Genomic DNA, 144,179 nt, shown 5'->3' with positions numbered 1-144,179 from the left:
TGCGTACATAATACACACTGTATAAACATAATATATAAATATAAATATATATACATTGTATACATTAGATTTGTATTAAACGGGATAAATATTTAAGTGTTATTAAAAAAACTATATACATATAATTGCTATTTGAATTGATATTAACAATAAACGAATTGTAAATAAAAAAATATATACCAGAAGTTTTAAATCTGATTTATAAGATAACACAACAGCTACTGCTGGAGTTCTGACGTTGATAAGATGGTGTATTGTAGTTGTAAGATGGCTGTTGAGTCGTTGGTTGGTTGTATGTTATGGCTGGTTGTTGGTTATAGGTGATTGCTGGTCGTTGATTTTGTGTTAGTTGTTGGTTATATGCGATGGCTGGTCGTTGGTTTTGAGTTGGTTGTTGATGGTAATATGTCACAGCTTGATGATAATGAGCTGCAGTTTGTGGCCTGTTTTGCACATATGACGGCTCTTCATCTTCTTCGTCTTCTAAGAAAAACTTCATTGGTTCAATATAATTCCGATTTAACCAAGCAATATTGTAAAACATAATCTTCTTAACTGCCACTCTTTTCTCGCCTACTATGACCGACTCTGATGCCGCAAATGTCATGGTTTCTGCATTAATATTGTAGAACTCATTGTCACGACCTGCATTTGATCGTACGTCCTCGTCGTGAAATAAACACTGTCCTGTCAGTGCCACAGGGTTTAATTTCGCGCACAGAAGTAATAGTAAAACCTTTTCCTCGTCACCAAGATCAAAAAAAATATTATAGTTAATTAGTCTCATAATATTTGGTTCTTGTAAACTAAGAACAGTACACATGCAATTCAAATAATACATCAATCTTGCAAGAGGGTTTTCCGGGACTCCAACCGTTGTTGAAGTATTTTCAACACCAACTCTATTCCGATTCAGTACCAGTGCCATATTAGATGGTTGTGTTTTAACGTTCAGTTTCACAATGTCTAACTCTTCACATTTCAAAATTGAAACAGGAAGTTTACTTATTGGGGTATACAACTTCTAAATAATCTTTAATATCTTGTTTTGGAAATGTGCCAGCTTAATATTTCAAAAATGTCATTTTATCTTTTATGGTTTATCAAATTGAATTTAAAATACTCCAGAACTTATTATAAAATATATGTCAAATTCATTTAAATCAAATTAAATAAGGGTTATTTTAGGATAATGTGTCCAATTATAACTGTTTTTTATTTTTTCCTTTTAAAATTTCAAACTCGAGTAAAACAGGATGTTTAAAACCAAAAAACCTTACTGTAATGGTAATTAGTTGATATATCTATTTAGTATGTTTTTATACCCCGCAAAAAAGTTGTCGGGCTATATTGTTCTACCCTTGTCCGTCATTTCGTCATTCCGTCATTTTGTCATTCCGCAATTCTGTCATTTCGCAATAAGCCACTGTATACGCACTTTTTTTTTTGTAAACGCCTTAATTTGTTTGATGTTTGAGCTTTTGATTTTGCCATTTGATTAGGGACTATTCTTTTTGAATTTTCGTCGACGTTCTTTTTTTTATGGTGATTTAACTTTTTTCATATATTGGGCTGATTTTTGTTTGTGAGTTATTCATGATGAGTTACAGATCAAGTTAAAGTTTCGTTCCGCTTTGCTAATTTATGCCAAAATAACGTACTCTGGATTTTGATTAATTGTTGAAAATCACATGACTTTTTTTCTAAACGCCTTCAGATATGACAGATTGTTTTTGTTTGTGTGAGTTAACCATGATGAGTAACAGGTCAAGTTTAAGTTTTCATCGGTTCTGTCGACATTAAGGGCTTTGGAAATTGCTGAAAATCACAGCTATAAGGGTTTTTTTCCTAACCGCATTCAAATATTGGGCCGATTTCTGGTATGTGAGTTAGTTATAATGAGTCACAGATCAAGTTAAAGTTAAATACAACCAAGGCAAAACAAAATAAGTATTCAAAGTTTGAAAGATTAAATCGTAATAAAATGAACCTTAATCCTAGACAAATCCGAACAAGGAATTGGAGCTTTGCAAGAGTGAGATATATTCCTTAATTTACAATAACAGTTCATCAGCAGAGGCATCGACTCAGTTGGGGTAATAACATAATGGTACTATTTGTATTGCACCAAATGCTCATTTCGACAATTAATGTCTCTACAGTAATTCCAATGCATTTGAAAACAAATACAAATACCGACTTTGAAGATAAAATCAAATCAAAATGAACATTTAAGGTTGAAATTGTGCTATACTCAAAATCGTGTGTGCTAAATGGTATATTTCACCCCTCTTTTATTGAGAAAGAATATGTTACAGTTGTTGAGAATAATATTCAATTTCTTTTAAATGCTCCATATCTTTTTTATCAAATGAGGGAGGTTTTTCTTGATATTATATAAACAGTGAATGTCCATCTTTTTCTATCTCGTTCTGCCTTAACAGTTTTAAGGAAGATATAAAAAAAAAATCCTTTACGATGAACGAAATCATTGTAGAAAACCTTCAAATGTAATTATATATTAAAAACTAGGATACATATTCATTTTATGAATGTATCCTTACAGAATCATCTATTAAAACTACTTCAATCGTTTGTGTAAAATTAAAATAAGATTTTGTATACGAATTAATGCATTCGTTAACCTAATTTCTGTCAAAAAATGATAGATAATAGGTATTTTGAAAACTGCTTGCACAAACCAAATGAGTTTTAGCACAAAATGATCCAATTTGGGCGCAAACAGATATTTCCAGATGTCATCACCTATTTATATGTTTTACATTTTTCGTTTTATGGATAATTCTTCTTCTTCAACACGAGTGTGAAAATTTCGAAGTTTAGAAACGAGCCATATGGCCATGTTCAATTACAGGGACCTAGAAATTAAAATGACCAACAATTCAAACGGCGAAATACATTGTTATTAAGACACTCTTCAATATGTTGTAAATTATAATGTATACACGAGAAACAATTAGAATCTTCTTTCAACTAGTGTATGAATATTGCATAATTTTAAATATAAAGTTTTAAAAAGGGTCAACAATACGTCCAATGTCAATATACATGTAAACTTCAAGAACTCAATAAGAATATTTGCGTTCGTAAAAGCCGACAAACGAAGCATTCGCCAAAGTGGAAATGAAATGGCGTAAATACCACCAAAAAAAGTTCCTAAGAATGAAATAACACATCCAATGCCTTACGCTCCACAGATTCAAATTCAAGATCATTAGCACAAGGTCATCCTCTGATCGATCAAAAGTCACTTCCATGTACTTGCTCCCCTAAGTAATCTATCATACCCTTAATCCTTCGTTCTATTTCGGCTTTTATTGTAAAGGCTCTACAAAAAAATATAGAATAATGACATTTTTGGTCCTGTTACTGACTTTATCAGCAAGAACATCTGATATTCGAGCTGATAAATTCGGAATCAAAAACAAAAATACAAAGTCAATATCGATTTGACCATGCCATACATACTGCGAAATATTATCTTTTTTGCTGCCATATTTTTCTTCTCTTCTATGACCGACTCTGATGCTACAAATGTCAATGTTTCTATTTATGTTGAAGAACTCATGTGTCACGTCCTTCGACCGTCCTCATTATGAAAATGACGCTGTCCTTTCTGTGTCACATTTTGTTTAATTTTGCACAAAGAAGTAAAAGCAAAACCTTTTCCTCGTCCCCGAGCTCGAAAACAGTTTATAAGGTCTCATAATATTTGAAGGTCGCGATGGGGGGTTACCGTCATAACGAAAAACTGTAAAACAATTTGCCAAATAAGGTTAACGGTAATGTTTGGCCCATGACGATTAAATATAAATTTTCTTTATGACGATAAAAGAAATCGACTGAATTCGATCAATCACGTTTAATTTTTTCCAAAAATAACAGTAACGGATATTTTGTTTTTGACATCTGAGAAATTGCGATAAAATTTAATGTGACGCTTACGGTAACCAAATATGACCGTTTGACTCTTGACGGCAAAAGGCCATTCTTACAATCCATTTGGTTGGTTTAAACTGAGAACTTTTCAGTCACATACAGTTCAAATAGTTGATGGAATTCAGCCGTTGTTGGTTTTTTTTCTGTACCGACTCTTTTCCGATTCGACACCAGTTTGTGTTTTCAAAAGTTTAATTTCACTATATGAACAAATTTTAATATCAAAACAGGAAGTTGGTTTTACTTATTAAAGTGTACAACTTCCAAGTAATCTTCGATAACTTCTTTTGGGACTTTGCCAAGTACCGTCAAAATATATCTTTTATAATTTATTATATTGCTTTTAAAATACTTCAGCTTTTATCTGTCAAATTATTCTTAATCTAATTGAGATACAAGTAATTTAAATCTCAACTGTTATACATTTTTTTTCTTTTCATATTTTGAACTCAGTAACACAGGAAGTATAAAACATATATTAATTTATTTTTGTTTGCTCAACAATTTCGTCAATAACTAAGTAACTGATACACGATACTGAATAATTGACTGTGTTTGTTCTATCATTTCAGTGCACACCTTTTTCTGGTATTAAGTTCATTGGATCGAGACGACAACACACGTTTGAAGGGTCAAAATTAAAAGGTTATTCCATCTTGTTTTAAATTGGATTTCCTAGCATAAAAGAACACATAATATAAAATTATAAACTTTTCATCCAATCGAAAATCTACAGAAACAACCATGACAACTACATGAATATTTTCAAGAGTCGAACTATCTAGGATATAGCATGACTAAATACACCATATCCTCTCTGTCAATATCATGAGACAAGCTTAGGGAACATATCTACAACTTAAACAATTGATACCTTGCACAATTACACTTGATAAAAGACAGAGAAATTATAGTTTCTTTGTTGAAAACATGGATGTCGCGAATATTCGCATGTCTCATTATGAAAATAATTTAGAAGTTATAAGACGAGAGAATTTGTAAAACATCCATTTCAAAGATTAAAGAAAAACTTTACGTACTCGCAAAACGTGTTATGTCCATAACCGGCGGACACAATAGCTAACAATTTGGTAGTGGTATGATGTAAATACTACACGGGGAGTAGAAAATTATGAATTCTTTTACATTCAAAGCTGTGTAGATCCACAAAGAATCAAATGGTAAATAAGTATGTCATTACTAAATCTTAGCTTAAAATATTCTTAAATTCAATGTCATTACTATATGCATGCTAAACTACACACAAGAAAAAAACAATAAAAATTTAATATTGTTTATCTCAACTTCTAGCAAGGCTTTTTTCATTACTAACATGTCTTTGATTTTAACAAGTTCTCTTACAAAAAAATAAAGATTTTGTATTAACTTTTTGTAATAAACCATATGTAATTATTAATGAAATAGAATATTTTGAAGTGTGATAATATGCGTTGAGTGTTTAAGGTCAATTATGTTGTTTTCGATGGTACTTTGAATTCGGTCGACAGTTCGATACCCTACATTTCAGAGGCCCCTCATGGGGGGGGGGGGGTCCTAGTAATCACATAATCACCATTTTTTTGCCAATATAATCACATAATCATTAAATATTTGCTTATCTTTAGTAATCAAATAATCATAAACTAAAAATACAGTCCTAGGTAATCAAATAATCATGAAATATTTGGCTTAATAATCAAATAATCATTAAAAAAACGGCCAAGTAATCACATAATCAAAAACCCCATGAGGGTCCTCATTTCACATCAACACAATCTTATCAAACAAACGTTTGCTTATCTAATTTAATAATCCTTTTGAAAAATCTGGTTGCAGATTTTATTCCTGCAATTTGGTTTATTTATTACAGTGAATTTGTACTGGTGATTTGGTAAAAATCCATGAAATTTCAAAAGCCATAAGTCATTGATAAGTGGTTTTATAAAATCTTTCATTTTAACTAAGAATATTCAAAATTCATTGGAATAGTTCAGATTCTCTGATTTAATTCAAAGAATTTGGAAAGAAATCTGTCTAAATTCACAATTTATCATACACTCTTTTTTCCCCCGATTTTTAAATTTGCTTGCGTTCCAACTAAGGGAAAATGAGGCAAACTTGCAAAAGAAGTTTTTAAAAGCTAACTAAATCACTTAGACTTGCTTTTTTTATTAGAATCATGCATAAAAACGTCATGTGTATCCCCTAAATAAAATCAAATTAATAACAAACTTTCATCAAAGAAAACTAAGTTAATGGCCCAACATGCTAGATATTTTATTCAGGTCATCACTAGGTCACGGAAAAAGTGACCAATTTGACTGCTTATTTTTCAATTTTCAATAAGATCACCAGGTAGTGTTATCCCCAGCCTAGGGCAGTTTGTCGTTAAGAAAATGGCATGCTATATTTAATGCATGTGAAAATATCAGTCTGAAATGATTTTCTCATAGCTTTTGTTAAAACTGTGATGCTTCAATACCTTCTAAAGAGATGTCATTTCACTTTACCCAATTTACCTAGATGTACAACTTATATTTTAACCTGTATCAAAAGAATGGCACACTTGTTTATGTCAGTCAATCCGTCCGTCTCGTAAATCTTTGGGCATATTTCCCATGAATAAATAGTCAGAGAGTTCTGGAATTTGATAGCAAGTTTTGTTTGAGCATCCAAACTTGTGTTAGCATCCTATATAATATTGTTATCAAAAATACATATTTTTAAGCTTTTCGGACTTAAAAAGATATGCCCATGTGAGTTCTCATGTATTGGCATTTATTCTAGCTAAGGTATTGTATACGTTGTATAAACTTATTTTTAATCTCAAACTTAATACATTTTAGAATACAACGAATAGTAATTGTGGTGTTACTGTTTTCTCACTGTTCAATCTATATTGGTATTTTGATGTGTCCAACATTTTTTATCGTTCCTTTTTCATTATAAATTTTAACTGCTTTATAGAATACTGCAGGAGCAACACGAATTATGAGATCGAGAAGCGTCATTCACTTTCTTCCATGACAGGGATCCCTTATGTTTGTGACCTCGGCTATTTTCTTTGGTGCTTTCTATAAAATCTTTTCTATCGCTATGCTGAACCGGGGAAGACGTCGTCCTTACGATTGATGCGTCAATAGTAGTTGCAGGTTTTCGATGTTCATTAAGATGAGAATATAATGCATGAAAGTATTCCATAGGTTTATGATAAAATTTCTTTATCCAACTTTCTTTATAAAACATTATTTGTATTACCTTGATCTGAAGTTCACCTATTTCTATGTATTTTATTGGCTCAACGATTGTCTTAACAGCAAGCAACGAAAAGAATTTCACATGTTCATCATCACACAAAGCCTCGTTCTCGATAATACATTTATCTCGCATAACGTCCACTGAAAATAATCCACATAACATGAAGAGCGTTCTTTTTTCACCGTCTGTCAAATTGTAATAATTTCTGTAGGATCTAAGTTTCTGAATGTTGTATTCTATAAAGTCCAAATCTAATACTGAGCAAACACAGTCAAAATAATGCATTAACTGCGCAGTACAATTTTCCGGAATGGCACTGGAATCAGGTTCTGATCCAACTTTATTCGGACGAAATATAATAGGCATTTTTTAAATAATAATTTGAAATTTTCCCTTAGAATTGAAATCCCGTCGGTACAATTATCCTTCGAATTCCAAGAAACCAACATTTCCAATGTATTTTTGACATTTATCTGAACATTTTGTTAAGTTATCATTCTAAAACATTAAAACTCGCATAAATATTCAACTTTAAAGCGTGAAATGTTAACAATTCTTCATATGAATGATTCCACAAGTTCAACTTCTTCAAGTTCGATTATTGATAAATGATTATAATGTATTCTTGATATTTACATTATTCAACTGAAATGCACGGGTTTTTTTTTTTTAAGTAATGAAATTAATACTATTGTGATAAGCTTTTTTTTGTGTAACAAGATAGATACAATGAATGATCATTATTAAATTTAATAATAACACTTTAACATGCAGTCGTGTGGATCAATGAGTGTCACCGTCAACATGTGAAATTTATTATATGCTTTACATATCGTTAAATAGTTGTTGTGTATTGTTTTTGGTATATGTAGTACGCTTCATATAATATTCGTTGTAAATCAAACAATACAAAGATTGAAAAACACAAAATAGCAATAACTTTCAAAATATCATTTAAGGTAGGGGCGTAGCTAGAAAGAAATGATGTGCAAGCAACTACTGCCGAGCGGAGCGAGGCGAAAAAATTTTGGGACCCTTTTATGCAGATTTTTTTTTTCTTTCGGTTTTCGGTCATAGGACGGTTAAAAGAGGAGCTACATGTAGAAAGGACTTATAAACAATTTATGAATGAAAACTATTAATTAATCTTCTGAATAGAGTAAATAATGGTAAATTGAATACATAAACAACACATTTTTGTGATACCGAAATTACTCAAAATTGTCCAAAATCTGCTCTTCGGGTCTAGGCAGAAACGAACTTCTTTATTACTTTGTCAATATTAACACTGAATTCCCGATGAATATGCAGTAATGCCTAAGCGATGATAACCTGTCGTTGTTCATTGTTGATCGTACATTTGCAAGTTTCCAACAGACGTAGTACCTTGATATATCTCCACGGTAGCACTCGCGAGGTGTTATAAATCAGCGTACGTGTTCGCCATCGAGCGACCTCCCAATTGAATTCGTCAAAATAACATGCCAGGTCAGTTTCGTATGTCTCAGAGATTTCTTCGTTTGTTATATTTCCAACAACACAAGGAAGCAGATACGGCGCAAAGAAGCGATTTTCTAATAATACCAGACGCGACTCCACTCTCCAGTTTCATTATCATATGGTCTATGAACGCAAAATATAATGAGACTTTCCAATACTGTTTTGGCGTGTTTGCAGGGTGATTGGGTCTTGTTGTCTGTCGAACACATCGCCTCGGGATCTGATAAATTTAATGCAGATTGGAACATCTCATTCCAAACAGATAAACCGTACTCCGTAAAATGTTCTCCGAAACTACATGTCTTAGACTGAGTATAACAAATTCAAATCTTGTAAAAGATACAAGTTACTGTCCGATTTTGTCGATCTCCAATAAAACTTTTATTTTGAAACCAAATGCCGTTATTTAATAACATTTCATTAATCAAAAAAAAAGTGACAACATATATGTGTTTCCTTTAATCATTTAATTTATATTTTTATTTTGCCATATTTTTTTTTTATGCCGAATCTATGTGCACGCAACTGCGTGTTAGCGTATATGCAGCTACGCGCCTGTAAGGACTGGCTGTAATATTTTTTCTGTCTATGAACAAATAACATAACAAATGTGGTGCACACTGAATAACGCTCGTAGCGGGTTATTTAACAGTGAGCACCTCATTTTTTAAATGTTATTTCGAATAGACTGACAAAATATTACAGTTATTTCTCATAATTTAATTCTAAATTCTATTCTAAACCGGCTTAAATCATCAAAAAAAACGTTGATGACGTCATGGTCAAATTACAAAATTGTGTCTATGATAAACAAAACGACGTCAGCCAATCAGAAGACGTGTTACATCCAAAATTAAATTATTGTGGAATAATGTGATGTAAGCAATAAAGTCACATTCACTTACGTACCAGTATTGCCTATACAAAAGGAAGACCAAAAAGGGGCATCGTTTTAATATGTATTCAATATTTTACATATCTACGGATGAGTGTCATTGAGATTTACAAATACAATCAATGGATGTACTGTGTTATGAATGTTATTTGTACTGAATTTCTGACATGTTACTTATGTTGTCATTTTAGCGATATATTTAACATTGCCATAAAAGCGCAAGGTTTGGCTAGCCATGAAACCAGGTTCAACCCACATTGTTTTCTTAAACTGTTCTAAACCATTACTGTAGCCTTTATTTCTAAAAGGGGATATTTTTCAAAGTATTCATTTTTTCAGCTTTTTATGAAATGCTGTCATCTTGATAAATTATCTATGAATACCCTGTTGATGTCCTAAATAGGGCCATCCTTTCCAAGATATTCAATATTTCAGCTCTTAATGGATGAGTGGCATCGTGATTTACTATCTGTCAAAAGTCGCATGCTTTCCAAGGTAGTCAATAGTTTAGTTGTTTTGATTGGTGTCATTGTTAAAAGTAAAATAACAATTGTACCGAACTTCAAGGAAAATCCAAAACAGAAAGTCCGTAATCATATGACAAAATTAAAAGCTAAAACACATCAAACGAATGGATAAAAAATTGGAAACAACACGTTATATAAGCATTAAGCGCTTTTCTGGATTAACCTTCATCAGGAACTCTAAAAGCTGTATATATTCGAAATCCGAGGGTGTGTACCGAAACCGTAAAACTGTCATATTTCTTATGTATATAACGGTGGATTACACCTGGTTTTATTTCATTTTATTGAAAACAATGTGGAAACAAAACAAAAGAGGTTCAGCAGTCACCATTGTGTAATAATCTTCATCAGTATAAAACCAACAATTTTGTCAACAAAGAAAAATCAAAATGACAAAGCATATAAGCAAAAACAAAAGACAATAGTCAATGTTGCAGCTCTTTATGGATGCATGAGTATAACTAAACACCAACTGCTGGTAGCATAACCTCTCCGATGTCTAAGTTTGGATTGATGTGATTGCGATTTACATGTATCTCTAAATCAATGGATCAGATCCTGACGCATTGTTAATGCAAATGGGCATAATTATCGTATTAGTTGATACTTCTGATGTTAATTGATGGTTGTAATTGTGATTTACTATCAGAGGAGACTTTGCTGTCTGATGAACTACGCAATGAGTATCCTCTTCCTACAAGTTAATAAAACAACTGTTTTACTATTGTGTTTCTTTGTTAATTGTTTGTTGTGGTTGTGATTAAGCTTGTGATACAGTGTTTACTGCTGTACCCCTATTTTGACATTTTTACCAATTATGTTTGCTTTTTTATTTACGCATCGTTGTCAATATAATGGAATTTGATGCGACTGTCATACAAGTGAGAGGTTTGGCGCTATAAACCAGTTTCAATTCATCATTTTCTACATAAGAAGATACTTTTATCAAGTCAGGAATATGGCAGTTGTTGACTTGTCCATTCGTTTGATGTAGTTGTGCTTTTAATTTTGCTATTAGATTATAGTGACTTTCCGTTTTGGAATTCTCCTCTGGAGATCAGTATTTTTGTAGTTTTGCCTTTGGTTAAAACAGCTCAAATTTAAATATGGAATCCTGTCACGGTATAATTTTACAAAATGCATAATCCACCCAAGATTGGGAAAGGTCCGATATATGACGCAAATATATTATCATGAAATTCAAACATATTTTTTTTCTTATTTTCCGTGTAAAGTTATATGTACCAAGGGCTTGACCAATTATTGAGTAGTGTCTTATTCTTTTGAAATGGCAATCTCCAGCTTAGTTTGGTAAATGTTTGGTCCAAAAGAAAACATATAGACACCAAACTGTTGCCAAATTGACAAAACTATTGAGTCCCTAATCTTTGGCCCAAAAATCCTATTGAGGTAGTAAATTTGGACATACGATTTACAATTAATATACAGAAACCCTAATTTTGTCCCTGTCTATGTAATAAAAGCTTAGTTGACCTTTATTGATCTACTATCCCATTAACTGATGGGGTTTATTCTAACCCTACGAGACATTATCCAACAAAGTTTTGTAATAATTGGACATAGAGTTCAAAGATCACACCTAGAAACCACAAATCAAAATTTCAACAAACTAGATTAATGCACTGACTCTGACCTTTCATATATTGACCATGATAGCTAAATTTTTTTTTCCAAACTCATAGGCATTATCGAATCAAGATCTGTAAACTCACAGATGTAATACCCATATTACAACTATGGTAAACTTTCATTTGTAACACATAGGATTCAAAAGATGATTTCTTGAAGAAAAAAAAATAATCTCTAAAATTTCAGTCTATCAATAGCTGGTCTAACTTATACCCCTGAGTCACTACAATTCTTTCTCTAACCATTGAGCATTAGCAGTCCAAATTTGGTAAAGGTAATCCCTATTGCTAAAATAATTATGTACAAAAACCAAAATGTTGATGTTCCTATGTAAGGATTCTGGAAAGAAGGTTGTAATTTTTTGCTTTGAACTACTGGTAGTTTTCAATAACTGTGAGTACTTTTAGATAGGTAAATCATGTATTTTGCATATCAAGCCAATCTGATAACTTTAGCCCTTTTCAACTGATTTTTAGTTTCTTCACTGTCCTAGGTCAGAGATTGAGTATAACCCAGCCCTACCACATTGTCTATGTGACTGTATGATATACAGCAACAACATACAACCATTGAATTCCAGCCTGTTTTTCAGTGGTCTTTGTTTTTCATATTTTCGTATTTGTTTTTTAATTGTTAACTGTCCAGTATTTGTTTTCATCATTGTTGAAGCCATACACTGTGAACGATAGTTGTTTTCTACTAATTTTTATAAAGTAAGCTCATGATTTAAAATGAAAGTAAAAAGAATTGTCTTTGAAACTTTCTAATAGTACATTGAAAATCATATTTATAGACCAAAGTTTTATATATTTTAATATATAAATCAATAAATCAATAAATAAATAAAACATTAAAAGATAAAAGAAAACTAAAATAAATTGGTATGACTTATCAATAAGATATATATAAAAAAAAAAAAGACAACAACTTGAATAAAGGACTACACCCTAATGTAGCATTAAACATATTACCCATCTAATGTCGATTCACTATTTTTTTCGGTACCAATTTTCATGGATTTAGGAAAAATTACATTTTCTTAGATATTTGATTCATGCATACATTCCTAAAGAAAATTGAAGTTCCTTGAACATTCAAATTCATGATACATCTGTACCAACTAAATCCAAGAAAATTGGTATCCAACGAATAATTATGAATCCACAACACTATTCACAAACTGTACTCTTGGTCCCAAAAATCTATCTGCAACAGTATTTTCCCACACTTCAGTTAAAAACACCATCTTTAAATTTTTCTGGTGTGTAGTTGAAATAAAAAATAATTCAATGTAAGCAGACTAGGAAAATTCACTAATAAGCAATTGATAACAAACAATAGGCCATAACATTAATATCAATAAATAACATGTAAAAAATTGATAAATACAAATAATTTTAAAATATGTCAAAGCCATGAATCAAAATTTATAAGACAAAAAAGCAAACCATTACCCTAAATAGCAAAGCTATTTTGGTTACATAATAAGTAGGTTTGTCCATACATATTGTTAATATATTGTACTTGATAAACTTTCACCTAAAGGAGTAACAATGTTACTTAAACGGTTATGAGTTTTTAGAAATATGACTAGGCAATAAATAACAGGAGCTGACACACTAAAATGTCCCTCTTGCTCTAATACTTGAATTAGTTAAAAGGTCAATAAGTTCTGAAACTGAGGTTAAGGTCAAATAAACTAAACAATTTCAGATATCTTGAAATAGAAGTATATGTTCATCTGCCATATGACTTTTACCTTATTTCCATGATACAGTACTAGTGGTCAAATAAACTTACGATTAAGTTTTAAGGATTCGGTTTAATTGTTTCTCAATAACCCTTGTTGCACGACAGGTCAACCATATTTTGGTATGTTGATTTTTGTAAGGATTCATAAGCTAACCAAAATGACTATCTGGAGGTCAAGACCATATTCTGTGATGACATGAATTATTATTGATATGGTCATATTTATAAATTAACTATTTACAAAACTTTAGAATTTTTCAAATAATAAGGCTTTTCTACCTCAGGAATAGATTACCTTAGCTGTATTTGGCATACAATGTAGCTTTTAGGAATTTTGGTCCTTAACTCTGTGCTTTATTTGTGCCTTTTTAACTATTTTGGATTGGAGCATCATATTATGTAGACAAAACATGCGTCTGGTGTAAATACAAAATGTTATCCTGGTATCTATGATGAGTTTGTGATACAAGTCTTGTCAGACAGACAAAAACAATATTTACACCTTAATTATACAGCAAATATCCTTCAAAGTGGCTGTTCTCAATTCCAGAGGATCAGACCTGATTCTTAAAAACAATTTACCTTAAGTAATTATGACAAATGTGATAATGAAATTCCTCATCATGAACCTTAAACAAATTTTGATCTTTCAAAGTGAAAGTAGGAACAATAATTTGATTGAACATTTGCTTTTGTTTTACACTGTTTATAACCTGTTTAACAACCGGGTTAATCCTTCAGCATAAGATAGTCTTTTAAAGTCCTAGGTAACTCCAATTTTGATATAGAGCTCAACATTTCACATCCCAATGTGCATCTGCTAATAAAGTGATACCTTATGGAAGCTCTACATAATCTTATTAATGATGGCGGCTCTTTACATATATCTCTCATCCACTGGTGAAACTGGTCTTGTTCAGGGGTTTTCCCTGGTAAATACATCCATGTTTCAGGGTAAAGATTCCATCCACTGTTAATCAGATATGTGCCAGCTTCAAAATATCCTGTCCATACCAACATACAAAGAGGAGAATGTCTAGATGCTACACCAGAGCTAACAAAAACAAGTGTAAAGATCAGATTAGACCAATAACAGTTCCTCACACAATGATCGTATGTGCATGTATAAATCAATTCAATTAAAGTATTCAACACTTTTGTTTATATGAGAAAAGCAGATATGGGGTAAACAGTAATGAAACAGCAACCCAACGATAAAATTAACCAAAATAAAAGATATCTAGAGGGCAACATAAATTTTTGTATTTTATCATTTTTTATTTATACTCCCAAACCTTCTTAACTATGTGTGAACAGTTACATTTTTGTTTTCTAAAGTAAACTTGGCCTGGGCATTTTAAAGCATTTCTAAGAGCCTGAATGAATTTCGAAGGGTGTGAAAGTCTGTTAGAAGTGTTTTAAGATACGCAATAGCATCATTGCCTAGGAGTCAAACATGATTGTAAAGGTTGACTTGCATGTCATTTAAATTTTATATAAGGAAATGACATTTGCAAATTAAAGGACGGACCCTTATGTGCGGCCTAACACCTGACAATACAGGGCAATTGATTGAAGTGTGACCTGTATCATCTACCACTTGATAAGATCTGTACGATAACTGTTTCTATTTATATTACATGTATTGATATGGAAAATATTTTAAATATAGGTATTCCCATATCTATAAATAATACTGAAACAATTAAAACAGAGAGTTTGCAACTTAAATTACCTTTCTCTAATAGATAAGTGTGCCCCAGCTTCAACCAGTATTTTAAGTGTAGAAAGAGCAAAGTTATTCAGTGCTGTTTGGAATGCACATGTATGTAAAGGTGTGAATCCTTGGGCATCAACCACATTAAGATCAGCACCAGATTGTACTAGTAAATCCATCAGTTGGTCTCTTTTTTCTTCTTAAAATAAATATAAACATTAAAATTAAAAGTCATCTCTACAGCAGATTATAATCAATATTTTAACAAAAAAAGAGATTATAGCTGGAGTGGCAGTGGCGGATCCAGAACTTTTCCTAAGGGGGGGCCCGCTGACTGACCTAAGAGGGGGCCCGCTCCAGTCATGCTTCAATGATTCCCTATATAATCAACCAAATTTTTCCCACGAAAGGGGGGGCCCGGGCCCCCCAGGGCCCCCCCCTGGATCCGCCTATGAGTGGGCACGGGTGGGCTGTCCAAGGTTGGCCGGTGAAAAAAGCAAAATCATTTAATCATGACAACAATACATCTTACCAAAAAAAAAAGCTCCTTCAAATATAAATTATGAACATAATCTGTGGATTCACAATGTAACAAATATATACACACATTTCTCCTTTTTTATAAAGATTAGACCGTTGGTTTTCCTGTTAGAATGGTTTTACACTTAGTAATTTTTGGGGTCCGTCATAGCTATACTGTTCAGTGTGAGTCAAGGCTCTGTGTTGAAGACCGTACTTTGACCTATAAATGTTTTTTTTTCTTTTACAAATTGTAACTTGGATGGAGAGTTGTCTCATTGGCACTCATACCACATCTTCTTTTATCATGTATATATCTATGCATGTAAATTCTATACTTATATATGAACCTAAATTATAATTAAGGCAGCAACCATTTGATTTTCTGGGGGGGGCGGGCTATGGATTTTTTTTTCTGGACAAACTTTTTTTTCACCTGCGGCAAAAAACAATGTATTTTTTTCGCGACAAGTCAAAAACAATTTTTTTCTTTCAACTTTAGCATTACATATAGTGGCAGCTGAGGGGGGAACAAACAATTTTTTTTTTCTCAGAATCAAAAACAAATTATTTTTTTTCTCTCAAAACTGGAAACAAACTTTTTTTTCCAAAAAAATCCTACATAAGACGAACCCCTGTACAGGGTTTATACATGTATTCAATTTAAAATACTTACTTTGCACTTTCTGACATTTATGTAGAACTGTTTCCCTTGTACGATTGACAGCTTTAAGGTTTGCACCAGCAGAAATAAGCTTTCTAGCCACATCAATATTCCCTGATGAAGCTGCCAATAGCAATGGTGTCTCATGGCCTGGTTCCCTGACATTTACATTAGCCCCATGTTTTATAAGAATTTCAACAATATCAGCCGATCCTACAGTAACTGCTGACACTAACGGTGTGTGGTTTGATAAATCAGCACTGTTCACATCAGCTCCTTTGTCAATTAACAACTGAACACATTCTGGTGACTTTGAAAAAACAGCATATTGCAAGATACTTCTCCTACTGGAATCTTTAATTTTTATAGATGCTCCATGGTTTAATAAAATTTTGAGTATTTCTAAATTACCTCTGTCAGCAGCATAATGTAAAGGTGATCGCCCATCTAAATTAGCCAAATCTAAACATGCCCCCTTTTCACAAAGAATGTTGACAATATCTACATAACCATTCTTAGTAGCTAAATGTAAAGATGTCAAACAGTCACACTGACGCTTGGTCTGAATGTTCAAAGAACCTACCCGATCAGCAAGCACCTCTAAAACTTGTGGCTGATTGCACAAAGCTGCAATATGAAGAGGTGTGTATCCTTCTTTTAATGTTTTAGCACTAGACACATTAGCACCATGGCTGATCAAAAAATTTAACATTTCAGTGTCTCCATTCTGAGTTGCTATATGGATGGCTTGGTACCCTTTGTTGTCTGAATAATTTAAAGGAGCCCCATGTTTCATTAGGATCCTAACCATATCAAGATTACCAACTTCCACTGCATAATGAAGGGCTCTTCTTCCTTCCTCATCTGAATACCTTAAATTTAGTAAGTCTACTTCTTCAACAAAATATTCAAATATTTTTTGCTGCTTTGATTTAATAGTTTCAAAGAAGGCTTCACAAATACCTGAGCTACTCAAAGATGTTTTCTGCGTAATATATCTTTTTGTCTCAGCAAAATTTCCATCCTTAATAACCTTCTTGAGTAATCTTAATTCAAGGCTTTCATTCGTTTCCATGTCATCAGCCATTTAGTTCATCTGAAAGGACAAATGTAAGTATATAAATAATGGTGTGTATTACTTTTTTAATATATACACAATGGTATGTCACAAATGTGTCTATGTTGGTTTATGTTGAAGTTACATTCATTGCTAAGTTGTGGTTGTCGTTGAAGAAGTGAAAAACAAGGTTTAATAGTTTAGCCCTTAATGTGATGTGCTATAAAGGTCAGGTCATCAAAACCAATTGCTATCACTAGCATGACTAGTACAGCTATTCATAATTGAATCATCTACACAACAGCCCGGGTGGATTTTGCTTTTTTCACCGGCCCACCCTGGGCAGCCCAACCGTGCCTACCCCAGCTGTAATCTCTTTTTTTGTAAAAATAGTGATAACAAAATGCTTATCTGTTTTTTTCAATTGACCGCCTTTGCCAGTCTTTTAATTAAACAAAAGAAATGTCATGCCCACTCCTATGGGTGGGCAAAATGGACATGCTAGAAATTTTGCCCACCCTGTGCCCACTCCCACTGTGGACAGGTGGACAAAGCAAAATCCACCCAAGCTGTAGTGTATGTTTCTTAGGCTAACTTAGTAGACCAATAAAACAAGACTTTTACCAGAGTGCATATATATGGGACTGTAATAGTCACCATAGACTTAATTTTGAATTTATGACTATCAGGACTAGGAACAGACTTCTAAAAGCCTTCCATAAAGGGCAATAAGGGCTATCATTATCAGAGATTTGTTTATGTTGTCTAATTCTGTCACTCAATTATAGGTTTCAAGATAATATATATACATTGTACATGTTCTGACAGTTTAGTATAGCTCTATATAGAATTCTTTTAAGGTAAATCATAAGTAAATCTTTTTTGAGACAGAATTTTCTTATACTTAGCCAGAATGAAGATTTTAATATGCTCTTTTCAAAAATATAATAAAAAGTAGGGGTCACCGTGCTATTTTTCAAGCTATGAGTCGTTGAAAATTGCCTAAATTTGGTTAGATTGTTAATGGAAAAACACAATTGTGTGCATAAAAAATAATCTATGAGATAGAATTTTGAAATAAATTGTGAAAAGAAAGGTTTTGTAATATGTTTAAAGAAAATAAAAAGAAAAAATGGTGTCACCGAACTTGTTTTCTTGCTACAAGTAAAAAGAAAAAAATTCCCTATCTGTCCAGTATAAATTTTTTACTAAAAGAGTTATCTTCCCTTAAATGGCTCATTTGAAAAAAATGATTCAAAAAGCAAAATAAAATGATATTTTTTAATTATTTTAAATTATACAATAAATTGTCAAGTTTTCTTTATATTACTAAACAGTCTAACCATCAAATTACAAATCTGTCTCCAAATTTGCAGATTTAGGCAAATAACTAGACCGATTTTTTACTGTGATTGAACTGATTGTTCAATCCAAGATGGCGGTATACCATGAATCTACCTTAAGTGTTTTCGCCTTAATGTGCATGTACATGCACATTAAGGCAAAAACACTTAAAAGAATTTTTAAAATTAACATTAAAAATTCTATTACAAAGAAGAATGATATCAAATATTTAGACAAGATAAATTTAATTTGTTTTATATAAGAGGGGGGGTTGAGGTTGGAGGGGTCCTGATCCCAAAATCCCGGGGTTAAAAACGCGAAATTCTGAGGTCTAAAATTTAAATAAATTTAAATCTCGACATCCTGAGATTCGAAAAAAGAATTTCTGGATCCCGAAAGGGTCAATCCAGAAATCCCGAGATTAAAAACACCCAATCCCAGAGTCCAGATAAAGGTCCTATCCCCCCTCATATAAAACAAGGTCATAATTTAACAGGAGCAAGATGTAACATACTGATAGTCACAGGATAGGATAATATGTCCATCTTTCTCTGAGCAAACAATTTAACCAAGGGGTGGGGGCTACATTGTACATCTATGCATGGCAAATGTTTTTTAACATTAATTATAAATGTATCTGTACTATTTACTATTTTCCACCTCTTTTTATTTCCTTAACATAGTGCATAAATAGGAAAGTTTTGCTTGTCTTTTACCATAATCGCATATATATATATATGTCCTGTTATAATGATTGTCTCTGTGTGCTAGCCTTTCACTGTTAGTGTTAGGGTTAGGAAACATTCAGGGTAAGAAGGTTAGGGATGGTTTGGGGGGGGGGGGGGGGGGTATAGTCTTATAGATTTTGTGTAAAGGATAGTTTAGTATAGCTCTATATAGGTTGGGAAACCAAAGTAATAGAAATCAATACTCTAACAAGGCAGATATGGTTAAAGACGCATAAAAATATTAATACAGTTCATCAACTTTTGGAAAAATAATTTGGCCATGTTCACACCTCAAAAGTTGACAAAACATACATGTATGTCTATTGTGCATGAGTAATTTGCCACTTGAATGAAGGCAAATAAGAAATAAAATTCATACGTTTATATTCACAATATCTTGGTCATTGTCACTGCTTGTGTCTTTGTGTTGTCTCAGTTTCCCGGAGGGTATTTCGTGTCTGTCATCTGTCATCAGCTGGTCCATTGTTTACATTCATAACCGGAAATAGTTCTTACGGGTCTCACTAATTAGCGACAACAAGCGTCAAGAAGCGACAACAAGCGTCAACAAGCGACAAGAAGCGACAACAAGAATTATTTTAGCGACAACAAGCGACAAGAAGACTATTTAGCGACAAGAAAACATTTTTTTTTATTAGATATAAAGAAATTTGTATTTAATGTTTTTTTTTAAATATACGAGCAGATATGTCTAATTAAAATGTTTTATTATATAGTTATATAACCTCCTTGGTTAGATAGACGAAGAAAGGAAACATTTGTGAGGAAGAAAGAGATTGAGCTTCTTTTTTTTTAATTTTTAAATATGAAGAGTATGTATAAGATAATGTATGTATCTGTTTTCATCAAAGTCAAAGTATGAATAAACGAATGGAGATATATATGGAGCGGGCATAATGGAATATAATATTTTGATTCATTTGCTAAAATACTATGCTCTAAGTGTACTCTTAATTTTGTTATGTCAATTCGATGCTTTATTTGTAGAACTCTCAGCCACGCTTTGCCATCTTTATTATTTAAGCGTGTTTCCAGACCCACGACGAGGACGTGGTTCTACCTTGGGGTCCATATAATTTTTTTTTATTTTTTTTGTTGGTTTTTTTAGTCATTATATAGTAATATGTACATTCTTATCTTATTCTTATCTTAATATGTACATTCCTATCTAAGGGGGGGGGCAAGGGGGGTCCCAATAACAGCAAAACAGCAAATTGATTTGGCTCATAACAGATAACAAGGAATTAAAATGGACAAAAACAGATAACAGTAAGTTCGAGTCGTAACCTTTTTTTCCCTTGCCCAAAAGGAAATTGATACCCTGTACCAAAGGGTTCGTCTGATACCACGCAGTATCAAAGGCGTACAAAGTAACTTATTTATTAATCAAAGGTAAACCGAGTTGCGTTTTAGATTCTAGCAATTGCACAGAGCACGTACTTTTGCGAGAATAATACTGAAATGCTGACAATTTACTTTATACTAAACAGTATAATTCATTGTTCTTGATAGGAACAACATAAGATGTAGCTTCACCCTAAGGTAATAACAGTACACACAATGTGGAACATCAAATGAGATTAACGAGGCGTGTGTCTCCTGTTTTATTGCTACAATAACATCCAATTAACACCTTCAACTTTGTACACGCGTCAGACTATACAATTACACGCGCCAGAATATACAATCATTGTAAATAGTGAACACCTGTTGAAAACTCAAGATTGTCATTAATTTCCTTTCATCTTCAATCAATATGCATAAACATGATAAATATCGTTTAACGAGGCAATAAGCAAATAAAAAGATGAAAACATTCACATTTCAATTTTCTTTTCCTCTTGTTTGATTCACTTGTATTTCACAATTTGTGTCAATATTTTCAGGACAATGATGCACAAATAATTCATTTTGCGAGCTTAATATATATTGCACGAAAAGAGTTTTAAAAAACAAATTATAAGATAAATGTTATGTTCTAAAACACAAGGAAAAGTAATCTCATAACAGAATAATTAAACGTAATACTGGCTGTTATATATAATAGATGATACAATATTATGTAAATAATGTTTCATTTTTTTCTATCAATTTTAACTTTCTTGTCGCTAAAATTATTTTCTTTTGCATATTCTTTTAATATTTATTGCAATAATTAATTTTAATTAAAAAAATATGTTTTCTTGTCGCTAAATAGTTTCTTGTCGCTTGTTGTCGCTAAAATAATTCTTGTTGTCGCTTCTTGTCGCTTGTTGACGCTTGTTGTCGCTAAAATTCTTGTTGTCGCTAATTAGTGAGACCGATCCATACAACCTTACCTGTTTATTTTCCTCCGTTTTATTCAGAACAACCACCAAAATCAGGGCCATGTCGACTGATTACCATTTGCAAGGACGTATATTAGAAGGATAGGAAACTCCCGATACCGCCGATTAGTTATACGTCCTTGCCATTTCTATGAGATAAGATAAGATAAGATAACTTTATTAGCACTAACACATTGACAATAAATGGTTATGGCAACAAATTAAAGACTAACTACAATAACATATATATACAATGAAGGAGTGACAGTGGATAATTATGAGAGAAATATATAAAAAATAAATGAGAAGCATATACATTATTACAAAAATCAAGTACCTTTTAATAATGAGTTTCTCACCAACAAGCATTCATTCAAATAGTTGACAACAATTTTTAATATTGTTTGGGAATTACTATTTAGAATTGATATAAGTAAGTTATATGATAAGGAAGAAAATTTGTTGTTCAATAGAACATTATTTAATTTTTTAATAAGGTTATCTCTCACATATTTATAGGAGGAACATTTTAAAAGAAAGTGAAGTTCATCTTCAATGTCTCCATTGTTACAGCAAAGACATACCCTATTCTGCTTTGGTATTTTTAGATATCGCCCTCTTTCAATAGATAAAGTATGAGCACTTAACCTCAATTTACATAATGTTGATCTATCACTTTTGGATTTGCATTGATCAACATACGAGGGTCTTTTATTTGGTTTATAAAGTATATTAAAAAAGTTCATTTTTTTATTTTGATTGATGTCAGTCTCTTGCTTTTGGAAGGCTATATCATTGATTCTCTCTTGAATGTGTTTTAAATACATCTTAATATCAATAGGATTTAGATTAATAAAATGAAAACCAAGTCTTGAAATGAGATTTTTCATATTTATTATCCAAGAGTTATTTTTTTCAGTTGCTTTATATATTTTTAGGGCAAGTGAATTATTTGATTCAAGTATATGAAGCCAATATTTTATTGCTGAAAATTCTATTCTGGTATATAAAGGCAATCTATTTAGCTCGGCTAAACATGCAGCATTTGATGCTTTACAATGTATTCCTAGAATTTCTTTAATAAATTTATACTGCAAGTGTTCAAAGGGATCTGAATCCCTGTGTTGTTTGCCTATTCCCCATACTTCACTACCGTATAGAGCAATAGGCACAACTAGGGAGTCAAATAATTTTTCTAATAGCTTGCATTGGTTATTTAGTCCAATTGTTTTTTTTATTTTAAAAAGTGCTTTTCTACCCTTTTCAACAAGCAATGAGCTGCACAGATTTAGATTTCCTGTGTGCTGCAGTGTCATGCCAAGGTAGCAGTATGATTTGACAGTTTCCAGGAATTCGTTATTATATTTAAAAAAATTATTATGGGTTTTTCCATTTGAGTTAAATATAATGACTTTTGATTTGTTTATGTTGACTTCTAGTTTCCAGCATTTACAAAAATCACTAAGAACATTTAAAGCTGTTTGTAGTCCCTTTTCAGAATTTGATAATAAAACTATATCATCTGCAAATAAAAGGGAATTTATTGTTGTATCTCCAATTACAATGGGATCTGTATTAGCATCTTGGAGACTTTTTACTAAATTATTTATGTAAAGATTAAATAATAAAGGACTGAGAAGATCTCCCTGTTTAACGCCACGGTTGGAGATAAATTCTTCACTGAGACCATTTTGGAATTTAATTCTACATGTAGTATCGTCATACATAGAATGAATTATATTAAAAAGTTTAAAGGGTAATTTAAGTTCTAAAAGGATATAAAATAATCCATTTCTCCAAACTGTGTCAAAGGCCTTTCTGAGATCAACAAAGGTAGCAAACACCTTCTGTTTCTTATTTTTCTTTTGTTCTATAATAGATTTCAAGGTGAATATGTGATCTGAGGTACGGGATTTTTCTTTAAATCCAATTTGGTTTTCACTAATAATGTTGTGTTCATTCATGAATTTTGTAATTCTCATATATATAATTTTATTGAATAATTTTCCAAGATTGGAGGTTATAGAAATACCTCTGTAATTTGAAGGGTCTAGCTTATTGCCCTTTTTGTGTATTAATGAAATGAAACTTTCATTCCATACCTTAGGAAATGTTCCTTTTTTGAAAATTAGGTTAAATAATTTAGTTAAAGGGTCAACTAGTACAGGTATACCATATTTAATCATTTCATTTGAAATCAAGTCCTTTGCACTGGATTTGCCATTTTTTAAGGTTTTAGAGGCTTTGATTATTTCATCTGATGTTATTGGTTGGTTATATGACATATTTATATTATTGTTTTTTAGTGCATTTATTAGCTCATCTAATTTTTTAAGGATAGTTTTGTGAAATTTATTGTCCTTTGGTTGAGCCTCACAAGAATTTAAATTTTTGAAGAAGTTATAGAATGTTTGCTCGTCCAGTTTTTCAGTAGTATTATTTTCTGATGCTCGTTTCAATTTATTAAGTAAGTCCCAGAAGGATTTTGGGTCACTTTTGATATTATTGGACAGATCAGAACATATTTTATTCTTGTATAATTTTTCTTCTTGTTTACATTTTCGCCTCAATTTTGAGCGATAAGAGTAGTATTCTTTTCTGTAAGCTCCATTAAATGGAAATTTATTTATAGGAAAGGCATAGTGCTTAACAGTTTTATATAAGTCATCACATGAACCTGAAAACCAGGGTTTTCTTTTTGGTTTATTTGTTTGCTTTTTAAGGCGCCCTTTGATAAATTTGGCCGAAGCCAAAGCTGTATGTCAGAATGGGATAAAATCGCTGTTCACTGTTGATCACTGCATGTTGATACCCTCTCACTTTTTTTGATGAAATTCAAATTTGAAGACACATTTTGTTTGTGCCATAATTTAAAACAGAATGAAAAATGAAAAATATAAACATCATCAGTGTTATAATTTAATATATGCTACTCAAAATTAAAAAAAAATATTTTTTTTGTGATAATTTTTTCTCCATGTGTCAATCTTTTAAAATGCGGTCAAAAACCGCTTTCTGTTAAAAAATCACAAAGTTGTGAAACATGCATCTATTTATGTCGGGATTTCATAGTGAATAAATCTTAATATAGATATATAATAGCTGGGACCAGTATATCTAAAATCCTTAATTATATAACATAATATCAATAACTAAAAATGTCAATAGTGTTACTTAATAGTGTCTTGGTGTTACCAGAGACATATAATACATATTGTTTTATATGTCTCTGGTGTTACAAGCATGCACCATCTTGTGAAAACTTTGGATAGGTAATACATTATTTTGACAGTATATTGAGGGTTGGGATCCCGCTAACATGTCAGTTACTTTGACCCCGCCACATTATTTATGTATGTGCCTGTCCAAAGTCAGGAGCCTGTAATTCAGAGGTTGTCGTTTGTTTATGTGTTACATTTTTTTTCTTTTTTTTTTCATATAAATAAGGCCGTTAGTTTTCTCGTTTGAATACCCAATTGTTTTACATTGTCATATCGGGGCCTTTTATAGCTGACTATGCGGTATGGACTCAGTTCGCTCACTGTTGAAAACCGTACGGTGACCTATAGTTGTTAATGTCTGTGTCATTTTTGGTCTCTTGTGGACAGTTGTCTCATTGGCAATCACATCACATCTTCTTTTTTATAGTAACACCAATGATGTACAGGTAATTTTTTTTATATTTAGTAGCAAAATAAGTGCTCCACTACCTTATTCTATATGTTGTCCCTGGTGCATGTTTCTACAAGCAATATCTTTTCTTCAATCAAAGTTTAGGAAAGCTTACGGAAAATGATTGTTATAACGGTACACCATTGTTACTATTTTCATAAACGATATAGCTTTTACTTACTTAAATGCGCACCGAAAAACATAGTATTGGAATAAAAAAAGTTCATCCGATAGTTTCACATTGCATTGTCATTTTTATATTTTTTTCAATATGTTGCAGAATGCCTAGAAGAGGTGTAAACAAGAAAATTAAAGCATAGTTTACTGGTGTTGATTACCTTACACTAGTACTCTTTTTAAGATTACTGCAATATCTCTCTATATACAAACGGTATCTACATAACTCATTATATACGCTTTAAATTTGTAATGTCAGATCAGCTTTTTTGATTTTTCCTTTATATTATCAGCTTATGTTATGTGTGTCCACAATCTTTAATATACCTGATAAATATGTCACCAAGAGAACGTTACTACTCATTGTAATATGAGGGGGAGGACAGGGGGGTACCCTTCTCCCTTCTCCCACCCCTCTTCTCCTTTCTCCTACCCCCATTCTCCTTTCTCCCATTAGAATAAAACATCTCCTTTTGAGATATTTTTTCTTGAAATATTAGAAATTTTTTTAAAAGGAGGGATATTTTATTTTTTCTCCTTTCTCAAACTTTTTCTCCCAGCCTTCCTCTCCTTTCTCCTACCCCCTTTCTCCTTTCTCCCACCCCTTTCTCCTTTCTCCTACCCCCTTTCTCCCTGTCTCCCTTACCCCTGTCCTCCCCCTCTAATATGTGACCCGCATTCTTATAAACCAACTTTTATTATGAGTAACTTTGAACAGTTTACTTTATGAAATGAATGAAATGTCAAAATCATCTAACATGTTCAATATACAATCATTTTCTTGCCTTACGTTTGTGGTAACATCTTTTCAATAGTAAAAACATGTTTCATTTACAACGAACAATATGTTGCAATTGTCTATCATAAGATAACACACGTCATGCACGTATGTTAAATAAAATAGAAAGGGGAATATAATGGATAATTTCTGCATATGTATTTTTGGATTGATATTTGATTTGGGTGTTGCTGTAAGTTCAGATTTAGGTACGTTTGCATTTTTCTGAAGCCAAAAAATCTTCCTCTGTTTTTTTTCCAAGTTTTACCCGTTTTCAATTTGTGTCCAGTATAATGTTTTCACGTCATAGACCTCCAGAAGTACGAACTTCAACTCCGCAAAGTGATGATGACCCTGAGTGATGACCCTGAGTGATGACAAGTCCGACACCGTGTTCAATGATGACTTTGTTACGGGTATATAAATATTCAGATAGAACAGGATTTGAAACAGTTCACACTAAATACAAGTTTGATTTCTAATAGTAATTATAACTTTTGTGTTAGTATTTAAAACGAAATAATAGGGAATTCCAAATTGTTCCCTGGGATCAAAATTGTTATCAAACATATGGGGTACATATGAATTAACGATTTTTTTTTTTTAAATTACCTTTTTTATTTTATGTGCGGTATAATGATAAGCGCAAAGATCTCCAGAAGTCCCATCTTCAATACCGTAAGAAATGATGATAAGTATAGCAACGTATCCAATGATGACTTTGTTGATATATTCATATTCAAATAGATTAGAATTTTAAACTATTCATACGAAATAAGTTTAATTGCTACTAATAGTAAAATACATTATAAAAATTCGAATGTTTCGACAAATGTGGAAAAATTGGTTTTGTTTTGCAAATTGTTTTTATTTTAAAACTCAGCATGCTTGAAAGATATATTTTGGGCAAATATATAACCAGGAAGATTTGGACAATTAGGACTTAGATATAAATCAAGTTCAGACAATATATTTTAAGTGCTATAGTGACAATTTATTAATCCTTTTATCAAACCTTTTACATTTCTTTGTGTCTAATTAATTCTATTGTTAAATATATGTTTGTCGTGATGGAAATCACTCTGACCATGACAAGTTAATCCGTTGTACACTAATCCTTTTCTATAGCAACTGTTTTTTATATATGCTTTTGTATGTTATTTTGTAGTCAGTTTAGGTCTTAGGTCTGGTACTGTCCGGACCTTTCTAATAAAGTTTAAAGTATTGGTATTCCGTCTTGAATTACTATAACACGGAAAACTCCCGGTTATAAATATTTCATGAGATATCTTGTATAACTATACCTCACAGTATAATTGAGTAAATCTATTTGTCAAAAAAGATCATATTGTGTGAATTCATTCGGTTATTTTCGTCAAAATCGACATGTGAATAACCTTGACAAATGACCGTCCGGTGAAAAACCTATTATTCGTTCATCGCCGGTAATTAACCTTATTATTCATTGCCCAAAATTTATTGGATATGGTAAATGATGGCACTGATTTGCGGTCGTATGTCGGGGGGTTATCCAAATTGATAAGTGTAATTCCCCATCGGGCTAAAGCCCTTGTCAATGTTGACTAAGTTGGATACCCCCTCTTCAGATAGCTATATTGTATGTAGTTTATAAGGTGTAGTTTAAATTATATAAGACGTCTTATTTACTTTATTACATATTTTCTTAATTTTATAAGATGTCTTAAAAATGAAATAAATATAAAAAAAAACAGACTGCCATAGGATACAGAAGGTTCATAAGTATAGCTTACTTGTGTTCAATCCATTTTACTTTGAGTAAATAAAATATGTTTGAACTAAACAGAAGGTTTCCGATGATGTGATAAAAAAACGCAAAAAGAAAACAGCGATTTCATGTAGGAAATATTGTTTATTCTGTTCACGAAACATAATACATTTATCATCTAGTAGTATTCACAGATTCGATATGATATAGTTTTTGTCTTTATTGTTGTGTTCTGAATTGGGAATATTATACTATAGTATAATAATCCCAGGTTCTGAAGTTCTGAATGAATGAATGAATGAATGAATGTTTTTTTTCAAAAATCTTGAATCTGCAAAACCAAAATCAAAGTACATTAACTACATGCATGAGAAGACAACAGAGAAAATAGTATATGATATTATTGCAAATATAAATAAGTTATACAACCTCAGAGATCTTATATTCCATGCAGCATATTTAAATAATTTCATAATTTTGATTGTAAGAAACTTACTAGACGCTTGCAGTAGGTACACAAGTTTATGCTGAATAGGCCAAGAATAATACTACTTTTGTAATCAGTTTCCGCACATATCTATTTATGCGTGTCTATCACAGTAGACAAAACACATGAAGAAGTAAAACAATACAAAATGATGCCAGAGGATTCTTGTAGCTTAATGAAGTTAAAAGGTTGATGAAGAAATCTGCTGACATAGAATTTATGTCTGTAACTAACATGTTTAACCCCGCCACATTATTTTTGTATGTGCCTGTCCCAAGTCAGGAGCCTGTAATTCAGTGGTTGTCGTTTGTTTATGTGTTACATATTTGTTTTTTGTTCATTTTTTTACATAAATGAGGCCATTAGTTTTCTCGCTTGAATTGTTTTACATTGTCTTATCGGGGCCTTTTATAGCTGACTATATATGCAGTATGGGCTTTGCTCATTATTGAAGGCCGTACGGTGACCTATAACTGTTAATGTTTGTGTCATTTTGGTCTTTTGTTGATAGTTGTCTCATATATGTTTTTTATATTATTAACTGTGTTGCACGGTGACAACCAACCTGAGCATTAGAACTGTTATTTATTTAATATTTTTTTTTATGTTCATGACAGGCATGGAGGAGACAGTAATAACACTAGTTACCGAAGGATTATGATAGAATATGTTCTACATCTTTGATTTTGGATACATTTTGTATGTAGGAGAGCAACACATAATAGATTAATTTTTTCACACGTTTTTTTTCTATATATGGGAGATGATATCTAGATTTGAGAACATGATATAAGGAGCCTGTAACTCGGTGATTGTCGTTTATTTATGTGTTACATATAAGTTTTTTGTTTATTTTTTTTTAACATAAATAAGGCCATTAGTTTTCTCGTTTGAATTGTTTTATATTGTCATTTCGGTGCCTTTTATAGCTGATTATGCGGTATTGGCTTTACCTATTGTTTATGTCCGTACAGTGACCTATAGTTGTTAACTTCTGTGTCATTTGGTCTCTTGTGGAGAACTGTCTCATTGGAAAGCATAACACATCTTTTTCATATGTATTTGCTTACTATTGGTATGGTGCACTAGATTTAGTTAAAACAAACTTAAGTTAAGACTAAATAATTCTTCAATGTTTCCATTTGTAAAAGGGCATAACCCTAGAATGATAATCAAAGTGCTTGTAATCACTGAATGGTTATTAAAGACTGCTTTAATTTATCAGTTGGTAGTAAAGTGAATTTTGCATTGTATATTGTATAAAGCATTAATTTAAGATGATTAAACTACTATTCTGGACAGAGAAAGACAACTCTAATTTTCAAAGAAGATTTCATAAAGCATTGGTTTTAGGTAATTCAACAACCATTCTGGACAATTTATGGTCTCGACTCTACAAACATGCTTGTTTTTGGCCCTCAATTCCTCGACTGTTTGCCCCAATAACCCTTAAAATATACCCCAACCTTCTACTTATGGTATTAAACATTATGGTACAATTTCAGAGCAATTGAAATACTTATACACAACTTTTTGTACTGACACTAAATTAATGCTTGTTTTGGGCACCTTTGGAACCTAAACCTTATGGACTATAACCCCCAAAATCAATCCCAAGCTTCCTTTTGTGGTTATAACATTGTGTTATAATTTTATTTATTTCTTTTTGCTTATAGTTAAGTTATTATATGGAAACCATCTGTCTTCGGACGACGACGACAGGATACCTATTTAGGACCGCAAAAATTTCTGTGGTTGTATAAAAATTTCAAGCATGAACAATGAAATATAGTTTAAGAAATCGATAAGCCTAGATAGAGCTTATCATTTTTTTAACATAATTGAACAAACATAATATGTTTGGTTCAAATTAAAATAGAATGCTTTTATCTCCCTAATACTTACATTGTACATAAGAGGTGATACTACTTTGACAAATCCTTGTACATGAGAGTTGTCTGTCAAATCTTTATTTTACAAAGAAAGAATTGCATAACAATGAACTGAGCTCAAAGCAAAGTAATTTAATAATACACTTAGACAAAGAGCTAAATCCAGTGATATACTTTGTACTACAGGTCCTTCGTGAACATCCATCGACCAAAACCATATCTCAAGAACATTCCATACTACATGGTTGTATTCAGAAGTCCTGAAAAAGACATGATTGTTTTATCGTATTTTAAGTATATATATGCACAGGTTAAAACTTTCTTGTGGTATAATCATTCAGTATCTAGCAACTATCAAATTGATATAGGTTTAGTGTACATCTGTTGGAAATAAGAACACACACACCTCCATCTAGTTTTAGTCAACTGACAAAATATTCATAACTATAAAATGTTATCTAAGACCATAGGTGGATCCAGGGGGGCCGCTCCCCCTTTTATGGGAAAAATTTGGTTGATTATATAGGGAATCACTCACTGAAGCATATGTAACACATAAACAAACGACAACCACTGAATTACAGGCTCCTGACTTGGGACAGGCACATACATAAATAATGTGGCGGGGTTAAACATGTTAGCGGGATCCCAACCCTCCCCAAAGTCATTTTCAAATTGGACTTCATGATAAAATAAGATTCTATATCTACTACCAATGAAAATGAAATATCCCTCTAATAGACTAGCATTTAAATCACTGTTTTCTAAACTGGTAGCTAGGTCACCATGGATCTTAAATATTTCAAATGCATGTACATTTAATAATATAAATTCTCCAAAATTCACTATATTTTCCCTTTTTTGTCTTCTGTTTGATATACCATTTTTTGAGTCTATATAATGTGTCACCAAGAGCCAATGCACGTCGAGTTTAAGGGGGACTATCGAACATGCACAGCCCAAGGCACAGGGGGTCAGTCTTTCGCAAGACTTAAGCAATGGCAGGCAAAACTATAAAGCAAGCAGCAAGTTGTAACAGTTTTATATAGTAACAGGTCCAAATAATAATAATGATGCCAAAACAATTTACAAACAAATAAAGTTCAAATGTTCCAAATAGTAGTCACTAATTTCACTAATTCACAGTTAAAGTTAAGTCCAAAATGTTCGTAATATTCCAAGTTGATGTTGTCTGATGAATAAGTACAATTATGTTGAGCTGTCTTTTGAGTACGGTTTCTCCTGAGTAGCTGAGCCTGGTTGGCTTTTGAAGCACTCCTATCTGGATCACACCGACGAGACTACACTGGCGAATAACTGTTCGACTTTGATATTTAAGGCGATAGCTGAAAACTACTCATAAAATGACAGACATTGATAATTTTGATAATTGAGATAATTTGAGTATTAATAATATTGTTTACAATGTCCAAAGGTGAAATATGAATAATGTCAATTAGAAAGATACAAGTTAATTACATTTATAATCCTAATTAAAACATAATATTGCTCAGATTAATTAATGACAATTGACAAGATACCAAAGTGTTGCTCAGAGCAATTATTAAGAAGCGACATGTTTCACAAAATTTATCTGAGTAATTAGATTAAAAATTTGTCAAATAATTATTTCATAATTTCATATTTTCTAAAATAATATATTTTCTCAATAAAATTCACTTTAAAAACTTTTACATAAAAGAACACCTATAACAAATTCCCCCCTTCTCCAATATGTTTGTCCTCAAACATGAGAAAATATACATATATGTACAAAAACATTAAACGTAAAGAAAATATATACAATGATTATGTAGAATAAATGATATACACAAGAAAATCTAGATAAAGATAGCTTGTTTTGCAAGACAAGATGAAAAATTCAATATTAGACAAAATTGCTAGATGAAGAAAATTGCCAATTTAAGAAAATTGCCAGATTAAGAAAATTGCCAGATAAGATATGAAAAGCAAGACTAATGAAAAAAAGAAATAAGAAAAGACATATTGTAAAAAAATTCTAAACTGAAAATTTATAAATAAAAACAAATAAAAATTTTAGGCTGTATGCTTCTTGTATAAGGTGGTCGGCCCTATACAAGTGCAGGGTGTGGAGTTGAATGACCAGTCCAACTCCAAAGGGTTTAAATCATTGATCATAAATATCCTTTTTAAAACAAAAATGTTACATAAAAATAAAACAAAACATACTAGCTAGTATTACAATAAAAATACAAGACATACACTATATTTACAATACCGGTACCTATCTTTTCACAATCACTATATTATGTAATTCATTATTTGCCAATCTATGTGGCTATACTCTATAATATTCTCATTTATACCAATCTATGTGGTTTTACTCTATTATATTCTTATTACCATGATTACCAATCTATGTGGTTTAATTCAAAAATCTATTCTTTGACCATCTTTGTGGCTAAAAATAGTAGCTACAATTCATTATTTCATTCTATAAAACAATATCATATTTAACTATTGTACATTGTCACAAATTTATCTTCTCCTCATACTTATTTCTATCTTGTATTGTTGTTCTAACACATTTATAAAGTTATTTATTGACGCATTTGACAGACTATCAAATGTATCCCACTCTGGTGCAATGACTGGATTCCTGTATCCTGATAAATATTCCGTTGTACCATCTATGTTGTATCGAATTTCGTGTATTTTTCCATCAGAGGCTATTTGAAAACTGCAGTCGCGTTGATTTTCCTTTCCTAATCTTTTCTCCATAGCATATTGAATGTCTTGTTGTAAAAGAGCTTGTTTGAAACGTTCCTTATATGATCTATTAAAACTTGTCGTGCGATATTTGGTGCTGAAGTCATTGATTCATATTTTGTAGTATTCCCAGATTTAATTAAAAAGTATGGTCGATTGTTAACAATTTTTACAGCCAATAACTGTTGATTTTCATCTTCTTGATTTTGTTCATTTATGGTTTCAGTTTGTGTGCTTATATCAGCTGTGACTTTAGTTGAAATATATTGTACACTATTAACAGCTGGATCCGGTTTAGTGAAAAATTTATGTTTATTCTGCTGTAATGGACGTTTTCTTTTCTTACCACTCATTGTACGATGCGCATGAAATTCTCGTATTAATTTTGCTGGGACCTTGCATGGGAAATACCATTCTGTGTTTCTAGATTTATCGGTAAACTTAAGTTTATAGTATAGTGTACCATTACCTCGGACTGATGATAGAACTTGTTGAATCTCCTCTTCTTTGAATGCTTTGCACTTATTGTTCTTACAATCCTGACAAGATGGCTTGTTGTCTTTAACTGGTGCATTTACGGTTGAATCTACTGAAGGGCCTACAGTTCTCTTATTTGTTTCACTATTTTGTGCTGGTTGTTGATTTTGTTGTTGTCTGTTGTTGATTCTATCAACAGGAAGTTGTTGTTGGTTCTGAGTTGGCCTATTGTTGTTTATAACAGGAATTGGTGGTTGTTGTCTATTTATTCCATTGTTGTTGATTGGTGGCACAGGTTGTTGACGATTGTTTGGTAAAAGTCGATCATTATCATTGATATTGTCATCTTGTATTTCTTCTGGATTCAGTTCTTCGTTGTCATTTTGAAACTCATCTGGTAAATTAGTCGGTCTGTCTTTTGGATCGTAATATGGCTTCATTCGTTGCGCGTTTACCATTGACACAACCTCTTTGTTTGTTGCACAATTCCTAAGTTTGTAGGTACTATTTGGTCCAATGCGGGTTATATAATAAGGTCCTGACCATTTTCTATGTAATTTTGGTGCTTTTCCGACAGGAACTTTGGTACAATAAAGCCAAACACGTTGAGCTGGTTGAAATTGAGGTTCTTTAGATTTTTTGTCATATTGTTGTTTATATCTTTCTTGAGCTTGCTTAATGTTTTTAGCAGCAATCTTTCTTGATGTTTCTAAATTTTGAAGAATTCGGCTTAAAAATATTTTGTGATCTTGTGCCAAACGATCTTTTGGTATTAGCGCTGTGTCAATGGGTAATGTCATTTCTCGTCCATAGAGTAAAAAGAATGGTGAATAATCAGTCGATTGAGTTGCAGGTGTAGCACGATAAGCCATTAAAATTCCTGGTAGCACATCATACCAATCATCTTGTTGATCTTTTGTATAGGCTCTTAATGCTTGTAAAATTACAGAGTTCATTCTTTCACATGCACCATTTGTCTGCGGATGGTATGAGCTAGTAAGGTGTCTTTTTATATTGAACAGTTCCGAAAGAGCTTTAACTAAATTTGAAACAAAATTACGTCCGCGGTCAGATAAAAGAGTTCTAGGAGCACCATAACGGGATATTATTTCTCTATATAACACATTTGCAACTTCACCTGCTTCTTCAGATCTTAACGGAAAAGCTTCACACCATTTTGAATAACTATCAACTACGAGTAGAACATGTTTGTATTTATCTTTGGTTGTTGGAAGACCACTTAAAATATCCATATGCCATCGTCCGAAAATATCATTTGTTGGTTGTGGTTGTAAAGGTGGTGGTTTTGAATTAAAAGCACGTTTGGACTGCTGGCACACTTCACACGTTTTTACATATTGGTTAATGTCACTATACATCGATGGCCAAAAATATTTGTTTCTAATTGCAGCATATGTTCGTTCAAATCCTTGATGTCCTCCTCCCAGAATACAGTCATGATAGGCTTTAAGTATTGAATCACAGAGATTCCTTGGAACTGCAATCTGTTTGACAAGTCGTTCATCTTTAGGCACTTTCTTACAACGTTTTGAGTAGAAGTGTTTTAAAATTCCATCTTCTAACTCAAAGTTGTAAGATTCTGCTACAACTGCCCTTGCAAGTTCTGGATTCTGTGGTACTTGTCCTGTCTGTTTATATTTAATGATATCCGCAAAGTCTCTACATGTCTCTTGTTCTTCCGCTAAATTGGTTAATTGAATATCATTGATTGTCGCGGTTTGTAAACTGGAAATAACTGCATCTTCATTTTCACCCTTATAAATAAATGTTACTTCGGTATAATCTGTCGGTATATCTATGGAGCCTAAATGGTCTGCAAGTTCACTAGAGTCATAAGAAGCACTATTGTTAATTTCTAAATGTTTTTGTCTGGATAAGCAGTCTGCTGGGTTTTTAGATCCTGCGCGATGTTGAATTTTAAAATTATATCCTTGTAATAGCAAACTCCACCTACCAAGTCTTCCCTGACAATCTTTGATTTTCTGAAGGTATTTTACTGAAATATTGTCTGTATACACTGTGAACTCTTGATTTGCCAAATAATGTTTAAAATGTTGAACTCCTTCTACTAATGCTAAAGCTTCTTTGTCAGTAATATGCCACTTAAGTTCTGAACCCCTTAATTGTCTTCCACCATAAGCTATCACATGTTCTAATCCATTTTGAATCTGACTTAAAATATATCCATTTGAAAACTCTGAAGAATCTGTTGCTAAGATGAAAGGTTTGTCTAAATGAGGAAACTATAAAATTGGAGCTGATGTCAAACGGCCTTTTAAATTTTCAAATGCAATATCACATTCTGGTGTCCACTTGAATCTATGATCTTTCTTTAAAAGCTTTGTTAATGGAGCTGCTATGTGGGCATAGTCCTTCACAAATTTCCTGTAGTAGTTTGCCATTCCTAAAAAACTTTTAACTTGCTTTGCAGTGGTTGGTCTTGAGAAGTCCTTAACTTTTTCTGTATTTTCAGGATTGACGCGGATGCCATCTTTTGATATAACATGTCCCAGATACTTGATTGTTCTTGTCGCGAATTTACATTTTTCAGGATTAAGTTTCAGGTTTGCTTCATGTAGGTTTGAAAACACTTGTTGAAGGTGATTAAGGTGGTCTTCAAAGTTCTTTGAGAAAATCGATGTAAACCAATGCGATTTTGAAATTTAAATCCTTTAGCACTTTTGTCATTAAACATTGAAAAGTTAATGGAGAGTTCATCATACCAAACGGAAGTCTATTAAATTCATATACACCTTTATGTGTAATGAATGCACTTTTATACTTTGTTGTTGGGTCTAGCGGGACCTGCCAAAATCCTGACGTTAAATCGAGAGATGAAAATAGTTCTGGTTTTGAATCTGCTAAAGTGTCAAATATATCTGTCATAGTTGGAATCACTGCTGACATGGGTTCTGTTATACGGTTTAAAGCCCTAAAGTCTACACATACACGAATACTTCCATTTCTTTTCTTAACAAGTACCACTGGACTATGCCATGGTGATGTAGATTCCTCAATAATATTATATCTTTCCATTTCATCAAGTTGTTTATCTAGTTCTCTGCGCATTTCTGGAGATTGTCTATATGGAGCAGCACTAATTGGTTTTGCATCACCAGTATAAATTGTGTGGTGATGAATGTTTGTATGTCCCAGTTCACTTAAATCCTTTGCAAATATGTCCCTATTTTGAATTAGAAAATTTTGAATTTGTTGTTTTTGTTCCACTGTAAGTTCTAAATTGTCTAAACTAAATCCTAGTTCTGAAAGTTCACTACAAAGTTGATTACTAGTTGTTTCACTAAGAGAGTTTATAGGAGCAGATGATCCTTCTGTGAACTTTGTAACACGGTTCGACTGTATAGTTTCGGCTTTCGCAATTTTAGTCCTCCTGGGAATGTAAACGGTTGAATTTGTAGGATTCATAAGTCTGTATGAAGCTATGCCTCTTAACACTGTAGAAATTGTCTTCCCTCCTGCTACTTGATGTTCAATGGATAAGTTTCCTTTAGGTTCTAAAATTACTGTTGTTCCATGTTTAAACTTTCCAACATGTACTGGAATTATGATTTCAGATTGTGGTTGTATTTGGACTAAATCCACTGTGGTTGCCATGGCAATCTGAATGTTGTCATCTATGAATGTTGGAACAGTAACTGTAGACACCATGATCTCCTTTCCTTTCAGTGTAGCACTATCTTTTTCTGGTACATTAGGCACAGATATTGTCATTTTTCCAAAATCCAAATTAACCTTATGAGTTACCAAGAAGTCCAATCCAAGAAGTATTTTTGAATGAAGCGTTTCAAAAATGTGAAAGTTCTGTAAAATTTTGTGTTCGCCGAATCTAATTTCCAAAATAGTTTTTCCTAGCACTGGGTGTACTTCTCCGCATACTCCAACTCCACTAAAAATTGATGATCTCTGTATGTCAGCTTGAGGTTTTAGTTGTCTTAAAAGATGTTGACTTATACAACTTATAGTGGCTCCACTGTCAATTAAGCACTTTTGATTTGAATTTTCAATGTTCAGGTACATAAAGTTTCTTTCTAAAGATGATTTAAATTCTATATCTGCTTCTCTTGCTGTAACAGTTGAAAGACTTGCACATTTTGATCTTTTGCAGCACCATATATTCTTAATTCTTTTCTTTCCCATGACTTCTACTAAAAGAATTTTGGCTGTATTAGATAAAATCTATTCACAGAATAAAATGTCAATATGATACATAAAATGTGTGTAAAACTACAAAATGTCTTAAATTTATTAGCAGTCTCAATAATTTATATATATTCACAACTTTTCTTTGAAGAAACTTTTTGCTTTGATAACTGGCAATTTAATTTCGAGAATAATTATGAATATTATTATTTCAAAAGCTACTTATCTTTAGTCTCTGTAGTAGTACTATTTTGTTCACACACTGCAGTTGTCTTTCTTCTCAAATAGTTTGCCAACTTTGGTACAGCAACTTTTAAAGTTGAAAACTGAAACTAAACAAGATTATAATTAGACTTCTGTAAATGGTAGACTATGAAAACAAAATTCATTTGAATACTACCAATGACTTTTACAGATTTAAAACTAATTATATTTTTAATCTAGTTAAATTCAATCTTGCACAATATTTGCTGAAACTATAAAAATTTGAATATAACTGTAAAGATAAAATAATAAATAATATTCCAATAAGTTACTTAGCTTCAATAGTCGATTCTCATTCTCTGCTGTTCCTTCAGTTGAATTTTATTTATGAAATTCCTTCACATATTTTGAAAGTAGATAATTTAAAAGTAATTTTGAAAGCTGTTGCTAATAATAATGCCATGCCAAAGCTAAATGGATCGAAATGATGCCAACAGGCCCGCCACCAAATCTGTCACCAAGAGCCAATGCACGTCGAGTTTAAGGGGGACTATCGAACATGCACAGCCCAAGGCACAGGGGGTCAGTCTTTCGCAAGACTTAAGCAATGGCAGGCAAAACTATAAAGCAAGCAGCAAGTTGTAACAGTTTTATATAGTAACAGGTCCAAATAATAATAATGATGCCAAAACAATTTACAAACAAATAAAGTTCAAATGTTCCAAATAGTAGTCACTAATTTCACTAATTCACAGTTAAAGTTAAGTCCAAAATGTTCGTAATATTCCAAGTTGATGTTGTCTGATGAATAAGTACAATTATGTTGAGCTGTCTTTTGAGTACGGTTTCTCCTGAGTAGCTGAGCCTGGTTGGCTTTTGAAGCACTCCTATCTGGACCACACCGACGAGACTACACTGGCGAATAACTGTTCGACTTTGATATTTAAGGCGATAGCTGAAAACTACTCATAAAATGACAGACATTGATAATTTTGATAATTGAGATAATTTGAGTATTAATAATATTGTTTACAATGTCCAAAGGTGAAATATGAATAATGTCAATTAGAAAGATACAAGTTAATTACATTTATAATCCTAATTAAAACATAATATTGCTCAGATTAATTAATGACAATTGACAAGATACCAAAGTGTTGCTCAGAGCAATTATTAAGAAGCGACATGTTTCACAAAATTTATCTGAGTAATTAGATTAAAAATTTGTCAAATAATTATTTCATAATTTCATATTTTCTAAAATAATATATTTTCTCAATAAAATTCACTTTAAAAACTTTTACATAAAAGAACACCTATAACAAATGTATATATATATATATATATTGTCCTTTATATTGAGGTCATTTTTCGCAAAATAAACCCACTTAATCTGAACTTTAAATGCAAAAGACCCCTAAATGGCTAACAGACATTGCTATAAAGAATTATAGTCCATGATTCATATACATGTGATTTAAGAATTCATGAAATTTAAACTGATGCACAATACTTTTTTATGAGACCTGTTTTAACTTAAGGACGACACCAAAAGTTCAATGAAGGATAAAAAACTTAATTCACATAGTTTTTTCACTGACCCCCCTACCCCCTTCTTAACTTAATTTGGGTAAAACTGATTGACCCATATGGATATATTTTGCCGCAGTCCAACCCCCAAACTATTTGAATTAAGTTTTTTATCTTACATTGATCTTTTGATGTCGTCCCTTACCGTAAAAACTTTAAACAAAATAATTTTTTACTTCAATTTTAATTTCGAAAAAAGTGGATCATACTATATTAACATGATTAAGGAGCCTCGAGGGTATAAAATTTTCAGAAAAAAAATAAACATTTGTTTTTCATTACAAATTTTATTTGTTACCTTTTGTAGTTGTTACTTTATCATATGGTACAAAAATCATTCAAAACAATAAATTTGTGTTGGCCCCAGATGACTTTTTATACAGGGACTAAACTTGGGAATTTCAAGCTAGGAGCCCAGACCAGATATTTCATAATTAGTTTGTATATGTTCAGCTAAAATTTAACTGAAAGTTTAGGGGCCCAGCTCAAAATCTAGGAGCCATGGGCGACTGGGCCCCCTTTAAGTTTTGTCCCTGTTTTAGAATGTATTCATCATTGAAAAAGTTCCAAATGATCTCCCTTTGGTGGGTAAATGTCATTTTCTTGCTTTAAAATTGAAATATCTTTTTCAACTCATCTGTGACCTATATTTCTGTAATAAATTTCTTTTTTTATTTCGATATTAACTTTATTTCTCCTATTACTTCAACAGAAAAAAAACACTTTTACATAAATGTATGCTTCTTTGGAAGACTGATTATGAGCGCAAATGAAGGGTGACCCCACTTTTTTTATTTTATTTTTCTATTAACTATAATAATATAAAGTTCATTTATAGAAAAATATAGAGAAATCCTATATAAATGATTTAGACCCGCCACCCCCTTAAAGTTTCTTGATGATCGCTTTCTAAAATTTTTACTCCCTCAGCTCTCTACTAAAAAAACTCTATTTTCAGCCACTTGACCCAAACAGGGAGTTGTACATTTGACTGTCTTTTCGAGATTGGATTAAATAGCGATAAGGTGTATTTTTCGTATTTTCCGGGATTGTTGAAAACTTGCATATTCATCACTATCTGATTTTGTGGTTTTAACAATCCAGACAGACAAATGGTTCGAGACCACAATTGTTGTCCCTTGATTTTCGTTGCTCACGAATAAAGTCCCTAGTGTTAATAGTGGGTTACTTGCCATTAATTTTAATACCCCTTCCAAATTAATTTATCCATGTTTAATGCCTCAAATTGTAAGTAAGGGGGTGAAATTACACTGTAAAAAAATTTGGGTCCCGAATTTAAAAGGAAAGTAGTGATTTGGTCCAGGTGAAAAAGGTTGAAATATAGGACTTCGGAAGCTGTCAAAAGATTTCAAGACGCCCTAAAGATAAAATTGTTCATATTTTGAGTTAGAGACGATGAAGTTTTCTACAATTTTGATATAATTTGTCCAAAAAGTAGTACAACACAATGTAAAAGTTTCATTGAGAAAGCGCAGGTGGGATTTTTTTTATTCTCATTTATGTTCTAAAAGAAATGCGCTACCAATTAATTGTGTTCTTGGACCTAAGAGGTGAAGTCTGTCAATATAGAATCTGTACTTGGGCAACTTCCTTAAATGATTTGGTGGTGTCAATTTGTCAAATAGCATGAAACTAAAGGATTCAAACTTTTATTCTATATAATTTCTACAAAAATTACCAATTTTGGCATTTTATGGTCAAAATAGGCATTTTAAGGCTTTTTCAATATTAATGCATACATGGCATCCTGACTTTCTATCAACAGGTTTTCATGTGTCAATACTTGTGTTTCTATGCCTTTATCTAGTTCCTTTACTTGTTTATGAACTCGGGATCTACAGAAAAGAAGATTATCTCAGACAATATGTGCAAAATGTGTTGTATAAATGACCCTTGTCTAACGCCCTTGTTTGGATGAAGTCAAAAGTGGGGTTCTTGGTACATAAAATTTGAAGTCCACAATAAAGACCTCACTAAATTTGAACAAAAAGCACTTTACAATGTCTATTGTACCTGTTCCATTTCACATATCTTTCTTTTCTTCTGTAGGATAGCAAGTGGTTTAAATATAAGCCTGTTGACACTAAAATTGCATTCAAGTTTTTCACTAAAAAGCCAAAAATCTTTGTATCAGACCATTCTCTCTGCAAGAAAAGTTAATTGCAAGAGCCTTTTTGTGCTCAGATTTGTTGTATCATGTCACATGAGTATAGAAATGAAAAAAAAAGACACAATTTTTTATTTCTTATAGCCTCAATATGCGTTTTTTAATGGAAATATGTGGCACAGCCTAAATTGACCCTTATTTTTTTCGAGTCTTACTTGGCTTAAAACCCTTTTAAACTAATATGATATGATATTTGTAACTTTTCTTTCCATTTCAAGTACATGCAATACATAGATATGTAAGGATTATTTATAACCAAAAAGCTTCACAAATTTAAAATTGCTGGAAAATATTACATCTTCATGAAAAGCCCCCTATCATTGAAAAACATCAATTTTCAGGCCCAGGCTGATATAAATTTGACTTTTGAATAATTATGCTAAGTCTGATAAATCAAATGAGTACTCTATTGCTTTATGAACATAATAAATGATATATTAAGACATTTCAATGGAAGTTTTTTGCAATATTTTAATTTTTAAAGCCAAACATGTTGATAGTTGAAATTTTCCAATTTTCACGTCAAAATTTAACACGCAAAGATGAGTATAGAATTTAACATATTGTCTATAATGTATATCCTATTGTTGTGAAACTTTGCAAGCAGTGTTATAATTTATTAAGCTTTGGTCATACTAAGTTTTTTTTAAGATTTGTCAACTCTTTCTATCCTATTAGGTCCGAGACCACAATTGTCGTCCCTTGATTTTCATTGTTCATGAATACAGCCCCTAGTGCTAATAGTGGGTTACTTGCCACTAATTTTAATACCCCTTCCATATTAATTTCTCCATGTTTAATGCCTCAAATTGTAAGTAGGGGGGTGAAATTACACTGTAAACAAATTTGGGTCCAAAATTTTAAAGGAAAGTAGTGATTTGGTCCAGGTGAAAAAGGTTGAAATATAGGACTTCAGAAGCTGTCAAAAGATTTCAAGACGCCCTAAAGATAAAATTGTCCATATTTTGGGTTAGAGTCGATGAAGTTTTCTTTAATTTTGATAAAATTTGTCCCAAAAGTAGTACAACACACTGTAAAAGTTTCATTGAGAAAGCGCGGGTGGGATTTTTTTAGTTTTCATATATGTTCTAAAAGAAATGCACTACAAATTAATTGTGTTCTCTATAACCAAATAGCAATAAGGTGTTTAGGAAAACATGACCTAAAAAGTTAACCTCCTTCATAAAAGACAAAAAACGTGGGAAACTGAATGGTGAAATGTGTTCAATATGAAAATTGCAGTTAAGATGGTGAAATCACAAATCGGTCATTAATGTAAATGGACTAAAAGTATGACTTTTGCTCAAATTTAAAGGGAAATGACGGGGAAGGGGCATATTAGTGTTCAAGGGGAGCAAATGCTGTTTAAATTAGTATGCGGTTTTAAATATAGAGGGAAAGTGGAGTTATCTTTTTAGACATTAGTTAAATATAACTTATGTAGACTTATAGTTTAATACCTTCTAATTCTATAAAAAAAAACAAAAAAAACACACAACTCAGAACTATTACTAATTCACTTGGACTATACTGATATGCAGACCTAAAAACAAAAAGAAATATCATAAAATAGTGATTGAAAGATTCATAACACTTTGAAAGGATAATTCAGACACGTGTTACACGGGGAGCATGTATGTTTACAAATAATAATGTCACGTGATCGCGCACTGACCTCCCATGTTGCATCGCCCTTACAATTGACTAATACATAACCATTTTCATGCAAACATGTAACGTGAATGTGATTGGTTATCAAACAATACAGAAATAATGCATGAACCGCTGAAGAAGAAATTATTTCATCAAATAGATGCGATTTTCACTTTCGACACGAATAGGTCGGGTTGACATTTCTGTCATCGGAGATAGTATTGAGATAAATGGGATAAAACGAACCGTCAAAACGGTCTAGAGAAGCACATCAGTAGAACCTTAACATTAATAAGTAATACTTACCAAAAATTCTCTAATTGATAAACTATATGACTAAAATTTCACGAAAATAACAATAAATAATTTTGTTGACGGTGAAGAAGCTGCTTAAATTGACGCGAAAAATATTCTTACTCCTATTGCTTCACGTAAAAAAAAATGTATAGAATTGAATTCGACTACAGTTCAGCATAAAAAACGTGAATATGCAAAAGTCTGGTAATATGTTAATGAAAAAGTGTGTATAAATTTTCGTAAACGAAGTTACCTGTATACTTCACCAAGAATTACATTTGAGCGCAAAGATCTGTATGTGTGATTCGGCTTATGTAACATCGTCAATCGGAACTACTCGGCTATTCATTTCGTGCAACGAGAAAGGCCGAGAAGTTCCGACTGGTAACAAAGTACAACATGATTAATGGAATTTTTTGCGTTGCTATTAAATCATTGAGGCCACGTGATTAAGGCCATCTATTTTTATTGCGGGTTCCACATATTTAAATCGGAATTATAGAAAAAATGGAATGTTGTAAGCAGAATCAAAACAGAAATGATGAACACTGCAACATTTCCAGCAAAATATAAATAGGATGGAGGATCTGTGTATTCACATTATTCGTAAAACTCTCCTTATTCCTGTGAAGCGTGTGCTTTACATCGAGGCTTATTATGCTAAGCATCGACGCCACAGTACTTCAACCAATCAGACAATGTTTATTTGGGGCATTCGATTTATTTTTACTCAGATTTTGGAATATTTTAATCGAAATTATAGAAAAATTGAATATTGTTAGTACATATAAAATAGAAAAAGATGAATACTTTTAGCTAGAGATAATTTGGATGGGGGTTCTGTGTATTCACATTATTTGCACAACTCTCCTTACTGATGCCATATTTTGGAATTTCCGTGACCTAAATGGTTCGCGAAAATTAATATTTTTATATATAGTATAGTAAATACACGATACCATCGACCTCTGCATGAATATTTTAATCTGTTGATTGGTCAGCAAAATATGGATGGGGATGTGTACTCACAAATGTTGCATGTTTAACGTAATTAACCGTCACCATATATGTTTCCGTGTATGGTTTTAATGGTCCCATATTTTTTTTATTTGCAAATTGAGAATTTAATATTTTTGTCGGATATTTGCACATCATGGTAGTTGTCTGGGTCGACGTAGTGCATTTTATTTCTTTCCATAAGGTTTTCAAGATACCTATCGTTAATATAAAAGCAAACAAACAAACAAAAAAGAATGATAAAAAAAAATATTTAGAGGGAGAGAAAACAACCCGTGCTATGCACCTCATTTGATGCTATTTTTTTTCCTGCGTCTCTTGTCCAGTTTGGCTATTGTATATGACAATTGCTACTGTATAACTTTTGAAATCATAAGTCAGAACAAGAGACGCAGGAAAAAAAATAATATCAAATGGATGATGGAAAACATGCGTTTTTTAGTAAATTTTAGAATGTTGTAGCATTGAGACATAGAAACTATCAACACGATCATCGTCATTAATTTTGATCTTTGACGGAAAGTTGTCTCATCGGCAAGAAGTCCTTATTTTAACATACTTTTGTTAGGTATTGCATGGCGAACACAGCAATTGTGAAATAATGACTTCGAAAAAACTTCATGTCTATATACTCGTCAGTTATGTCGTTTATAACAATATTATTATAGTTTATTCTGATAATTTCAGAGCTATTGGCTGTGGTAATAACAGCAGGGGAAACAGATGCTGAAAAACTAAGAAGATATGAATTGTCAGCCGAAACGAACAAAATAAAATACAAGGTATGATTATAACCATTTTCTCAGTAAATGTTACAATTGGACGAAATAATGTCAATGAAAATATTATCGTCCATAGACACCTCTTCAAGAGCCACAAAATTGAATGTGTCTTTTTCTTTCTAGCATGTTTACAGATAGTTTCTCATAAAAATTTGCCCATTTTGACATGGATTGCTTTGAAATTCTGAAAAAAACCCACTATGACAAAATATTTTTCTTTACACTAGGTTTTGGACATTCGGCAGCCATGGAGAAACTATGATGTAGTGGTTTATACAGAAGGTGGTTATAAAATAAACGTATTGAAAGAAAATCTTGAAGAGTATGCCATGAAAGAAAATCTTGTTATTTTGATCACAGATGGGTATGTCTTGTATGTAGTGGCATTATTTCTGTTATGACACAATAAAAGGCAATTTAAATCTATAAAACATTTCGAACTTTTTTAAAGATTTGTTTAATGATCAAAATATGAAGACATTCGGCTGTGTTTCTAACAATACACAGCATGTAATGGTGATATATACTTATTAAGACAGACAAAGTTCCGTGAATTTTTTCACACAAACTGTTTAAAAGTTTTGTTTTTGCTATGTTTTTGACTTGTCCACATATAACGTATTTTCATTTGTGTATAACTGTACTTATTTTCTTTTAGTCCAGACTCTGTCATTTTGGATTCTTCGAGGAAAATTTTAAAGAGATTTAAGAGTTTTGATGCCCGTATCGTTTTTGCTACCGATAATTCATGTTGGCCTAAGAACAAACTAAAGGTAATTGCATATACTATGAACAAAGGGCATATAAAAGTGATACGCCTGTCGTCTTTTGTGTGAAGCTTTATGCAATAATCATAAATAGTTTCTGAGATACGGCTCGACATGTGAACCCCCCCCCCCCTTTTTTTTTTTAACAAAAAACTCAATTGCTCTATATCAAAATTTTGTATCATCACCAAAAAGTATACATTTAAGAAGTGTGTAAAGTTTTAAGCAATAATCATAGACCGTTTTTGAGATACACCACGACATGTAAACCCCCACTTTTTTTTACAAAAAAAATCAATAACTCTAAATTAGATTTTGAATCATCACCAAAAAGTATACAGATCTTTAAATTAATATAAGTTTGTAGTGTGTAAAGCTTTCAGCAATAATCATAAATCGGTTTTGAGATACGGCGCGACATGTGAATTGTGAAACCCCCTCTTTTTTTTTACAAAAAACTCAGTATAGCTCTAAAATAGAACTTTGAATAATCACCAAAAAGTATACAGATTTTTAGATTAATATAATTAAGAAGCGTTATTGAAATTGGAATCTGGATTAAACAAACAAAGTTCTTTACATTATATATGTATATGATCTTTTTTTTTTTTTAGTTTTAATTTGTTATGTTGACAATAATTCGCCTTTTTTATATTTTCAGTCACAATATCCTTCCGTTGGTACATTTGACAATAGATTTCTTAGTGCAGGAGGTTTGTTTAATACACAATTGGTTTATAGTATTGAATTTATTTTACATAGACCTGCTTTATTGCAAATGTTTCTTCTTTTATACACCCTGGTTTCCTTTAAGTTTAAACATATTTTATTTGCAAAAGTAGCAAAAGGGATTGGACACAAGTTATAACAACATTAGAGACGTCCTCTCCCAATATAAATATAAACACAAAGTACATTAGATAATGGCGAAAAAGAAAAAAATACAACATAGTAGTAATGCATGTAATACATACTTCAAACAAAAATTAGAAATAAAAACAAAAAAGAAAAAAAATACAATATAATAAGGAATAATAATGAAACAACTAGACTGGAGTGAAAGGTTGTAAAGTAGAAATTTAGAATGTTAATTGATTGTTTTAAATCTTTGTGTTATTCTGATATAAGATTGTACGGACTCAAAAATGTCTTTGTTTTGCTGAAAAGAAAGGTCACCGTCACCAGCTAATAGAAGCTCAATGGATATAGCATAACTTTCTAATTTTGAAAACAGTATTTCTCTTGCTTCGTTATGAAGAGCGCACTCTAAAAAATAGTGTATACTATCCTCAACAGGGTGGCCACAGCTGCATGCGGGACTTGGTTTAATATTAACACGATGTAAATCTGAATTTAAAGAACTGCACATATTTCTCAAACGTGTATGAATGATATTAAGTTTTCTATCCCCACAACTAAAATAGGAAGGTGGCTGTATCAATTTGGACTTCATCTTTCGTTTAAAAATATTTATGTTTTTGGACGTACGTATGTCGGGGGGAAGGCTATTCCATTCAATAGTAGTGGATGGGAAAAAGGATTTTCTAGTTATGTCTAGTCTATAACCGGGTACTACATAATTATTACTGTTTCGCAAATCGTAGTTAGATACTTGACCAACAAGCGGGGGCATTAAATCACATAGATAATCAGGGGCAGTCCCATTATGTAAAGAATAGAACATATTGAGCTTTCTGGATTTTCTTCTGTCCACAAGCAATTGCCAGCCAGTTTCAAAATATATAGCTTCCCGACTAGCAAACACGGGCAACCCAGTTACTAACCTCCCTGCTTCTAACTGAACATGTTCTAAATTGTCGGCTTCTTGTTGAGTACAACCATCCCATAACTCACATGCATATTCCATAACGGGTCTTATAAAAGTTAAATATATACGAGCAAGATAATTTCTATTCAATACATATTTCAATTTTTTAAGAACATTTAATCTTGTGCTTGCACACTTTAAAATATTTTCTATATGTGTATGGAATTTACCATTGGAATCAAAAGTAATCCCTAAGTGTTTATGACAGGAGACAAATTCTACTAATTGGTTTTGAAATTCTATTTCAATATCATCTGGGGAAGTATGGCAGGAGAATATCATAGCCTTTGTCTTATTAGGGTTAAAGTTAATAAGCCAATCTTTAGACCATACTGAAATTTGTTCTAAATCGCTGTTTAAGACATCCTCTATAGTGTAAGGATTATTGCTGGAATAAGAAAGAGATGTATCATCAGCAAACAATCGAGTTAGACTTGTCAAATTATCAGCTATGTCATTTACATAAATAAGAAATAGTAGGGGACCTAATACAGAGCCTTGCGGAACTCCTGCATTAGTATTATCAAAAGGCGAATAGGCATTTGAAACAAAAACGCTTTGTTTTCTATTTGAAATATAACTTTCAAACCATTTATACAGATTTCCATCAATACCATACGCTTTTAGTTTTATTAAGAGGCCACTATGCCATACCCTATCAAAAGCTTTCGAGATATCACATAATATAAGAGATGTTATCAGGGTTTCCCCTGGGTCAATTATTTTTTTCGCCACCTCTTTCGCCAAAAAAATATATTTTTCGCCACTTTATTATTTTTTTCGCCAAGTAACACAAATATATTTTTCTTTTAAAATTTTTCATCCCCCTCTCCAAAACAAGAAGTGGTTTTTACAACAAAACAAAACATTTTACCACTTGAAATTTATCCCTCGTGTAAGGTGTAGTCATTGCATTGAAGTGTTACTGTCATGCCAACCTAACCTTTTGAATAGATTTCTTCCATAACGACAGTTTTCTTTTCTAGACCATCGTAATGCTTGAAACATTGAAATACGGGTGTCACTGAAACGACTTTAAAGTACCAACTCAAATCAATTATCTATATCAAAGTTAAATGATAAAGTTTTAAATCAGAGACCTTCTTGCTTTTGAAGATTTTTCGTCATAACAACAGTTTTCTTTTCTTGACTATCATTAAAAGAAGGATCGAGAGGAAGCATCAACATTTTGCTTCAACACGTGCGTCGCAAAGTGGCAAAAACCCGTTTGTGACATGTAACAGACGCCATTTAACCATACCATATCAATTTGTTATATAATACAATCAACACCTTTATTAATTAGTCCTTTGATGTCGATAGCTATAAATGCAATCAGCTGATTATTGATTTTCTGTCAAAATCTTAACGAGTTCAAGGTGAATTCCGAGTATTGTCTGATCGGGTAAAGTCCGAGAAACCCGAAAAAAGTAAATAAACAAGATGGCTGAAAATAAATCGTTATATATATTTCTTTCGCCAAATTCTTTCGCCAATGACGAATTTTAATCGCCACAATTTTTATTTTTTCGCAAATTGCGAAAATGGCGACCGCCAGCGGAAACCCTGGATGTTATACAGCGATCATCAAGTGACATGCATATCCTATAGTAAATTTCTATTAGCTGGTGAACGGTAGAATGACCTGGAATAAAACCGGATTGAAATTTGTATAATAAATTGTTTGCTATTAAGTGATTAAATACATTTTTAAACACAATTCTTTCAAAAACTTTACCCACTGCTGATAATAATGAGATTGGTCTATAATTGGAAACCAGTGATTTGTCTCCGGTTTTGAATAACGGCATGACAATAGCTGTTTTCCATTGACTAGGAAACTCTGCCTTTTCAAATGACAAATTAAATAACAATGATAAGGGTACACTGACAGTATAACTTGTCTTTTTTAGCATTTGGTGACTAATTGAGTCATTACCTGATGCTTTTCCCAATTTTAAAGTCTGCAAAATATCAATGACTTGATTTGAGTTTATAAAGAAAATATCTATTTTAGAATTTGACCTAGTCAGAAATTCTGGAGATTTATCATTATTTTCATTTATAGTAGATATGGAACAAAAATACTTATTCAAAAGACATGCTTTATCGTAATTTTCAGTGACTAATTCGTCATTTTCATTTTTAAGTTGAGTGATATGAGTAGAATTACCCGATGTCTTAGCTAATTTTTTCATTAATGACCAATACGATTTAGAATTACCAGATGCAAACTCGTCCAACAAACTATTTGCGTTTAAGTAAAATTGATCTTTTGTGTATCGTTTTAAATTATTCACATTATTTCTTTGCTTTTTATACTTATTCAGATCTGGAATACTATTGGACCTACGAGCTTGTTTGTGTAGTCTATCACGTTTACGTATTTCTCTCCGTAGGTCAGAATTAAACCATATTTTATCATTTGGTCGTATAGTTACTTCTTTTTGTGGGATACAGTCATTAATATATTCAAGAAATTTATTTGTAAAATTTTTACAATTTTGATCCATACTATTTTCAGCATTAATTATTGATTCCCAATCAAAAGTAGCAATGAGCTCGTTACATTTGTCGAAGTCGGCATTTCGATAGTCCCAAATCATTCTTTTATAAGTAGTATTATTTTGTGACCTAGTGAGATTATTCAAGAATATAATAGTTCCGTCATGATCACTATACGTACGATCTATTTGTATTACATGGGAATCGTAGACATCACATGAATCTGATACCAAAATAGGATCTAACAAGGACTGGCGTGTGGCACAAAATCTGGTTGGTTCGTTTATAACATTTTTAAGGCCATTTAGTCTCATAATATCAAAAATTTTATGTGAATGGCCAGTAAGAAAATCTACATTTACATCACCCGTTATAACAACATTTGGAGTATAGCTCATTGCATTTTCGATAGATTCATGAAATTTATCCCAAAAAGTATTGTTGTTTGAAGGTTGTCGATATACAACACAAAGGAGTAATTTGTTAGAAGGGAAGGTAATTTCAAGCCATAATGCTTCTTTATCAAAATCCAAATCGGGTCTCGGTTTGGCTTGAATAAATTTACTAATATAGATTATAATTCCTCCCCCTGAGCTATTGCGGTCTTTTCTATAAGGATCTCTATTATAACCCTCAATAAGAATATCTTCATTTTTTATATTTTCGTCAAGATGCGTTTCGGTTAAGCAAATCACATCAGCTTCATTACTAATGTTTTCAACATAGTCTACTTTATTACGCATACTTCTAATATTAAGGTGAAAAATTGAGAAAAAACCACCTAAAGGACCAGGATTAACTTCTACATCATTACTTAGCATTATCAATAATAATATCACAAATGTTAACATTGGTTTCAATAGAAACAAATCAAGATATATAGAATAGCATACCGACGTCAAACATTTGCATTTCATAATAAGCAAGAACAGTTCAAATAAATAATTGTGTCTTTTTCTTAAATACATCATTTTCCTACAGAATACTGAATTAAGTTTACAGTAGAATTGACCTATCGACGAGCGATAAGCTTGAATATCATTACCCATTGTCAAAAACAAACATAGTTATACACGAATTCGACAGGTCTAACAATACAATAACTACATCTAAACAATATTTCGTCACTCCAGTCAAGAACATAACAAAACATATGTACAATAGTTTAGATTGTGAGAATAAATGTACAGGCTGTGGATGAAAAAAATATTTGATGAGTAAACTTTGATAAAAAATAGAGAAAGCAAATAAATGCATGATACATCTGATTTTTTTTCCCCAATTGTAATGAAAAAGAAAGGTAAAAAAACAGCCTAAAAACAACACATTGTTGTACGATTTTACATAGCGCAAAGAAAAATAAGTATAAAAAAATACTACATACTAAATATTTTAATTCTTTTGAATGAACAGAATAAGAAAAAATTAGTGTAACTTTTAATTTTGAATTAGATTTTCGTATTTGTTACTTGCAACTCAACATGGTTATTCGAGTGAACCTTTTTTTTTGAGGTCACATACCTTACACGCTTGAACAGTTTTGGTAAATAAACAGTAACACGTGGTAAGAATCGTTGATTAATAATTCAGGAATTTGTTCATTTATTTCGTTACAGGTAAGTTAATTAATTTATTATCAATGTCTACAAATAGAAATAATACTTTACATATATCTTGTTTGTCTTTATATTGTGTATTTGCGTACAACTAAATGTCAATAAGATGATAATAATATGTTATTTCAGAACTAATTCAGATAAGAAACAATGGTAACAGTCGTTCTAGTTTTCATATTTGTTACAAGTTATTCAGTCTTAAGATCTTCAACATCTTGAAAGGATTTTATTAAGATTTTGTCCGAGCCGGAATTCTTCTTTGTGAATACTCTACCATCAAAGGTCCAAAACGAGTGAATCTTTTTGTTTTTTTTAAGTTGATTTAGCCTTTTGATGAGTTCCTGTCTGTCTCTAGTTAGATCTTCTGTGATAAATATTTGAGCCGAATTGTTCTTGAGTTTCTTTTTGGACATATAGATGGAGTTTTTAATTTTCCAATTTCGGAACCTACAAATGAGTTGCGCTTTCCCACCTTCAATTTTACCAATGATGTGAGACCTGTTAATGTCATTGACACAGAGAGGTGGTGAAATGCCCAGTTTTAGGTTGGCAATATTAACTATAATATCATCTGTATTTTGGAGGTCTTCTTTACTCAAAGGAACGTTATGAAATCTGAGCGATGTTCTGCGACCGTATTGTTCAAGTTCTTCAATATCGGCATTTAGAGTAGCCACTTCCTCCTTTAGACCCTTGTTTTCAGCCATACTGTTAAAAATTGCAGTGCCCAAATTTCTAAATTTCTCATATCTTTCACTAGCATCGGAAAGTGCTTTGTCAACATGTTCTTTTAGTTGAGTATTTTCAGTTTCTAAGGATGTAATTTTTTGTTGTTGTTGATTAATAATGGCATTTAGTGGTTTGATAGCGTCTTGGATGGCTTCAGTAATAGCTGATTTTAAAGATGTTTTTAATTCTGAAATAAGTTCTGTTTTTATTTCACTGACAATAGATTGAAATACATCAGGTTTCAATAAGGTTGTTTGAACAAGTTTTGCCATATTAAAGCTTTCACCATGAGTTTTGAAGGTAACTGGACTCGATGGGGGACCACTCGACTGTACTTTAGATTGACGTTGAACAGATAAAGATCTTTGACGGGTTGGTGGGGGTTTCATTTGGTCTTCTGATGTTGAAGATAATTGACGTTTTCTCGAGGAACTTCTACCTCTGTTACTACCACCAAGAAGGCTTGAAGACTCAGGAGTTTGACATTTTGATTCACTTGTGGCGGACATTTTGTTTGTTTATAACTAGGGTTGAATCAACAAATCATATATTTTTCCAGTAATTAACGCACATAGTGACATACCAATGAAAGTCTGAATAGTACCATATATTAGGAATACATTCTAGTAAATTTCGTTACCAAGGCACACATAAAAATATCACATTTCGTACAAAATGTGTGTTAGTACTTTTCACGTCCTACTAGTTGCCGCCATTATCTCATCTCCTTCCTGGTTTCCTTATCTCTGATTATCAAAACCGTATGCCATGCAATTTTGTTACCCTATCTTTATTTTCTGATTTGTTTTGAAATATTCAATACGTTGTGAGCATCAAACCAAAATTCCGACATCCATCTCCTCTTGATTCTGGTAAATATGCCGATACAATTTGAATAGTGAAAAATCAGGAGTTTTAATGAAAGCTAAAAGCTAGCCAACCTTAAAAACTTGCTGAATTGTTTCACAATTGAGAACACACTTAATATGTATTCATTTAATTTGAGTGTAGTCGTCTGCCTCTTGAGTACATATACAATTACATCTATCTCGTATATTCACATTGATATTTCATTATTACATCTATTTTATTTCGTATATTCACATTGATATTTCATTATTATATTATTTTGTATAATGACTTCATTGTTGTCCTATTCCAGATTACTATTTGAACGATGTTATTAGAATAAAGCATTGAAATGGTTGTGCTTTCAATTAAATGAATAACTAAAAGAAAACAGAAACGAAGTGAATAGAATTGGATTATTAGCTACAACGACATATATAGACAGAAAATAAAACTAACAAACAAAACGAAAGAAAAAAAGAAAACATGACGAAAAGAAATTAAAATAGTAGTAGCGATTTAAATCATTGATAAACAGGTCGGGACCACTACCTTATATGGAAATGCATAAATTAGCATACTTATGTTCTCGCACATGTAATTGTTTATTTACATGTGACGCAATTTATTTTTACCTAGGTTTTTGACCAATCCACTAAATGAGTCACAATGCATGATGGACTACTACGTGTTTACAATCAACCAAGAACACGTGTTATTTACTGAAATATAACACATTTTTTCGTGCAATGCGGGATTCACAATTTCGCTTAGTTTTTCATTTTATGTATCCTCATTTATAGTTCGTGATATAAAGTATTACTTCCATGCTCAGATTAACGAAGAGTTGTTTCTATGCGAAGAAAAAAGGGTTTGAATTACCCGATATATAGCCATTAGCATGTTTGGTGATGGCACATATATTTCATGTATTTGTCCACCACGCAGCAACGAAACAACAGCGAAAAAACACAATTACCCACGAGACAAACTTACTAGTGTAAAGTAAGCCGTCGATAACAGCCGATGCTGATATTCACGAGTACAGCAATATTCGTATAGATAATTAAAGGCAAATGTGTGATCCTTGAATTTTGTGTTCGTAAAAAAGGCGAAGAAATATTTACATACATGGCAGTGTTAACAAAATCTATAAGTATTTATTTTGTCACATTTCAGTATATTGGACTTCCAAACTGTTCCCTTTGTATTGAAGGTAGTGAAGTCAGCAACTGTAGTTTCATTTTGTTCGTTTTTTAACGGGCTTGGACATTTGCCAAACTGAATAAAATCATTACAGCTGATTCCTTATAACTGCAAAGGAAAACTTTGGTTGGCTTGCTTGCTTTGTTTGTATAGTTGTTTATACAAGTTTTGAAAATAAAATTGACATCTTTAAACAATATATATATATATAGGCATAGTTTAACTTGTATATTTTATATTTTGTACAATATACAAACAAAGCAAGCAAGTTAACCAAAGTTTTGCTCTATATGCATTAGGAAATAAGCTGTAATGATGTTATCCATATGTATGTGCGACAAGGTGGAAAATTTGACATGTTTTGTGAAAATTGCAGCGTTGGATCTATAATCATGATAATAAAAAAGAAGATGTGGTATGATTGCCAATGAGACAGCTGTCCACAAGAGACCAAAATGACACAGAAATTAACATTTATAGATCACCGTGCGGCCTTCAACAATGAGCAAAGCCCATACCGCAAAGTCAGCTATAAAAGGCCCCGACAATGTAAAACAATTCAAACGAGAAAACTAACGGCCTTAATTATATAAAAAAAAAATGAACGAAAAACAAATATGTTACAAATAAACAAACGACAACCACTGAAATACAGGCTCCTATACAATATATTTTTTGTTATGGAATAGATTTCTTCTCCTTTTATATATTTAATTGGGCGGGTTTTTTTTTTGTTTTTTTTTTTGTTTTTTTTGTTTATTGTTTTACACAAGTAATGTTTGGGTCATTTATAGCTTACTTTTCAGCATCGAACCTATGACTTCTTACTTTACTAAATTATGTCTTTGTTGAAAAGATGTCTCATTTGGCACCCATACCTCATCTTCTTATTTATATATACAAAGCACGTTTTAGAAAGAAAAAAAATAGGTAATATGGCACCCACTATGATCCAGAGACTTTAAATATTGGAGATATTTTAAATATGTCAACAGGACAGCAACCGAACGATAAAAAACCTCTGAGGTATATTTTGTGATAAAATTAGCAACAAACGGATATTATCGATTGATGAAACTATAAAAAAATGTATTGAGCTACATTTGTATATACCGTACCCGCTCAGTGGCGGATCCAGGGGGCGGGGAATCCGGGGGATGGACCCACTTTTTTTGGACGATGAGTGCATTCGGATGGGTACATGTAGTTGGAACCCCCTCCACTTTTGTTCAGTGTTAGGACCCCCCTTGAAAAATGGCTGGATCCGCCCCTGCCGCTTTCATTACACTTATTTTTAGCATACTGAATATTATGATGTTCTTACTTTTAGTTCATATCCTGATAAAAAAAAATTACACATTCAGTACAGAAAGAAGAGTTTCAATGAAAGTATTCGTGTTTTTCTAGGCAGAAATGATTTTGGAATGACATTATACCGGTTTAAAAGAGCTCAAATGATTTTCTTATTGGACAGTGGTCACTTCATTAGATATTTCACTGTTTCATGTCGTGAAATTAATGCAGGTTCAATTCATAACAATGAACAAAACCGGTTCAACTACTATTGCAAGGCAAAAAAAAAAGTCGAATCGTGAAGCCAGTAAACAATATTTTTTTAATCTGAGCATGCAAATTGAAGATTACGTTATATATTTTACATTAAATATATTTGCAGAATAAAAACATTGGTAATTAGAGTCCCAGCCAATATATTAGTTGACTGTTTTCCCACTAATTCCACGTGTTTTAAGTAGTAGTTTACTCCTAGTAGCCCACAATGCATTGTAGTTCATTGAGTCGATTGGTCAGTATTTCAAGGCCATATTGGCCTTGTGTTTTGGAAATTACTATGCAAATATATTCTGACGTCAAAAAATCTAGAGTTCTCGACCTGATAAAACCATGCAATAAAAAACGAACACAAACAAACACATTAGATAATAGAAACCAGAATGCCAACCGCAAGTTGTCATTTTCTATGATCAGCGGACCGCGAAATTGGGGCCAAAACTCTTATTTGACATTAACATTAATAAGAACAAATCAGGAAACATTTGTACTAAATATTGAGTTGATTGGACTACAACTACATCAAAAACTACCATGACAATTTTTTAACCCGAAGCGGGACAGACGGACGGACGAATGGAAGAACGTATGGAATCCCAGAACGACAACACAATGTCCCTAAATGGAGCATAAAAAGATAGAAAGAAATGCAAAGAGGATGTAGCAGATATTTACATCGGTTTTCTTATTTTTTGTTCCAGCTTTTATTGGATATGCGAAAGAGATCTTCAACATGGTGAATCATCGACAGATTAATGATATGGAAAGCGACCAATTGTATTTTTCTGAAATATTTGTTGACAACGAGCTTCGAGTAGGTTCACTGGTTGTATATTTAGGAGTACAATAGGGAATAATTATATTAGAATAGCCTAGATGTAAATACATTTTGAATAATGAAAGTTTAAAAAGTTCGTCTGTATCAAGAACAGATCTTTGCACTAACTCTTGTGAACTCAATGTTGAAATAAGATACGTTATTTTTTTGTTCTTTTACCTTTTTTATAAGAAATGTTATTCATTTTCGAAGAAGATAAATGAATCAGCGTTTAACATTATATAAAACATATGAAAATATATACAAGTTTCGTATCATATGTTAAGACAATTACAATATTTTTGAAAACTTTAAAATTCAAAGACTATTTTCAGACCAAATGGAATATAAAACTTGACAGGAAGACATCTCTTTTTCAAAACATGCGTGCAAACAAAGGTAAACTATGGATTGATCTATAATAATATCAAAATGAATAACCTTAATCTAAAAAAAATCCAAACGAATAATACTTATAATATTTTTTATCACAGATTTTCTTTTTAAATTTTAGATAATAACATTGGCATTCTACAATCAGCAATAATTGTATCAAAGCTGTTTCAAAAACAACTCCTAAATTCATTTTTTTTTGGTATTGTTTTAACGGATAGCACCACGATACGCTGATTTTCACTAAAACAATATGTAGTGTACATACCAAAACGTATCACAAGTTTCGCAGTTAACTGTGCATGAAAATGGAAAATAAAAAAGGGACACAAAGACTTGTCGTTTTCTGTTTTTATTTTAGTATTTTTTGTTTATCTTCTTTTGGTGACAATTTCATCAGGAAGACTCGATTTTAAAAGGTTGAATTCTGTTTTACAGACACATTAGAGATGAAACATAGAGACTACAATTACATATATAACAGGAGATTTACAACAAGACCACTTATTATTTACGACAGTGGACCTATTAAGGTAATATATATCATAGAATTTTGTAAGCACTATTATCTTTTTTCCAAAATAGAATCAGGATATTTTGACATTTGAAACTGTTTTTACAGTAAACTTGTTAAAGAAAACGACAAAGAATTACATACAGGTCGAAAACACTTTTTGATAAACATGATTTAAACGTTTTATGAACAATAACGGGATAAAGTCAGTAATTCAAATAAACGGCCCTGTACAGGCTTAATTTTCAATATTGAATTGTTTGAGTAAATATTGTGTGAATGTTTTGCAAAAAGTAATATTTTTGAAAGTTATAAAAGAGCAGTTGTATTTTTGCTTCATTATTCATAAATGTATAATCCTGAAACAGTAATAGATTTCATTTAATGCATTTCACTAGAAATGTGTCAAATTGTCGACATCTTTTATGTTATGACATTTTGCACCATCACTCGCCCAACCAAAATTTTGGTTTAAAAGTAAAGAATACAACAAATAGAGAATATTTTAGCAACCATAATAAAACCATTCGTGGGCGAAATGTAGCGCCACTGGTTTTTTTCTCTATAAACACAAACTATTTAGAAATTATTTTTATATTTTTTACTGAAATAGTTACCATTTTATGCTTTTCAATCACTTGTTTTATTTACAAGGCACCAGACGAGGAGGTAAGTTGTTGGAATTTCGATCACTATTATGTTTCAATTCTGCTATCTCTAGTACAAGATCAAAGGACAAGGTTCACTTTTTGCAAAATATGGCCTTGAATTTCAACTTTATTAGAAAACATAAGTAAGACACACCTTTGGTTTTGAATGGATCTATTTCAAACACATTAAAGCTAGGTACAGCAAATATCTTCATAGGAGTATAATTTATAGACTTAAAAGTTGGCGATATAGTCTATAAAAAGGTGGTATTGTGCAATTTTCGAATTTTATATGGGTTCGTGTTGCTTATTTTTTAGTTTTCCATGTTGTGTCATGTGATCTATTGTTTGTCTGTTTGTCTTTTACATTTTTAGCCATGGCGTTGTCAGTTTATTTTCGATTTATGAGTTTGAGTGTCCCTCTGGTATCTTTCGCTCCTCTTTGATAGCTGTAAGAAGCAAATGTTGGCTGCAGTTATTCACAACTGTTTTGTAACTAGACGGTGCAAAGGTTTATATAGAATCCCTTGACCCATACAAATTATAAATAAGAAAAAATAATTATTATACAATGACAAAATTAATGGAAACATTGGACCAATACTGACGTAACACTTGTCAATTTTAAATAACTAAAGGGTTATAATATCGTAGTTAGGGGACGACCATTTGAAATTCTGGTGGGGGGGATTTGTTTTGGATCGGTTATTTATTTTTGTAAACTAAGAGAACAGATTATCTGCACTATTGCAGCAAGATTTTTCATTTAAGCAAGGTACTGATTATTTATTTTCACAACTATATTTAAAATATTCGAAAACATACAATTTTTAAATATTTGCTTATTATAAATAATACATGTATAGTCAAGTCATTATGTAACATTTAATCAGAATTAATCATCATCCTCTGCAAAAATGAATCTTCTATTTTCCTACACAGTATTAAAGTTTGGTTGTAACTAAGCAGGTTTTTTTAAAGGGTTTTTGAACTGCTGAAGGCCCAAGAAGCTATAGAACAAATGATGCAAAATCATGCTTTCTGGGTGTTCCCCAGATCCTCAGTCTGAAAATGCAAGTTCTGTTTTAATAATATTTTGACAATATTTTGGTCTCAAAGCAAAATGTATACATTCAGTGTAAGACTTAAGTTTCTAGGGACAACATCAAAAGACCAATATACATGATAAAGCAAAAATGTAATTCACATAGTTAAGTCTGTGGCCGCTGTTTTTTTTTAAACTCATGATCAAGTTGATAACAAAATCACTATATTACAAAATGAATGTAACACTAACAGAATACAGAAGGGCAATGAATAAACAAAAAACTAATAGATAAGAAACGTTGATCCCGAAAAATCAAGGACCAAGGGATACGTCTGAGGTAGAACAGAATTTGCTTCTTACAAGGAACTCACGGTGAACACAATTTGAAATGGAGACAGGCATTTGGTTTTGAAATTTCCTACATGAGGCATTTGCCTCAATGTAGTTACGGCCCTGAAATAAAAGTGAGGTAAGTGTTCCTGAGACAACATACCTCAAGTAAAATGAAACCAATTTTCAGACATTTCAAGTATATTTAAATAATACTTATACTTTTATTATTAAAAGATTTAGGAAGTGTTTCCCGATTTCTTTTTGGAAAAGAGATGAATTTATGAAGAATCTGGTGCCATCTCATACTTTCGATTAGACCTGCTGAGTTATTTATTTTCAATACATTGCAAGTCAGGTAAATTATTTTCAAACTACCACAGAACAAACCGTTTATATTTTTGATTATCAAGGCTGAGTTATTTATTTTCAAAATCCTCCGCCCCCCCCCCCCCCCCCGAATATCAAATGGTCGTCGCCTTATTACTGCAATGAGGTAAACATATTATTAGTAGGTTTCTTCGTATTAATAGTTATTAATAGTTATATTTCATAACTTTTTTTATGTTAGATTTGTAGTACTTAAGCCAGATTAAGAAACATATTGAAATATAATGAGGAATACCATAAAAAAAATGAGAGCTGCTCTATCACTGCCAATGAGAAAACTTGTTCAAATAACATGGATGTAAGCAACTGAAGGTTATCGTACGACCTTCGACACCATATACTCCAAACCAACGTAGGGACTGCATTGGTATAAGATATGATTTCGTTTTAGTTCATCAGCGATGATTTTGTCACTAATGAGTCTTTTGTAGACGAAGCGCGCGTCTGGCGTATATATAAATTTTAGTCCTGGTATCTATGATGAGTTTATTTTCAATACAAAAAGTTATCAATAGAATGAACCACATGTTGACGACAAAACAGATCAAGCATGTGAACCTGTAATAAACATAAATATTATACACTTTCAAATTTCTCATACGACTAATTTACAGGGTAAATTTCTTAGAATAGCTGACTACTTGACGGGTGCGTGGACATCTAGTAGAGGATGTCTTTCTTGTGCAAAGAACAGAATAAATCTAAATAACTTTGAGGTAAAGAATTCTATCTTTTTTTGTTATAAACAACACACATGTATATGCATGCTTGTTGTCTAAAATATAGAATATAGGAATTTCTGTCTAGAATATCTGTTATATCGACTTATACAAGATATTGTACATATATATTTGATGAAAATAAGATAGAAAGTTTTACAACTATTTTCATGTCTTTTTGTCATATACTCTGTGCTTTGGAGATTTGCACATATGGGAAAATATCGCAAAGCAATCACGTCGTTCCAAAACTTGATAAAAAATGACAATTAAAAAAAATAAACATTTCATGAAAAATTGAGAATGGAAATGGGGAATGTGTCAAAGAGACAACAACCCGACCAAAGAACAGAAAACAGCAGAAGGTTACTAACAGGTTAATGAACACGTTTTATTTATTGTTTCTATTATTAAAGTATCCCTCTATTTCAGGAAGATGCTTACCCTAATGTTCAATTATCTGTTTTTATCGACGAACCAACACCATTCATTACTGAGGCTTTGGAACTGATTGGTGATCTTGATTATCCAAAATCAAAAATGAATTTATTTGTATATGTACATGTAAGTTCAAAATCTGCGTACATGGCACACAGTTGTATGACAGAATACACACATTATGTGAGATAGGGAAAATATGATATTCTTATGTCAAAGAACTTGCATTCAGATGGGACATACATGTTTTAATGCTTTATCGTGCTTAAATATTCACTCTCATCATACATAAATGGTAGGATAAAAAAAGTCATATAACCGTTCAACCTTTTTCATAATGGCACCCTTTCCTTGTACAGAAAAACATGATGATGATGATGGATGATGATGATGATGATGATGGATGATGATGATGATGGATGATGATGATGATGATGATGATGATGATGGATGATGATGATGATGATGATGATGATGATGATGATGATGATGATGATGATGATGATGATGATGATGATGATGATGATGATGATGATGATGATGATGATGATGATGATGATGATGATGATGATGATGATGATGATGATGATGATGATGATGATGATGATGATGATGATGATGATGATGATGATGATGATGATGATGATGATGATGATGATGATGATGATGATGATGATGATGATGATGATGATGATGATGATGATGATGATGATGATGATGATGATGATGATGATGATGATGATGATGATGATGATGATGATGATGATGATGATGATGATGATGATGATGATGATGATGATGATGATGATGATGATGATGATGATGATGATGATGATGATGATGATGATGATGATGATGATGATGATGATGATGATGATGATGATGATGATGATGATGATGATGATGATGATGATGATGATGATGATGATGATGATGATGATGATGATGATGATGATGATGATGATGATGATGATGATGATGATGATGATGATGATGATGGATGATGGATGATGATGATGATGATGATGATGATGGATGATGATGATGATGATGATGATGATGATGATGATGATGATGATGATGATGATGATGATGATGATGATGATGATGATGATGATGATGATGATGATGGATGATGATGGATGATGATGATGATGATGATGATGATGATGATGATGATGATGATGATGATGATGATGATGATGATGATGATGATGATGATGATGATGATGGATGATGATGATGATGATGATGGATGATGATGATGATGATGATGATGATGATGATGATGATGATGATGATGATGATGATGATGATGATGATGATGATGATGATGATGATGATGATGATGGATGATGATGGATGATGATGATGGATGATGATGATGATGATGATGATGATGATGGATGATGATGATGATGATGATGATGGTGATGGATGATGATGATGATGGTGATGGATGATGATGATGATGGTGATGGATGATGATGATGATGATGATGGATGATGATGATGATGATGATGATGATGATGATGATGATGATGATGATGAATTAATACTTTTTGTCTCAGTAAAATAGTCCCCATAAGGAATTGTTTCCATCTAGACGAAGGAAGGGACATGAAAAAAGATGACAATTTTAATATCGCCAGATACCTTGTCTTGCGCAAAATACCAAAATGCAAATCTTCGAGATTGCTTACATGAGCGTTGATAATTTCACACGGCGTAATTGGTCTTTGAAATTCAATTTGACGAGAAACCTGTCTATGTGTCATTGTGGTTTCCATAATCCCGTTCACCATTGTTTGCGTTAATTTCTATCAGATATCAGTTAAGCATGTGATTTTTACTTGTCATGATAAAGACGACAAGTGTCATCAATGGACCAAGAGAAATCTGGATAACACCCGGGGCTGGTGTAGGTTAGCCTTCTTTATTATGAATTGCGCTTGAGCTCATAAGTTTTATTTTTGTAATTTTTTTAAAACTGTTGTTTTTGTCTTCTTTTTATTTTAGAGTTGGCATTGTATACAAATATCGGGACATAACATCAGATCCAATGAAATTTTTATCATGGTGGTTTATTTTTGACTCAGATTAACGATTTGTATTTTATATTTTTATAAGTAAACGTTTGATTTGATCAAATTTTCAGGATGAATTCCATTATAAAGATGTTGAAATATTCATTTCTAAAGTTGGATCGGAATATAACTCAATGACAATTGTCAACCATGAAGATAAAATGTCCGTTTCACAAGCAAGAAATTGGGCTTTGTAAGTAATATCATAGTTGTAATTTCTGTCTTTCGATTATTTGGAAAAAAGTAAAATAAATAAAGTACCGAACTCAAGGAAAATTCAAAATGGATAGCCCGTATCAAATAGTAAAATCAACTAAAACACATCAAACGAACTTTGATCTGAAGTTATTTTACTGTTTACTCGAAAAGCCATTTTTAGAATATATCAAACGGAGAGGAACTGAATTTTGAAGACTATACGTGTAATAGTCGCCAATACGAATTTAGTAAAATGATATTCTAAGAAATGACCAATACTACATCTGTATTACTAGAGTATGTGGATGAATATGATATAATCTGGGTTTTTTTCTAAAGAATATGTTGTTTCACATTACAGACTAATGTGTAAGCAAAGGAAATGTGCTTACTATTTTGCCATAGAAGGCCATGTTCATCTTACTGATCCTCACACTTTGAAGGATCTCATCGAGCATAACAGGTTAGTTATTATATATTTACCTTGCATGTTTGTACCTGAGATCACCTCAAGATTTCAGTGGGGTTTTGGTGTTGCTCAGTCTTCAGTTATCTTTGTTGTGTTTTGTGTACTATTAGTCTTTTATTTTTTAGATATGGCGTTGTCTGCCGATTTTGACATATACGCTGAATGTCCCTCTGGTATCATCCGCCCCTCTTTTTATGTTCAGAATGTTAGATTAAACATACATTTCAAATTCCATCCAAACGATCATAACTTTCATTATGACTTTGATACTTCTTCTTAAATTGAAAAAAAGCGTATGATATGATCAACGGTATGTGTGTTCAGGCAAATCAACCACCAGGGGACACGAGACCAAAGATGAAAGGTTTACAAAATCAAAAAGTTTGAACGCATAAAATCAAAGGACTTGCATCAACAGACTTAAAAGTCAAGAACTGTGTAACATCAACTTTGACAGTTGGCGTTGCAATCTTTTTATAACAAGTACATAGTACATAAACTGCATTGGACGTGAAGAAACATGTTTTGATTTAGTATTTTCTTTAACTGTAAGGTGCTACTGTCAGGAGTAAACGACTTTCAATTGATTAAGTGTTAAATGAATTTAATATAAACGACACCAACAGGCTCGTTGTGCCATCTTTTGTTAATGATTGAAGGTAGTATTCATATATACACCACATACATATACCTTAATTTATTTCATTTTGTTAAATTTGAATGCCTTTTTACTTTTTATAGATACAGGGATTTTTTCGGTTAAATGATATGAATTCATGAAATTTACAAGCGTAATACTTTACAGAACTGTTATTGCCCCACTTTTGGTTCGACATAACGAGATATGGTCAAACTTCTGGGGCGCTCTAAGTAACGACGGATATTACGAAAGATCTGATGACTACATAGACATAGTAGAATATGTAAAAAAGTAAGTACAGTCATTAAGGTGAAGGTGGTAAATACCAGGCTTATAACTCTGAATGTTGATTAGATATTATCATAGTATGAGTTACATCTTTGAAGTTAAATTCTTGTAAACGTGTAAACTCATGTGTTTTTCACAGTATTTCATTGTTTCTTTATAATTTTGTTTTAAAGTAACACGAGAAAAATAATTCAGAGGGAGTATTGATGGTTTCGACTGATTATTACCAATAAAAGAAGTTTTATTATAATATTTGTATTCTAGATTTTATTAGCCAGTTTAATTTTTTCAATAGAATAAGCCGTTCGGAAAATACTTACAAGATAATTTTAAATAACAGTTCTTATGTACAAAAATGTATTTTGCCTATACAGGGGATTATGGAACGTGCCACACATAACTAGTGCTTATTTGATAAATGGTTCTTGTATAGATCAATTACAAGATATATATGTTGGGGAAATAGAGTTGTCTTATGAAATGAATTTTGCTAAGAATTTGAGAAATAAGGTATGGATGAAATTTTCAGATAGAGTATACCTTTTAACTGAGCAACCACATCATGTATACATTTTACGTCTTAAATGAGATGAATAATTTTGAAACTGTATTTTGAACTTTATAGTTATACCTTTGCATAATTTTAATTCGAGCTGTTAAGAGATCAACATAAAGACCGCTTATGCTTATAAACATCACGCCTTGAATTCGACCCATCAAAATTATAATGCAATTTTTTTACCTCGGAAGTCTTTTAGAATTAAAAGAGAATAACCATAATTCTTGAAATAAAAGTTTTCCAATTATGACTACAGAATATGCATGTCTCATGCAATGTACTATATCCATTTAGTTGATATGCCACAGTTTTCACATAACTTCTAAAATGTATTTAGAAATTGCTTAGAGCATGTGGCATTATATCATTAAATGACTTGTATATGATTTGAAGATTTATCTGTATTAAACTTAACGGTCAATATATAATTGGTTGTTTCTTTGTTTCTTTGTTTATATTTAGGGCATTTTTATGTATATAACTAATATCAAGAACTGGGGTTATTTGGTGAATAATGAGAATTTTGACATATCTCATATTCACAATGACCTGTGGCAGATATTTGACAATGAATACGTGAGTACTGTAAAAATATATACCTTTAATATTTTGAAAAAAGGAATGCTCTGGACGCGGCGAAACAAAATATCTGACTTCCCACACTTTTTAATTTTCCTGTGGCAACCTGCCCTGTGCTCCAGTCAATGCTTTCCTTTATCAGTTATACATCATAAAGTAGCTACTAGCATGATGCTTGATAAATAAAGGCAACAGTAGTATACCGCTGTTCAAAAGTTATAAAACAATTGAGAGAAAACAAATCTAGGTAATTGGAATTTACGTTCCTGTCAATAAGAATGGAAATGGGGAATGTGTCAAAGAGACAACAACCCGACCATAGAAAAAACAACAGCAGAATGTCACCAACAGGTCTTCAATGTAGCGAGAAATTCCCGCAACCGGAGGAGTCCTTCAGCTGGCCCCTAAACAAATATACTTGTTCAGTGATAATGAACGCCATACTAAACTCCAAATTGTACACAAGAAACTAAAATTAAAATAATACAAGACTAACAAAGGCCAGAGGCTCCTGACATGAGACAGGCGCAAAAATGCGGTGGGGTTAAACATGTTTATGAGATCTCAACCCTCCCCCTATACCTCTAGCCAATGTAGAAAGGTAAATGCATAACAAAACGCACATTAAAATTCAGTTCAAGAGAAGTCCGAGTCTGATGTCAGATGAATACATTAAATTTTTGCGACTATATTGATTATATATTATCCAATCGAACAAAGGACAAAAATATACAATTAAATCTTCGTCATACATTGAATTACATGTACAAATTGACAATAATGATCGCCTAGATGCTGCCCTCTACGACAAATAAATGATTTTGATTTTTTTCAATTGTAAAATTTTCTTCCATATGTCCCAGCATCCCCTCAGTATCTGTGTATTAAGTATATATACTTTCTAATTGATATGGTATTCAGAGCTTGTCTTTCCTATATCTTTATTTCGTTGAAAAGGATTACTGCTTACAAGGAAGCTAAGTTGATTCGCTGCTTTTTTCTCAAGTTTCTATTTGTAACAGTCTTGTGTATTCTTTGTCTAGAAAATCACATCTTCCTTTCAAACTTTCACATTTGTTCAAGTTTAAGGCGTTCATGAATTTACTTGTAGTGATGATTTATGAATTCAATAATATTTCATAGAGTTGTTTTCATTTTCCTTAACCTGGTATTTATATGTTACCTAAGTTGTACTTTCACTTGTAAATGTTAATGGTAAATTAAATGAAAAAAATACCTTTCCCCTTGTACAATAAAGATTCAGGGACGATTTAACATTAAGAAAAATATTAAAACAAAAGTTTTCGTAAACAATATAAAACCCTAAAACCTTATGATGTATATTGGTCTATATTAGAACAAGCATTATGTTTCAATTAGTCTGTATGTTCTATCAACGACAATAATTAGTTATTGGCATTTTTGTCAGAGTTCTATATTTGTGTCTGAATGTTGTAGTCCATTGTATGCCTTTGATGTAAGTAAAATATGTTTAATTGTTTGAATCCAATTGATGTCACCAATTTTGTCTTTATAATGGAACTATAACCGACTGTCATCCAAGTTGCAGGTAAAGCTAGCTATAAATGCTGATTAAACCCATCATTGTTTACTGAAACTGACTGTACTAAGAAATATGAAATTGGTTAATTTGTTATTAGTTCCGTTGATCGGTAAAGTCTAACGTTTGAGTATACCTGTTTAGTTGACTTCTCGTTTTTGAATTTAAAAAAAGTTCTGTATTTGTTTATACAGACAAAAACGATTTTCTTGTGACTGCTTATCATCGGGTATTTGTCAACATCATGTCGGGGTCTCGATGGCCTATTGGTCTAAGTAGTTACTACTGTCAATTCTAGCCAGTCAACATTTAGGTTGTTAGTTGTCCATCAATAAATACTAGCCGCCACGATATAGCCCAAAAGCGGTGCTTAAAATTTGCGTTAAAAAAACAGAAAATTAAATCAAAATCAAACCAACATCATTATTTAACAGGAATAACTCGACGAGAATCAGTAGTGGAGTATGAACTGTTAGAGCATATGTGTTTAGCCCGTTTTTCGTTGGGTTTATTATGATCAATTTTATTTTTCTATTTAAAATTTTAAAATTTGTCATTGTGTACAACATGAGATAGCCACCATGCATTTGAACTTTATTCCTTAACCCATTTCTGGATATCATTATTTCTCACTTTCATTCTAGAAGTAATAGGGATTGTGTTGTTCTATCTTTCTTTGTCTGTGCAGTGGGTTTGCTGTTTGTCCATTCGTCGTGTTTCTTCGTGTATTTTCGGCTCGTGGTTTTTTATTGCCCCCACTTCTCTTTTTCCGTGCAATTTGGTAATGTGTTTTTTTTTTATAGAAACAAAGGAATTCCCATATTTATGAATTTCTTTCGTGAACTCTAATTACAGTTATTTTTATAAATAAAGAAGTTTTTTTGTGTTATAATCTTGTATTTTAATCTGCATTAGGATATTATATATATATAAGTTTATAAGTTAATGAAAGCAAGACAAAAAATAAGTTATACTAGTGACACCTTTTATATACACATCTGTTAATATTTACAGATAAATAGTCTGTGGTTGATTAATGGAAGAAGAAAATTATAAAAAAAACTCTTTTATTAATAAAGGTATTTCTTTTAACTTTACATTTTGTTTCAGAATTGGAGAAAACGTTATATACATACAAATTATTCACAAAGCTTGGAACCTGATGCACTAATTGACATGGTAATTAACCTGCAAATTTGAGAGATTTTCAAAGGAAAGATTAATACAATTTAAGATCTAGATGTAAATTTCTTTTGTATACATACGGTTGGTTGTGGTAATAAACACAAATATTTGGTCATTTGACTCATTCGCAACCATACAAACAACTATAGCTCCTACGCATGGCCCATTTCTATTTATCCCTGTCAAATTGGATCAAACTAAAAAAACGAATATTGCACAGAAGATCTGTTCAACTGCTTCTTGGATTCTTTATTCATAAAAGGATACCATGATCACTGCAGATAATTCCTCAATCCTATCAGGGCTATCAAAACAAAAGTGAGACGTATTGTCTTCCAGGAGCGTATTTATATGAATTATATCTTACAGTTCAAACGATACTCCAGAGGGCTTACACTTCTATTATAATTTCTCTCATAGAGGGTTCCTGCTCACAAGGAGGATAATGAACCAAGAGTTCACAGCGGTGAATTTGAAATAATTCCTTCATAAATTTACGGACGCATTCACGAGTTTGTTCACCGTTATGAATATCTGTTTTACGGATGACGACGATTATGTTCTTATTTTCGTAACTGCAATACCGTCCTCGAAATTACCTACCGAATAAGACTTACACAAACAACACGACTGGTGTCACATGAGAAGGAGGATACGCTTACCCTTCTAGAGCACCCGCGATTTTGGGTGAGGTTCTTGTTGCTCCGTCCTTAGTCTTTATGGTTTGGTTTGTGTGCATTTGTTTTTTTCTTTCTTTCTTTTTTTGCCATCGCGTTGTCAGTTTATTTTCGACTGAAGAATTTGAATGTCCCCTTGATATCTTTTGATTCTCTTGTATATTTTTGCATGCCACAGTTTTCAAACACGGGCTTTAATGAGATAATATTATTGTATGATTGATAAGGTAATCGGTAATCTCATACTTGTGTTTAAAAATGTGTATATAAAAAATGAAGTTAAGTAAATACTAGTAATCAATGTAGTGCTCAATACAATTTTAACTTTGTTTCATTGTATAAAAGTAATCAATGATCATTAATAATAGTGTTTGCTCATTTTCAAAGTTATTGTTATACAGTTAATACAATTTTCTTTTTTAAACTTGTAATATCACTGCAGTGATCATGGATCAGTTTTTTCTAATGAGTGTCATGTTTTTTTTTTAATTTCATTCTTACTTTTTTCTTGTAGCCTTGTAACGATGTTGTACGGTTTCCGGTGTTCACAGAACTGTTTTGCGATCATCTTGTTGAGGAAATGGAAAACAGCGGCAAATGGTCTGCTGGCAAAAACAAGGTATTATGGCTTTTAAAAAACTCTTCACTATTCTGTAAACGAAAAATGCCTTATAAATAATATAAAATAAGTTTTAAAAAAACATTCTAAGAATATATGTTAAATTTCATCATCAGCGTATACTGGTACATAGATTCTAAAATAGCATCAAGTGTGATATGATATTTCGTAACCCAAGACTAATATTATTCTGCACAAGAAACATTGATGGAACCTTTTTCTCTGATGATAATACGATGTGTAGACAAACTTTATATATGTCTTTCAATGATCTGCAAAAACATGTTCGTTTTATGAGATGTCATCAGACAAAGTTGCCTTTTCGTGATGTCCCAATAGCAACATTTGAAATAAGCAAGACATTGACGTCATAACTTAACTTTCTTTAGGATGATAGAATCTCAGGAGGATATGAGAATGTGCCTACTGTCGATATTCATATGAACCAGATAGGTTTTGAGGATGTATGGTTACAGTTCATTAGATTGTATGCTCGTCCATTACAACGAAAGGTCTTTATAGGATACAAAGGTGTAAGTTTGGTGAAGACTGCATGTCAGGTCAAGAATATGAAATAATATATATACACTGAACTGTGAGGTATATGTTTAACAAGTTAATGTGTAAAATATGTTTTTTACTTTTGGAATCACTACTCTTAAAACAACCCTCATTGGAACAATTGCCACTTGACTTTCATAGTTCTGACTGTATATAAAAAAAATGTAGGAATAACAGAACTGATGTTTCTACACATTTCAGTAGTCTTTCTTATACTCATTTAAAAGTTCGATTTTGTGATTGTAGATATCATTGTGTCATTTGTTACACGATCATGTTTACTTTGTAAAGAGGCAGGGGACAAATATGCTAAAGATGATATTCAACGAAACAATATTTGTCGGCAACCCGAGTCTATCGAATGCTTGAATCTCAAATATCCCAGTTAAAGGATACTACCGAACGTAAAAGTCATGTTTCATAGTTGGTACTCGTTCCAGGCACGACTACGCGAATTTCAAACTAAGATTTCTGTATTCCCATGATCAACTTATAGTTTTTCAGTAGTAACATTGATCTGTTCAACATTTTCAAGAAAAAAAGATATTCATATAGACATCATACGGATTGCATTAACAGGTGTTGGCTCTCTCCAGGACAGTGTTAGGGTAGAACGTCTGAGATCAATACTACCCAGGTATTACGGTCACTATCACGAATATTGAGATGAACATGTTATAATTGTGGTGCGTCAGAACTAATTTTCTAGATATACTTTCATTCGGAACGTTTAAAATAGATGAAAGCCAATCATGATGTTTAACCTTTAATTCAATTCCCCGAGGATATCACCAGCCAGTTGTCCACACTTCTGTGCTGACATGAATTATCATTGATATGTTCATATTTATAAATTAACTGTTTACAAAATTTTTAAATTTTTGAAATACTAAAGCTTTTCTACCTCAGAAATAGATTACATTAGCTGTATTTGGCAAAACATTAAGGAAGTTTGGTCTTCAATGCTCTTCAACTTCGTACTTTATTTGGCATTTTTAATTTTTTTGGATTCGACCATCACTGATGAGTCTTTTGTAGACGAATCGCGCGTCTGTCGTAAATACAAAATTTAATCCTGGTATCTATGATGAGTTAATTTACAACCACTGGGTCGATGTCATTGCTGGTGGAGTTTCAATTCCCCGAGGATATCACCAGCCCAGTTGTCAGAACTTCTGTGCTGAAATGAATTGTCATTGATATGGTCATATTTATAAATTAACTGTTTACAAAACTTTTGAATTTTTGAAATACTAAGGCTTTTCTACCTCAGGAATAGATAACATTAGCTGTATTTGGCAAAACATTAAGGAATTTTGGTCCTCAATTAATGCATTTCAACTTAGTACTTTATTTGGCCTTTTTAAATTTTTTGGATTCGAGCGTCACTGATGAGTATTTTGTAGATGACATGCCCGTCTGGCGTAAATACAAAATTGATGATGAGTTTAGAAGCTGATAATGTCAAAAACCTCCGAATAGATTTAACCTTGAATTCATGGTCTTAAGTAAATCTTAAAACATAGGAATTTTCGTCCGAAATGACAATTTAGCGACGGAGTGTTTTCTATTCCCAATCGTGTTTTTTAATCGGATATGGATTTGCAGAGCGCGTGATGTCATCTGCACAAATAACCCATACAAAGTGTGCGCGCCAAATCCCGCTTCATTTTGGATGTCAAGCGATTACATCATGTTTTTTTCTTTAAATGTATATTTGTGTTTTGAACATTTGTAAACTAACGTTCATACTTTTAAAAGCATGCATGAACTTATAAACGAATGCTAAGACTTTGTGTATTGGTGTATGGAGAAAAGGTTTATATATTGAATATTAAGTCTGATACATTTAAAAAAAGATTCACAACCAACCAAGAACAGGTTATTTTCTCACATCCAAGTTTTCGTTCACTTCATTAGTTAGTAAATATTATTACTTTTAAGGAGGACACATCTCTCATGAATTTTGTTGTCAGATATAAACCAACCGAGCAGCCACTTTTGAAACCACATCATGATGCATCGACATGGTCTATCAATATCGCCCTAAATCGCATTGGTGTCGATTTTACAGTACGTACACAGTTTAACAACAACTTTAAATATTGGGGTTATTTTACTTTTGCAAAATTACAAAACTGATATTTCTACAAATTACACTACTATTTCTTTTGCTTATTTTAAAAACAAAATTTGCCACGAAACTTTTTACCTTATGAAGAACCATAAAAATCCCAAGAACAAATATTTCGAAAATAATATCAATTAAAGCATGGACATTTTTTTTTAACTATTATTACTAGTTTGGTGTATTGATATTATAACAAACAGTCCAATCGATAATTCAAACTATGTATTAGCTATGAATTTATTTTAAGACATTATTGAAAGTATTGTCATAAATCCCTTGCAAAACCATAGAATTTAATTTGCCAAGAAAAAGTTATTGTTTGTATAAAATAACGAAAGTGTCACGGAATCAGTTGTTGATGTATTAACCATCCATGGTAACACATCTGTTTTGTATGATAGTTGTTATCCATTAAATTGATGTATTTGAGCTTTTTATTTAAAATTGACATTTGATTACGGACTTTCCGTTTTATATTTTCCTACATTCAGTATTTTTTTTGTTATTTCATCTTTTTTATAAAATGAAAGAAGATAAAAAAAAATAACTTAATGATTATTTCGACCTTTTTTGCATAAAAACATCACTTTGTCTAATGCACGACCACCAAAAAAACTAAATTTGGTAAACCTATAACTATGTTATCGTATTTAAACGATACTGTATCTGATTTAAAAAAAAATAGATTCATTTTTATGAGTCTTGTGTAGACCAAACGCGCGTCTGGCGTACTAAATTATAATCCTGATACCTTTGATAACTATTGACACCACTGGGTCGATGCCACTGCTGGTGGACGTTTCGTCCCTGATGGTATCACCAGCCGAGTAGTTAACACTTCGGTGTTGACTGGAATGTCAATAATGTGGTCATTTTTATAAATTCCCTGTTTACAAAACTTTAAATTTTTCGAAAAACTAAGGATTTTCTTATCCCAGGCATCGATAACCTTAGACGTATTTGGTATAGCTTTTTGGAATTGTGGATCCTCAGTGCTCTTCAACTGTACTTGTTTGGCTTTAAATACTTTACAATGCACATTTAAAAAAGGAAAGTTGTATAACATCCAAAGTGTGAACAGTAAAAACCAAACAAACAACTACAACTCAAAGTATATCTTTGACTGATTATGAATGTAAAATCACAAAATACAGAAACTCAGGTATGGGCACTCAAGAAGTTGGGTACACAAAATATCATATAGGCAACTTCCAAAATCTAGTTTAATTACTTACCATTCTGAGATATTGTCTGTCATCAATGTTGTGTCGTACCCTTGCTGTGGATGTGCGTTTGAGGTAGAGCTGATAACAGTAAATTAATATTGCATATCATACTTGTAATCTACCCTATAAGTTAATTCTTTGTCAACTTTATTCTGTGTTTTTGGCAGGGTGGTGGAACCAGATTCGTCCGGCAGAATTGTTCTGTTACAGATGTTAAGAAAGGGTGGATGCTTATGCATCCTGGACGACTAACACATTATCACGAAGGCTTGGAAGTTACTTCTGGAACACGATATATTGCTGTATCATTTGTCGATCCATAAAATAAAACGAACAATATCAGAATAGTTTGCTTTGTAGTGTGTTTCAGTTGGTTTATTCGTTCTTAAAAAGAAGTTGTCCTATTACTATTAATTTATCAGTTCTATTTTTTCTGAGTATTAAATAGTAGAAAAAGGCCATGTTTGTACACAAATTGACACCATGAACAAAATGAAGAATGAAACTTGCACGGCTCTGACTAAAGTAATTGTCTTTTTTGTATTCAAGCTCTTTATTTTTTAAATAAGTTTTGAAGTTTTAAATATTTTTGCCTCGAGTATCACTACATTAATTGACGAAATGCGCATTTGATGCATATAAATGAACTAATATAAAAAAAAATATCTAAGACTAACAAAGGCAGGGGTCTCCTGACGTGTGACAGGCGCACAGATGTGGTAGAGTTAAGAAACGTGCATCTTACGCAAATACAAAATTTGAATCCTAGTATCTATGATGAGTTTATTTACAACCACTTGGTCCATGCCACTGCTGGTGGAGTTTTTATTCCCGAGAGTATCACCAACCCAGGAATTTTTGGTACTCAATGCTCTTCAACTTCGTACTTGATTTGGCCTTTTTAACATTTTTTATTCATGAGTCACTGGTGACATTGCAGACGAAATGAATGTCTCACGCAAATACAAAATTTTAATACGGGCATCTATGATGAGTTAATTTAAACGTGTTTTGTGAGATCTCAACCCATCATCTATACTTCAAGCCAATGTAGAATAATAAAACACACACAGCAATTCACACTGCGAAACTCAGTTTCAAAGAAGTCAGAGTCCAACGTCAGAATATGTAACAAAGGGTATCAAAAGAAACTAAACAAAATGACAATGATACATGAATTAGCAAAGGACTACTAGCAGTTACAGACATGCCTGCTCCAGACCTCAATCAAACTGATTGAAAGATTTGTCTTCATAATTCAAGCACAATCTTTCTTGTTAGGAGTATAGTATCATTCAATCATAAAATATATGATAAGAACATAACTTGTATCATGACAATAACTGGTTTTAGAATAAATGTGTTTATTTCCGATGCAAAGACCCTATAAGTGAATCCGTATTAATAACTTAATATGCTATCTTAAATGGCCTGGCAACCATACAACAGCATTGTAACTTAATCCCTTCTGAAAAAGACTGTTTTACGCTTTTGAGGTTAATGCAAACACCGAGAAAGTGATTTTGAGCTATAATTAATCAAAATCAATGAAGCAAGAATTTTGGTCAATATGTCCATAGTACATGGATGCCCCGTTGGCACTATCATTTTCTATGTTCTGTTGAATTAGGGTCAAATCTCTAGTTTGGCATTAAAATTCAAAAGATCATATCATAGGGTACATATGTATTAAGTTTCAAGTTGATTGGACTACCTAGACAAAAAAAACCTTAAACTTGAAGCGAGACAGACAGCCAGATGGAAGGAAGCTTTTCTGGCTTTACCTCCATCAAGAATACTCAAAGCTTGTGTGAAAACCAAGGTTGTATATTAACCAATTGATAAATCTGATGCAATGGATAGAGTTAAGCAGAATGACTTAGTATCTGTATTCAAAAGTTTTATGATGTATGTAACTTTTTATCGTTTTTTGACTTGACACTTTTTTATGGATCATGTGACCTTCATTTTATGTCATGATTACACGATCAGTTTTTTCAAGGTGCACCAGAACCCCAAATTATGTCGCTGTAAAGAATTAACTGGGTATGGACATTCAAACTAGTGTTGATGGTAGGATACTCCTTTTGTCTAGTTTAATTTGCTAGACTGGACCCAATTATCAAATCAAAATGATGGCATGTTCTTAGCCTGGAAAAACATAAATAGTGCTTTTGATGACCAAGAAAAGGTTATTAAATTATAAGAAGGGGCATATCTTATCCTCTATTTAATATTCCTTCCTTGAACATAACATGATACAGTGTATTGATCTGTCAACAAAACTTTAAACTACAGGCTCTAAAGAGCCTGTGTCGCTCACCTTTGTCTATGTGCGTGCAAGCAGCACATTAAACAAAGGACACAAATTATAGAAGAGAATAGAATTCATTATAAAATTGTGTTTTGGTGATCATGATGTGTTTGTCAATCTTACTTTACTGAACATTCTTGCTGTTTACAATTTTCTCTATTTATAATGAACTTGGCTCAGACGTTTCAAAGGAGAACATTTTGTAAAAGTTTACAAAAAATAACAAATTTTCGAAAATTGTTTAAATTTACTTTAAAGAGCAATAACTCCTTAAGGGGTCAATTGAGGTATTTAAGTAAAGATGACTTATTTGTAGATCTTACTTTGCTATACATAATTGCTGTTTACAGTTTATCTCTAGCAATGACAATATTGAAGATAATAACCAAAAACTGCAAAATTTTCCTTAAATTACCAATTCAGGGGAAGCAATTCAACAACGGGTTGCCTGATTTGTCTAAAAATTTCAGGGCAGTTAAATCTTGACTCAATGAATTTAACTACTGTCAGATTTGCTCTAAATGCTTTGGTTTCAGAGATATAAGCCAAAAACTGCATTTTATCCCTATGCTATATTTTTAGACATGTTGGCCATCTTGGTTAAAGGGTAGGGTCATTGGACACATTTTTTAAACTAGATACCCCAAATGATAATTGTGGCCATGTTTGGTTAAATTTGTCTAAGTAGTTTCAGAGGAGAAGATTTTTTTAAAAGATTACTAAAATTTTAGAAAAATGGTTAAAATTGACTATAAAGGGCAATAACTCTGTGAGGGGTCAACTGAAAATTTTGGTCATGTTGACTTATTTGTAGAACTTACTTTGTTGAACATTATTGCTGTTTACAGTTTATCGTTATCTATAATAGTATTTAAAATAATAACGAAAAACTGCCAAATTTCCTTAAAATTACTATTTCAGGGGCAGCAACCCAACAACAGGTGGTCTGATTTGTCTAAAAATTTCAGGGCAGATAGATCTTGACCTAATAAACAATTTTACACCTTGTCAAATTTGCTCTAAATGCTTTAGTTTCAGAGATATAAGCCAAAATCTACATTTTACCCCTATGTTCTATTTTTAGCCATGGCAGCCATCTTGATTGGTTGGCCAGGTCACATTTTTTAAACTAGATACCCCAATGATGAGTGAAGCCAAGTATGGTTAAATTTGACCCAGTAGTTTCAGAGGAGAAGATTTTTTTATAGGATTACAAATATATACGAAAAATTGACAATAAAGGGCAATAACTCGTTAAGGGATCAACTGACCATTTTGGTCATGTTGACCTATTAGTAGATCTTCCTTTGCTGAACATTATTGCTGCAAACAGTTTATCTCTATCTATAATAATATTCAAGATAACCAAAAAAAACGGCAAATTTCCTTAAAATTACCAATTCAGGGGCAGCAACCCAACAATGGGTTTTCCGATTCATCTGAAAATTTCAGGGCAGATAGATCTTGACATGATACCCCATGTCAGATTTGCTCTAAATGCTTTGGTTTCAGAGATATAAGCCAAAATCTACATTTTACCCCTATGTTCTATTTTTAGTCATGGCAGTCATCTTGGTTGGTTGGCCGTGTCAGTGGACACATTTTTTAAACTAGATACCCAAATGATGATTGTGGCCAAGTATGGTTAATTTGGCCCAGTAGTTTCAGAGGAGAAGATTTTTTGTAAAAGTTAACGATGACGGAGGACGACGACAACATAAAGCATTACTTTTTAAGCTTTCTTTTGTTACTTTAACCTAAATGGCTGAATTGAAACAGAAACTTTATTTCAATGAAAGATATTCTTTAAGTATCAACAAAAGCTGCATAAGCTATTATTTTTTTAGGACAAGGATGTTGCTTATTTTTTGTCAAATTTGTTTGTGAACTTTGATTCTGTATTTCAGTTTATTAAAGTAGTGAATCCAGTTTTTTACATTAACAAGAAATTGTTCTTGAAATGAAAATCCAATGAACATTTCAAAATTTTAATTCATAATTTTTCCTGTTTTCACAGTCATAAAATGAACTTAACCAAACATAAATAATAAAAGATATGCATTCCAGGATATAAGTATGCATTCAGTATACAAAAGTGTTCAGGACTGCTAATATAAAGTATGAATGAATAATTGCAACAGACATCAATTTTCCATATTTTATCATGACGGTATAAATTTTGAATATCTGAAATAAGCCATCAAGTGAATATGCATTGGATCTTGCCTTTTTATTACATACATAAATTATTATTCTTGCAAAATAGTTTTGACATCATGTATAAATTCCATATTTCTCAAGAGTTCACAGTTATTGCAAATTCCTGTGATGTCCTCATTACAAATCTTGCTTTACACAAAAACGTGGTATCTCAGATAAGAGGAACAGGCTATAAAGTCTTTGTCTTCTTGTCACTAATTTCCTGCTATAATGGGCTAGCCCAATCATTTCAGTCTGTTCCTTTGTAAACAGAAATGCATGCAATTTTATGAATTTCAACTGTTGGATGGTTTATTTCTTTTCCAAAATTTCTTGACGTCATCATGACCAAATCGTGTGACAACCATGACACGTTTCTCTGGACTGTCCCATACACATACTCCTAAGTCCTGCAACATTAAAAAGGATCATAGTTAAACCATGAATAGTTACTAGAGTACAGTAAACCCATCAGATTAGTTCTCCATATTATATTCTATAAAATTGTGAAAATTACTCAATGAACGCCTAAATAATAGATCTTCCAAAGAAAATTGATAAAAAACTTATACACTTCTTTCCATTAATACATTCTTCTTTTTAAACACAGCTAATAGATAAAACATATAAAAATCAAGGCTGGCATCAAATGTTTGTATAAAGAAAGCAAAATGTGTAATGATTTACAAAATATTGGTTTAAATTTTTTTCCAAATAAAATAAATGTCAATGCTGTAGCAATGGCAGTATGTACATTGAATTACAAGATTTCCAAACTAAAAAAGCATTGTATAAATCTCATAAATAAAGGCAACAGTAGTATACCGCTGTTCAAAATTCATAAACATTTGCCTTTAGTATTATTGTGAAGGAAGAAATATCATTTGAAGTACTTATATCTTATAAAATTTCAGTCTACCATTGAGAATTTAAAAAAATATTATATTTAACTCTACCTTTGCATAATCTCTGAGTAGTTCAAAATCTGTTTGTGATAAGAACTGACTATAAAGAACACCATCTGTAAATTTGAACCTGTTTCTCTCCAGTTCCCATAGTCTGATCTGGTCTGTTATTGCTGGTGGTATCACAGGATTCTACAGTAAAACCAAGACATTAATATTCAAAACTTATTCACATGTTGTATCCAATATGTCAACAAATTATACAAATCATTTATACTTGCTCATCGTATCTAGCTGAACTATCTGATGTTTTCCTGCAAGTTATTATAGTTTTAAAGATAACTATCATTTGTCTATTGTTTTCTATTTTTAACTGTGGTGGTCATTTTGATTGATCAGCAAGAATAAATTTTATTAGATATTTTAACTATCTTGTAGCCCAAAGCTTCTTTGAACTTAAAATACTGGTTTACACTTAAAATAAAAAGAACTTAGAAAAAATTGTCAAAAAAGGCAATGCCAACTTTTGAACTAATTAAAAGGAAAATTTTCAATCCTAAATTCAGTACTTACATTTTTCAACATCATAGGATGGACATGACTTCTTAAAAAATTGACCATCTGAAAAATTAATATTTATTTTGTTATATAGTTGTTCACTATGAACACAATCTAATTAAAAACCGATCTCTCATAGCTCCCGTTTTCTGGATATGTCGAGTGGGAGATCTAACGAAACCGGCTTTGAGGTCACATGTGAGTGACCTCGTAGGTGTGTCTTTTTCGACCAATGAAATTGAGTCTTCCACGATCTTGAAAGTTTAACGTAAGGTAAAGGGATGTAACTCATTTTATTTACGACAAAATCGTCAGTCAAAATAATTCAAAAACTTTTTTGATTGGCTTATTAATAGGTCGTCATCTCTTTTGCATATCATTATAAATTCATAACTTTTAGTTCACTCACATGTGACCTCAATCTCCCACGCGACAATTCAGAAACAGGAGCGATGAGAGATCGGTTTTTAATTAGATTGCTATGAACAGGTGGTTAACTTTGAGAGCACCCTAAAACTTAAACCAGGCAAACCAATAATCCCTCTAAACACTACACACTATTAATGTCTATCACATCATACATTTTGTGTAAGTATTCTGAGTATTTGTACACACTATATGTATTTCAGTAAGGCACCATTTCCTATCAAAACCACTTCAGAGGAAACAAGCGTGCTCCTCACAAACATTTATTTACCCTTGCAGCTCAAATCTTTAAAATAAAAATTTTACAAAACTGGTTTAATTTGCACGATTCATACATGGATAAACAACTGTAAAAGGATGAACATTCATGTAACCTATTGTTAGTATTGATAACATGATACAATATGTTTAAAGTTTAGAAATATTAATGAAACTATATTGATTGTCTTGTGTATTGCTACAGTAAAACTTGTCATTTAAGGTTGCATTCTGTTACACAAACCTAAGCTCACCAGAGTATAAATATATTTATTTCTGTATTTTGTTTAACTAGATTTTCAATATTTTTTTTTAAAACATTACAACAAATCATACATCAATTCTATCCTTAATATTTGTTTTCATCTTTTTCACAATTTAAATAAAATATTGTTGAGAGATATCTCTTACAAAATTATAATTAATTAAAAAGACAAAACTCAATTTGGCAAAATTTGCATGTTAAAAAAAATCAGAACAAGGACAAAATATAAATTCATAAATCAAGAAATGAACCTGTTCAGCTGTAATTCCTCTGGCAAGAGCATCTCTGATACTAGTTCTGGTCAAGTTTCCTATGGACATAGTTGGAAATCTGAAGATATAAGAGACAAATATTTTATTATTAACAAACTGTGTAGACATAGAGTGGGGGTATAAAATAAGTGAACCAAGATTATCAGATTAAGGTTCATCCCATGTTTGATGGACACATTCACCTAAATATAATCACAAAAAATAGATCATTTTTTACTTAATATATAGTCTATGTTGGTGTATTTCTTTTAGTCAATGAGAATCCAAGCTAAATTCATTACACATAGGGTCAACTTGAATTATTGGATATATGTCCATGTTTGACTAGGGTTATTGTGAATTTTGATACAGTATTAGAAATATAAAAGTTAATAACACTATAATATGAAATATTATCAACTTTATTCGGTATGGGCTTTGCTCATTGTTGAAGGCCATACGGTGACCTATAGTTGTTAATGTCTGTGTCATTTTGGTCTCTTGTGGACAGTTGTCTCATTGGCAATCATACCACATCTTCTTTTTTATATTTAAACAAATAACACATGTACACATACAGTCAAAGCAAAAAATCATTGTCCTAAATACAGACAGTTACTAAATGGTATTTTTTTTTAACAGCAAATGAGAATCAGAGCTAAAATAATCACACAATAGGGTCAACTTGAATTACTGGATATGCATACATGTTTGACTAGGGTTATTGTGAATTTTGATACAGTATTAGTTTATGATTACTATTTGTAATAAATTACCTGTATAACATTTCACAAAACAATGCTAACAAAGCAACTTGAAGTGGTGAATCTGTAAAACACACAAGTAAAATACAATCAGACAACAGTAAACTATTTCATATTCAAATTATTTAAATCAATTTCAAACATAGTATAATCCATCATTTTTTGTGAGTACCCCTTTACTCGAAAAGTCTGTCAATGATGAACTGTTTATGATAATTAAAAAAAAAAAAAATAACAGGTAGTTGCTTTTATAAGGATTTGAATAACAATAAAATTAATATTGAACCTAATATGGTCAAGTTAAGGTGCAAACTAATTATTAATGTCCTCTTGACGTTTTCTGAACCTTGAATATTTATACGAATATAATAATATCCTTATAGAATTGTTTCTTTACCTGTGTAGGCATACACTCTGTAATTTGTTTCTACTACTAGATAGCCAGACCTCTGTGAATCAGACGATAAACCAGAAAGTCCTGAGGCTAAGTTAATAGCCAATAATGTGGGGTAATATCTGTTGGACTTTCTCTACAATATATACATGATATAATGGACTAAACTCTACAAATAAACTAAAAATAGTTTCAAAAACTACATTTCGTGAGGTCTACTGATAAATAAAAAAAAAAAAAAATTAACATTCATGTAAAGAAAAACAATGTGAGTATGCAATAAACTCTTTTTTAAGTTTGATTACTGTTCAATAGGTCAAATTCTGGTTTTCTTTGTTCTTCTCAAACTTGTTATCAAAGGATAACAGGGGTTGACACTAACTTTTGAAGGAAGTAGCCTGCAGGGCTACTTAAAATTGTATTCAACTAGCCCTTGTCTGTGTCAAGTAGCCCGGATCGTGGGACAACGGCCCACGGTTGAGCGTGCGAACGGCACGCGAACCCGCTAGGGGGGTTGGGGGGCATTCCCCCCCCAAAAAATTTTGAAATTTAGATGCAAAATCCTGCATTCTGAGGCCCTTTAAGAAGATGTTTTCAGTCTGAAAAAAAGGTATTTCATACTTGTTTCATCTTTATAAAAAAATATTTAAGACCAAATAAATCTGATTGCAGGAATTTGTTAACAAAACCTACATTTTTACTGTTTATGAATGATTGGCATTATTAACCTAAAGATTGATAATACCAGATTGTGTTAACATTTTTAGTCATATTCAAGTTAATTTCATTTTATAAAAACTAAAAATGATCTCAAAGCATTTATTAGCAAGACAACATTTCTTGCAATAATTTGAAGGATTTTTGCTGTAAAGTAATCATGTCATTGGTTTTGTAAAAAAGTTCATCTTCTTCATCTTCCTCCTCTGACATGTCTGAATCATAATCATAGCTGTAGGCAAAATCTTCAATAACAACTTCAGGTTGCTCTACAACTTCTGAAACAGCATTCACTTGAATCACTTCTCCTTCTTCAATGACAATTGTTTCCGCTGGTACTCGAGCACTTTTCTACAAAATAATGAATATATAGTCTATAATGACAAAAATGCCAATTCTGATTTTAAAGTTAAAGACATTCAAGTTACTTCTGGATGGTGCATTTGGTGTAGTTTTTGTTTAGATTGGGGATTTTGTCTGTGAAATTTTCAACATCTCTTTTAATTCTGCTTTCGAATTGCCAGTAACAACCTACAATCTTAAGACAATTATAAAAACCATTATGATTATGGATTATCAAATGAATGAATAAATAAAGCAATTAAAAAAGTTACATAACAGGCTTAATTAATAGATAATAAGTTTAAAGTTCTTTGTTATTTCAACCTACAACTAAATCATCCTTGTAAAAAGGTCTTCTTGCTCTCAGACCACCAGTGTACCACTTTTCTATAGCTGGCATAGGGTTATAGGTGGCGATAGGATCTACCTCCATGGATATGAGCATAAGGTCTGACAAGTTGTCTTCCCCAAGTCTTGACCGCCAGTCACTCTTTACCAGTTTCATACTGAAATTCATAATATTTTTTTTATACAAAATGCTTTTGGAAAGTCTAAAGTTAAGTTGGTTAATTAAACAGATTTTTTTTTAGATTTTAACTTTGAAATTCATCTTTAATATAGCTTTAAAGTGCACTTTTATTAACCTGAATAAATTCTGATACAAAAGTTAATAGGTGTAAATTACAAACCATGAAAAGCCCCTTTCAGCATCCACAGATGACCCAGGCAAAGTCAGCATATAGTCCACCAATAAAAACAGATTTGGACAGCTTGGCCCATCAGTTTGGTACAAAGATTCCCAAGTCATGCTTGATTTGGGCTGTTTCCTACAATGTGAGATATTGTAAGAAAGTTGATTAAAAAAGTTCATTTCAAGTGGAAAGCATGCACTATATTTTAAGTCTTAAAATTTTGAATCTTCCATCAGACCAAAACAAATTAAATGTTTCCTGCTATCTGCTTTAACAATAACATGTTTATAATGGTACAAAAATGGGCTAGCTACAATGTTATTAATGGCAAAACTAAAGTAAAAGTTTGAAAAATTTAAAATTAATAATGAAATAGATACCTGTTACTGATTATGGTCTTCAGTCTTATCCATTCAGATTCTATTTCTGTCAGATCAATATCAACATCTTTGTTTGCTGTCAAGGCTGGTGCACTGATCTTTATAAGATCTTCAATCTTGTCATCACCAAAGTCTGGGAAAATCAAAATTTCAAGTCTGTTAATAATAAAGTAGAATCAAAATCTGGGGTTTATCATTTTTTTTAAGCAAGCTATTTTGCTCTTAGATTTTTTGAAGTTATAGCAGAAGTAACTGACCATCATCTACAAACAAAGTTAACAAAAACTGCAACAAAACCAAGCTAAAAGAGCAGAATAAGCAGTAAGCATTTTATGTGTATGAAGTTACAATTTAAAACAATGTTCTCCACAAGGACTTTTTATTATCCTGACATAGAAACTAATTTTTTATATAATTTGTTGAACTGTTGCAGAATTGCTTAAACATGACTGTATTCTTGAAATTTCAAAAATTTCAATTTTCAGATGGTAATTGTCACCAGGGAGAACACTGTACAGTTTTGTTAAACCTGTTAAACAAACACAAATTCAAGACAAATTTGTAACACATGCAAAAAGTAAACCAATTTGTTTTAACAGTAGATAATCATCCTTTTAATGTGACAATGTCTTTAGAGCTTTATTATATAATCATAAATTTGATTTTGCCCTTTTTATTCTAAAAACTAGAGGCTCTAAAGAGCCTGTGTCGCTCACCTTGGTCTATGTGAATATTAAACAAAGGAAGCAGATTGAAAATTGACTACAAAGGTCAATAACTCCTACAGGGGTCAATTGACCATTTCGTTCATGTTGACTTATTTGTAGATCTTACTTTGCTGAAAATTATTGCTGTTTATAGTTTACCTATATCTATAATAATATTCAATATAATAACCAAAAACAGCAAAATGTCCTTAAAATTACCAATTCAGGGGCCGCAACCCAAAAACAGGTTGTCCAATTCATCTGAAAATTTCAGGGCAGATAGATCTTGACCTGATTAACAATTTTACTTCATGTCAGATTTTCTCTAAATTATTTGGTTTTTGAGTTATAAGCCAAAAACTGCATTTTACCCCTATGTTCTATTTTTAGCTGTGGCGGCCATCTTGGTTTGATGGCCAGGTCACCGGACACATTTTTTAAACAAGAAACCCCAAGATGATTGTGGCCAAGTTTGGATCAATTTGGCACAGCAGTTTCAGAGAAGAAGATTTTAGTAAAAGATATATAAAATTTACGAAAAATGGTTAAAAATTTACTTTAAAGGGCAATAACTCCTAAAGAGGTCAACTGACCATTTTGGTCATGTTGACTTATTTGTAAATCTGACCTTGCTGAACATTATTGCTGTTTACAGTTTACCTATATCTATAATAATATTCAATATAATATCCAAAAACAGCAAAATTTCCTTAAAATTACCAATTCAGGGGCTGCAACCCAAAAACAGGTTGTCCAATTCATCTGAAAATTTCATGGCAGATAGATCTTCACCTGATTAACAATTTTACCCAATGTCAGATTGCTCTAAATGCTTTGGTTTTTGAGTTATAAGCCAAAAACTGCATTTTACCCCTATGTTCTATTTATAGCCATGGCGGTCATCTTGGTTGCTTGGCGGGGTCACCGGACACAATTTTTAAACTAGATACCCCAATGATGATTGTGGCCAAGTTTCAAATAATTTGGCCTAGCAGTTTCAGAGGAGAAGATTTTTCTAAAAGATTACTAAGATTTACGAAAATTTGTTAAAAATTGACTATAAAGGGCAATAACTCCTAAAGTGGTCAACTGATCATTTTGGTCATGTTGACTTATTTGTAGATCTTACTTTGCTGAACATTATTGCTTTTTACAGTTTATCTCTATCTAAAATAATATTCAAGATAATAACCAAAAACAACAAAATTTCCTTAAAATTACCAATTCAGGGGCAGCAACCTAACAACGGAATGTCAGATTCATCTGAAAATTTCAGAGCAGATAGATCTTAACCTGATTAACAATTTTACCCCATGTCAGATTTGCCCTAAATGCTTTGGTTTTTGAGTTATAAGCCAAAAACTGCATTTTACCCCTATGTTCTATTTATAGCCATGGCGGCCATCTTGGTTAGTTGGCGGTGTCACCGGACACAATTTTTAAACTAGATACCCCAATGATGATTGTGGCCAAGTTTGGTTAAATTTGGCCTAGTATATTCAGAGGAGAAGATTTTTGTAAAAGTTAACGCCGGACGCAGGACGACGACGGACGACGACGACGGACGACGACGGACGCCGGACGCCAAGTGATGAGAAAAGCTCACTTGGCCCTTTGGGCCAGGTGAGCTAAAAAACCAACACATGGATTGGTAATTTTTTTACACTTGTCTAACCAACTTTGCAAGGATGATAATCTACATTTGATAATACCTATGTCTTTTTTAAAGTCTTCAGGCCATTTATTTATGGACAACACTGTACTTGATTGGAACAGTTCCAAGTCCCCCTCAAACCGATCAGATAAGCTCTTAATAAGCTTATCTAGATATTTAGTTTTTTGGATTTGGCTTATTGGATCATCCTCATCAGCAACCTTCCTCAGAAAAGGACCATCACTATGCCACAAATTGAAAAAAGATCCAGCTCTTAATCTACAGTATCATGTATTTTACAAATTACATTCTCAAAACCATCTCATAAGCTCTGAAGTTTCAGAATGAGCTACATATTAACCTAATTTCCTGAATACACTTTGGATTATGATCACCTGCATTTTTATATTAGTACTAAGCTATTTATAGTAATCTAGTTCTAGCCACCACCGTTAGTAATAATAGATATATCATAATTTGTGAGTAAGCATTCTGTGAGTAATCAGTCAACAAGAAAAATGTGCATTTACTACAAGTAAGTGAGACGTAGATAAATTGTGTCAATATAAAAGGCATAATATCAGTTCTTACCTTGTCAAATATTTATTCAATATTACTTTAGCTGACTCAAGTTCATTGAAGATGTCAGCTAAAGTGCTCTCTTTGGTCTGGATAGTCTTTGATACCTTGCTCAAACACTTAATAACATCCATCAAAAAATGAAGCCATTGCACAACACCCTTATTCTTCAAGAGTTTCAGGAACCAACGCCCCTTGGCACTCGACTCTTTTCTAAAGTCGGATGGAGTGGCTTGCATCTGTTAACAAATATGACATTGTATCAGGCTTATATGGTATCAGTTGAAATCTGCATTCATATTTTGAAAAATTAATTTGTTAACAGTATACTTGAATCCATTTTAGTGTTTTGGACTGAGACGTCACAGTTACATCTAAAACACTTCAGTTATCATATTTTCACAGTATTAGTATTTATATACTTAACAGAAATATATTGATAATGTACCTGTTCTAAATGACATACTATAGCATCATAGCTGGATAGTAGGGTTTTTAATGCCTTCTCTGTATGTGGCAGCCATCTTGTGCCACCAACACGTGTTGGTATCTTGATTTTTTTATCCATACTTCTAAATGCAATCTTAAGGTTGGACCGGTTCAATGGACTATACCTAATGTAAAGCAAATAAATACACTAAAGGTGATTGAAAAGATTAAAAACAATTATAGGGAAATACTATCTAAATAATGATAATGTATTAATTGTATATAATTTTGATATCTTGGTAATGCATGTTCTGATAAGCATATATGAGTCGATCATTTTAAAATTCAATTTCTGATATTTTTGAAAGCAATCAGATAAATTTTTTTCTTTGAATTTTTATTTTCATGTAAATTTAAAGTTAACTCATACTAAATTTAATACCTATAGAACAAATACAAGTTCAGCATCAACAGGTCACACTTTTTGGCCATGTTGACTTCTTTGCCAGCATCTTTTGCTGCAAGCTCCAGTCTACAATTACATATATATATATTGTTAGTTTGTATGTACCTTACTAAATGCAAACATGTTCATTTCATTTTGCTTTCAAATCTTTAGAGTTTAGACATATTAAACATTTTTGATACATGTAATAAATGCACCCAATAATTCAAAATGACTATGATCATCATGTTAATGTTATTTTAAAGGCTACAAACTTTATATATATGCAACATATTTATTTGTAGATTTTTTACCTATGAGCAGAACAATGAATTGCTCTCACAAAAGGTCGTTGCGTCTCCTCTGCTATTTTTCTCACAACGCCTGATGATTTCCCAATCATGACTGCAGCTCCATCAGTCCCCATAGCAACTATTTTTCCCATCCACCTGTCTCCAAATCTTTTAGTTAAAAGGCTAGAAATCCCTTGACTGATGTGAAAACTATCAGCTTTTGGCACATTTTTTAAACCAATAAAATATGTGTTCACCTAAAATTAAAATTTAAAAGTGATAAAAATATAATATAAAAAAAATGTGATGCACATTTCATTTAATTTAATTCAAGGATTGTTTTCAATTGTTGAACAAGCTATCATTATATTTTTACATGTATAACCTTGATTACTCAATCAGTAAAAAAGTGTGTTGCAGTTCAAAATAAGTTAATATATACTATATGCATATGATACTAATACATAATGACAGTGTGAGCACTGTAAAAGTATAAGTATTTAATAGGAGTGAATGGAAATGGGGAATGTGTCAAAGAGAAAACACCCCCATCAGCGAGTAAAAGTATGTCTCATGACGGCCCACCACTCTTTTTATGAACCGTGAGAAACCACCTAACTGTAAGGGTCTACAGATGCTTCAAATAAATATGCTGAAGATACTTAGAAGTTTACCTGGCAGTTGTGCGAAGTCTTTAAATAAACCACTTCAGCTTCTGTAGATGATACATCTGTAGAGCCATCAGAAATTATAGAAATGTACGGAGCACTGTTGATCATGTTGTCCTGCTCCTCCCTTCGACATTGTGCAATTGCTGTCACAAACTTTTGGCAATATTTGTCATTAAGGTATGTTTCCCCTATCTCCAAACCTTTGGATTTATCCAAATGACAGAGGGAAACATAATCTGTATAAGGCCTTCCAGATTTAGCTATATAGTGAGCATTTTTGAATAAAAATTTTAACTTGGAGATTGCTGCCCTATTTAAAAGCATAACTGCTTTAGCACCTTCAGACTCTTCCTTTGGCCCACTACTAGCCTTGTGCTTGGCGAGGTTTTTAATATGTCCATCAGCTTTATCGTGAGACAAAAGGGTGTCCAAACGAAAGTTTGTACACCCCTTTACAAATGGGCCACTCTTTTGAACATCAAATTCAATACAAATCTTGCAATACATCTTAGTTTCAATGTTATCATAGTTCAACCAAGGAAACTTGGCCAACCAACTTTGCTGGAAAACTCTGATTCTTTTTGTACTTTCATATTCTGAAATTGTTTTAGCTTTCTTTGATGGTGGGGGTAGACCGAGAAATTTGTGCATGTTGTTTACGATTTGTCGACATAGATTTTAACCTTGTCAATGTCTTTCTACTTACCTTAATTATTGCATCCTTTAAAGCGCACAAAAGACCGATTTATATATTCGGAATTGTAGGGCAACAGTCGAACTCGACACGCGGAAAACTCGGTCCTTTTAATTAATGCTTGGCACAGTATCTTTACGGAATGATCTTTATATGATTGATAACAAAAAACAATTAAAATAATTGTTATTGCAGTCTAATCAATATTTATTTCAAAACGGGTTTTCTGATAACTTCGTGCATTCTTACTAAATGGGACGAGTAATCTTATAATACGGTCCGAGTAATCTAAGGCCGAGTTGACTATATACAGCGACTGGTTTACGGTAAAAAAATTACCTTCCAGTGTCAAATAAGCTGATTGCAGAACCAGTGTATACATTATTTGACGAAGTTTTCAGATATGACCGGCATTTAGGACTGTACTTTGCCTAAAGTACAACAGATTGATGTTCAATGACAATTAAATTTACTAGCCCCTCGGGCTACCGCGCCACGGACATTTACTAGCCCGACACAAAAGTTACTAGTCTCGGGCTAGCGGGCTAGCGTTAGTGTCGAACCCTGGATAAGGAAAAGATCAGTTACTACAATTTCCACATTCTGCTAATTGCTTACATAGGGCCTTGCATATGGTTGTAAACAATTATAAACCACATCCTTTCTGAGGTGTTTAAACTGATATCATATCAAATTGTGTGTTAATAATATTTTTTACCATTTAGTAACTGTCAGTATTTAGGACAGTTATTTGCTTTGATTGTATGTGTGTCAAAAATTTTCTGAAATTTTTTAAACATTTTTATTTTCATTACAAATTTTATTTATTACACTATTAATTGTTACTTTATGATATGGTACAAAATTCAACCCAAAAGTTTGATTCAATTTGGCCCCAGATGACTTAAAATGTTTATATCATTGAAAAAGCTCCAAATTATCTCCCTTTGGTGGAAAAATGAAATTTTTTTTGGCATTAAAATTGAAATATCTTTTTTAACTCATCAATGACCTATATTTTTTATTATTATTTTCAAATAAGCTGTACTTAAACTAAACAACTGTAAAATTTACGTGATTTCTGTAATTTAGTTCTTTTTTTATTTCGAAATGTACCTATATTTCTCCTATTAGTTCAACAGGAAAAAAAGTGACTTAACAAAAGTGCATGCTTCTTTCGAAAGCAGATTGTGCGCTGAAATGAACAGTGACCCCATTTTTTATTCTATTAAGTATATGATAAAGTTCATTTATAGAAAAAAATAGAGAAATCCTATATTTAAAAAAAAATGATTTATACCTGCAAGCCCCCTTAAGTTGATAATATTTCATATTTGATTATACATGTATTGCATTCGATCTTGCAGACTATAAATCAGTTTGATAATAATATAACTATGAGTCAACTCTCAGTATAACTTTCATTATGTAGTAGGAATCAGACAGACCTGTGCCATTGTTGAATAGATTTTTTAAAGATTGCTATTTTGTTACTGCTTAAAGACAAGTACCCACTACTAAAATAGGGATGGTAGACCCTTCACAAACCTTTCTCTGATAAACTAAACCAAATTCCCTCAGGTGCTGCAAAAATTTCAATTGGTTTTCTGTCATTCCTTCTGTTGAGTAATCCTAAAAAGGAAAATATAACGTTGAAAATTCCCGTTTTGAAAATCTTCAATATGCCCATTAATATTAACTTCCAAAAAATCTAATTATAATACTGTATAACAGAAAATAGATTAAAAACTTTATGCATGTCTATAAAGGGATCTACCTTAATGCTTAACACAATCTTTCACAGAACCAATTTTAGTAAGTAAACTAAAAAGTTTTTAGCAAAAGCATTGATAAATGAAATAACAACAAATTAGAAGAGAAGTTTTTCACTTGTTCATGATGCTGTCAAAAGTCTAATGCAGATAAAAAAAATACTGGCAAATATCAAGGTAACTGAAAAAAAGCTTACTCTAACAAACACAATAAAACAGGCTACTTTTCAATAAGAAATGTAATCACCTACCTTCCCAAGAGTAGAGAAGCTCAGTTGAAACAAAAATGATAAACATTCAATTAAGTCCATTCCTCTTTGCTGCAAAAATAAACAAACTTTTCTTATCCATAACTGTTAGTTCAACTAGTTCACCAAATAATCTTTAAAAACTAATTAATATTTCTGTGAATTTTTCAATGCATCTAGTGATTAGTAGTAAGCAAATTGAAAAGATTCTGGCAAAAAAAAAAAAAAAAACAACATTCAACATCACAAGACAGTGTGTTGCTGAAATCAATAAAATAAATCCATTAAATAACATCAAATCACTGATCTGTGAAGGAAACCAGACTAAGTTATGCTCTTTTAAAAATAATATTGATGCAACAGATTTAACATCGAGGTAAAATTAGTAGCTTTTATCAAATACTTGATGTTTGCAAGTCATAGTCCGAATTCATTTATCCAAGGTCTTCGACATTTCATGTAATTTTTTTCCCAACTAACCAACCTTAATATTATCTAAAAAAATTACTTGTATCTTTACTATGCAAGACAAAAGCTATCAATATATATCTATGTTGTGATGTTACACTATTGTTTCAGATAAGGGTGAAGGTTGGTACCTATTAAAACGTTCAACCCCGCTGCATCTGTTTGCACATGTCCTAAGTCTTGAGTCTGATGTTCAGTAGTTGTCGTTTGTTGATGTGGTTCAAAAGTGTTTCTCGTCTCTCGTTTTTTATATAGAAAAGAACATTGGTTTTCCTGTTTGAAATGTTTTAAACTAGTCATTTTTGGGGCCCTTTATAGCTTGCTATTTGGTGTGAGCCAAGGCTCTGTGTTGAGGGACGTACTTTGACCGATAATGATTTACCTTTACAAAATTGTGACTTGGATGCAGAGTTGTATCATTGGCACTAATACCACATCTTATATCTTTTTACTAGAATTATTGTACATACCTCAACAGTTTCAAGATACTGGAGTACAAAGTACCAGACTTGAGAACCAGTTTCCATCAATAAAAACTGAAATCCTTCTGGTGTGATGGATGGCAGGGGCTCCAAACTATCACTAGAAATCATATTATAAATGTTAAATATTCTCTTTTCAGGAAATGACATTATAATTCATAAATCATAGTAAAAGATAAAAGCTTACAAAGCAATAATATTGAAAAAAGCCCAAACATGTGTTTGCCTTGATTGCTGGAGGTCATGGATTTGATCCTGAGCTGCTAACACTAAAGTTCTGAATATTTGTATTTCCTTTCTTTCAAGTATGCAGCATTAAGGAGTAAGAGCATTTTCAAGTCTTATTTTTTAGTTATAAAAATATTTGAATCCTTTATTAAAACAAATATGCATGAGGTGAATTTTTTTGTTCAACCTTCTTGTTACTAAATCAGGGATATAGAATGTGGGGCAATGAAATAATGAAAACTTGCTACATGAAATTAAAAATACTAAGAATCAACCTCTGATCAAAACAAGTTAGCATACAAACCTTTTCATTAGACCAGCATGTAGTAAAACATCAATTATATCCCTGCTGACTCCTTCTGTACCTTCAGTGGATCCAACCATAAAATGCAATACACACTGTAAATATACACATTTATGTATAACATCAGTATTATGGAAATAAAAGGCATGCAAAAAGTATAACATTCAGAGATTTGTTCCTTATCCTATTACAAAATGTTGGATTCATATCTTAATTTACTCCAATCAATATGTCACAGTTAACTTTTTAATAGTGATTTCAATATAAGTAAATTGTCTAATTAATACCTCCCATCTTTCCAATGCATATTTATCTAGGAATGGTATGTCTTTGGAATGCTTGTCTGGTGCAAGCTGTTCTCCTCCTGAAGTCCATGGATTTCCCCTGACAAAATAGAAAAGTAATATTCAAATCTTAACAAAGATGACTGTACCATACATTTATTATAAACAATTTGAAGGTCATGTCATGACCTATATTTTGAAAATAAGTTTATGTTCTTTTTCAGACAGAATCTAACTACATGTATTAATATATTTATATTTCAAATTAAAAGTTAAATAAAAGGGGACACAGAACATGGACACAGATGGTACTCCAGTTTGTATATAATGTTATAAAGGGAAATAACTCAAGAACAGTTAAAGTGACACTATCCAAATTAGTACTTGATCTGAGATTTACGGTATTTAGCATTGTGAATAAGTTTCATATCTATTGCTATTAGGACATATCTGAGAAACAGTGATTACTATGAAACTCAACATTGACTATAGTCAGTTGAATATATAATGATGCATATACAAATTTAATTATTAAGTGATGTTATTAGTTCAGCTAAAATATTCAATTTCCTCTCCATCAATTGGAATAAAATAGATGTTGGGTATGTTAGTGAGCTAGTTACCCAAAACTCAGGACATTTAAAGGTCAAAATACTATCTTTTATAATAGACAAAAGTCTAAACAATATGATAAATCTAAATCTGTAGGTCTTTATGTTACAGTGACTATCAACTATCAAACAGCAACTGTGTACAAATTTAACTGACTTGTAATAGACACATGAACATGATGAATGTCTTTCTCAGCCTTATTTCGGAGTAAATTTAGGATTTAAGATAAGAAAAATTGGATTGGAAAATTGGTCCTATATTGACACCCCTTGGTATTTGATGATCAGGCAAATGATAGAAAAATCTTGGGTGAGGTGACAAATAATTAGAACCACACAAATCATTCCAATACAAAAGATGATGTCTCATAAAAATCAGGCATTTTGACTCTTCTTAAACATAAACTTTTGAAATAAATCTGTATTACATTTGCATTAGATAATTGAATATTTCTTTCATGTTTACCCTCCAAGTAAGGCTATTTTCATATTCTTTCTGAAAGTTTGATTCATTTTCCATCCTTGAAGTCCACCAGTCATAGTCTCTTCGTGCCATACTCTGAGGTCAGTTAATGCTGTTACTGCTTGTTTCTGTTCACTGTAATTCAAAACATTAGTGACAAAATTCAGTACTTTTTGAAAGACCAGAATGTATAGACACTGTTATTTTACAATGTCGGATTACTGATAAATGGATGTTCAGTTTTATACTTTTTATTGATTCATTTTGGATAGCTAGTCATTCTAGTGTTGTTGGGTTGCACTTGCAGTCTCATTGATGTTTTTCTAACATTTTGATTAGTTAAAAATTATTTGTGTTTTTTCAATGGGTGATTCATGTACACAATGATGTACAGTAGATACAATTGTACTGTTGATGTGATGTGATGCTCCCAAATTTTGTCTTTGTTACCTTACTTTGTCGCTTCTGAATTGATTTACAAGATGTGACGATTGGTAAACTACTTTTGACTTGATTTTTCAAATTTACATATTCCTTGAACTTGGACTTCTTAAAACTTGATTTTATTGTCTCTATGTAAACTCAATTTGTAATAGTAAAATCTACATTTAAGGAAGGCCAAGCATAAAATACTATACAATTATCTCCTAATTTACAGGCTTCTGACTTTGGACAGCCACATACAGAATGTGGAGTGTACTTTCATATCAGGGCCTTTTATAGCTGACTATGCGGTATGGGCCTTGCTCATTGTTGAAGGCCATACGGTGACCTATAGTTGTTAATGTCTGTGTCATTTTGGTCTCTTGTGGACAGTTGTCTCATTGGCAATCATACCACATCTTTTTTTTTATATTTACCATGCTTACAGCATGCATGCACGGTTCACATATATCGACAACTTTATTAGGCTTTAAAAGTGTTCAGTCTTACAGAATTATACACTTACTCTTGGTATTTGCTGTTAACCCACAGATTTACCACTGATTGTGATACATGTTGTTCAATAAATAACATCCGCATAACATAGTGCTTGGATAAATCTGGTAATTGTCTGAAATTGAAATAAACTAAACTATACACTATGGCGGAGGCATAGAATCGAAAATGCCTGTCAGTGTCAGCCAGCAAGGTTTATTTTTAAATCTAGAATTGCTACTTCTCTTTCAAGACAATTTGGCTACGCAAATAGTTTGGCCATAGGCTGATCCGGCCATAGTACCTGTTAAGATTTAAATGTTGTTCCAAGAAATTGTTAGGTTAATTCATTTGTTATTAATAAATTTAATTATTTAATGTCTATAATACTTGTAGATACTATTTTTGAGTACTTGATGAGCATACACTGAATGTAATGTTGTGCTCAAATAAATTGTAAATTTTCAAGTTTATGTTTTATGATGTTAAGCTTTTGATGTACATGCTCATATTACTTAACAAATAATCATGATAATCGTTTTGTCATAAAGTGTGGTCTGAAAGTAGACTATTCCAAATGATTATGACATATTGAAAGGCTATTTTATTTTTTGTGCCTAAATACTGAGCAGTATAAAGGCGTTAAAATCAAGAAAAAATAAATACCCTTTCAAGATGTCATAATTCAAGACATGATATATCCCGCTATGGTGGTAAGTCTTTCGCCTACATGTATTGACCTTTTTTTTTTCTTTTTTCGGTAGGCTAATAGCTTTGATATTTTTTGATCTTTCAACATATTCACTTGGTCAACATAATGAACATTGTCATGATAGTGTGCACGTTTATTTGAAAAACAAAACTGTAGAAAAAATGATAATTTTGATGATTCTGTAATATATGAATTCTGTTCTTGTAAAATTCGGTCATGAATTCGTTGTTTTATTTTACAATTTGCTTGGCCTGTTTTGTCTACCACTAACATGACTAAGATTGATGACGCTGAATGGAATTACACAAAGCAATGGAGGCTTGAAGTGGGATATTGTGAAGTTCTGAAATGTTTTTAGGAATTTGAAAGTCAGGTTTGAAACGGTCATTAGAGAATTGGCATTTTTGTACAATACTTTGGAATAACAGTGAAAACATATCTTTAGAAATGTATTCTTTATTTACAAGAGTAGAAAAAACGTATTGTGCACTAATTTTGAACGCTGGTATTAGCATAGTGACATCAATGTGGTTACCGTGTGATGAGTACAAACACAAATACCGAACGAACCAAATTATAAGATGACAGGTTTTAGACTACCGATAGGATAGTTAGTGGACAAGAGACTTTTGTATGACATGCATTAGAAAAAGACATTTTAAATAATGTTTCAATTTAACTGTTGGTGCATTACAAAGTATGACCGAACTGTCAGTATGGCCGAAATACACCTTATCGCTAATCCCGGCTGACCCGCCCGCTTGAACTTTTGACGCATACAACAATCACTTTTCCATTGTGGTGTCAGATATTTTGTTTTATGACGTCAAAATATTACGGGAACCTGTGTGATATCCAGCAATGGCGGACAAATAGCGATAAGGTGTATAACAGACCGAAACGACTGTGGCCGAACTGGCAGTCAGGCCAAAAGTCAAAACGTCTTGAATCGGTTACTTCGATGGACATACCTAAATACAGCCAAGCAAGTCGCAGGATGTGAATATAGTTTGTCTAAAACATGCCATGGTAAAGTTTTTAAGTAACCATGCAAATTTTTACAGTCCAATTTTCTTGTAGTTGCCATGCTTGCAAATTTTTTTTTATGATTTTTTCTTCTTCATTAATGTCAATAAATATCTTATTTTTTCTCCAGAAAATCGTCTTTTTTTAAACGCACAAATGACAATGAAAAAAATAGGACTAAATGTACCTTTCTACACAGGAGAACTCATTTCACGTTATTGCTTCGTTATCGAATTATAATGCGTAAAGTCATAGAACATTGGTTAATTCATTTGAAAATCAATAATTTCATTCAGTCAAATATTTTTCGACCCATATTGATACAGAAAGAATTGAGAAAAATAAACAAAAACATGGAGAGCTCTTTAGTGTGGAGGTACAAAATTGATTAAAGATGTCAGCCTCCTGGTGCAAATTGAAAACAAATTATTTAAAGTTCGGAATTAAGCTTTTTAAGCTACCTTGCCACCGAAATAATTTGATTTTTAATTCAGACATACGCCTTAGAGCATTATGCTCAATTTGTAACCAGAATCATATTCAATATTTTAAAACTGTAGATAGTCGAGAAAGTTTACTCCTTTTGAGGCAATCATCATCTTCTGTCAAACGGGATGTTCCCAAAAAGGTAACTCTCCTGTTCACAATTTTTTAAGCAGTTAAGCTGCTTTATGCGAGCACCCTAGATTTATGTTCTACCCAATAAATGCTGAAATATGTGCCGCTTTTATTTTCTGGCTGGCTATCATGTTATTTATAACTAATTGGGCATTTTTCCATACTTTTTATTTTAGAATATAAAAAATATTACCATAAAAACGTTAAATGGTCGTCGATTTTCCCAAAAGTTTTGAAGTTGCACATAGGAAGTAGTGCTCGATAGAAATCCTTCTATAGTTTATTACCCCCTGTGCTGTGGGCTAAGATGTCAAAGAACAATTATATGAAATATTTGATCGCTGAAAATCTATATAGATGAGTCTTTTACATTTCCCAGATGGCAAAAGTCGTAGGAATATTGTTTGTCATCGATACGTATCACATACGTCAGTAGTCTATATATAAGCTGATATAAGTTGGCGGCAATTTCAAATTACATAGAAGACGAAATTTACGTACCTTTTAAATTGGGAGAATTCTGATGATACATCGGTACTTTTATTATTAATCATTTTATTCGTTTTTTTGTCTGATTGAGATTATTTAAATCATCTTTATTCAGTAATCTGTAATGAATGCTCATTTGTTTTCTTTTTAATATTATTCCGATTTCTAGCAAATCACCTTCATGCTTGTCAAATTAAGTTGTTGTTATTGTAGTTTTCTGATTGGTTGATGTCAAGGTCATTTTAAGATTGTTTCGCTTTGGTGTTACACAATGTAACATAATTCTACACGTGCTTTGCTTAAGCTCGATGTGGTTCAATAAATATTGTGATGTAAACTTTAACAACTGTTTTCTAAAGGACGGCATTATTTAACTTCAAAGTCGCATATTTTGTAAAATATTAAGTCTGAATCTGTGACGCGTATCACACTGTAATTGTTTTGATTTACAAGGACTTCTCGATTTCCGGTACAGAAAAATACGACTTTTTTATATGTTTCTTTTTATAATTTTTCACATTTAAACACTCGTTAAGTGTTATTGAATCAATTCTATGCGGTTCCTTCAGCAACTTTATGCTGGTAAACGATTTCCCCCTGAAAATAATAAGAAAAGAAATCGCATGATAGGATAAAAAGGTAACGAGTCGATTAACGAGACTCGAGAAACGTTTAATATGTTTTCAACAAGTTATAGTTACAAACAAGTTTTTCTTAATTCTTACTATTACAGTTATTGAAAGTTTAAATAAATGTTTTTTTATTATGATATTAGTAATGGAAGACAGTTAAACCGTAATCAACATATTTTAATTCAGTTATAATTTGAGACGTAAAAAAAATCGAAAGTGAAAATGGGGAATGTGTAATAGAGACAATAACCAGATCTTAGAGCAGACAATAGTCGAAGGTTACCAATGGATCTTTAATGCAGGTAGAAACTCCTACACCCAAAGGATTGTTTTTGCTGGCCCCTTAACACAATAACCATGATAACAAAAATGTAAACTATTTCAACTAGTCACTTGTTCAGGTGGAACTTTATAAAATTTTAAACCAGAGGAAGAACAAAGTAACTACAATGTAGTTAATAAGTTCTGGAGAACTTTTCGGCTAGTTAGTTCTTTCCGCCTGGAACTTTCCAACGTCGGAACAAAAGAGCATTTACAATAACTTGGACATCATACTAAAATCAGAAGTTATACACAAGAAATTAATAAAATTTTTAAAAATGTACAAAACAATTATGAAAAATAAATATGATATACAGCAACAATCACCGCATTAGTGGGTCCTCACTATGGACAGGTACATACAGAATGTGGCGGCTTAAACATCTTAACTGGCACAAAACTCTCCCCTAAGATAGGACAGTGTATGTGTATAATCTCAGACATTGAATCTTTATGAATATAAATTGGAAATTACTTTTGAAAGTGGTAGGATTGCATAACATAAACATTACTGTACAAGCATTATTTGATACTTTAGAAATAGCTGAGAACAATGCCTGAGATAAATATTTCGACTAATTCTTTACACTATTCATCTGAACTTGGCCAAGTTTGCCTTTGGGTTTTTGATTAACTGCCTATAGCACCCTTTGGTGCTTTGATTATTTAACATTTCCTAAGACAGACACTTTTATCTGATACATGTAATGAGGCATGTGTCATACCTTTGAAAGAATGTGAAATCTGTTTTAGTATAATATGAGGCAGGCATTACCTGTCATGCCTGTAAATGGGGACAAAGTCTGTCATGTCTGTATGCATTTTTTTTTAATTCAAACATGTTAATAAAAGGAAAGGAAATACTGTTACATATCCGATTTTGGTTCTGTTGTAAGGGATTTAGGTGTGACGTTAATCAAGTTATGACATCATATTCAATGTAAACAAAGAAACGCTTTCATCAGGTAACGTTTTTTTCATATTAAAATGAATTGGTATTGAGTTCCAATCCTATATTTTAATATACTGATATTAAATATATATTTTATTCAAAGTCTCATGCATACAAGACTGGAAAAAGGAAATAGATTTCTGCGCAAATGCATGGATTTAAAAAAAGTCATTAGTTTATTGAAAAATTCAGTAAAATTTTCCTGATTTTAAAAAAAAAAAAATTTTAATTGATTTTTCTTCCGTAATAGGGGACTCCATCCCCAAATGAATGATTTTTGTTGAGCATGTTGAGCCTGTGACTTCTGCAGCAAATAGCTTGACATAGGTACAAAATGTATAATGATCCTGCTGCAGCTTTAGCTATCTTCTTAAAAAATGTATGTCGAAGAAGGTGGAAGACCTCATCTGGATACTTCCTACTTTGATTCGAATGTATATAGATTTAGATGCCTTAATTAGTTTATGAAGTTCCAGTCGATTCGAATGTATATAGATGCCTTAATTAGGTTATGAAGTTTCTGTTTGTCTTATGTCCATCATCCTTAACCTCATTTTCATGGTTCATTGACTTCTTGAAAAAAAATAAGTTAAGATTTTTTGTAATGTTAATTTCTTTCTTATCATTTCTCCTCTGTATGAAAATATTTTAAGATGTACACATTAGTCTGGCAGGTTTAATTTTACCTTGACCTCATGAATGGCTCATTTTCACAGTTCAATGCTCAGTGTTAAGTTTTGGTGTATTGGTCTGTTTTTCTCAAACTATAACCAATAGGTCAACTTTATTTGTAGTATGGAAATATTGTAAGCTGTGGTGTGTATGTCTGTCTGGCAAGCATCATTTGACCTTGACCTAATTTTCATGGTTTATTGATCAATCTAAAGTTTTCCTGGTTACATGTTAGATTTTTTCTTAGATACAACTATAATTAAAGCAAAGATTGATTGTAAAGTGAAAATTTCTGTCTGGCATGGTTCATCTGACATTGACCTTATTATTATGGGTAATTGGTCAATGTTACAAGTTGTCATGGTTAAGTCTGTTTCTTAGAAACTAAAAAAGAGGCTATTATTTGAACCTAGGACTTTTATACTAACGGGACTGGAAACTGATCAGTCTGTTGAGATTAAATTACCCCGATAGCGAATTATTGATTTTTTGTTTAATGATTTATACTAATTGATTTAATTTTTTATTTTATTATTAATCCACCAATAACATGAATAAGTATTCTGTATATATGCTGACTTGTTTGCCGAAATCTGTTGTTCACATTATGTACTGAATGCTAATTAACCATGTAACAAAATAAGCTGTTGATTAAACAAAGAATGTATATTGTAATTTATTTTAAAAAAAGTTTTAAGATAAGTTTCAGTGTAATCATTTAGATACATAACAGTGAATTTGTATAATCAGGGATTATGTAGAATCCCTAATTTTTCAGGGAATATGTAGAATCACTGAAATCATTAGTAATTATATATAATCCCTGAAAATGACCAGTGATTTTACATAATCACTGAACACTTTAATAATTATTCTACATATTCCCTAATATGATTTTAGGGATTCTCAATTAATTAAGGATCCTTTGTTTGTTAAAAAATAAATAGTATAGACAAATTAACATTTTTTTCTTTCACATTTCTTGCCAGATGAAATAATTTTGCTTTTAAACACGGAGGATAATCTTAAAGATATAACCAACACAAGGTTTCAAGATAAAAATTAATAATAATCAACATTCCATTTATAGCGATAACTGAAATACATGTTTTGTTTGTTGCTTAAAAGCCAGCATCAAATGGATATTCATGTTCTATTTGTAAATCCACAGAGCTTTTTATTTGTGGTGAAGAAGATTATGGAATGTCTGTTTTGTGGTGTATTTTTTTTGTGTCTTTTTTTGTGTCAAATGAACAAGAAAATTCAAACTGAGAGAACTTACGCATCTATATGTCATGATGATAAAACAGGTAGAACTAAGGATTGATAAGTAGAACAAAATTTTAGAGGAAGCTGGCATTTGGTGTAATATTCTCATAGCAGTTCTGCAGGGGAAAAAAAGGAAAGGGAAACCCAAAAATCATAATCATTGGCAATTGTTCACAAAAGGTCTGAAAAAGAATATTGCCTGGCCACAAAACATGGTATTTTGCTCGAACAGGTTCAAGATTGCTAATTCTCTTTTTTTTCTGGATACCTTGAGATGGTTTTATACTGAACACTTTATTTTTCGTAGGCGTGTTGAAAAATTTGATTTGATATGTGAAGGAAAAGGTTTTTTAAAATGTGGATATTGTGATAGAAACAGATGTGATTAGCATATTATTTTAATATATTGTGCCCAACATTTAAAAAAAATGGGGTTATCATTTTGATATATTGTGCTAAACATTTTACAATTTATGTTTATAATGATGTTTTAATATGATTTTATAGAATAAATTATTTGACTTTTATTTATTTCTTTATAAATAAAACTATTTCTTCATTTCAGTTATTATGTATAATCCCTAACGTTTTTTCTAGTGATTATACATAATCCCTGAAAATGTTAGTGATTATATATAATCCCTAAACTAGCCAGTGATTCTACATAATCCCTGAAAATTTCACGGATTCTACATAATCACTGATTATACAAATTCGCTGTAACATATATATATATATATATATATATAAAGTCTCTGAATGATTGTATAATAAAAACTATAAAACAAATTCCCATACGTTTCGGCCATTACGGCCTTCTTCATTGGAATAAATTACAACATTGAAACAACAATTACATCACTTGGATACATTACGTTATAATAACTTTTATGACGTTCATTTGCCGCGTTTTTCGCTTTCTCAATATAAATATATTTATCATCGTTCATACATTGTGTTGAGTCCTTCAGGTTCTAGAGTTTTTAATTTTTTTATCCAAAAGGCTTCTTTAGTTTTTCTGTAAGTTTCTGTCCCAAATACTCTTTCTATGGCGGTAACTTTTAAATTTGTTATTGAATGATTGTTCTGAATGAAATGGTTGGCTACTGGATCTTCTGTTTTCTTTGTTCGTATTTTTGAAAAGTTCAATAGCATTCGTTGATATAGTGTATCACCCGTTTGTCCTACATATATAACTTTTTCACATTTTGTACAATTAATCGCATATATCACGCCTACGGTTTTACAATTTATTTGTCCCTGAATGGTATATTCTTTGCCGGTGTTGTCACAAAATACCTTGGTTTCATTTAAATGTGAGCATAGTGCACATTGTTTACCACATGGTCCACATCCATTAGTTTGCTTATAAAATAATAAATTATGCTTTTTGTGTACTAAGATGTCTTTTATGTTGTTATCACGTTTAAATGCCACGATAGGCGGATCGGGAAATATTTTCTTTAGTCTTTCGGATTGATGGAGAATTTTAAGATTTTTTCTAAGAATGGAATGTACATTTGGAAGCGCATTGGAAAAAGTAATTACTAAAGGTACCCTGTTGTTTTCTTTCTTCTGTTTGTACTTTAATAAATCTTCTCGGTTTAATTTGTCGACTTTCTTCAATTGAACTTCAGTGGACGAGTTATTGTATCCACGTTCTTTTAGGTGCGTTTTTATTTCTTCTCTTCTTGTTTTGTAATCTTCTTCTGTTGAGCAAATTCTTTTGACACGAATGCCGAGTCCATATGGTATAGCATTTTTTACAGAGTTTGGATGGCTTGACGACACATGTAAGTATTGGTGTTTGTCTGTTGATTTAGTATAAAGATCTGTTTTAAGTTGTCCGTTTTCTATGTGTACAAACACATCAAGAAATTCAATTTTTTCAGTTGAGTAACGCATTTCTGTTTTAATTCGCGGATGCAAACTGTTTGACATTTCGTGAAATTTTTTTAATTCATCTAAACCATGTTCCCATATCCCCCAGATGTCATCAACATATCTCCAATATGAAAATGGTTGTAAATTGCTGTTTTGAAATAAATTTTCTTCCCATTGTCCGAGGTAGGTGCAAGCATAATTCATGCCTAGATGGGAACCAATAGCTGTTCCTTCAGTTTGTAAAAAGTGCTTTCCGTTGAAGCTAAAATTATTATTTTCAATGACTAAATCCATCATTTTAAGAACATCTTCAGTTGGGATTGATGTGTTAGTTCGATTTTCTAGTGCTGATTTACATGCTTCTCGTGCTTCTTTTCTTGGTACGCTTGGATATAATTTAGTTACATCTAAACAAAACATTATTGCGTTGTCTGGTAAAGGCAGTTGTATTGCATTTAATTTGTTTAAAAAATCTGTTGTGTCTTTGATATACGTGGGCAAGTTCCGAACATTCTCCGAAAGCTCGTTTTCGACTATTTCCGCGATTTTTTCTGTGGGATGGTTCCGCCCATTAATAATTGTTCTAACTGGGTGATTTTGTTTGTGTAATTTCGGATTAGCTTGTACCTTTCCGGGACATGTTCCTTTCGGTAAGAGATATTTTTTCATGTCTTTATCTATTATTTCTCTTTTACATAAATTTTCTACGAGTTTTTTTACTTTATTTTCATTTTTCTGTGTTAGATCTTTATCTATTGCTGTGTACGTATCGTTGTTATCTAATTCTTTTTCTACCTCTAATTTATAATCTTCTGTGTTCATTATTACAACTCCGGATGATTTGTCGCTTGGTCGTATCACGATGCTTGTATCATAGATTAATTGATATGAAGAGTTCTGTAAGATATTATTCACATTTTCTTGATGACTGGCGTCCACATTACATAACATGCTTATTTGTGTACACCTTTACCATGTTTACATATCTAATAAATATACATGATATATTCTATATTTCAGATTAGTCACTTTGAACACATAGAAAAGGATGAATATAAGAAATATTTTTATGAGGGTGCCACTGAAACTGGAAGCAAGAAAGGTAAATCTGAAAAGCCTATACTGTATTTGATATCTATGCATGATACATGTACAAATTGATGATGTCACCATTGGAGGAAACGAGGGAAGGATAATGTAGTTATGAAAAGTTGGACATTACCATCATGTCTGTAGTCAACAATGACACAGATATTTCATAATGGTCAACCAACTAATTATAGTCTATGTAATACTTTTAAAGGGGATTCTTCAACTTTACCAGGTGGTACCCTGAATACAATACCTTCCTTGTGAGCAAGTACAGTAACCCTCTTTCACAGAAATCATGATAGAAAACACTCTGAAATATCAACTAAGTGATATATACAGGCGCTGCTGTAACTTTTTACGTTAAATGGAAACTAAATGGAAACTTCACAATTGTGAAACTGAAGTCATCCCTGTTGTTCTCAAGTTAAGTTTCTTAACTGATCCTCATTGTCAATATCAAATTCAGGTCGTGCAAGTGTGATGACATAACAATAGAATAACAATGAATAAGCAGATTTAACTACCATGACTTTATAACAAAAAGTTTATACGTTCTAGATGTGACCGGACCATTACCTCCAGCATATAGTCCTAGTTATGTGGAAGCTGCTTGGTACAGTTGGTGGGTCAAACAAGGCTATTTTTCTCCAGAGTACCAGGTATGCATTGCAAAAATTGTGTATATCAAAATTATTACCATGTCATAGATTGAATGTTTTGTACAAAATTTGTATGGTAAAACATTCAGCTCCAATGTTCAATGTTAGTTCAAATCTAAAAAAGGAGTCTTTAATGAGGATGAGGTTTTGATGGAATTCTCCATATATATGTCAACCTTCATCATCCACAGTAAGCTCTTATAGCCTGTGATAATTTCAGATCTTATGAAACATTAAAACAACTTTTTCTGAGATAACTTTCACATTAATTTGAGTCTTTTTTTATCTGTCTAGATGATCTGCTGCTGTTCCCTCATAAATCTTTAAGTTTTGATATCACTCTGAAATTTAAGATAACTTCCACTGCAGAACACTTTTGTAATTTTAAAACATTCTTTTATTGACAATAATTTAAAAATAAAAACAGTTATAAATGTGGATGTAAATAGAAACAAGAATATGTGGTATGAGTACCAATGAGGCAACTCTCCATTCAAGTCACAATGTGTATAAAGTTAACAATTATGCCTTCAACACATTGAATTCCTTGAATCAAAATTTTGCATGCAGTCTTTAAATTTCCTAATCATCTAATAAGAGATTGGTTTGAAGAGCAAACATAATTGCCTATAACCATGATAACCATTGAACACTTTGAACACTATCTGTATTATATTATCATTGTAGAGAGAACAAGTGAAAGATTGTAAAGACAGAAAAGAAAAGTTTGTTGTTTGTTTACCACCACCAAATATTACAGGCTCTTTACATCTTGGTCATGCTCTGACCAACTCCATTCAGGATGCTATTGTTAGATGGTAAGATATAGATAACATTGAAATATGCTTTGAGTTACTGAGGCATCAGTTCGCTATAGACATGCTGTTTCCAAAAGAATTCTAAATGTTAAAGAATTAAACCTTTGATTTTAACATTTGAATTTGACTATCAAAATGTCTCAAAGGTTATATAAATGGAAACATTTGTTGTTGTAGTATTGTGTGATGCAATTTGGTGTAGACATCAATCTAAATACATGATGGTTACTGTTAATGACTTGATTAATTCTTTAGATTGCTTATAAAGTTCTCTGCCTACCTTTTCTTGGCTTATGAAGTTTTTGAGGTTAACATGGCTATTATGGACAGATTGAAAAAAAATATTTTAATTTTGAATTAATTGGATGCACTTTCACTAATGAGAATTTCAGAACTCCTGTTCTTTTTTTGTAAACTACTCTACTAAACATACATGATTCATTAAATAACTTCTGGGTCATACTTAAATAATTTATTTTGTTAATCATTCATGGTACAATATATGGTTTTCTCAAGGTTTATCATTCAATTTCACAGTTTTTCCTTGTCTTTCTCAAATTAATTACTTTTAATAAGTATGTGAAACGTTTTATTCATACATCTACGTTCATAACCTTAACATTTTTAAACTTTGATTAAGTATGTTCAGGTTACATAAACCATAGCCATAGGATTTACAACATTTAATGACCTACGATATTGAATATTCCTATTATGCAGGAAAAGAATGCATGGTATAGAAACAATATGGATTCCAGGATGTGACCATGCTGGCATTGCTACACAAGTTGTAGTAGAGAAACAGTTAACCAGGAACCAGAATAAAACAAGATTTGATGTTGGCAGAGATAAGTTTCTGGAAGATGTCTGGAAATGGAAGAATGAGTAAGAAACTAATTAAAAAAACTTGTGGTTTTCAATGCTGATTCTAAATGTCATCATAATTGTCAATGACCCTTGGAAAAAGTCTATTTGAAAAACGGCAATATTCATTTGTCTTTTTGATATACTGGTAAATTTCTATTTTTACATGTGCTATTCTTGTGTTAATAGTTTTTTTTGTATTATTACTCTATATCTAAAGTTTCAAATTAGTATTCAAGTAAACTGTAGTGTCAATGTGTCTTGCAGCAGAATATTTCATTTAGGAATGCCCAATGTACATGAACAAATTTTATTGCTTGATATACTTCCTTTAATCTTTTGTTATGATGATTTTCCATCAATAGAGTTCTATCAGTTCAGTAATGTGAAATTTTAATGATGTCATAATCAGATCATCACTGATGTTGCATTACAAAATAGAAATAAAACAGATTGTTTATTATCTTTCATACTTACTATTAAAGCTCCCTCTTTTGTTTAGAAGAATAAATAATCTATAGTTTTTACAATTGCATGCATAACAAAAGAAATAAATACATTTTTGAAAAAATAATTGTATTTTATTTGTTTTAACAAATATTCATGTGTTCATTAGTAGATTGTCATTTTTTGACCTGTTACTACAATTTGACAATACAACAAATGATTCTCAGCTTGTAAATGTAAGATCAAGTGTTTTTATGGTCTGCATATATATGGTGCAAGTAGAAAAGAATTTAACAGAAAATGAAATGCATGGTGTTTTTTTTTAATATAAGTCAGTTTACAATTAAGTACATTGAAATGGAAATATTCTGTTTAAGGAAAGGTGAAAGAATATATGAACAGATGAAGTTATTGGGATCGTCACTGGACTGGAATAGAGCTTGTTTTACAATGGACAAGGTAAGATGTGTCTCTAGACTTAAATGAAGTTATTGGGATCGTCACTGGACTGGGACAGAGCTTGTTTTACAATGGACAAGGTAAAGTGTGTCTCTAGACTTAAATGAAGTTATTGGGATCGTCACTGGACTGGGACAGAGCTTGTTTTACAATGGACAAGGTAAGATGCCTTTCTAGACTTAAATGAAGTTATTGGGATCGTCACTGGACTGGAATACAGCTTGTTTTACAATGGACAAGGTAAGGTGTGTCTCTAGGCTTAAATGAAGTTATTGGGATCGGACTGGGACAGAGCTTGTTTTACAATGGTCAAGGTAAGATACTTCTCTAGACTAGGGCCAATGAATAGCCAATGAAAATGTTACAATTTAAAATATACTGCATGATAGGCCAACCAAATTAACACATTTTTAGTATCACTTAGTCGTATCACACTCCAGTGTAATACAGGAAATATCTCTTCATAGAGGAAAAGATAACAGGCCACAACCATAAAAGAAGTATTTATTAACTTTGTGTACCTTTTCATTTTAGAAATTATCTGAAGCTGTTGTGGAAAGTTTTGTAAGACTGTATGATGAAGGTTTAATATATAGAAGCAACAGACTGGTGAATTGGTCTTGTGCTCTACAGTCAACAATATCTGATATAGAGGTGTGTATTGAAATGTTAGGACACATTGTTCAGTACCTACTTGTAAGAAAGCATGAAGATAAAAGCAATCCAAGTTACCGCTTGATTAAAAGTTTATTTTATCCACTAGTTTCATCTTAAGCACAGTTATAGATATAAAAAATATATAAAATGAACAATATAGTTACTGGAGGTAATGTGAAAAACAAAAGGTGACATGGCAAATTTTGTTTTAAAGTGAAAATAAAGATATACCGTAATGATAATAATAATATGATAAATAAAAACTTAAATGAAAGCTATCTAAATAGTATTATTAATTCTTCGGAATTTCTGCACTTCAGCCTGGTGTGATTCATATTTAAATATTGCTTACAGTAAGTTGTATTCCCGAAATATTAAAATCAATATCTATTCATTGTTGAAATCTGTATATCTGTATGTTTGTCTTTTTGTTTTGCGATATGATACTGTAAATTCAGAAATTATTGCAATGTTTTTATTACGGTATTGCGAAAAATATGACAGGGTTATAATCACAATAATCTGAACTCCCATTTTGAAATAATCCAATTTTTTTTATGAATTAAACAGGATTTTCTACATATCGCAAAAAATAAACAAAATAGCTATAATAAATGCACACAATAATTTCTGAATTTACAGTTTATATATTTTTAGGTAGATAATGTTCCCATTGAAGGGAAAACACTTCTAAAAGTTCCAGGATATGATACTAAAATAGAATTTGGAATTCTTACATCGTTTGCATATCCCATTGAAGATGGAGGTAGGTTCTCTTTCCATTAAAATATACGTTTATCTCAAATTCACAAAAAAATTGCATTTGATAGTCTACCCTTGGAAAACAAGTCTTTTTTAATCATCTCAGCTGGCCCCTAAAGAAATGTGTTTACTAGTTCAGTGATAATGGACGTCATACTAAACTCTGAATTATACACAAGAAACTAAAATTAAAAATCATACAAGACTAACAAAGGCCAGAGGCTCCTGACACATTAAAAAAGGGCTTTTCTTTACATTATTTGTTTTGTATTTTAGAATCCAAGAAAAAAAGCCACTTACATAATCAGATTTATTCCCTATTTTAGGTGAGATAGTTGTATCTACAACTCGTCTAGAAACAATGCTTGGTGATGTTGCCATAGCAGTGCATCCCCATGACAACAGATATAAACATTTACACGGGAAATATGTGATACATCCAATACTTGGTGACAGATTACCCATCATCTGTGATGAGTTTGTAGATAGAGAGTTTGGAACAGGTAAACTCAAACATTCTATATACTTTGTAACTACTATATGGAATTCCTGATATCTGATGTATGCTATATAGAGAATATCATATGACTTATCAATATCATATGACTTTTCAATATCATATGACTTTTCAAAATCATATGACTTTTCAATATATGACTTTTCAATATATGACTTTTCAATATATGACTTTTCAATATCATATGACTTTTCAATATCATATGACTTTTCAATATCATATGACTTTTCAATATCATATGACTTTTCAATATCATATGACTTATCAATATCATATGACTTTTCAATATCATATGACTTTTCAATAGCATATGACTTTTCAATTAAGGAATAACAGTACTGTAGTTGAAGAGTTGCCACCGTCAATTGTAGATTTGACAATCGCAAATGCAGTTTTACTGGCGACGCATAGCGGAGACAGTAAAACAGAGATTTGCGACCGTCAAATCAAAATTGACGGTGGCAACTCTTCAACTACAGTACTGTTATTCCGATTCTAATGCATTTCAAAAAGAAATCATACGATAAAACTTGGAAAAATGTCTAAATTTGACAAATAGAAAAAAATCCATGAAACTTCATGAATGATTTTGGCGCAAAGACGTCATGGGTAAACGTGACGTCAGACAAATGAAAACTTACAAACTGGAGGTTATTAAGTTACCTGTACGCTTCAAATTCGGATAAAATAACTTTAAAACCGCGAATTCGAGGTAGGTGTTGTTTTATTTTGGATTATATAGTAGTAATCGAACATTTGTTGAATCAATCATTTCAAAATGGTTGTCCCTCCTTAGTTACGCCTGGTCAACTGTGGATTTGACGGCAACTTTTAGCCAATGAAAAAAATTGTTACATACAAATTGCATTAGAATAACGTATGACTTTTCAATATTGTATGACTTAACAATATCATATGAATTTTTAATATCATATGACTTTTCAATATCATTTGACTTAACAATATTACACCTGTATCAACTGTAGACACCAATATAGTCCCAAGAGCTCTGCTCAGGGATTAAATTGGTTAAGAGCTGATATGGAGTGATTTTGAAAAAAAACGTATCATATACACTTTATTATATACCATAAGTACATGTTTTATGTCGAGAGCACATAATACAGATTAGGGGTTTGATAAAGCTTTTGTATAAACCGTGACTGATATCAATATCATCACGGATGGTTGATACAACATATTCTCTAATTCTTTGTGAATTTATCCCTTTCTGCACCCGTTGTATAAAAAGATTTAATCAACGTGTGGTTCGTTTGATCTCAGTTCATCATTGGTTAAAATCCAAATATGACCTCGAATTTTCTTGCTTTCCACTGAATTTCCTACTGTGACGGCATAAAAAAAGGCGACCATGCCTGATGACGTCACAAAGAAAGAACACATGTTTTTGCTGATCATTCGTAAAGAAGAAACAAGTTTGCCTGCATAATATTTGAAAATCATTAGAGAAACAGATTCCACCACCAAATCTCGTGTAATACGATATTTATCCACTCTCGACAGTTAAATTTTAAATATTTATAACGCTCGGCGAGCCTCATGTTTTAAATTTGAAAATTTAACTGTCTTGAGAGGATAAATAAATCGTATCACACTCGATGCAGTGGTAGAATCTATATATACACCAAAATAGTTTTCTTACTCTGCATTCACCTCAGTTATTTTATTAATTATATATTTAATAACAAAGAGTTGTCTTTCATTGTATAGGTGCTGTAAAGATAACACCAGCCCATGACTACACAGATTTTGAAGTTGGTCAGCGTCACAGTTTACCATTTAAGACAGTTATAAATAACAATGGAAGAATGGATAACTCAGGGAGTCAATTTAATGGCGTAAAACGATTTGATTGCAGAAAAGAACTTGGTAAACTTTTAGCTGAAAGGGGTCTTCTGAAAGGATCAGATAATCATTCTATGTCTATTCCAGTATGCAGGTACTTGTATGTAAAAAGATAATCAGTTGAAGGCTAAACAATGCTTTCATTTAAAAGATTTGATATTTCCACGAAATCATGAGCCAAAAAATCAAGACTACATGACTACCATGTGTAATAATAAATAATAGAATATGCTTCCCAATAACTTATATCATCAGTTGAAATATTTAACGTAACCTACAAATTCAGTTGAATAAAATCTATTACGGTACTAAAACTGTAAATGATGAAATTTTTTCAGGATATCATCCAGTAACAGCTATCAGATAATTATCTGGTATATCTGTTAACAAATAACTTATAACTTTCAGAACCTATATCAAGAGTGTGCTCCTATTAATCCACCATTAAAGTATTTTTTTATGAATTCCTAGAAATTAAAATTAAAAATAGTTTAATTAAATGATATAAATGAAAACATTATTAATGAACTAAGTCTGTAAATAAATAATGAAATCAAGCCCTCTGTAAATTTTAAATATTTATGGGCATTTGTTAAAATAAATGACAATGTAAAATAATGAAGTAGACTTGTTGTTATTTTAATACAGTGAAACCTGTCCAAACGGAACACCCATGGGACTTAACGTTGTGTTTGTGGTGTGTTGCACGACTTCTTAATCCAGTGGAACGCTTTAAAACTATTATTTAATTAAACAGTTTAGCTACTGAATGGCAGTAACGAATTTGTGGCCGTAAATATTTGAGCAATGTGCATTAATTGATCTAAGGGAAAGTTCAATTCTTGTCCTTTTCGGGGATAGGGGCAGCGGACCAGTTTAACGTTTCTTTACAAAAAAAAATCATTTAATCTGACACTGAAAACATAGACACAAACATACTTATTAGTTTGTAATAACAACTCATGAGTTCGTTAAACAGCAAATACCCTCGGGGATACTCTGTCATCCTGTGTTTGTTTTATTAAATCATGCAAATAATTAAAAATACTTTTTTGTTTTGATTGCTATCGATCGATTTTGACAGGTAATTTTTAAATACATATTTACTAACGAGCCTCCAAAAAGCATTCTGAATTCAGTGTTGACAGGGTTTTTTTTTTTTCAGGTTAAATTAACGTTAATTACAGTGACTTGACTGTAAGTGTTGCTATCCACCAATTGCAATTTATTCAAAATTTTGACCAAATTGCAATTTGTTTTATTAAACCAAATTGTTCAACTGGTTAGAAATTTGAACCAACTGCTGTAGAAAACCACAGTCAAGTCCTGAAAGTGCAAGGTGATAAAATAAAACATACTTACAATCCTATAAGACTTTAACTCCACTTTATTGATGGTATTACTAAATCAGTCTATCAATCTGTATAGTTATATTATAGCCATTACCATACTAAAGGTGAACTGTTTTATTTTTAATTGCTATAAAAATGTCCAAACTAAGCTTTTATATAGTTTTTCTTTCGAAAAGTATTCTATATTCATAAGAATCACACATTATGTGAATAAAAACATTTCATATTCAGTAAAATATTTGTGAAATTGCAATATGTTTGTAGGAAGGGGAGATAATCTTTTTTGGTTTCAAAAAATCTTTATTCAAAAGAACAGTATTTTAGGTTATCTCCCCAAGGAAACTTATATTTCACACGTATTTTACTGAATATATGATGTATTATTTTAAATGATCTATGATTCTTATAAATATAAAATCCTTTTCGAAAGAAAAACTATATAAAAGCTTAGTTTGGACATTTTTATAGCAATTCAAAATAAAACATTTTACCTTTAGTATGGTAATGGCTATAATATAACTATACAGATTGATAGACAAATTTAGTAATAACATCATTAAAGTGGAGTTAAAGTCTTATAGGATTGTAAGTATATTTTATCTTATCACCTTGCACTTTCACATTTTGACTGAACAATTTGTTCAATATTCTGACCAGTTGAACAATTTGATTTTATAAAACAAATTGCAATTTGGTCAAAATTTTGAATGAGTTGCAATTGGTGAATAGCAACACTTACAGTCAAGTCACTGTAACAGGGAAATTTTGTTGGACTTTGAAAATTGTTTGGTTTAAACTGAAATTCGGTTTTATCAGGGTTCGGTTTACCCAGGTTTCACTGTACATAGGTCTATCTAAAAGTGTAATGTCATATTTAGTACACAGTCATTTCCATTTCATTTAAGTCGATCCCAAGATGTAATAGAACCTATATTGATGGACCAGTGGTATGTTAAATGTGACGAGATGGCAAAGAGAGCTGTACAGGTATTTAAAAATGTCAATTTTAGCTTGTGTAAAGTTGTAGTTTTAAAACATTGCTGTTTCCCCTGAGTGTGAACCATTTTCAAATTTGAAAAAATATTTATCATTATTTTAAATGAACCAAATTATTTTTAAAGGGTATTTAGATCATAGATTATATATTGATATCAGTATCTTCTTTTTATTTATAAATTTCTCCCATTTAGTCTAGAATTTAGAGGCATAAATTCTAGAACATAATTTGGATCATTCTTTTACTGGTTGGGTCATTGAAAAGTAGTGTCCATAAAAAGTTCCCTCTGAAAAGAGCTGTATAATAAAAGTTCTGTCTGAAGAGGGATATTATAATAAATATATTTCTTTGACAGGTTGTACAGAATAAAGAACTGAAACTGATACCAGCAATGTATGAAAATATCTGGTATGATTACCTGGAAAATGCTAGGTTAGAATTATAACTTTACAAACACATTATACACAACACATGTACATGATGCAAAGTGTTTTAACTGAAATAGAATTATGGTAATCTGTATTATGATTTTCAACATGCAGTTTGTCATGCAAGATATATCAAGTGCCACCAATGAAAAAAATTAGAATGCACTATAACATATAAATAAAGATGTCAAGCCTTCTAACAGTTTAAATAGCTGTGTGCGTTTTCTAAAATAGATGAAAAAGTGTAATACTAAGGTAGAATGATTTTACATGACTTATGTTATTTAATATCTAAATTCGTGATGTCATATTCAGTACAAGTTGTATATCAACAGACTCCTGTCAATTGAGTCAGTAATATTTCATTTTTGATGTTCATTTGAAATCCAATTGCAAGAAAGTAGCATTTGAAATGAGCATGATAATATTTCAGAGATTGGTGTATTTCCCGACAGTTGTGGTGGGGACATAGAATACCAGCATATAAAGCAACACTTATTAACCAGGTTTGTATCTTAATTTATTTATAGAATCTTGTTGACTTCTTTCAGAACAGGTTTCTTATCACAAAGTTAAAGCTGCATGTTCTTGTTACTTATAAAAAAAAATTATACAAGTGCTATCCGTTTATCAGTAAAGATGCAGGATTATTAGATAAAGTTCAAACATAATTAGTCTATATATTCAATTTCAAGTTATTCCTCTAACAGGTACATCTCATGTTGACCTCATTGTTATGGTTCATTTATCAAATTTGGTCCTCTTGATTAGGTCAGTGTTTTAGATAATAAATCAACATATATGGTCTATAGAATCATTGTATATATGTAAAATGATGAGACATTGGGCAGTGTCCACTCTTGGTCCATATAAAGTATTACATTTTAAAAATATATTTTATGAATTTTGCTTCAGTACTTCAGTAAATATTTAAGAATCAAGTGTTATTTAGAAATAACTAAGTTTTTATGCCCCACCTACGATAGTAGAGGGGCATTATGTTTTCTGGTCTGTGCCTCCGTTCGTCCGTCCGTCTGTCCGTTCGTCTGTGCGTCCGGCCGTTTGCTTCAGGTTAAAGTTTTTGGTCAAGGTAGTTTTTGAAGAAGTTGAAGTCTAATCAACTTGAAACTTAGTACACATGTTCCCTATGATATGATCTTTCTAATTTTAATTCGAAATTAAAGTTTTGACCCCAATTTCACGGTCCACTGAACATAGAAAATGATAGTGCGAGTGGGGCATCCGTGTACTTGGGACACATTCTTGTTTATGATTATATTTCTGAAACTTGTAAGTATAATGCATTATGCAACAAAAGTTAGGAGCTTGTTAAACATTCAAATGTAAACATATTTTACATTTTTGATAAATTGTTAATGTATTAATCTTAAAATATGTTGGTTATTTTTGTAAATGGCAGAAAAATACAGAAAGTGATTGGATTATTGCAAGGAATGAAACTGAGGCAATGTCAAAAGCTGTGAAAATACTTGGAACTTCTGCAGAAAATATTGTACTCAATCAAGGTACTTTGTTAAACGATTAAACAGATATGTTGTTTTTGGTAGCTGCACATGAGTCAAAACTTGAATTTAAATGAGCTATACAAAGATACTAAACATTCTCGTAGACAAAAACTGCCTTGGTGGTCATGTTGTAGCATCCTAGCCTCCATTTCATATTGATTTGGGTTGAGTCCCAGTCAGGTCAAACTAAACACTTGAAAATAGGTACTTGCTTCTTCTCTGCTAAGTACATAGCATTTAGGAGTAAGAGGAAGCTTGTATAGCATAGTAGCATTCTCCATAACATATCATGACACAGAATTGATTCTCAATAGTATAACATGACATAGAGTTGATTCATTATACTATAAAATGACATAGAGTTGGTTCTCCATAGTGTAACATGACATATAGTTGGTTCTCAATACTATAACATGACAGAGTTGGTTCTCCATATCATGACAAAGAGTTGGTTCTCCATGGTATAAGATGACATAGAGTCAATTATCATAGTATAACATGACAGAGTTGGTTCTCCATATCATGACAAAGAGTTGGTTCTCCATGGTATAAGATGACATAGAGTCAATTATCATAGTATAACATGACAGAGTTGGTTCTCCATATCATGACAAAGAGTTGGTTCTCCATGGTATAACATGACATAGTTGATTCTCCATAACATAACATAGGGTTGATTTTCCATAGTATAGCAATTCAAAAATTGATTCTCCATAACATTATATGACAGAGTTGATTTTCCATAACATGGTATATAGTTTTTATACGCCTGTCAAAATTTTGACGGGACGTATTATGGTATACAAATGTCCGTCTGTCCGTCCGTCTGTCCGTCCGTCTGTCTGTCCGGCGTAAACATGTCGCACCGTAACTTGAGAACGACTTATCCAAATTTCATGAAACTTAACATAGTTGTTTCTTATGATGGTCAAATGATCTGTATACTTTTTGGTGAAAATAAGATTAAAACTTTTTGAGTTACGGCACTTTGTAACTAAAACAGGGGTGTGTTTTTTTCACATGTCGCACCGTATCTCAAAAACTATTCTTAATTATGGCTTAAAACTTTAAACACTTCTTAGTTATATTAATCTTAATATCTGTATACTTTTTGGTGATGATTCAAAATTTTATTTTTGAGTTATTGAGTATTTTGTAAAAAAGGAGGTTTTTTTTACATGTCGCACCATATCTCAAAAACGATTTATGATTATTGCTTAAAACTTTACACATGTCTTTGTTATATTAATCTGAAGATCTGTATACTTTTTAGTGATGATTCAAAATTTCATTTTTGAGTTATTGAGTATTTTGTAAAAAAGGGGGAGGGTCTTTTTACATGTTGTGCCGTATCTCAAAAACCATTTATGGTTATTGCTTAAAACTTCACACACTTCTTTGTTATATTAATCTAAAGATCTGTATACTTTTTGGTGATGATTCAAAACTTTATTTTGGAGTTATTGAGTATTTTGTTAAACAGGGGAGTTTTTTTTTTACATGTCGTGCCGTATCTCAAAAATAATTTTTTATTATTGCTTAAAACTTTACACACTTCTTTGTTATATTAATCTAAAGATCTGTATACTTTTTGGTTTTGATTCAAAATTTTATTTTAGTGAAATTTAGTTTTTTGTAAAAAAAAACAGGGTTGGGGATTTCACATGTCCCCGCTGTGTCTCAAAAACAATATATGGTTATTGCTTAAAACTTTCTCAGAAACTATTTATGATTATTGCATAAAACTTCCACACAAGACGTCGGGCGTTTCATGCGCTCATGGCGCAGCTGTTTATTTCTCAATAACATGACATATAGTTGGATCTCCATAGTCATGATAGTGTAACATGACAACATTGATTCTCCATATATAGTATTACATGACAAAATAGATTCTCTATAACATAACATGACATAATATTGATACACCTTAGTATAACATGACATAGAAAGAGGGCGAGAAACAAGATTTTCTGGCTTGAGCAGGAACAGCGAAAGCGAGAAAGGCAATTGAGTTGATATGACCAATGATAATCTGTTTATCGCTATTTTACCTATAACAACGTTGTCAATTTCATGCCAATTTCGTTAGCAACGCCACGTGCCTGCTTAGTTTCTAGCGATAATTTTCCATCTAAAACGAGAAGCATGATATGAAAAATTATCACAAAAAAAGATCAAAGGAAAAATGCACAAAATAGCGATAATACATTTTAATGATTTTTTTTTTGATTTTCAGATGAAGATGTGTTAGATACATGGTTTTCTTCTGGGATTTTTCCTTTCTCTGTCCATGGATGGCCAGCTGAGGTAATAAATAATTTCTCACATTTAACAAATAATATTTTTTAAAGTCACATTTGTAGTAGGATTCTAGAATAAGAGAAAATACAGAATGCTAATATTCATAAACATTGACTCTTTCAGATGCGATACTGTGTTATATGAACATAATTGATACTTATAATTTTTAACAAGAAACACAATTATATAGATATTATGCAGTTATAATAAAATGAGATTTTCAAAATTGAAGTCAACATTTTTTATTATGCAGAATTCAAATGGTCAGTTGGATGGTGGTTACTTCATATTTGAGTTGACTAACTGGTCTAGTTTGACTGAAATTTGTGGCCCTTACACTAGACAAAGCATTTTATTTTTGATTATTGTTTCAGACAGCTGATTTTCAAAAATACTATCCCACAAGTCTTTTGGAAACAGGAAGTGACATAATATTTTTCTGGGTTGCAAGAATGGTCATGATGGGTCTGAAACTGACAAATCAGCTTCCATTCAGTGAGGTAAATATTTTTACTGTATATATAAATGAATTTCAGGTGTCTCAAATCAGCTGACACTTATCAAGGTGTAATCTTGGTTGTAAATTTTCTCATGTATACCATGTAGATTGATTTGTAAAGTGTCTTGGGTGAGTTATCAAAATTTGAGATGATACAATGAGGTACTTTTTCTTTGATGACCAAAATATTTAAAATGCCTTTTCTTTACCAGTAAATAACTAAATCTGAAATAGGAAATGTCAAATCAAAAACCTTGCTTTTTCTTAATAAAACCATCAATTATGCATTTTCTGACAAATTAATTGGTTATCTTACTTGACAGCAGTAGCCCAACATAGTGATCACTTCTGTTATCCAGCATAGTTGTCTATATTGCATTTGTCAATCTAGATCTCCTTGAAAATAGCTCGACAGAATTTAATCAAACTTGCATAGTATGTTTTACTTGACAAAAAATTGCTATTTCGATCAACGATTTTTGTGGTTTCCAATATTGTTTATATTTGTTTGAGACCACAGGCAGGCCACAACTGTATTTTTGGAAGACAAACACATTTCTTGTAAAACCTAGCATTAATTAACAGGGAAAAAATAAGTTGAATGTATTGAAACTACTGTGGATTCATTAATATTTGTTGGATACCAATTTTCGTGGATTTCGTGGGAACAGGTGAACCACAAAATTAAATGTTCAACGAATAACAAAATTTCTATAGGTTTGTTGGCAGACCTCGGTAAAACTATGAAATTTAATATCCACTAACTTGTAAGTTTTCTTTAATCTACGAAAATTGGTATCCACGAAAATAAATGAATCCACAGTACACTATTTTGGCATAACATGTGTTGAAAGTAACTGCTGAAAATGATAACTCAACTGAATTGTGACATACTATGTAATAAGACACTATTAAGGAAATGCAATTAATGTATTTTTAAAGGTTTCTTAGAACATCATGTACTAGTATTTTGATCTTATCTGTATAGAGATGTTAAGATACAATGTTAAAATGTTTATGTATTGTTTTGAGTTTATATGTGAGGATTACATGTACAATATAGTTAAACACAATTGATATACGTCTATTACCAATTGGTCTGAGAAATTAAGTTAAGCTAAGGACATATGTATATGTAGATCAATAAGGTTTAATCTATATATGCTCAAGCTAATGTTGTGATTTGTGTATCAAATTTGATATCCCTAGAATTATCTTTGAACTTTGTTGAAATTTCAGGTTCTTTTGCATGGTTTATTGAGAGATTCTCATGGAAGGAAGATGAGTAAATCCCTGGGAAATGTGATAGATCCAATTGATGTAATAAATGGTATATCACTACAGGTAAGACCTGTAAAGCATTTGTCAACGGTTATATAGATGATATAAAAAATAAAATTGAGAATGGAAATGGGGAATGTGTCAAAGAGACAACAACCCGACCATAGAACAGACAACAGCAGAAGGTCACCAATAGGACTTCAATGCAGCGAGAAATTCCCACACCCGGAGGCGTCCTTCAGCTTGCCCCTAAACAAACATATATACTAGTTCAGTGATAATGAACACCATACTAAACTCCAAATTATACACAAGAAACTTAAATCAAAAATAATACAAGACTAACAAAGGCCAGAGGCCTCTGACTTGGGGCAGGCGCAAAAATGAGGGGGGTTAAACATGTTTATGAGATCTCAACCCTCCCCCTATACCTCTAGCCAAATAAGAAAAATAAGCGCATCAACGCATCACAATAAGCACATTAAAATTCAGTACAAGAGAAGTCCGAGTCTGATGTCAGAAGATGTAATACATATAAGAAGATATGGTATGAGTGCCAATGAGACACACTCTCTGTATTGAAATCAGGAATTGAAAGATTTACTAGGATTTAATTATTAAATTATGATAACACACAAAAAATGATCCAGATAGTTCTTGTCTCATGGCATCATAATAAATGAAGTTTCAGGATAATTTACGGTAAAATAATGTCTATCTAACAAAATTTCTTGAAATAAACAAAATGATATGAGTGAAATTGTATTCAACTTTATGTTTCAGGACCTTCAAAAAAAGTTAGATATTAGTGGTCTGGACCAAAATGAGATAAAAACTGCAAAGTCTGCCCAAATAAAGGAATTCCCAACTGGTATATCTGAAGCTGGGGCAGATGCCTTGAGGTTCAACTTGTGTTCCTTTGATTTTAAAGGTAATAAGGTTTGGATAGACTATTTCAGTTTGCCATTAATCCTCACTTTAAGTTGTCAAAGATATCCAGAGACAAACATGAAAAAAACTGCAACAATTAAATTTATATTTCTATAATCTATTCAGCAATACACTGGAAGGTAAAACCAAATGGGGACTGTAAAATTGAATGATTAACCTTGCTACATGAAAAACATTCTATTACCATTTGTTAGCATTGATTTTTTGCTTCATGGGCTTTTATTCATACTCTTTTTATTTGTTTACAGCTCAGGAAATAAACATGAATATCACACATGTGAAGAGTAACAGACATTTCTGTAATAAGATATGGCAGGCATTTAAATTTATACAAAGCCATCTGGGAAAGGATTACAAACCAGTGGAGTCATATACTATAAATGATGAAATTGACCAATGGATTTTGAGTCGTCTCAATCACATGGTTGAGTCATGTGATACTCATTTTAAAACATATGATCTTCAAAACGTGACAAGAGCATTACATGGATTTTGGTTGAATGACTTTTGTGATGTTTATTTAGTAAGTATTTTTTTAAATTTTATTAAATTGAAAGAAAGTGAACACATACTGGTGAAGCACAACACATTGCATCAATTCAAACAAAGACTTCTGTGGGTTCATTTATTTTCGTGGTTACCAATTTTTCCTGTACTGAGATAAACTTTTCATAGATATTTAATTTCATGGTTTTGCCTGAGTCTGCATACATTCTTGTAGACAAATTTTAATTCGTTGTACGTTTGAATCTGTATTTATTACCAAGTTACCACGAAAATTGGTATCCAATGAATAAAAACAAAACCACAGTATGTATTGTCCTGGAAATTACTGAAAAGTTTTACACAACAAGAAAATCTCCCAACAAGATTTGGATGTAGATAATAGAAGATGTTGAACATAAGTGTATGAGACAGCAACCCTACAACAAAAACAAGCTGAAGACATCTGAAGGTGAACATAAAGTCTTCAACAGTAGACAAGTGTCTATACAGCATGCCAAGCTGTAAATCATCTGTGGGCTATAAAAGTTGTGAAAACATAAGATATTTCTTTGGTATCCGTGTTTAAAAATACAACAACATAAAATGATAGTCCTGCAGCAAATCATTTTTTTTCAGGAAAATAAACATTTATATCATCACTGTCAACTTTGCTTTAAATTTTAGGAATGTATAAAACCAGTATTTTCTAATTCATCTCTGGATACTAATCCTACAAAACAGACATTATATACATGTGTTGATACATTTCTAAGAGCTGCTAGTCCATTTATGCCTTTCCTGACAGAAGAGTTATTCCAAAGATTACATATATGTAATGATGATAGAGCAGAGAGTGTCTGTATTGCTTCTTATCCAACTACGGGAGAGGTAAGATATAAAATGTTAGTACAGTGAGAAATAAATCTGTCTCCAATTACAGCTTACTAAAACTGATTATGCAGCAATGAAATTTAGTTATTGCAGTTACACTAGTACTCTAAACATAACAAATGGACTTGAGCAGAACAAAGTTTAACAAAAGTTGACATCGAGGTTATATAAGTGGTTTTAAAACATGAACACCAGAATATGAACAATGCCAATTTGGCTGTGAAATGATTGTAAATCAACTAAATCTGATTGCTGGCTTTTGAAATTATTTATGCAATGTTTTGTATTTGAAATTTAAAAGCAGACATATATATGTTTTTGTTATATTTTTATTTAGATATCACAGAGAAGACTAGATATTGAAGAAGTCATGGATGTTATAAAATCTGTTGGATCAAATGTTTTATCTGTGTCAAATGAATTCAATATAAAATTAAAGAAAATGAACGGTGAGTTATCTGCCTAGTATAATTGTGAGATGTGTATTGTCTTGAAAATAATCTGAAAATTTTGCCTTACTCTTTCCTTTTTATTTGTCCATAATGATAAATCATAAGTTTATAGAAAAAAAATGATATTTCCAATCAAGAGTATGTACAAAGCTATCAGAATGTTATGATATTATTTATGGCAAACAGCTATTAAAATGTACAAGGTTTATTTTTGTGTGCTTATGTGCTCATATGCTTGTAGGCAAGTTTGAGCCTTTGATATCTTCAAGAATGCCTCATGACTGTTGTCTGCCAATCAAAATTGGTCATTCTATTGATACATACATGAAGTGAGAGTTTTTTTGCTCTATGTTGAAGGCCTCACTGTCACTTTGAGATGAAGAACAGGAATAAAAGCACTGTTCCTTTGCTTTTTGTGTGTTTTAATTGTGCATGTACTGCTTTTGTGTTATGAAAAGATACCCCATATTCTTTGTTTTTCTATTACATATTTATTTATTTTGTTTTACAGTTATTGTTTTGGTTGATGATGATGAGTTTCTACAGAAATTAAAGTCTGACAACTTTCATAGAGCATTAAAGGTTATTTCAAAAACTAGTGCAATAATATTGACAAACAAAAGGGAAGCATTACCCGATGGCTGTACTATTACAAACATAAATAATGATGTACATGTCCACTGCCAGTTAAAGGTAAGTTTGAAATTGAATTGCATATATATTGCTATTATTTTGTTGTGTGTGTTTCCTGTAGTATTTTGTTTTCAATTTTATTACACATGTTATATATCTATTGTTTGTATATTGCATATGTGACTGTTTATAATGATATTGTTTGTATGCTACATGACCTCCTGGGGCCCTAATTTGGTGAATACAAATATTCTATTCTATTCTATATTATGAAAAGGTAATATCATGAACCTCTTTTTGGTAAATAATCTGCAAATTATTTTTTTAAATCAAGAAATTAGGAACATAAAGAACCACAGGCTCATCTCTGTGCATGGTTCAAAAATATAGACATTCACTTTTAAATATAATTTATAAAAATGAATAAATTACAAATTTCTCCATATTCTTTTTAACTTAACAAATATGAAACAATATGCTTGTCACAATATTAAAATAATTGTAGTATAAAAGATGTATAATGTCTGTCTAAATATTTGCATTATTTTGCTAATTAGATAAAATACATAAAATAGTGACATTGTCTCTAGGCTGTTTTATTACAAATATTAATCTGAATAATTGACATTTGTTTTTTTACGGCAGATAATTTTTATTTCTAAAAACTTTTTGCATAATCTAATTTGTCAACATGAATATGTGGTAAAGCCCAGGGTTTTTTTTAAACAAGGGGATACATTACTAATCAATCTAGATAAAGATCATTCTTAAAAACTAAACAACACTAATACTGGTATATGATTCTCACAAATTTATTTTTTAATTATGACTATTAATCAAACATTTCTGCATGTCAGGTAAACGATTTCAAAACTTAAGAATAATTTACAGGCAGATATGTGTATTAAAAAAATTGTGTACCGGTACCTGAAATATTAGTATTTGTGAAATAAAAATAATTTTAAGATTTTGATATTTACATTATTTCTTACCATTAAAACCATAAAAATACATCTAAATAGGATTAATTGAAAAGGTATTTAGCATTACATGCTTTTTTCATTGTAATTAATTAAATTAATTAAATTACCATTACATGTAATTTAAAAATTCTCAATTACATGGATAACTGTAATGCATTGCACTTTTAATTGCCATTACATTTTTAATTACCCCATCCCTGGTCAAAAACAGTTCAAAAATTGCATGACCTTGTGCAAGGCGAAAATACATTTATTCATCTATACTATTAAACGAGAAGACCTCATTTTGGGTGTCGCTTCTCTTCTTTCCACAATAAATTAATCAACATGGCTCTGTGTCCTATAGGTACAGTGCATAGTCGCATTTGTCATCCATTTATATTATTATTCAGATTGAGTTATTTTGGGAGAAAAACTAGAAAAAAGGCATCCGGATATTGTCCCGTCATTGGACGAAATTTTAAGTCAGATTAGACTTCCAGTTTGCGTTTTTCTGTATACTTTGAACATACATATACTACGCATAAAGTGTATTTTAATTCGTTTTTCTGTATACTTTGAACATACATATACTACGAATAAAGTGTATTTTAATTCTATCTGCTATCATTTTCAAGTTTACTATCCACGGCGGTCACAGAGTTTATTAAATGGAGAGGGTCTGTATACTATATCAATTGACCACCATGGATCGATTAGTAAACTTGAAATTTAAAGTAAATACACTTTATTTATATAGTAATGAATGTTCATAATATACAGATAAGCGCTAAAATTATGTGAACTTTTGATACCTTTTCTGAAATTCAATTCATTTATTATCATTCAACAGCAGAAAAAGATGTGGTATGATTGCCATGTTGAGACAACTCTCCACAAGAGACCAAAATGACACAGAAATTAACAACTATAGGTCACCGTACGGCCTTCAACAACGAGCAAAGCCCATACCGCATACTCAGCTTTAAAAGTCCCCGAAATGACGATGTAAAACAATTCAAACGAGAAAACTAGCGGCCATATTTATGTACAAAAAATGAACGAAAAACAAATATGTAACACGTACATAAACAAACGACAACCACTGAATTACAGGTTCCTTACTTAAATGTATGTTCATATTGAAATTGATAGAAAACCAAAAATTGGGAATTTTAGAAATGAAGGAGGAGGGATAAAAAAAAAACATTTTCCTGTCCCCAATAACCTATGACTTATGATACATTTGCTGAAATTCTCCAGTCATTCAATATTTTACAAAATTCTTCCAACAACACTTTACATACTTTAAACTACGCTCTGAATGCCTGCGATTTCGCGGGTGTGTTCTAGTTACCTTGAAATTAAAATGGCATAGTTGTTACCAGGAAATGCATTCAGTATTGACATTGCAATAAACACCTACTTTTCTGTAGGCCATATGATACAATCACAAGGGAGGTAATAATGTCTCTTTAATGTAAAATGTTATTTTTCGCAACAGTGAAATCCGACATAAAGTGAATAGATGTATTTTTCAACTGACTTTAATCAAAAGGTTGAAAACATGTGCATGATCCCCTGGTCCTAAAAATGACATTAGCTTATAGTGTAGGAAGATTAGTTGTGCCAATTTTTAAGGAAAAAAGTGGGTTTATATAAGACAAATATACAGCAAAAGCAGTCTTGATTTCTAAAATCAAGAAAATTTAATAAGTATGTGTTATTTCCTTAGGAGTAGCACATGTTATTGGGCTGTATTTAAATTATGAAGAAATTATGGATGCATTAAGTACTCATTGAAGCTTTATCTAGTGAAAAAAACCACATTAATACTTCCAAAGATACATTGGATTTAAATTGTAAAATATATAAATTTTTATACGACTGCAAAAATTAAAAAAAATTTTGGTCGTATATTGGTATCAAATTGGCATCGTCGTTGTCGGCGGCATCCGACGACTTTTGGTTTTCGCACTTTAGAATAAGTGAATAGAAATCTATGAAATTTAAACACAAGGTTTATGACCATAAAAGGAAGGTGCGGATTGATTTTGGAAGTTTAGGTGCCAACAGTTTGGGAATTAGGGGCCAAAAAGGGCCCAAATAAGCATTTTCTTGGTTTTCCCACTATAACTTTAATTTAAGTAAATAGAAATCAATGAAATTTTAACACAAGGTTTATGAACACAAAAGGAAGGTAAGATTGATTTTTGGATTTTTGGTCCCAACAGTTTAGGAATTAGGGGCCAAAAAAGGGCCCAAAAAAGCATTTTTCTTGGTTTTCGCACCATAAATTAAGTATAAGTAAATAGAAATCTATGAAATTTAAACACAAGGTTTATGACTATAAAAGGAAGGTTGGGATTGATTTTGGTAGTTTTGGTCCCAACAGTTTAGGAATAAGGGGTCCAAAATTAAACTTTGTTTGAATTCATCAAAAATTCAATAATTTGGGTTCTTTGATATGCTAAATCTAACTGCGTATGTAGATTCTTAATTTTTGGTCCCATGGGTCCAAATTAAACTAAGTTTGATTTTAACAAAAATTGAATTCTTGGGGTTCTTAGATATGCTGAATCTAAACATGTAATTAGATTTTTGATTATTGGCCCAGTTTTCAAGTTGGTCCAAATTGGGGTCCAAAATTAAATTATGTTTGATTTCAACAAAAATTGAATCCTTGGGGTTCTTTGATATGCTGAATCTAAACCAGTATTCATATTTTTGATTATAGGCCCAGTTTTCAAGTTGGTCCAAATTGCGGTCCAAAATTAAACTTTGTTTGATTTCAACAAAAATTGTATGTATGGGATTCTTTGATATATGCTTAATCTAACCATGTATTTAGAGTTTTGATGTTTGGGCCCAGTTATCAGATTGGTCCACATTGAGGTCTAAAGGGTCCAAAATTGAACTTTATTTGACTTCATCAAAAATTGAATTCTTGGGGTTCTTTGATATGCTGAATCTAACCATGTATTTAGAGTTTGGATATTGGACCATAATAGGTAATGTCCAATTTAAAATTTAAAGTTATTAAGTTTAAGTTCTTAGACCACATTCATTATGTGTCAGAAACCTGTGTTGTGTCAACTATTTAAACACAATCCACATTCAGTGCTGTATCAAGCTTGAATGTTGTGTCCATACTTGCCCCAATGTTCAGGGTTCGAACTCTGCGGTCGTATAAAGCTGCGCCCTGCGGAGCATCTGGTTAGAATATAAGTAAAAAGCAACAAAAAATATCAGGATGCTCCTGAAAATCTGTCCACAAATGTTTGATTAAAAAACATATATTATTGCTGTAAAATATGTTTTTTAAAATGATATGAAGTGAAAATGGGGCTGTTGGATTAGGTTTTTTTTTCAGAAGAAATCTATATTGTAACACAGAAAAAGAATCAAAACAACAATACAACATAACATAGCACCATTAAACATGGTGTTGGTGTCATAATGCAAAACCATATTTTTATACGACTGTTTTTTGTCGTATATTGCTATCACGTTGGCGTTGTCGTCGTCGTCCGAATACTTTTAGTTTTCGCACTCTAACTTTAGTAAAAGTTAATAGAAATCTATGAAATTTGAACACAAGGTTTATGACCACAAAAGGAAGGTTGGTATTGGTTTTGGGAGTTTTGATCCCAACATTTTAGGAATTAGGGGCCAAAAAGGGCCCAAATAAGCATTTTCTTGGTTTTAGCACTATAACTTTAGTTTAAGTAAATAGAAATTTATGAAATTTTGACACAAGGTTTATGACCACAAAAGGAAGGTTAGGATTGATTTTTGGAGTTTAGGTCCGAACAGTTTAGGAATTAAGGGCCAAAAAGGGGCCCTAATAAGCATTTTTCTTGGTTTTTGCACCATAACTTTAGTGTAAGTAAATAAAAATCTATGAAATTTGAACACAAGGTTTATGACCATAAAATTTTTGGTCCCGTTTTCAAATTGGTCTACATTAAGGTCCAAAGGGTCCAAAATTAAACTTTGTTTGATTTTGACAAAAATTGAATCATTGGGGTTCTTTGATATGCTGAATCTAAAAATGTACTTAGATTTTTAACCTGATTTTTGTGACAAAAATGTCGGTTATTGATTTGGGGATGTACGGCGGGCGGGCGGGCGGGCGGCAATCAAATGTTGTCCGTGCATTAACTCATGAACCGTTCAACCAAAGCTTTTAAAATTTTAATATGTTATTACTGACAACTATACAAAGGTCAAGTTCAATAATGGCGATTTTGACTTTTACCGTTCAGGAGTTATGGTTCTTGAAAGATTGAAAAATGGAGTTTCCAGTCGTGTCCCTGCATTTACGCATGAACTGTTCTACCAAAGCTTCCCAAATTTTAATATGTTGTTACTGATGACAGAATGGAGGTCAAGTTCAATAATGACTATTTTGAATTTTACCGTTCAGGAGTTATGGTTCTTGAAAGATTGAAAAATGGAGTTTCCAGTAGTGTCCGTGCATTTATGCATGAACTGTTCTACCAAAGCTTCCGAAATTTTAATATGCTGTTACTGATGACAAAATGGAGGCCAAGTTCCAATAATGACGATTTTGACTTTTACCGTTCAGGAGTTATGGTTCTTGAAAGATTGAAAAATGGTGTTTCCCGTCGTGTCCGTGCATTTTCTCATGAACCATTCAACCAAAGCTTTTGAAATTTTAATATGTTGTTACTGATGACAAAATGGAGGTCAAATTTGATAATGACGCTTTTCACTTTCACCATTCATCAGTAATGGTTCTTGTGATATTGCCAGGACACAAATAAATGTAAATAAATCCGGTTTGCTGTCGTTGTGACAGCCTCTTGTTGATTATTGGCCCAGTTTTCAAGTTGGTCCAAATCGGGGTCCAAAATGAAACTTTGTTTGATTTCATCAAAAATTGAATACTTGGAGTTCTTTGATATGCCGATTCTAACTGTGTATGTAGATTCTTTATTTTTGGTCTCGTTTTCAAATTGGTCAACATAAAGGTCCAAAGGGTCCATAATTAAACTTAGCTTGATTTTAACAAAAATTGAATTCTTGGGCTTCTTTGATATGCTGAATCTAAACATGTACTTAGATTTTTGATTATGGGCCCAGTTTTCAAGTTGGTCCAAATCACATATATGTACCTCATGTTACACATATATGTGTCTGAGCGTTGCTTTACAATAAAATCTTGAATCTTGAAAAAAAAAATAATCTTGAATCTTGATAAATTAAAACAATCTTTACCATTCAGTGATAACAAGCACTTGTTTTACATTTTAATATTTTATGATGTATTTAAATGAGTAGTTATTGCTATTTCTTCAATTTTTTGGAGAGGATTATTATTCAACAGCATAGTGAATTGCTCAAAGGCAAAACAAACATTTTAATTTCATTAGACCACATTCATTCTGTGTCAGAAACCTATGCTGTGTCAACTATTTAATCACAGTCCAAATTTAGAGCTGAATCCAGCTTGAAAGTTGTGTCCATACTTGCCCCAACCGTTCAGGGTTCAACCTCTGCGGTAGTAGAAAGCTCTGCCCTGCGGAACATCTGGTTTCATGTTTTTATGCCCCATTTATGGGCATTATGTTTTCTGGTCTGTCCGTCTGTCCGTCCATTTGTTGGTTTGTTGGTTTGTTCGTTCAATTGTTCATCCGTCCGTTCATGTGTCCCTCTTCAGGTTAAAGTTTTTGGTGGTGGTTGTTTCTGATGAAATTGACGTCCAATCAACTTGAAACTTAGTACACATGACTTTTGATATTATCTTTCTAATTTTAATGCCAAATTAGAGATTTTACTCCATTTTCATGGTTCACTGAACATAGAAAATGATAGTGCGGATGGGCATCCGTGTACTATGGACACATTCTTGTTTTTCATACATCAAACAAACTAAAATGGTTAAGAAAGTAAAGAGTCAACTGTTGATCTCTTCACATATTCATACCCTTAAAACAGAAATATTTTCAGCAATTAAATATCATTTAAATCAATTTTTGTGGAAGGATTTTCAATAAATTCCAATTTCAAGAGGAAAAATGTGTATTTTTCAGTGTTTTCGATATATTTATAGACCTAGTTCATCAATTATAAACAAGTATGGTAGGAATGAGGTTTGAAATGTCCTCCTTCAAATAACGTCATGGCAGCATTGGGGACACATAGTTCCAATTAAAATTATTTAGGAAAGCAAAAATTTAAACCTTCATTTCTAAGGCTACTTTGACAGTCTTTAAAAGAAGGAGTGATTTATATAAGGACCTCTACAAAATATTTTTGATGGCATCATGGGTTCTGATTGGCCAATTTTTAAATATTCTCCTCTGAAAGTTTGAAACTAAAGTTATTTATTTTAATGGCATTTCTAATTTTTAGTTAAGATTTTGTCATAAGATGATTTTGTTTTCTGTATGATTTAATCATATATTTTTTTAAAAAATAACCAAATTATTTGAGAAATATTGTTAGCATGTACATATTTTTAAACCATCAATTTGCAAAACCAAACATAGAAAGACAAGTTTAAAGAAACTTTTGAAGAAACAGAATAAAATCTAATTCCAATGTTTACAATATTTCAGTCATCTAGTAACTTAGCCTGAGTATACCTTTACATTAAATATGACATTATCATAATGGTGTTTATTTAAAATAAAATTGTATTCAATGGGTATGTGTAGATTGAATTTGTAGCCCACAGAACTAGGTACTGTAGTACTATGACATCATTGGACACCTGTGAACAAATAGTATGATATGTAAAAGTCATATCATAGTAGAATTGAAGATAAAATGATAGATTTGGTTTGAATGAGACTGTTTAAATTAGATTGAATCAAAAAGTTAAAACTTGAAAGGGTTGCCTATACATGTATTAAACATTAGTTGTAGTTTCTGTAAAATGAATACTGTAAATTTTGAAATTTTTGCGATGGTTTTTTTATTGCGAAAAATGTGACAGGGTTATAATCGCAATAATTTAAACTTGCATTTTGAAATTTTTTTATCTGAATTAAACAGAATTTTTCTCAATATATCGCAATTTACAGTACTGTTACCAAATAAACGTAAAAACAGAAGATTTTTTTTTTTTTAATGTTGGTTGTTTACAGTTTAGGACTTTTTGAAACATTCTCTTATACAGCTTGTATCTAACAAAGTTCAGAAGTACATGTTAATGTATTTTTTTGTACATCAAAGCATTACCAATAATTTTTAAATTTCTCACTGAATATTTTGAAACTGAAAATCTGCTATGAAAACAATATCTATTAATAATTTTCTCATTAGAAAAACAAAAGTTTTCCCAATTAATCATAACATTATATCCAATTCAAATTTCATATAGATTTATGGTTTATCAACATACTTGTAGATTTCAAGTTTTATTGAAAACAAGTACTTATGCAAGATATTGCTGTTGAAAGTATTTTGATGTTTCTTAGGTCTATTGAGTATTTTCTCTAGACAAACTAAACATTGAGGGTCTAAAGTCATATTTGGGATTGCAGTATTTCTCTTTAAATGTATTATATTATCATTAGTCCTTATTATCTTACAAACTTTTACAAGCAGCACAGTTTTTGTAGACATAGTTTTTTTCTTATCTTTGACATTTTATGACAAGGGACAGAAATTTCAAAATTTTGCACACTCCCCAATCCTAAAGGCTGACAGTCATGCCCATTACCTTCAATTTGTTTCAACACATATACATACAAATCCTTCATACACAATTTAGATTATTATACAGAAGGTCACTTTTAAAAATTTATTGAAATTACGAGCAAATTAGTTGATTATGATTTCTGTAAATTCAGAAATTAATGTGAGATTTTTATTATTTTATAATAATGTGACTGGTAGAGAATCACAATAATAAAAACTCACATTCTGACATATGAGTGATATATCTGTATGCAGCTTAACCACAAATTGCAATAATTAATATGAATTTTTTGTCCATTTTGCAAAAATCGCAATAATTAATGCACACAATAATTTCTAAATTTATAGTATGTATGTTATCGTGAGAATAACTAATCTTCTTTGAGGTTCAGTCAAGTTTTAAAGAAAACAGATTTGTTTTATCAATGAAACTTATGTGCACCCATCTTCTTTTTAGTCATAGCAACCATAAGGGAACATGTAGGTTAGCCCAATGCCAAGTACCAACCCTAAATCCCATTAACTAAAAACTTCAGAAGATGTATATTAGAGTACTAGTACATTTGTACTCCATATAGACCCTCATAAAAGCCCCTCATCTTACCTGTATGTGTATTACCTCTTTGTAAGCAATAGATTGGATAAAGTTTATCTCAGTACAAACATTGAGAGGATTAGGATGTTTGTACATGCCTTTTAAGGAGAGATAATTGGCTAATGTTTTACTCTTATTTGTTGACTTCTGGTTATGGTGACATTGGAATTTGACAATTAAGGAAAAGTGATTCAGTTTGTTCTGATTTAGTATGCTATTGATTTTTCTGTATGTTATTTGAATAACTTGAGACATCAATAGATTTTATCCTTATAGAAAATATCCTGTGAAAAACTTTCATATATAAAATAAAAGAATTAGATGTGTTTGTGTATGTAATGAAAAGAAGTCAAAAGTGGTTATTTTTTGTAACCATAAACACATCTATTTCTGTATTATGAAGTAACAAACAATCATTGGTGGCATTCTTATTTTTGATTAGAAAAACCTAGGCTACTGACTATCCTAGGCAGTAAGATAATGTCTACTTGACATAAAGAACGAAGTATAACGCTGAGTCTGTCAGTTATTGTCAAAGGTTACATGTTCTCTCTCCTTTCTGCATTTACTTTGACAACAAAAGTCTTCATCAGTTTTGACAAGAGTTATGTTTTGAGTGTGTTGGGTTATAGGTGAGTGATATGTGGAAGAAGAAAGAAACTAAATTATTTGTTTTAATTTCAAGTTCCATGATGCTGCAAGGATTTTTGCAAAAAAAGGCTTAGCAAACATAGAGTGCAGGGATTTGACAAAATAAATATGCAAAATGAAAAAATGTTGAAACAAACATTATACGAAAAGATCTTTTTTGGTGACAAAAAAAATATCACGCTTTGTTTTCTGTTCATAACATTTATGAAAATTTACCAGTTTGAATTTTGTTGTGAAAAATCAAAAGGGATGTGGTTTGTGACATCATGAATTGAACGCAAATACATGAATTTTCAACAAAAGACATAAACCCTGTTCACACTATGCCCTTTTAAACTGAGGTTGACCCGAATTGTTAAATCCGAGTTAAACTTAGGTAATGTGAATACCTTAACCCGCGGGAACCCAGATTAAAATTACCCCTCATTTAAGGTGGAGTTAATGTGGGGTTAACTACATCATTTCTAAATGTGAATGCAAAGTGAAGTTAATGTGAGGTTGTTGCTATTGTGACGTTTGCTTAAATACGCCTTCAATGTGAATTAACTATTATGCGACGTCATATATCGAATGACCTCAATCATATTTTGACAGACTTCCAGTTACCATATTTACTAGGTCACGAATTATATAAACCATATTAAATTAGGGACAGCAAGAGCAATATATAAGTGTTTAAATCTTTCTTTTTTTTAAACTGCATGTTGGCAAACCATGAAACCTTTATCATCTCGATCGCTTTTTTGGGCGAAAATCAGTTCAATTTGAATAATGTCACGTTATTCAAAAACACTGAAAGTGTTTGATGGATTTTGATGGGGATCGATCTCCCCAAAGCGGCCAGGAGTTCAGCAAAAATTAAAAATCAGACTTTAAAATGAACAAAAAATATGTAAATATGTATAGTGGACAGATTCAGGGTACACTATGGGCATTAACATTTCTATTTTTGTTGAGAGGAAAAATCCCAAACCAGCTTAATTTTTATCAAGTGTGAACTAGGGTAATTGATTCAGGTTAATTAACCCGGGTTCGACCCAGTGTAGATTTTTATAGTGTGAACACAGTAATATTTTCTATTTAGTCATTGTAATTAGCTATGATTCATAGGGATATTGGTCAATAAAGCCTAATTTGAAATTGTAGCTAGAAATAGGGGCCATTTTAGGGCCGAATCGAACCTGTGTTTTGTACTCATTTTAATATATTATAAGTCTGTTGTGAAAAATTTGGTTAGAAAAAGAACATGGGATTTCTGATATGAAAAAAAGATTGAAATGGGATAAACACTTTCATAATCATACCAACATTTATGATTAAAGCATGAATCTGCACTTTTAAAAAACCTTCGAGTCATGTTGTTAATTGATCATACCACTGTTGCCAAATTATGATAGTAATTCTTCTGTAATTTACATCGAAGGATGTCAATTTGGTAATGGCATTGGTGTGACATGTGTATAGGAGAGGTCGATGGGCACAAAGAATACAAATATTAGGAGTAAACACTAAACAGCAAGGGATTTCTGTTTGATCAAATTGATTATTGTACTGACAAAGTGAAAGGATTTTGTCCCCGGTTTTCATACTTGTTTTTGGAATTATGGGTGGGACATAATTGTCATTATTCTTACCCAAATCATAATCTTTTATAACAGAAAATGTGTAAAGAAATTAACCTGTCACTTTGTAACTTTTATCAATTTTTATAGTAAAAGACATGTATTATTGTCCTGACAAATTTTTTAATAATTTATAACTCCAGTATTAGTCAATAGGGACAGACAGATAAGCAGAGTTCTAGTATTATATCAATATTTTAGATGTTATGTTTTTTAATGTCATGTTTATCTCTCTTTTTCAATCAGAAAATTTAATATAACAGAGTAGAACTACCATTATCATGATATAAATAAATAAAAGTACATTTCTCTCAGGTTTTAAAATTAATGATTCATCACTTTTAAAGTCCAATTAAATCTCAAATCTATGCATGATTCTAGAAAAATAGAGCCAACACTGTTAAATTACCTTTTATATAGAGTTATTTCAGACCATATGGATTTTTTTTACAATTTTGTTTTTTGTTTTACATGTAACAGGATGTATTAGATCTTACATCAGGGCCGTAACTACCTATGAGGCAGGGGAGGCAGTTGCCTCCCCTGAATTTTCGACACCAAAATTATTTTTTTGAAGTAATAAAATGAAATATTGACAATATATACACGAAGAATTTTAATTTATATTATAAACAACACAAGTTTACAGTTTTAACAGTGTTATCATGATACGTGATATATGTCATTTCCGGATTTTTTATTGATAGTGAAACGTTTCAGTATTTGTTTGTGTTTTTTCATGTGGCCGTCCGTCTGTTATTCAGTATTCGTACGAGAACACATATTAAACTTTATTTTTCGATAATTTTGAATAAAACTTAACTGTTCACATTTATTTAGGGACTCAATTAAGCATAGGAAGTTCTTTTTGTATTGTGAATCTTTAATAATATCGGAAATTCGTTACCAGCGGAATCAGCAGTTGGATCAATTTTTCTTAACGTTTCCCCATCGTACGAGAACATTATGGTCAATGCCTTAGTAGTTAAACACTTCCATTCGTTGTAGCAGGGACTTTCTATACTAAGTATATACTAGTATAGAAAGTCCCTGGTTGTAGTTATATACATGTCTGTTCAGCTTTCAACACTGATATTGAAATTCAAGGTCCTCGATAAAAAAAAATATATCTTGCGTTCTATGATCTTGCTTTATATGTTTTTTTAACTTACCAGTTTGATTTCTAACAAAAAGATTTTTAAATACAGATAAAAATTGCTTCCAGGATCCAGCAATACTGACGTTTCTTAAAGTAAGGAAATCGAAGGAAAAAGGATCATTTTTAGCCATTTTAATGAGAGAAACAAATCGGCGGGGGGCTGCGCCCCCCAACCCCCCTCTCTTGGAGGTCTCATTCGGCGGTCCCCAAACCCCTGCCTCCTCTGAATTCGAACCCTAGTTACGGTCCTGTACATATCATATTGTTTCAGTTAACAATTTGTTTTAATTGTTCTTTATGTTACAGGACATAATAGACCCAGCTGTAGAGGTTTCAAAACTAAAAGAAAAAATAAAGAAAGTTGAAAAGAAAATAGAAAAGTTGAAAAAGAGCAAAAGCAGTAGAAAATATGAAAATTCTGTTAAAGTAAAGGATGAAAAGGTAAATGGACTTTAAGTATAGAAGTATTTTCACCCTACAGCCATAAATAAAAAGATTACCTTCAGTAATGAGGTTACATGTGATTTCTAGGGATCTCTATGGCCTTCAATAATGAGATTACAGGCGATTTCTAGGGATCTCTATGGCCTTCAATAATGAGATTACAGGCGATTTCTAGAGATTCCTATGGCCTTTAGTAATGAGGTTACATGTGATTTCTAAGGATCTCTATTGCCTTCAATGATGAGATTACAATTTACAGGTGATTTCTAGGGATCTCTATGGCCTTCAATAATGAGATTACAGGCGATTTCTAGGGATCCCTATGACCTTCAGTAAAGGGCTTACATGGGATTTCAAGGGATTGGTCTATGCCATTCCATAATGAGCTTACAGGTTATGTCAAGGATTATCTATAATGGCCTTCAGTAATGGGACTACATGTGATTTTAAGGGACCTTCCTATTGCCTTCAGTAAAGGGCTTACATAGGATTTCAAGGAATCGCTCTATGCCATGTAGTAAAAAGTCTTCAGGTTATCTATAAGGATATCTTTATGGCCTTCAGTCATTCCTTAGTAAGTTTTACAGATGCCATCACGAGTCGACTTACCATTATGAAATATCTGTTTCACTCATGATAGCTGATATGTTTCTGATGTAGTAACTACAATTTTATCCCTTTTGTCCTGAAGGTATCCTACCCAATTACTTTAATTACTGGGTTTTCACTTATATGAGTAACACATTCATGTGGAGCAGGATTTTCCTACCCTGCCTGAGAACCTGGGATAACCCCTAGTAACACACTGCACCTCATGTGGAGTAGGATCTTCCTACCCTGCCTGAGAACCTGGGATAACCCCTAGTAACACACTGCGCCTCATGTGGAGCAGGATCTTCCTACCCTTCCTGAGAACCTGGGATAAACCCTAGTAACACACTGCGCCTCATGTGGAGCAGGATCTTCCTACCCTTCCTGAGAACCTGGGATAAACCCTAGTAACACACTGCGCCTCATGTGGAGCAGGATCTTCCTACCCTTCCTGAGAACCTGGGATAACCCCTAGTAACACACTGTGCCTCATGTGGAGCAGGATCTTCCTACCCTTCCTGAGAACCTGGGATAAACCCTAGTAACACACTGTGCCTCATGTGGAGCAGGATCTTCCTACCCTTCCTGAGAACCTGGGATAACCCCTAGTAACACACTGCGCCTCATGTGGAGCAGGATCTTCCTACCCTTCCTGAGAACCTGGGATAACCCCTAGTAACACACTGCGCCTCATGTGGAGCAGGATCTTCCTACCCTTCCTGAGAACCTGGGATAACCCCTAGTAACACACTGCACCTCATGTGGAGCAGGATCTTCCTACCCTTCCTGAGAACCTGGGATAACCCCTAGTAACACACTGCGCCTCATGTGGAGCAGGATCTTCATACCCTTACTGAGAACCTGGGATAAACCCTAGTAACACACTGCGCCTCATGTGGAGCAGGATCTTCCTACCCTTCCTGAGAACCTGGGATAAACCCTAGTAACACACTGCACCTCATGTGGAGCAGGATCTTCCTACCCTTCCTGAGAACCTGGGATAACCCCTAGTAACACACTGCGCCTCATGTGGAGCAGGATCTTCATACCCTTACTGAGAACCTGGGATAAACCCTAGTAACACACTGCGCCTCATGTGGAGCAGGATCTTCCTACCCTTCCTGAGAACCTGGGATAAACCCTAGTAACACACTGCACCTCATGTGGAGCAGGATCTTCCTACCCTTCCTGAGAACCTGTGATAACCCCTAGTTTTGTTGGGGTTCGTGTACTAAGGTTTTTAGTTTTCTATGATGTGTTTTGTGTCCTATTGTTTGTTTGTTGGTCTTTTTCTTTTCTAGTCATGGTGTTGTCAGTTTATTTTCGACTTATGAGTTTGAATGTCCATCTGGTTTATTTCACCTCTTTTTTATACTAGTGTCCACTATCAAGTTAATACTGTGATACTCTATTGAAAGGTATTTTGGGGATTTATATGACTTCAAAGATTTACAATGTGACATATTTGTGAGCACTAAGGTCATTTTCAAATTTGCGCAATGGTACATTAAAAAAATGTCATTGATGTACTGAGTATATATATCAAACAAAAAGAAATTTATTATATCTTGTTATAACCGTATTAATAAATCAATAAGGTAATAGTATTATAGGGCATTAGTTTGATTTACAATCTGAATTTTACTGATAATATTAATTTGTTTATTTCAGACGGAGGAACTACAACAACAGATAAAAACAATTCTGAGTAGGATAAAGCAAATTGAGGATTTGTCACAAAATAGTTATTAGATTTATTTTATCATTTTTTAATGAGGAATTTAAGAAAATAAATTATCCTAAGTGATTGCGTCTTTTACATGTAATTTGAATGTACTTGACATACTTGCTAAGCCTGTTTGTCACCACAGTAAGAAGTTTTAATGTCTATTATGTGTCAATGTTAAATCATCGTTTAGATGATGAGTAAACATTTATAAGACTTCCATCAAAACAGCAATTAAACCAGAACTATATGGTCAGTAAGGCAAACTCGATCTGTTAGTCACCATTAAACACTAGCTAGTTCTCAATAAGCAATCATAACAATAAGCAATTCTAACCAAGAACACATTTCATGATTTTTTATGGAGCCTTCATTCTTCTTTAAAAAGTCAACCAACTGTAACTAAATGCATAATTGATCTGTAGGTCATCATTGTACTGGCCTACTACTATAAAATTAACACTATACCCTTTGATGTCACTTTGTAAAAAACATACAGTCCAAACTAATATGAAATGTAACTGTGTGGTCTTAAATCCATATTAGTTGTGAAAAAAAAGATACCAGGTCTAAAATTGTGTATGCTATTGCTAGATCCATTTTTACTTAGACATCCGACTCATCAGTGACAATTGATCAAAACAGAGCTAAGGTCTTACTTTGACAACAGCCATTCCCTATGGATGCAATGACAAAATTGATGGTGTAGGTATTTTGTCTAGTCCCAGGTGTAGCACCGTCAATACATTATAATTGTTTAATACTTCTGCTCGACGAAATAGAAGTCATGGTCACAGAAAATATATACCACCTGCTGTACACACCGTGACAATTGATAGTCTGTTAACGTCTGTTCAAAAACCTTTTGGAATTCATCATATCAGAACTAAATTATACTCCATTCCATTGTCAAAACTTTCTTTACTATTTCAAGAAGCCCAAAATACTTCCGTTACTGATTCTCGTTCTGTTTTGCATAGACTAGTTGCAATAATCATGGACATTGCTAACCATAGACTATTCAAACCTGTATCGACTACATCCAATAATGAGGAACAACGTTATTTTTTAAGGTAGAATTTGCCAATAAAGGTTTAGATGCTGTAAATATTAGCAATATTTTCCATAAAAAATCTGTACAAAAAACCATACCTGATTACTTCAAAAATAAAGCTACACATGTTATTTCTTATACTTACACCAAGTCTATTGCATCCACGATTTTCAACCACAAGAGAGTTTTAGAGGCCTTTAATCAAAGATACGAAATCCAAGCCTCCGGATTGCTCATGTGCATCGTCACAATACAATTATAGTCCAGCTGGTCATGTTATTACTGGTGACCTTGGCATCGTTACCAATGAACAACTTAGAGAGTTGTTAGCCAATGGACCAAAATATAGAATCCCCCAACCCATCAACTGGAAAAAGAATTTCAAGTTACTGATGGATGCAGTTGAGGACTATGCAAGAAAATGGGTAAAGCGCGAATCAGACGAACCAGAACTGGACACTTTGTTTGAATGGATCAAAGCTATTCGATCATGCATTCAGAGGCGCATACAAAAAACTACGATGTAATATGAGTACAAGAGTTACTAATCCGGATGTTGTGGATGCTTTATCCTCTTTGCATAACAAATATGTCATTGTTCCAGCAGATAAAGCCTCCAATAATATTGTCTTCTTATGTAAAAAAAACATTATTTGCAATGTTTCACAACAGAGCTTGGAATAAATAAAACTACTGGTAACCCTACATATTCTTTAACATCATTTACCAAGGACGAAATTTACAAAATCACAAATCTGTCTTTTTTTCTTTTGGTATCAACATCAAAGAAAACAAAGAAAATTTACCTTCCTTATACTGGATACCCAAATTACAAAAAACTCCATATAAAGAACGGTACATAGCTGGTTCTTCAAAATGTTCGACTAAACATCTTTCTAAAGTACTGACTACTATTCTATCTACAGTTAAAGATTGGCTTCAAAAATATTGTGATGAGATATATTCTACCAGTGGTGTTAACCAGATGTGGATTCTCAAAAATTCGAAAGATCTACTGCTTAATCTTCGATCACAATCTTTGCAATTTTGCAGCAACATAAAGACTTTTGATTTTTCTAAGCTATACTCTACTATTCCCCATGCTCAGTTGAAAGATCGACTTCACCATCTCATAAAACAGAGCTTTTTCTATAAAAATGGGAATCGTAGATACAAATTTCTGGTTTTGGGTTACACTAATTCATATTTTGTCAAAAATCACACTGAATCTTCCAGAAAATATACTGAAGATGATATTATCAAAATGCTGGACTTTTTGATCGACAATATATTTGTTGAGTTTGGAGGATTTATATTTCAACAGACAGTCGGTATTCCAATGGGGCCGATTTGTTTTTGTATCGTATGAAGCAGAGTTCATTCAGAACCTTCTCAAAGACAAAAAGAAAAAGCACCTTGCGAAATTCTTTAATTTTACTTTCCAATATATTGATGATGTTCTATCATTGAATAACCCATATTTCAGACAATACTTACATCTCATATATCCCAGCGAACTTGAAATTAAGGATGCTACTGATACTAGAAGGACTGCGTCATACCTTGATCTTTTCCTCAATACTGACGCAGATGGACGACTTCACACGACAATCTATGATAAACGGGATGATTTCAACTTCCCAATTATCAATTTCCCATTTCTCAGCAGTAACATACCCTCTGCCCCTTCGTATGGTGTTTACATATCACAATTGATACGTTCTTCTCGTGCATGTTCACACTATACGGACTTCATATACAGAAGTGTGCTCCTTACACAGAAACTGCTTCAACAAAGTTATGAGGAGGACAGATTAAAATTGACACTCCGTAAATTTTATGGACACCATCACAAATTAGTTGATCCATATGATGTGTCTTTGACCAAACTAGCTAAGGACATTTTTTCCACATGGTAGATTGTGGTTTGTCATTACGTCGTCTAATCTTTTAATTACCGAACGGGACTTATTCCCGATTGTGACTTTTGCTAAGTGTGAATTCGCATTACTATAAGACGTGTTACGGTACTTATCTATCCCAAATTCATGTATTTAGTTTGATGTTATATTTGTAATTTTCATCGGATTTTGTAAAATTCGTTGACGTCTTTTCTATTAAATTCATGTGTTATTGTAAAAAAAATTAATCATCACCTTCATTTATTAGTTTTGATTTTGTTCAACGTAATCTGTACGATTTTTATGTTTGAAGTCAGATTCAAAACCTACCGGACATATATATAATATAGTTAATTGCTATTAATTAGTATTGCAATGTGCATTATGTTTAAATGTAATATCAGTATTTAGTTCTATTTCTATTTCTATCTTATTTTTTAGATATATTTTTTCAAATATGACGTCATTTGTCATTGTGCTGTTTCAGAAATTAATATGTCTGCGTGACGTAATATTGTGCCTTTTTGCCACTTCGTATGTGACGTCATTGTTATGACTTTTTGCGTTCAGGCCCAGACTGAGTCGGGTGTGTCTATTTTCTGTGTTGGTCTTCTATGTATTATGTATT

At 31.9% G+C, this 144,179-nt stretch overlaps 6 protein-coding genes across 8 annotated transcripts; 2 read left to right on the top strand and 4 right to left on the bottom strand.

Annotated features, from left to right (window-relative positions):
* Positions 1 to 12,576: 12,576 nt before the first annotated feature.
* On the bottom strand, positions 12,577 to 20,087 carry LOC139512953 (putative ankyrin repeat protein RF_0381). Of its 2 annotated transcripts, none has more exons than XM_071300951.1 (4): positions 19,951 to 20,087; positions 16,455 to 17,538; positions 15,278 to 15,458; positions 12,577 to 14,596 (listed from the first exon to the last, which is right to left on the bottom strand). In XM_071300951.1, the coding sequence occupies exons 2-4, from the start codon at positions 17,527 to 17,529 to the stop codon at positions 14,272 to 14,274; spliced, it is 1,581 nt and encodes a 526-aa protein (XP_071157052.1). In that variant the 5' UTR covers positions 17,530 to 17,538; positions 19,951 to 20,087; the 3' UTR covers positions 12,577 to 14,271. The 2 variants fall into 2 exon arrangements, with proteins under 2 accessions (XP_071157052.1, XP_071157053.1); XM_071300952.1 differs by having other exon boundaries at positions 19,963 to 20,064.
* Positions 20,088 to 26,620: 6,533 nt separating this feature from the next.
* LOC139512972 (procollagen-lysine,2-oxoglutarate 5-dioxygenase 1-like) lies at positions 26,621 to 75,296 on the top strand. Its single transcript, XM_071300999.1, has 21 exons — positions 26,621 to 26,734; positions 45,698 to 45,792; positions 46,020 to 46,156; positions 46,451 to 46,565; positions 47,221 to 47,272; positions 57,563 to 57,675; positions 58,014 to 58,077; positions 58,510 to 58,604; positions 59,240 to 59,254; positions 61,618 to 61,719; positions 62,155 to 62,286; positions 64,320 to 64,441; positions 64,808 to 64,909; positions 65,721 to 65,846; positions 66,218 to 66,353; positions 66,865 to 66,978; positions 69,653 to 69,721; positions 70,919 to 71,023; positions 71,413 to 71,556; positions 73,529 to 73,657; positions 75,109 to 75,296. The coding sequence occupies exons 1-21, from the start codon at positions 26,665 to 26,667 to the stop codon at positions 75,262 to 75,264; spliced, it is 2,193 nt and encodes a 730-aa protein (XP_071157100.1). The 5' UTR covers positions 26,621 to 26,664; the 3' UTR covers positions 75,265 to 75,296.
* Positions 75,297 to 79,230: 3,934 nt separating this feature from the next.
* LOC139512981 (general transcription factor IIH subunit 4-like) lies at positions 79,231 to 98,784 on the bottom strand. 2 transcript variants are annotated; one of them, XM_071301016.1, is made up of 14 exons: positions 98,582 to 98,784; positions 96,688 to 96,792; positions 95,742 to 95,873; positions 94,668 to 94,764; positions 94,381 to 94,475; positions 93,837 to 93,948; positions 92,902 to 92,970; positions 92,427 to 92,510; positions 83,279 to 83,411; positions 82,894 to 82,945; positions 82,118 to 82,196; positions 80,933 to 80,980; positions 80,411 to 80,551; positions 79,231 to 79,864 (listed from the first exon to the last, which is right to left on the bottom strand). In XM_071301016.1, exons 2-14 carry the CDS (start codon positions 96,759 to 96,761, stop codon positions 79,751 to 79,753), a joined length of 1,230 nt encoding a protein of 409 aa, XP_071157117.1. In that variant the 5' UTR covers positions 96,762 to 96,792; positions 98,582 to 98,784; the 3' UTR covers positions 79,231 to 79,750. The 2 variants fall into 2 exon arrangements, with proteins under 2 accessions (XP_071157117.1, XP_071157116.1); XM_071301015.1 differs by lacking the exon at positions 98,582 to 98,784 and adding an exon at positions 98,340 to 98,579.
* LOC139512952 (uncharacterized) lies at positions 83,803 to 85,533 on the bottom strand. The gene is made up of 4 exons (XM_071300950.1): positions 85,407 to 85,533; positions 85,024 to 85,161; positions 84,663 to 84,840; positions 83,803 to 84,343 (listed from the first exon to the last, which is right to left on the bottom strand). Exons 2-4 carry the CDS (start codon positions 85,140 to 85,142, stop codon positions 84,098 to 84,100), a joined length of 543 nt encoding a protein of 180 aa, XP_071157051.1. The 5' UTR covers positions 85,143 to 85,161; positions 85,407 to 85,533; the 3' UTR covers positions 83,803 to 84,097.
* Positions 85,440 to 89,998, bottom strand: LOC139512951 (zinc finger protein 862-like). The gene is made up of 5 exons (XM_071300949.1): positions 89,535 to 89,998; positions 89,218 to 89,307; positions 88,795 to 88,960; positions 88,359 to 88,585; positions 85,440 to 85,539 (listed from the first exon to the last, which is right to left on the bottom strand). Exons 1-5 carry the CDS (start codon positions 89,663 to 89,665, stop codon positions 85,530 to 85,532), a joined length of 624 nt encoding a protein of 207 aa, XP_071157050.1. The 5' UTR covers positions 89,666 to 89,998; the 3' UTR covers positions 85,440 to 85,529.
* On the top strand, positions 98,688 to 140,677 carry LOC139512970 (valine--tRNA ligase-like). The gene is made up of 24 exons (XM_071300976.1): positions 98,688 to 99,022; positions 106,252 to 106,333; positions 106,882 to 106,982; positions 107,670 to 107,800; positions 108,521 to 108,685; positions 109,489 to 109,570; positions 110,105 to 110,224; positions 110,885 to 110,993; positions 111,316 to 111,492; positions 113,238 to 113,466; positions 115,630 to 115,711; positions 116,077 to 116,153; positions 116,583 to 116,655; positions 117,570 to 117,675; positions 119,915 to 119,985; positions 120,354 to 120,479; positions 121,718 to 121,822; positions 122,543 to 122,690; positions 122,959 to 123,233; positions 123,881 to 124,084; positions 124,425 to 124,536; positions 125,051 to 125,232; positions 138,142 to 138,276; positions 140,542 to 140,677. Exons 1-24 carry the CDS (start codon positions 98,789 to 98,791, stop codon positions 140,620 to 140,622), a joined length of 3,207 nt encoding a protein of 1,068 aa, XP_071157077.1. The 5' UTR covers positions 98,688 to 98,788; the 3' UTR covers positions 140,623 to 140,677.
* Positions 140,678 to 144,179: the final 3,502 nt, after the last annotated feature.

The sequence above is a fragment of the Mytilus edulis genome, chromosome 2 (assembly GCF_963676685.1).
Source record: "Mytilus edulis chromosome 2, xbMytEdul2.2, whole genome shotgun sequence".
In the NCBI taxonomy this organism is placed as follows: Eukaryota; Metazoa; Mollusca; class Bivalvia; order Mytilida; family Mytilidae; genus Mytilus; species Mytilus edulis.
Note: the sequence above shows the minus strand (reverse complement) of the source record. Positions and strands in the feature narration are given on the sequence as shown.

What these genes read in the sequence shown, in the direction of transcription:
- LOC139512972 (XM_071300999.1), top strand. Translation starts at nt 26,665, where the DNA reads ATGGATAATTTCTGCATATGTATTTTTGGATTGATATTTGATTTGGGT. An exon ending in GATCTCATCGAGCATAACAG is followed by an intron (nt 64,910 to 65,720) that starts GTTAGTTATTAT and finishes AATACTTTACAG; the next exon opens with AACTGTTATTGCCCCACTTT. An exon ending in TCTTTATAGGATACAAAGGT is followed by an intron (nt 71,557 to 73,528) that starts GTAAGTTTGGTG and finishes ATTACTTTTAAG; the next exon opens with GAGGACACATCTCTCATGAA.
- LOC139512970 (XM_071300976.1), top strand. Translation starts at nt 98,789, where the DNA reads ATGTCAGCCTCCTGGTGCAAATTGAAAACAAATTATTTAAAGTTCGGA. An exon ending in AGATAGAGAGTTTGGAACAG is followed by an intron (nt 111,493 to 113,237) that starts GTAAACTCAAAC and finishes TTCATTGTATAG; the next exon opens with GTGCTGTAAAGATAACACCA. An exon ending in CTTATCCAACTACGGGAGAG is followed by an intron (nt 124,085 to 124,424) that starts GTAAGATATAAA and finishes ATTTTTATTTAG; the next exon opens with ATATCACAGAGAAGACTAGA.
- LOC139512952 (XM_071300950.1), bottom strand. Translation starts at nt 85,142, where the DNA reads ATGACTTGGGAATCTTTGTACCAAACTGATGGGCCAAGCTGTCCAAAT. An exon ending in GCTGAAAGGGGCTTTTCATG is followed by an intron (nt 84,841 to 85,023) that starts GTTTGTAATTTA and finishes TATGAATTTCAG; the next exon opens with TATGAAACTGGTAAAGAGTG. An exon ending in TTTACAAGGATGATTTAGTT is followed by an intron (nt 84,344 to 84,662) that starts GTAGGTTGAAAT and finishes ATTATTTTGTAG; the next exon opens with AAAAGTGCTCGAGTACCAGC.
- LOC139512981 (XM_071301015.1), bottom strand. Translation starts at nt 98,455, where the DNA reads ATGGCAACTACAAGAAAATTGGACTGTAAAAATTTGCATGGTTACTTA. An exon ending in ATGCATTGGAAAGATGGGAG is followed by an intron (nt 94,476 to 94,667) that starts GTATTAATTAGA and finishes GTATATTTACAG; the next exon opens with TGTGTATTGCATTTTATGGT. An exon ending in GAGGAATTACAGCTGAACAG is followed by an intron (nt 80,981 to 82,117) that starts GTTCATTTCTTG and finishes TTAATTTTTCAG; the next exon opens with ATGGTCAATTTTTTAAGAAG.
- LOC139512951 (XM_071300949.1), bottom strand. Translation starts at nt 89,665, where the DNA reads ATGGGAAAAATAGTTGCTATGGGGACTGATGGAGCTGCAGTCATGATT. An exon ending in ATTCATTGTTCTGCTCATAG is followed by an intron (nt 89,308 to 89,534) that starts GTAAAAAATCTA and finishes ATGTAATTGTAG; the next exon opens with ACTGGAGCTTGCAGCAAAAG. An exon ending in AACTTGTATTTGTTCTATAG is followed by an intron (nt 88,961 to 89,217) that starts GTATTAAATTTA and finishes GCTTTACATTAG; the next exon opens with GTATAGTCCATTGAACCGGT.
- LOC139512953 (XM_071300951.1), bottom strand. Translation starts at nt 17,529, where the DNA reads ATGGCTGATGACATGGAAACGAATGAAAGCCTTGAATTAAGATTACTC. An exon ending in TAAATGTCAGAAAGTGCAAA is followed by an intron (nt 15,459 to 16,454) that starts GTAAGTATTTTA and finishes ATTTATTTTAAG; the next exon opens with AAGAAAAAAGAGACCAACTG. An exon ending in CACTTATCTATTAGAGAAAG is followed by an intron (nt 14,597 to 15,277) that starts GTAATTTAAGTT and finishes TGTTTTTGTTAG; the next exon opens with CTCTGGTGTAGCATCTAGAC.